Source organism: Cibotium barometz, chromosome 30 (assembly GCF_041138505.1).
Source record: "Cibotium barometz isolate CiBa-2024 chromosome 30, ASM4113850v1, whole genome shotgun sequence".
NCBI lineage: Eukaryota > Viridiplantae > Streptophyta > Polypodiopsida > Cyatheales > Cibotiaceae > Cibotium > Cibotium barometz.
This window is the reverse complement of record NC_141075.1, coordinates 31118718-31253303: the sequence shown is the minus strand read 5'-3', so window position 1 is coordinate 31253303 and position 134586 is coordinate 31118718. Positions and strand designations below refer to the sequence as shown.

The 134586-nt window shown below is 42.5% G+C and overlaps 1 protein-coding gene across 2 annotated transcripts; it reads left to right on the top strand.

The window, feature by feature from the left end:
• Positions 1 to 23501: 23501 nt before the first annotated feature.
• LOC147621384 (putative dolichyl pyrophosphate Man9GlcNAc2 alpha-1,3-glucosyltransferase) lies at positions 23502 to 66131 on the top strand. 2 transcript variants are annotated; one of them, XM_086824133.1, is made up of 7 exons: positions 23502 to 23659; positions 23769 to 24009; positions 64455 to 64629; positions 64757 to 64864; positions 64997 to 65158; positions 65249 to 65501; positions 65602 to 66131. In XM_086824133.1, the coding sequence occupies exons 1-7, from the start codon at positions 23524 to 23526 to the stop codon at positions 66060 to 66062; spliced, it is 1536 nt and encodes a 511-aa protein (XP_086680259.1). In that variant the 5' UTR covers positions 23502 to 23523; the 3' UTR covers positions 66063 to 66131. The 2 variants fall into 2 exon arrangements, with proteins under 2 accessions (XP_086680259.1, XP_086680260.1); XM_086824134.1 differs by lacking the exons at positions 64757 to 64864; positions 64997 to 65158.
• The last annotated feature ends 68455 nt before the right edge of the window (positions 66132 to 134586 follow it).

Below are 134586 nucleotides of genomic sequence, written 5' to 3'. Positions count from 1 at the left end.
TTATACTTTTACTTTTCTTATTGCACAAATGTACACTTTTCCTTTTCTTTTTGCACAAATGTATACTTTTCTCTTTCTTATTGCACAAACATATACTTTTCCTTTTCTTCTTGTACAAAATGTTATATAAATATTATTGCTTACACAAAACAAATAAATTTACGTTTTATTATGATAAATTAGAGTTTGAAATTAGATCCTCTAAATAGCTAATGTTTTGATTTTAGGATCATTCTTGTGTGGCAAAAAATTTTCATTTCTCTAATCAAGATAACAAAGAAAAAAATGTAAATTCTATGAAGCATTTATAATTTTGTTAGTATGTTAGTTATTGCCATTTTTTATAATAATTCAACCATATTCTATGAAGCAATTATAATTTTAGTCATTTTGTTATGATAAAATTAGAGTTTGAATTTATATCCTCTAAATAGCTAATGTTTTGATTTTAGGATCATTCTTGTGTGGCCAAAAAATTCATTTCTCGAACCAAGCTAACAAAGAAAAAAATGTATATTCTATGAATCATAAATAATTTTGCTAGTAATTACAGTTTTTATAATAATTCAAGTATATTCTATGAAGCATTTAAAATTTTGTTAGTATGTTAGTAATTGCCATTTTTATAATAAGTCAAGTATATTTGATTTATGTTTTTTTAATAACTTATATATTTTATTTTCAATGATTGTTTAGGTGAAAGATTTTGGTCATGAAGATAAAGAAACAATATTGATAAAGTTTCTAGGATTAAAAAATATAAATAAGATGTATGCTTCCCTAAAAGTAACTTGCAATGCTGTGAGGAAAGCACATTCATTCCATGTTAGGAAGAATGATGAGCTCACATCAAAATTAATGTGATGATTTGTTGGCATGGCTTCTTGAAGAAGAAATGTTTTTTTTTGTAACTCCAACGATGGGAATTTCTTTATCTTTGAAAGATGTGTACACTTAGTTGTTAACTAAACCCAAAATAATAACAATGTATGTTTTTTGAATTATGATGGATGCTCATTTTATATTCAAGTTGTTTTTATTGATTTAGTTTTAAAATATGAAGTGCAAGGTTTTTTCAATATCCTTAGCATAGTAGTCATATTGTAAATTGTTGCCTTTTTTTATCTTCTAAATATTTATATGCTATTACTTTTATTTAGAGCACTTTATAAAGTGTTATGTCATGTATGACAGTATGTACGAGGGAAGTTTTCAATGTACTAATTGATATCATGCAAATTTTTTAAGTAGCAAAAAATATATACGAGGTAAGTTGACAATAGAGTAAATAATCTCTTATTAATAATCTATGTAGAAAATAATTTCCTATATAGTGAAGCAGATCTATATAGTAAATAACTTTGCATATAGTGAATTATGTTAGGTCTATATAGCAAATTATTTTTTATACGGAAAATTGGATCTATATAGCAAATAATTTCCCATATAGTAATTTATCTTTCTAGCAAAAAAGTTTCTATATACTAAATTGTGTCTTATGAGTTTTCTATGTAGTAACTTACTAGAAAGACAATCTATGTGAGGGCCCTCACCCTCTACATCTATCAGAATATTGGAGACCTCGTCGAGGGGGAGAGTCTCACCTGGGGGCTTCATACAACAATGGGCTAGCATTCAGATATCTAGCAAGATGCTTTACATAGTTGCTCTAGGAACCCCTCACACTGTGAAAAAGTGTATGACTCCTCCTGATGCATATCTCCCTCATGATTCTCACAAGTAAGAGGTGATTGTCAACTTTGTTAGGCTTAACCAACGTTTTACTCCTCGATTATGAAGGTGACATTCTCTACACATTCTGACTAACATTTCTACAATCTAACAATCTAGTTTCCCAATTTGTGTGAGGTATCTAAAGGTAAAACAACTTTTTTATCTTGTATGGAAAGCACCCACATGCTCAGGTCCACCTTGCCACATTCTGACTAACATTTTTACGACCTAACAATCTAGTTTTCTATTTTTTCTAAGGTCTCTAAAGTTAAAACAACTTTTTGATCCCGTATGGAAAGCACCCACATACATGCTCAAACTCTGCCACCCACTTTCCAATATTTTATCCTTTTTTACTTTAACCAAATCCATAGTCTCAACCTAGACCCCATCCAATTCCAATGGGCATAGTTGTTGCCCTACCCCACTAGGCCTATAGAGTTGATGTGAACTCACACACCCATAATTGATATTCCTTATTCTTTACTCATGCACTCACTTGGAAGCAGTAAAAATAGTTCATGCATGCACTCCTCCACAACATACTTTTCTTTTGAAAACTAGACATTTAATTAATCTTCTAATCATCTGCTATATTAAAATATACTGAAAAATATACATACTGAAACCTTCTCGTTATTAGAGATAAAACATATCTTCTAGCACCACGACCATGTTTCTCAGACTAGAAAGGTATACACCATGTTTCTCAGACTAGAAAGGTATACACTACTGAGCACTCCAGGACCACTATGCCGTCCAGGATGGAGCCCATAAGTCTCACACTCAAATCCTACATTCTTGTAAATCACACGGAGCTAATAGCTGCATCACACTAAAATCATGAACGATCTAGCCAACCAATTCACACTGACACTAAATCCACTGCCCAATACAACGGGGAGCCCCTTCTCTCATCCATCATACCAAGTGTTAGGAGCACACCCACATTTGCCCCATGATGGGTCAAGGTCCTGGATGACCATCCTCATGATAGGATTCACCACTCGAATGATCGTCGGTAACACAAATACATGTGTGGTACCTTCATAGGCTTCCAAAATAATATATACAATGAATAAGAAAACAATCAATATAGAAAACATGATCAAGCGGTGATGCATCAATAAGACTCAGTAAACCTTTGCAATCTCGATGAGGCATTCTCTTCTCTCCATTGAATCTCTAAATGGCATTTCTCCAGTCTATCATGATCCTCTCTTGATAACTTGATCCAATATCATTTCAAGTCTCGTGCCATGACTTGCTTCAGAATGTTAAGCCTTCTAAGGTCTTAATAACTTCTCTTTTATCTTCAAGAGCTAATTCATCTCTAAGGTTTTTAGACACACAAACACTTGTTCCGTTTGAGTCTCTCGACCCCAATTTTTTTTAACCTTTGCCTTAGGGTTTCTCAATGATTAGGTTGGAGTTCTATATATCCTTGATTCAAATGCACGAAGACTCTTTTATTTAATTCTTTGTGACCTTGACAATACTCAGAAAAGTCTTATTGTTCACCTAGAAGAGCCTATTTTTTTTGTCTCCTAAGTCATAAAAGGGGAGTAATCAAATGTCAAGGATTTCCTATCATCCCACTTTTTTTTACTTTTACCTATTCCTATGCAGTAAACTGAGAAAGTGGCATTTTCCTCTCTAGAACTCTCGCTAGGGTTTTTAATCCTTTTTTCCCTAAAATTCTACCTATTTCAATAGTAATCTACTAGGCTTTATCCCATAAATTTTGGGCCTTAAAAGTTAGACTCTTTGTAAAAGAATAAACTTTTTTGCATCAAATTCTAGAATCATACTTTCATATATATATAATTCTAAAATTTGCCGATCATACCTTCCTAAAATTAACAAAGATTTTAGTGCATATTCATATGCACATGATTGCACATAAATTTGTGCACAATTTCTTCCACACATTCACTCTAACCTAAATACTAATCTTTTTCTTTTTCTTTTTCTTTTTCATAAAATTTTGTTTGGGGTTTTGGGTTTTCTAATGTGAAATTGTCTTCTAACAATCTAACAAAGGAATGAAATAGATTGAGTGCAACTATGTCTTCTAGGTTTACTAATTTAATTTTCTATTATGTTATAGCCTAAGGCAGCAACCTTAATAAATTTAGACTCATAAAGGGCCAATTAAGGTACTAGGGCATCTACATAATTAATTTTCCAAGGATGGTGATATCTAACCCATCTAAATAATGGGTAAGGTCATTTAGATTTAACTAATACATTTTTTTGCTTTTTGTAATTTCTACAGAGTCTAAGAAAACTAAGAAATGAGAAATTTTAAATACTTTTTTTTGCTTTTTGTAATTTTTACAAAGTCTAAGAAAACTAAGAAATGACAATTTTGAATATAAGAAAAGAAACAAAGGCCACAAGTACATTGTACTTTAAAAAATTTAAAAAGAGAGATGTTTACATGCTCCCTTCTTCCTTGATTTCAATGGCCCACATAAGCTTTAATCTGAAGTAGATGGCTAGTTTGGCTAGCTAGGGTAGTACTATAACATGTAAGATGTGTAAATGAGTATTGTAAGTGGCAATAATATGATAGAATACTATCAAAGGGATGCTATAGGCATGGAAAAATGAAGAGATGAGGGTCCCTTTTATTTCCCAACACCCTCTGCCCATATGGTAGATACCATATACAACATATTTGAGGTCCATCCTACCATGCACCCCACATACATGAGATAACTCCATCAAAAAGGGGGTTAAGGGTGGCTAGACTAAAGTTCACTAATGCATGAGCCCACCATGCAACTAATGTAACTCAAGAAAGGGAGCTCGACACAACTATGCAAAATACCACTAGCCCCAATTACCACCTACCCAAAAACCATGTGTGCCCATACCATTTCCCACAACCCATGGTTTTACCTCAACCATTGAACCATAGTCCATTTAATCAATTCATCCATAGGTACCCCTTAGTCTAGCTAATTTTTAATTTATTCCCTTAAGGTGCTAGTAATATTTTTAGCTAAGCACATTACCCTAGGGTAAAACCCATATTTTGGTTTTACTTATGGACTTATTTTTCACAAATTCTTTTATGGCCAAGATGTTTTACACATATGCACATGTGCATAAGTGCACACGGGTAGCACCAATGTTGGACACTTTTAATTTTTCTAAACGGTGTACCTTAGGTAATAAATCAACTTAAGGAGTGTACCTTACGTAAATAAATCAACTTAAGATGAGCATTAATTCTATTCTCTAAATCTTCCAACTCATTTTTACACATCTTCAAGCCATCAAGGAGTGTACACACATGTGCTTATGCCTCGATTGTGTAATTTTCTAAAAAAAACTGTCCTCTAACAATTTCTTTTACAAGAAAAAAAAGGATAAAGAGGGATCTTACATTCTCCCCTACTTAAGCGTTAAGATGTCCTCATCGCATGAAATAGGGATAGTCCTTAGCTAGATCCTCCTCATTTTCTCAAGTTGCATTTTCAAGTTACATCTTCAATAGGGAAATTTTCCACTTAACCAAATATTCTTTTAGAATTCTATTTCTTAAAGGCTTTTCTCTAAAATCTAGGATTTCTTCAGATTCTAAAACTAATGGACCTTGTAGACTAGCATAATAATCTGATCACATCCTCCAAGATATGCTCAAGGTTTGGATGATATTTCTTTAACAAACTAACATAAAAAACATTATGAATCTTAAGATGCGACGAAAGAAGTAATTTATAAGCCTGGTCTCACCAATCTTCCTCGTGATAATGTAAGATCCATAGTATCTTGGTGATAACTTCTTATAATTTCCCAAAGAGAAATTCTCTTAGGTTGCACATGAAGAAAAACCAGAAGCTTAGTCACCAATCTTCCTCAGGATAATGTAAGGTCCATAGCATCTTGGTGATAACTTCTTATACTTTCCCAATGATAGAGAACTTCTCTTGGATCACACATGAAGAAAGACCATATCACCTTCTTCAAATTCTCAAATGGACCTCTTTAGATCAGCATATTACTTCTATCTATCTAGAGTAGCTTTAAGATCTGTCTTTATTGATTATATCAGATTATCCATTTCTTTAAGCATTTAGTTAGAAAGCCATTCTTGTCCATATAGAGCTTTGAATGGACTGTCATACCAAAACTATGATGATAAGAAGAATTATATTGAGATTATATCCATGTATCTTGATCAAGATACATGAACGGCTAAGATCACATCCATGTATCTTGATCAAGATACATGAATGGCTGAAATCACATTCATGTATCTCTCAATCGAGATACATGAACGGTTGAGATCACATCGACATATCTTGATCGGGATATTTGGATGGTAGAGGTCACATTTCCATATCTTGTTTATGATACATGGATGAGAGATCACAATTGTGTATCTCGATTGAGATACCTAAATGGCTAGGGTCGCATGTTGGTATCTTGATCGAGATACATGGTCTCGATGTCATGAGGGGCATAGTTGAATTGCATGGCATTACAATACATGGTCTCGATGTCATGAGGGGCATAGTTGAATTGCATGGCATTACAATACATGGTTAATCTAGATCTGAGGTGGTAGTTATGCATATTTCGAATTGAGATCCTTTGTGGCATTAACATAGATACCAATGGACTAGCTATCTCAATCGAGATGACAATTGTTATGACATGGATCTTGATCTAGATAGGTGAGCCCTCCCGTTGTTGCTCGCATGGTGATGCTAGGGATCTTGTTGACTGAGATACTGGGCTATTGGCTCAAGGGACACGTGTCATGTTGTGAGTGCTCTAAATATCTTTATTAAGATACCTTGCCTATTACTTTTCTCGTTTGCATTGACATCCTATGTCCCTTGAGAGTGAACAAAAGTGATCACCCTTACCATGCATCGACCCGACCCTCTACTCTAGCCACTATTGTGGGAGTTCAAAGATAGGGTGGAGATGGATCAAAACATTGAGCTTTGTTTGTATGTGAGTATGTGCATGCATGTAAGAGAGAGAGAGAGAGAGAGAGAGAGAGAGAGAGAGAGAGAGAGAGAGAGAGAGAGAGAGAGAGGATGCCTTTTTATGTGTGGGGGTGTGTGTGTGTGTGTTTGTGTTTGTGTGTGTGAGAGAGAGTATAAATATGCATATATTTCTAATGGTGGGTGTGTGTATGTGTTTGGTGGTGGGTAGGGTGTGTGTGTGGGTGCCTCTATATGAGAGAGAGAGAGAGAGATGATGATGTGATGATATGTGTATCTATATGTGTGTTTTACATATGACAACTCCTTTCACAAGGAAAATGTTTGGTTAATGACAATTTGAGAATAGAAATTACAAAATAGTACTAGAAAATGGAAGCTAAGGAGAAAGAGTAGTGAGCAAGATTACAAGATAATATGCAAAAACCTCCTCCTTTAGGAGTGAAGTATGAGAAAAACTATGTCTAGCTTCACTTGAGATCCAAAACATTGAAGGGGAGGGATCCAAAAAGAAGATGAGTCAGTACTATTTTAGGAAGGCATGTGTCAAAAGATACCTCCTACATGTTATGGACATCACAATATTTTAGATAGGTAAATGAATATTGGAAATCAAATGCAAATGTTTTGTAGTTTTAGTACTAGACAAGGAGAGTATGATCAAGATTTTTAAATGATAGGAAGGAGCCTTACAATCCAAGATCAAATATTTTAGACAAGTAAATGAAGATTAGAAATCAAATGCAAGTGTTTATAGTTTTAGTACTAGACAAGGAGAGTATGATCAAGATCTTTAAGAAACATGAAATGATAGGAAGGAGCCTTAAATTCAAGATCAAGCTATAATTAACCACACTAGAAGAACTTTTGAAAAACAAAGATAAAATTACTTTAAAGCTAAGTAAAAAAGGAGATTCAAGTGTTTCAAAGAAATTAAGACATTCATTAAAATTTTACTTCTAGGAATGACATCTTGATGATCAATATATCACAGCAATTTGAATAGTAAATGGCATCATGATCCATACATCAAAGAAATTTGAATACTAAATGATAAAAAACATTATAGTTACATGCTTATGGTATGAGTTTTTAAGTTATACCCCAACATATTTGATGAGAAAAGAAATTATGTTCAAGAGATGAGACTTGCATCAGGTCTAGTAAGTTATGAATCAATGTATTTCAATAGAGGGGGAGGACTATAGATAAATCAATATTAAAATTTACTTAGGATAGAAGACTCAATTAGTAGATGAAGGTCCACTAGTCTTAGAAGTAGTAGTGGTTCGTCTCCATATTAAATTCATCAGTGAGGCCATGCCAGTAACAAGCTAAACAATGCAAGTGCTAGTAACAAATTAAGTGATTTTGTGTAATGTTAGAAATATAAATAAACAGGAGTCTAGAAAATTAAAATGCAACTGCTAGTGAAAAATTATGTGATTTTGTTTAATGTTATGAATATAAATAAAAACGAGTCTAGAAAATTTTAAAAATAAACACCAGAATGGTTACTTTATGATTGTCATGGAAAAAATCTTGTAAAACGAAATAAAACACATGATTTAAGAGAAAAATTAAATTAAAGAAATTAAACCCAAGAATTTCTTAAAAGGAAGCTTGCATTGATGATTAAAAAAAGATGCATATTCTATGTACTTAAATGACTCTTAATGCATTTTTAAAGACGAGAGTAGAATTTAGAGGCCTTATTGCTAGTATTGGTGTAGTAGAGGTGTAATCTTTGTAGGGATGGAAGGAGAGTAGCTTATTTAAACATGAGAGTATTCTTAAGAGATGTTTACTCTTAATAGCACATAATCTAGAGTCGAGATGAGGCAGCTAAAGATGACTAAATTGGGCAGTGAAGCTAGGCGTGATTAGCAAATGACTACTCGGTCAAAACTCGACTACTAGAAAAAATTGGAAGTGATGTAGCCGTAATCACCAAAGCTTACAAGAGGTATGTGCCTAAAGTAATGACTACTAACTCGAACTCAACTACTAGAAAAAAAAAATAGAAGTGATGTAGCCGTAATCACCAAACCTTAAGAGAGGTATGTGCCTAAAGTATTCATAATTTCTGTCTTTCAACTTTGATAAAGGTACATGACTAATGGTATTATTACTAAGAGCGTTATACACCTAGAGTATTACCTCAGTATTACTAATTTGTAAACTATCTTTCAACCTTAAGAAAGGTACATGACTAATGGTATTTTTACTAAGACAGGTATAAGCCTAAAGTATTACTAATTTGCAAACTATCTTTCAACCTTACGAGATGTACATGACTAAAGTACTATTACTAAGAGAGGTACATGCCTAAAGTATTAATAATTTGTAAACTATCTTTTAGCCTTAAGAGAGGTTGTACATGACTAAATTATTATTACTTAGTAAATGTACAAATTATAGTCTCCTACAAAAGGGATAGTTATTAGGTGAAAACAAAGAGGAAAACATGGTTTTGCCAGTCAATAAATGAGACGATGAAGCTAATATGAAGAAAAAAATTTATAACACAACTAGGTGGCAATGCAAGTTATGCACCCCAATGTGTATAGTTGAAGTTTGGAGCTTAGGTTAAAGCACCAAAGTTTTGTGTATGTGTGTGTACCCTCCTCTACCCATAGAAATGGTTACACACAATAGGTGAGACAATAGGTCGTCACCTAGTGTGATAACCTATTGTGTTCACCTAAAGAGTAAAAGGCCAGTAAAGGCCTTCTAAATAAAGAAAAATATTGTCACTAATGTGTTAATAAGTCAACCCTTATATAAGGAAAATTATTGTTTAAAGTGAATTAACAAGTCAACCCAAATAAAGGGTTAATCAATGAGTAGGAATGAATAAAGCGGTCTTACTAGTAAACGACCAAGTTACAAGAGTAAAATGCTTTGTGTGTTTTATGTAAGATGTCCCCCTTTCATAAGATAAATGTTTGGTCAATGACAATTTGAGAATATAAATTATAAAAAATACTAGAATATGAAAACCAAGGAAAAAAGGTAGCGAGCCAGATTACAAGATAATAATAGTCATCTTTTATTCATTTATCCATTTATTTTAGTATAGATAGTTATATTCATGCCTAGTGGTAAGTAATGCTTTGTATCTCTTTAGTTTTGTAACTTACTATTTAGCTTAATAAAATGCCATCTAGATCATCAAAAGATTATCGACATATTTTGTTAGCATATTTTGTTAAAACGTTCACAATCTTTGTGCGTTTGTCTATGTCTTATGTTTTGTATTCATTATATTGTCTGATTATGTTTCATTAAGTTAATCAATATGGAGTTTAACCCATGTTGGTCATATACCACCAAGTTAGTGTTATGAGTTAGGCATACCCCCCACGTGTTATAAATGTCATAATATTTTAGATACCCAGCTCCACTAGACTAAGTAGTAAATGAAGATTAGAGTTCAAATAAGTTCATAGTTTAAGTACTAGTATGATGAAGACATCAAAGTAGTATATCAAAGTAATACATCAAATCAATTTGAATAGTAAATGATAAAAAAGATTATAGTTACATGCTTATATAGAAGTAATATATAGAAGAGATTTAGCAATCGTCCTCTTGTTTTATGAGAGAATATCAACCCATGCTAGAAGGCACTCTCACTAGAGTGAGAAATAGCTTTGGAGCTCTTGGTGGATCATTGCACTTACTCTTGCTCAGTAAAACGAACGCGGGGACCAAAGCATGTGCGGCAAGGAGGTTAAAGTTCGACGAACTTTGTTGTTGACGGAACAAACGAAGGCCCGTATTTCAAACCAAAAAGTCTACGAGCCTCAAGGGGTAACTCAACAGCATAGAGTGAGCTTCCTTTTGGTATTAAGACAACGAACTTCCGAGGTCTCAAGTCATCATCAAATTTGGAGCACCAATTTAAGTCCCCACGTCATCATCAATGTTGGAGCATGCAAAAGGTTGGTGCCATAATTTTGTCCTGATTTTCTTGTGCTTTCCATTTTAAAGAAATAAGCATAAAAATGTGCAAATAAATAAGAATCGATTACTATCACTACGTGCACACATAAAGTCAAGCAAATAAACCATTTCAACCATGGGCAGTAATAATGAAAGTCCACTTCTTAACAGTGTAAAACTTTATGGATCAAATTTCTCCATTTGAAAATTCAAAATGGAGAAAATTCTCAAGGTTAGAAAACTTTAGGAAAAGGCTAAAAAATGAAACCAACAAAGATGATAAAAGTCAATATGCACAATCCTTATTAACTTGAGTCAACATTATCCTATTTTAAAGAATATTGTAATGTGCAAAGAAGCCTAGGATCAAATTGAAAAAACCTATAAAAAAAATAGTAACTAGATTATTCTAGCTATTAAAAGATAAATTTATTGACTAGAAAACATGAAGAAAGGAGAGAGTGTGACAAATCACCTCACTCACATCAAATATTTACTAGATCAATTATCAAGGTTTGGGGAAACAATGCATGAAAACGAGGTTGTTGAGACCACACTTTGAGTAGTCTCCTTCTTGGAAGTTGGAATCACTTTATGACATCCCTTTTTACCCATGATAAAATGCTGAACTTTAATGAGTTGCATGGTATTTTGATTTGCTAAAGAAACCAAACAAAAATCTAAACCACTAGCACGTGTATTATTTAGCTTGCTAATGATGGAATACATGGCCTCATTGAATGAATTTATTAATGTTGGAATACATGGCCTCAGTGAATTTATAGGCTATTAATTTATCGCACTTGCATTTTTTATCTTGTTAATGATAGATACATGACCTCAATGATGAGTTTATAGGCTATTATCGGATTGAATCACTACTACTTCTAAGATTAGAGGACCTTCATCTACTACAAAGTAGTGCCCTCAGTGAATGAGAGGATTTTTGTTATGTGTGGTACTTGCAAAAGAGTCTATCTTCAAAGAAAAGGATTTTGTTGATAATAATAAAGAACTAATGAGGTTGATGGTGTTAAGCCATGATGTCAAAATTCCACTTACAAAGGCCACTAAAGAGGATGTCAACATTTAAAGACCTAGCAAGGTGTTGATAGTAGCTCTTCAAGCACCTGGCTTGACTACATGTAAAGAAAGGGAAGCCTCTTGCAATCATAGACAATATCCTCACCTTCCATATGCCAAAAATAGCCCCACCTTCTAGGATCACCTTCCAATATTGTCTTTATTGTCATTGTCTATGCACTTTAATTCTTTAACGTTAATGAAATCTGTGGCTTTTGCAAATTTTCATAAGGAACTTCTAACGAGTTCCTATATAGTTAAAAATAATAATTTACTAGATAATTTGCTAGATAGAATGAAGGTATCTAGTAAGAGTAAAAACTAGGAAATGTGAGACACTTCCTAGATTGTAAGATCCCTCTTTGCCCTTTTTTTTGTAAAAGAAATTATTACAGAAAAGTTTTTTTAATAGATGAAATTGTGCATTTCTGAAGAGGAAGAAAATTACACAATAATCGAGGCATAAGCACATGTTTGTACACTCTTAATGGCCTAAACATATGTAAAAATGAGTTTGAAGATTTAGAGAAAATTTAAATAGAATTAATGCCTAGCTTAAGTTGATTTATTTATGTATGGTACACCACTTAGAAAAATTAATGTGTCCACACTGGTGCCTGTGTGCACTTGTGCATGTGCATATGTGTAAAAGCACCATAACCTTAAAATAATTTGAGAAAAATAAGTCCATAATTTAAATCAAAATATGGGGCTATGTGCTTGGCCAAAAATATTACTAGCACCTTAAGGGAATAAATTAAAAATTAGCTACACTAGGGGCACCCATGGACACATTGGTTCAGGTGAAAGCTCCACGTGGAAAGAAGTTAGGTTTGTTAGAGTCCTTGCTAATTCCTGAGAGTCCGTTCCAAGATATTTCAATGGACTTTGTCACGAATCTGCCTCCCAGTCCGGGTAAGCGTAATACGCAGTGCTTAACTATAGTTGATAGATTTAGCAAATTTGTTATGCTTATTCCTTGTAGGGCCAATGTGACCGTCGAGGATGTTGCCCAGTTGTTCATTCGGCATTGGTACCCGATTGGCGAGATTCCTAGGACCATAGTGTCAAACCGAGATGCCAAGTTTACCAGTCATTTTTGGAGGGCATTGTTTGATAACTTTGGAATTGATTTTTTCCAGTGCATTCCACCCACAGACGGACAACCAGACAGAGATATATAACCAGTTGGCCTTTGATGTGCTGAAGTGTTATGTCCACGATCAGCAAGGTAAGTGGGAATCTTTTTTGCCTTTAGTTCAAGCTGTTTTAAATGATTCTTTTTCTTCAGCTATTGGCAGGACTCCATATGAGGCAGTGTTTGGAAGACCTTTCCGGTCGTCGTTGACTAGGACCTCGTCTTCAGTACCTGAAGCGAACAGAGTGACGGAGTCTTACCAGGAGATTTTAGAGTCAGTAAAAGACAGGTTGGCTAAATGGCAAGAGGCCTACACTCGACAAGCCAATAAAGACCGAAGGGATATGAAGTTTTCAAAAGGGGATTGGGATTATCTCAGATTATGAAGCAAAGGTTGAAACAGGTGGGTAAGCGATGCCCAAAGTTGTCTTTCAGGAGCTTCGGACTTTTTCCCATCCAGAAGAAGATTAATGAGGTGTCTATGCAGTTAAAGCTACCTCCGAGTTGGACTATGCACGATGTGTTTCACGTCAGTTGGTTAAAGCCATATACAGGTCCTATCCCTTCAGAAGTTAAAGACGAGGCGGAACTAGATATTGTTGATGAAGCATAAGTTATGGTTCCAGAACAGATCCTTTTGCACCGTTTCAAGCATGGCTCAGGCCGAAGGCAAAGACAGTTCCTCACGAAGTTTCAGGACCGAGGGACCCATGAAGCGGTATGGCTTGACAAAGTTTTTTGAAGACTATCCGGCATTATTGACGGATTATTTGGAGGCTATGCAGCTTCCGTCAAGTTAAGCAAAAGGGGATGTCACGTGCATCCCGCACTTGGATGCCACGTCGACATATCTGTATAGAAGGTGGAGGACCTGGGATGGTAAACTGGTCCCATGTGAGCCCAGTCCAAGACGAGTTAGCTAGAGATCCATCCCAGTCGTCCGAGGTCAGGTGTGCATTGTCCTGCACATGAGTCCAAGGTCAGGTGTGCACTGTTCTGCACATGAAACAGTGCCAGTCCGCACTGTGAGTCTCCCTCTGGAATGATGTCAGTGATTCTGTGTATCTGGTATGGTACTGGATGCCAGATCATTGTGTACCTGGTACCTGCCGTGTGATGAATCGAGATTGTAACATTTGTGTCGTTGCTTTGGTAATAACGTCCCAGTTGATTAACTGGTATCTTAACGACTCGGGTTTTCCTTGTGTGTCTTCAGGTTCTTTCTGCCAGAGGTGGCAGAACCTCCCCTATAGTATCGGCTCGCTTAAGTCCACCTTCTACCCATTCCTTTATGTCTATCCATAGGGTTGGTGAACTGCGTAAGAGTTGCCCTAATGGCATTTGTACAGGCGTGGACAATACAGCTGCAAGACTTCCTATGTCTCTGGATTCTCTAGTGATTGAGGGTTCCCCCTAGGTGTGTGTCTTGTATTCATCCATAGGAAAGGAATGGATGGACTCACCCATCGCATTTTCATCAAACATTCTGGACATTGTGTTTGCTGGAGATCCCTCTTCCGATTCTTTTGGAATTGGAGTAGGTACGTCCAATTCCCTTTCCCTTGTTGGCTTGTTTCATTTGGATACATTGTATTCCTGACTCGGTTAGCCCCTTAGCTTGGCTTCATGAAGCCGTTGACATTCTTCTACTAAGGCTCTGGCGTCTTCAAGCTTTCTTATCTCTTCGTCGGCATTTGGGTACCCACCGACTCCTTTAGGGGTTGATGGTCTTCCCCTTTGCTCCTCTAGGTCAGGCTCCTTGTGGTTGATCCCTTGATCCCCTTCTTCTCTCGATTGGGTGGATCCAGTGTTGATAGTATCTTCTTCGAATCCATTAATGGATTGTGACCCTGGTGTCACCCTTACCCACTTTTTTCACTCTTCTCCTACGGCCAATTCTGGAAATGGTCGCATCTACTCGGTTCTTCCCCTTGTCTCCCAATTGGGCTTGGGCTCGTGTCAGGATATTGAGTGGTGAAGCAGTCACTTGTGGGGTTGGTGCGTATGAACCACATTCTTGTTTGGGCACTTAGCGATTCGATGTGGCCCTCCGTAGCCAAAACATTGTAGCGGTCCTCTCCTCATGTTCAAGTTCACGTCCTTGCCCTTCCACTATATTGTGGTTTGAAACACAGGTACTAGCGTGTTATTCTCTAGGACATAGAATTCTGGTGTGACCTCCGCAGCTTCTTTATAGTAATCTCTACTAAGTTTTACTTCATGTACCATATCAATATCTTCAGATGGCTATTCAATCAATACTTGGTTAATTTTAACCTGTGGTGGTTGTGGTGGTAAAATAGGTGGTGGTAGAGGTGAAGTGTCCTGTACTCGGAACATCCCCCTAGGTAAATAGGAAGAGTTGGGTTATCCTGCAGCTGCAATGATTTGTCTAGGTGCTGCTGGTAAAGCCAAAGGAGCTCTAGGTGTTGGCAGTTGTGCAATTGTTTGGAACCTTGGATATCTGCACATTGAAGTGTTAGGATTTCCTAATTTTACACAGTGTGCACAATAGAGTAATAGCCTTGCTCTTAATTGTGGACATTCGGTGGTAGTGTGATTCAATTTGCACATAGAGCACCACACCAATTCCTTGAGGGGGTAAATATGGTTATGCCCATGCCCAGATGTTTCTCTTCCCTTCTTTACCTTAGATTTCTCTAGTATTGTGTTAATTGCTTGCTCCGAGTTCCAATTTCTTGGTGACTCGAGACACGCGAAGTCGTTGCTGCTGAAGATATTCTAACATCTTTTGGTTGCGACAATTCCAGCATATTATCTTCATATTCAATTGCCAGTTTGCAACATGCATCTAGAGTGGCTGGTCGGGCTAGTACCAGATAATCGTGCATCTTGTGTGTTGGGTGTTGGACTCACACACTCACACACACAAACCTGCACATTAGGGTTAGGTGCAGGGTAGAGAAGCTCACACACAGAAATGAGAGAGAGAGAGAGAGAGCCAAAAGTGTGGTATCCACAAAATGCAAGTCAACCCTTGCATGTGTGCCACATCCATATAATATAGCAATACAAAATATATTATGTGTCCTTTCACACTTGATGTCCAAGGGGAAAAACCACATGGGAAAAAGTGCCCTTGGTTAAGCCCTGTTCACACATAGCACTACCATAAGTGAGCATATTCTCGAGGTAAAGCCTTTGTGAATAGATCTGCAACATTATCCTGTGTAGGGCAATAAGATAAACTGATCTCCCCCGCATGTAGCCTCTCTCTGACATAGTGATAATGAATCTCTATGTGCTTGGTACGTGCATGAAATACTGGATTTCGTGCCACGGCCATAGCACTCTGGCTATCAGTGAGAATGGTGGTGGGTGTCTGCTGACACTCACGAAGATCAGCCAATAGTCTCCTCAACCATACACAATCTACTGTAGCTGTAAAGACTGCCCTGTACTCAGCCTCACAAGTAGATGTAGCAACAGTGGGTTGCTTTTTACTCAACCAAGATATGCATGAATTGCCAAGAAAAAAACAATTCCCACTGGTGGATTGCCTGGTATCATAATCACTTGCCCAATCTGAATCACTGTATGCATAAAGCTGCAAGCTGCCCCCCTGGGCCCTGGGATAGAACAAACCAAGATCCAGGGTACCCTTAAGATAACGAAAAATGCGTTTGACTGCTTGCCAATGCTTTGTGCCTGGGCTGTGCATGAATTTGCTCAACAAAGACACTCCAAAAGATATGTCTGGCCTCGTGTTACACAAGTAGATGAGGCATCCCACTGCCTGGCTGTAAATGCCGGCCTCAAAAGGCTCTCCAATATCATGCATAGTAAGCCGTACACCTGGTTCTACCGGAGTAGAAATGGGCTTACATTCATCCATGTGAAACCTTTTTAGCAAACTTTTTATGTACTTAGTTTGCTGCATAACAATGCCATCATCTGTATGCATAAACTGTATGCCGAGATAGTAGTGTAAAGGCCCCAAATCTGACATATCAAATTCAGCTTTCAAATCAGCTTTGAAATCTGAAATTTGTGCTTTGCTTGTACCTGTAATGAGCATGTCATCTACATACAAGATGACTATGAGAATATCGGCATCGGTTTTCTTCACATACAATGTGCTTTCAGCTGGACTATTCTCATAACCTTGGCTGGTTAGATGAGCATGTATTTTATCATACCAAGCTCTTGGAGCTTGCTTTAACCCATACAATGCTTTGTGCAACCTGCATACTTTATGTTCCTCACCTGCACTTTCCATCCTTTATGGGCAGCCAATGCAATCACTGATCTTATTGTGGTCATTCTCGAAGTAGGAGCAAAAGTCTCTTCATAATCTATTCCCTTTTTCTGGGAGTAGCCTTTAGCCACAAGTCTTGCTTTGTACTTGTCAATAGTACCATCAGACTTTCTTTTGACTTTGTACACCCACTTTGTTCCAATTACATGCTTGCCTTTAGGCAATTCCACAAGATCCCATGTATTGTTCTTCATTATAGAAGAAATTTCAGCTTGCATAGCTTGCAACCAATGCTCATTCTCATGTGCTTCTTCATAAGAAGAAGGCTCTTCTAAATCAAAGAGACCACCCATTGCGAATGCAGACTCCCCACGATGGAACTAGCCCTTGTTCTACCTGTGAGTGGAGCTGCGAGTTTGCTTTCTTGCAAAGTTTTCAGCAACCATCTTGGCACTGACTTGGCTGTGTCTATGGCTGTTTGCTCTTCCCTGACAAGATCTTCCACTTCTTCCATAGAAGGGGGTTGAATAGCTGGCTGGTCCACATGTTCTACATGTGGATTTTCTTGTGTAGGGGCTGGCTGATCTGGATCCCCCCTAATTGCAATGGGTAAAAGTCCATCAAACATGTCCTGTATGCCTGTATCATTGCTTTTATACAAGCTGACCATGGGCTGTTCTGAATTTTCAGCAAATACCACATCTCTACTGACAAAAATCCTTCGTGTAGTTGGATTATAAAGACGGTATCCTTTGCTCTCATTGCTGTGGCCCACAAAAATGCATTTAATTGCTTTGTCATCAAGCTTTGTTCGGAGTTGTTCTGGCACATGTGCATATGCCAAACACCCAAATGTACGCATATAATCCACTGTTGGCTTTCGGCTATACCAAGCCTCAAATGGTGTTATGGTTTTCAAAGCTTTTGTTGGACACCTGTTCAACACATGAGCTGCACACATTATAGCTTCCATCCAAAATTTGTGAGGCAACTTTTGTGCTTTCACCATGCATCTTGCCATCTCCATTAGAGATCTATTTTTCCTTTTAGCTACACCATTCTGCTGCGGTGTGTAAGGCACAGTACATTGGTGTTTGATGCCCTTTTGAAGCATATAATCTTTGAATGCATTTGACATGTATTCTCCACCTCTATCTGAGTGGAGTGTTTGGACTTTACATGCACACATATTTTCAGCCATTGCTACAAAGTGTCGAAAGCATGTAAACACATCTGCTTTCGCTTTCAAAGGGTAAGCCCAAGCAAACTTGGAGTAGTCATCAATGAATGTGACAAAGTAAAGATGCCCCCCTATGGATGGTGTCCGCATTGGACCACATACATCGCTATGTATGAGCTGTAATTTACTTTCAGCTCTAACAGCTCCATCTTTGGGGAATGGTTTTCGTTGCATCTTTCCCAAAATACACCCCTCACATACATGTCTTGGTGGAGACTCAAGAGGCGGCATATTATCAACCATATGATGCTTTTGCAAAAGCATCAAACTCTGAAAATTTACATGCCCAAAACGAGCATGCCATAGCTCTGCATCATGCATAGCAGGAGTGTGGGCAGCCACTGTATTTGCATCATAAGTGCGCTTGTCATAGCTGTCCAGCTTATACAAGCCTTTGTATCGTGTTCCAGAAGTGACTATTTCATAACCCTTTGATGGGTCTTTTACCAAACACTTCCCATCTTCAAATTCAACCTTTAAACCTTGGTCGTTTATGGCTGAGACGGAGAGCAGATTTTTCTTTTTCCCTGGAACATACAATACATTTTTCATACATATATTGGCACCATTGGCTGCAATAAGTATGACATTACCAATTCCCTTTACTGGTTATGTGGTATGATCTGCACATGATATAGTGCGGCCTTTTGAAGCATAAACCAAGTGCTGAAATACATCTTTGCATGAAGTGATGTTGCTCGAAGCACCACTATCAAAATACCATGATGCATGCTGTCTGTCAGATGCAATGCAAGACATATCAGTGTCTGAAGCACTTGGTGTGTCACTAGTGCATGTGACCAAAAAAGTGTACTCTTCCTGGATTACATTAGCTGATTGCTGTGCTTTGTCATCAGATTAGTCTGCTATCGCATTGCCTGCTTCTTTCCTTTTCTCTTTTGCAATCCGCTTTCTACATTCACTGATGTAGTGTCCAGGCTTATGGCAGTAGTGACATTTGCCCTTCTTTTTGGGCTTGTTTGCATCCCCTTTGTTAGAATTTTCACCACTAGAAGAGGGCTGTCCATGACCAGCCTTGCTAGACTGTTGTCCCCCATGTCTAAAGCTCTTTGCTTTACCCTTATCCTTGGCTGTAAATGCCTTTTCTCCACCACGGTTGCTCGATAAGTTTGCTCTTGTTTGCTCTTCTTGCAAGAGTAAACCCACGAGCTCTTCAAAAGTGACGGGATCACAAACCAAGCACCAATGTGCACTGCCAGGCAACCAAATGTCCTGTGCAAATGTATGCCTGCAAACCAAAGCAAGTGTAAATTGTCCAATTACACACAATGTGTTTACATACGCGACAAATCGCAGCTGTAATGCCCAATTACATGCTCCAATCAAAAAATCCCCAATTTTTATGCACTCCAATCGCTTCAATGTGTATCTAATTGGCCAATTTTCACAAAAGCCCCAAATTTCTGCAAGTGAAAGAGTCTCAATTTGTTGATTTTGACCTCAATTTTGAAAACCCCCAAATTTCTGCAAGTGAAAGAGGCTCAATTTGCTGATTTTGACCTCAATTTCAAAAACCCCCAAATTGCAGTCAAAGCAACATGCCCAATTTTATCAATTTGTCCCGAAATTGAGAAATCCCCCAATTTGCCTGAATCCTGTACTATCTGCAAACTTTCAAATCTTCCTTTGTTTTCTTTGTTTATTTTTTCTGTTTGCTGAAACAAAGGTACCTGGGCAGCAATGATGCACAGCCAGGGAAGTTGAAGTACGGAAGCACAGTCGCGAAGACCTGGGCGTGGCGGGTATTTGTAGCCGGATGGAGACATGAAGAGAGTGTCGAGGAGCTGTCGGCAGGTAGACTCTTTTGTCGACGGGCAGCAGCCAGGTGGAAGCGAAGGTGAAGCGCGTAGAGGCAAATGGCAGGCGTTGACGGACAGGCGGCCGTGTCGGATGCCGGTGGCCCCCTGCGTAGCAGAAGCGCTGGCGCGAACAGAGTCGACGATGCGCTGGCGGCGAACACAAGCGAAGGACCATTCAGGCGCTAGGCGCTGGTGCCGGGCAGGAGCAGTGACGCGAACAGCATACGGAGGCGTAGGAGTTGGGCAGGCGAAGGTGGGCGGTCAGAGCTAGGTGAGCACGGCTGTGGCTGCAGGTAAGTCGGAACGGGCGGGAGCCGTCGCCTGGGCACGAGTCACTGGCGGGTGCGTGGAGCGGAGAAGCGACGCCTGACGGGTCGACGGTGACGCACGGCAGGCGACGGCCGGAAGTGATGCTGGGAGTTGAAACGGACGGAGCTGACGGGAACGGAACAGCGTCGGGGACCGTGGACGGAGTAGCTGTCGGATGAATGGAGCCACGTAGCGTGGCTGTGGGCAGTAAAGCCGCTGGGAAGGGCGGTGCTGCCCGCGAGCTGGGCGGTGGTGGTGGGCTCCCCACTAGTGCCGCCCGATTCCGGTGGCCGGACGGAGGAGCGCCGACACAAGCAGGCAATCCGGCGACGGAAAAACGCAGGCGACGGACGGAACGTCAGATCTCGACGGAATTTCGTAGGATTTCTTCCAGCTGCAGATTTCCAGGGCCAGCTCCCAGCTCTGATACCAAATGTTGGGTGTTGGACTCACACACTCACACACACAAACCTGCACATTAGGGTTAGGTGCAGGGTAGAGAAGCTCACACACAGAAATGAGAGAGAGAGAGAGAGAGCCAAAAGTGTGGTATCCACAAAATGCAAGTCAACCCTTGCATGTGTGCCACATCCATATAATATAGAAGTACAAAATATTATGTGTCCTTTCACACTTGATGTCCAAGGGGAAAAACCACATGGGAAAAAGTGCCCTTGGTTAAGCCCTGTTCACACATAGCACTACCATAAGTGAGCATATGCCTACATTGTGGTCTCTAACCTCTCTCCAGAAGAAGCAAGGCAATAACTGATCATCAGTTAACCTCTCCCGTAGTTTGCACCTTGAATTTAAGTGCTTAAGTCGAGACACATACTCTCTCATCAACTCGATTTTCTTTTGTTTGATATTGTGCAGCTGTGCCACAGGGCTCCAACGGTCACCACTTTTGGCAAAGCTGGGCACAAACACATTCTTGAGTCGTGTGAAGTTAACCTTATCCTCGGGTTTGAGGGTTTGGAACCACTGATGCGCTTTCCATTCCAAGGTCAGTGAGAAAGCATGAATCATTGCCCAATCACTGATAGGTCCGCAGGTTTCGCATGTGGATTCAAAAATCTCTACATGTTGGATAGGATCTCCGTCTCCAATGAATTTTTGGACGAGTTTGGAAATGATGTGTGGCTTCATCCGAGAGGGTCGAGATTATTGACTCAGGTTTGACTAAACTGATTCAGTTGTACTGACTCTTATTGACTCAGGTCTGACTAAACTGATTCAGTTGACTCAGTTGATTCAGATCTCCTTACCTCTGTGTCCTTTGACACTCACAGACCTTCAAACACTTCAAATCCTACAAAGATTGAACACTACAGTCTCTTACCTCACTTTAGTTGACCTTCAGCTATAATGACTGCCTAAGTTCTTTCTAGTTCAGCTAATTGATCTAACTCAGATCTTTCCACTTATGTATCCTCCAAGGCTTAAAAACCTTCCAAAATCTTAAATCTCATAAAGATTTAGCCTTATAACCCCTAAACCAATATCAACTATCTTCCAGCTGACTCTGTTAGATATCCTTCAGCCTACAAACTATTTGACTAACTTAGATTGACTACTGACTAGTAAACTAGACCCAAAAATAGCTTCCTCTTCCACACCCTTAGCTGACGGGTTCTGACACTCGCCTAACCCTGCCAAACACTGATGACTCTCAACTGATGCTATCTGACTCAAACCTGACTCAACATACTTCAGATCTTCACTCACAAGTGTTTTTACAGTCTTACTGAGATTATTATAGTCTTACTGAGTTTTGAGAGTCTGTTTCAAATAGCAACATCTTATTGAAACCTACAAGGTTTAGCTCTAGGGGTGCTGCTCCTTAGAAATTGTATGTAGGTTTGCTAGTTACATAGCAATGAATACTTTGCTATCTTCGGCTCACTTGGTCTACTCTTACTGAGGGGATGTACACTCCCCTTTCACCTATTTGATCTGGTTCTGTTCAGGTCCTCCTTCTATATCTGTTAGCAGGATTTCAAGATTGATAGTGACATAGGCTAGCTCATAAAAAATTCATAAGATATTATTGAACTTGCTAAATGGAGGTTCTTTCAACATAAATTTAATGGTGAGTGTTGGATAAACACATAACAACTGGATGTATTAGTACATGCGGTGTTAAGTGCTACATGGACTTACATAATTTAGCTTGGTTAGGCTTTTTTGTTTTTAACTTGTGGAGATAGCGTGACATCTATAACATGTGGATAGGTCCACTGACACTTGTAATACACATTCAGGCTAGCAAATTGTTTTGTCTGTTTGTATGGATGTAGGTAATAGGACCTACCTTCTCTTCTTCTGCGGTTAATTTCAAACAAGCTTCCCTTGCTATTTTAATTTTATTTCCACTAGATGCAACTTGTCATCATTGACCCTAAAGTGTACATGACTCATAATTGAACTTGTTTCATGTATAACATTTCTTTGAATCAAGATGGTATGGCTTCATGAATAGTTTTGTCTATTCATCTGTGGCTATTGTATATGTTTTAAACTAGCAACACACACACATGCACATAGATGTGATCTTTAAACTAGCAACACACATGCACATAGAGGTAATCTTCCTCCCCTCTTTGGTGTACAACAAAGCTCTGGGAAGAAGCATGCAAGAGGCGTGATCTTCCTATCTAGAGGAAAGTGTTTGAGGGCATGCATCACATCTCTCTTTATAGGTGGCAGAGGAGGGCACGAGGCAGCCATCATACATTGAAGGGGCTATAAGAGGGGCTCTAGCTAGGGGGTACCTTTCTGTTAATTAATGTTCGCGTAAAAGATGGACATTAATTAATAGCAACATATTAAAACCATCGAAATAGGCAACCAAAATCTTTTTTTTTTGAGTTTATATTAATTAATCAGCAAAGAGTTAAAAGGTTTTGGTGGGTTTATATGTTTTTAATGCCTATATTTAGTAGTGAATCTGGATGAATCCTCCTTATTTGACATGTTTGACACTTGTTAATAGAAATAATGCATATTCATTAACATTTTAAAGTTTTTTTCTTAATATTTCTTTGAATTAGGCAGACCTAATGAACGAGTTCTGTAGCTTGCCTAGCTCAGTGCGTACAACTACTATGGACTCTAAACTTAGGCATGGGAGCCTCGCTGCAATTGCCTTGTTTGCGTTCTGGATCCGGATACTTGTTTCTCTGCATTCTTACTCAGGTGGGGGTGCTTATATGAAGCCTTTTTCATAGCTTTTTGGATGTGTTTGAATAAGGATTTCACTCTCTAAATGTGTTCAAGGTTTTAAAATCCCTTCCATGTTGTGAAGGTGCTGGCATGCCCCCCCGTTTTGGAGACTATGAAGCGCAGCGGCATTGGATGGAGATCACGCTTCACACACCAGTGAAGGAATGGTATGTGAATACCACTCACAATGACTTGCAGTATTGGGGGCTGGACTATCCACCCCTTACTGCTTACCAGAGTCTGCTTCATGGTCTCGCATTGAACACTTTCGAGCGAGAGTCTGTGGCTCTGCATACATCTCGTGGCTACGAGACTCCGAGCAGGTATTTCCTTCTCATGACGCCTCTCTTTATTTCTTTGAGAGAACTCGCCATTTATGCTTGCATCTCTAAGAGTGATTATGCATCCTGAATTAGAAATTGCAATTAGAATTTCCCTCACGGGGTTATAAAACAACAAGACACCGGGTGAAATGCAATTTGTACATGACATAATGAGAGTGCGCGTTTCTAGTTTCTCAAGGGTGCTCAATGCACTGAAGATTTAAAAATGAAATAATTGATCCAATTTCCACACTTCATGCCAGAAAGAAAATGGATTGGTGAGCTAGTAATCTTAACAGCATTCTGATGTTCAAGACCTTGACCATTCCATAGATTTTGGATGTCATAGTGATTATCCATAGTAAGTTTCAATCTAGTCAAAGTACGAGCTAAGGAACTTATGTGAATGCTGTGGTAAGAAATCAAAATTTGAGGTTAAACTTAGGAGTGGCAAAGAGAAGATTGTTGGTCATATTCCGTTGGAGCCTGATCAAGAGCTAGCTCCCACGTGCGCCTTGAGCAACCACCCCCCACCCCCTGGTTCTGCCTCTCTTCCCCTCGCTGTGCCCCCCTCTGGTGGTGGCAGACCTCCCTGCCTCCCTCCCTTCTATGGGCAGCTCTCCCTTATTCTTTCCCCCACCCCCCCTCCCCCCTCTCCTTTTTGCCCAGCCTTCCTCTGTGCAGCCTCCAGGCTCTCTGGGCCCCCTTCTCAAGCTTTCCCCTTGCCCTCCTTCTGCCCCTTCCCTCTTTCGCGTAGCCCCTTTTTGTCACATGCACTCTGCACTGTAGTGCATGTGACAAGCTGGCTCATCGTCAGCAGTGCGACATTTGTACAGTATTAGTTCCATTCAGGATTATATTTGTCGTACGTCGTGACCCCATTGTATATCCTCAGTCCAGGATAAGTCAGGCATGAGCTACGTAGGTCATTCTCAACCATAGTCAGTCAGTCTAAGTCCCTTAACCCACTTAAAGAGACGCATTCATGTATATACAGTCAATAGAAACCTTAGGGTTTGCATCAAAAAGCATCTTGCATATTGCACATCATTCATGCATAGCATCTAGACCATTGGAGGAACCTCAGATAGCATCTAGGAATTATCCAGGATTTATCTAGGATTTTTTGGGTATTTTTCCCATCATTTTCAGCATTTATGTATCATCATTAAGCATTTAATGTTTATATAGCAGTCGGCCAACATCTAGTGCCAACCGACTAGCAACATCACTAGTATAAATAGAGGCTTTGCATAATCATCTATTCATTCATCATATTCAGCAAGAGAGCCATCAAGCGCTTACCATCCTCAGCCCCAGGAGCATAGGCGATTGTAGTTTCAGCCCTCTCTCTTCAGCGTTTCTCCCCTACAGCCCTAGGCGCCTCAAACGCATGAGCATTCAGCCATCTACATGAGTAAAACGCAGCAATTCAGCATTCAGCCTCAGTCCATCTTGCGTTTTTTGCATCCATGCAGTTTTCAGCATTCATTCATTCATCGTTTTGCTCCAGCCACTTGGTGAAGGTAAAACGCAGCATTCTCATTCATTTACAGCATTCATATACAGTCTAGAACAGTCCCAAACAGCTCCTCTCTAAGCCCTAGCTTTGCATCCCTCCCTCATACCATTGGGAAGAGTGCATAGGCTCGAGGTTGGACATCTTTGGTGCTTCTACAGCAATGCATAGTTCAGCCCAACTTTTGGTCTTCAGAGGTCTTACGTTTGGCTTATCGTTAGTCACACCGTCAATCTCTTTAAAGATAATAAAGCAAATACTATCTCGGTAACGGGATAGGGGGTCCTTCAGTGGGTAATTCGGGACTCCATACGGTGTACAGTTCTCATCTCTCTCTCTCACATCTCTCTAAAGTTTGAAGTATTAAAGTGGATTGCTAAACTATCCTTGCATGGTCAGATTGCGTTCCGGCACGACCACCGACTTCAGCATCATGTCTACATAGGAGAGTACTCATCAGCCGGAAGGCGTCTCGCCCGAAGGAGACCTTGCTCTTCCGTCTACCACAGACACCATAGCTCTTCTTAGAGCTCAGAACCAACTGCTCATGGAGTGTCTCTAACTCTTGGAGGCAGCAATAGCACGTCCTCCGCCCCTAGCAGCACCTGACTACATCTCCCTCTTCTTTCAGATGGAACAACAAAGGAGAGAGGATGAGGCCCGAAGGAGAGAAGAAAAAGCAGAAGCAGAAGCTAGAAAGCAACAAGAAAGAGCAGAAAGATGGGACTATGAGGAAGCCCAACGCAGGATTCACGAAGACCGGCGTCAGGTTGAACTCGCCGCTTGGGAGCACCAACGAGAGCTCGATCGAGAACGTATGTTACTCGAGTACCAAAGGGAAAAGGAGGCCATTCATCTTAGATACCACCACCTCTCTTCAGCATCCCCAGTCTTAGGTGCCACCAGCCAGCAGTCCGTAGCATCAACTACCGTCATTCAAAGTCAACCTAATTTTAGTAAGTATGATGGTAAGTGTGATCATTTAGCAGTAAATTAATTTATTCATCAATTTACTGCTCATTTTCCATAAGCTAGATTCTCAGGATAGAGTCCACGTAGCGGCTCTCCATCTCACTGGTGAGGCAGTCACTTGGTGGCAGCATTGGTCTAATCTCTATACAGACCAGACCACAGGTGTCACAGCTTTCAGTTGGGATACCTTTGTCCATGACTTGAAGACCAGCTTCCTCCCGTCCTAGTACATGACCGGTCTGGCAGATGAGTTCTATGGACTCAGACAGAACGGATCCCCAGTGCTTCAGTTTTCCGGCAAGGTTATCACTTTAGCACAACAGTTAGGGCTATTTGCACAGGCCAAGTTGGAGCAATTCATTCGTGGATTGGATCCTAACATTCGGTTCACAGTTCGTAACTTTGAACCCAGCACATATGACCCGGCTTTGACTCTCGCTAAGAAATGAAGAAATGAAGATGAACGGAGGCAAGCCCAAGCAATCATCACAGTCCAATACCAAACCCCAACAGGGGAAGGGTAATTCGTCTCTTAAAGACACTAAGACAGACAATAGTCCTAGCTCTAGTTTAGGGGGTAAGGAATCCAAGCCTAAGAAAACTCTTGAGGAAAAAGCTGAATCAGGCATTACTGGAGGCGATCTTCCTCTAGAGGAGCAAAGACAGTATCAGTCAGAAAAGCGATGTTTTTTCTGTCATACCATTGAGCATGGTAAGAAGGATTGTCCAAAAAGGCAAGTGGAGCAAGCCTCCAAAGAGCCTTCTGCCACAGTTGCTGTAGTATTCCCCGCTCCTCCAGACCCGCTTGCTACCGCAAACGCAGTTTAGATCTTACCTTCTATGCATCCTATGCCATCCGTGGTACTTGATGCTAAGCAGGAGGGTAAGGCAACACCCACACAGAAAAGCCTGATCCGAGCTTATGACTCTGCCAAGGGCCGACAGTTCATAATCCTTTTTGACATGGGCCGTTCTGAGGACGCCATCTCTCCCCAGTTGGCTACCAACATGAGTTGTACCTTGGTTCCCTATCATTTGGAGGTAGACGGGTTTACACCTGGTCTCCGCACCCACTTCTCTCAACGGGCACAACAATTTTCTTTTCAGGTTCAAAAGGCCTCATTCCAACGAGATTTCAGTGTCTCTTCTCTTTTGGGATGTGACATGATCTTAGGAATCCAGTGGTTTCATCAGTATGAGCCTATTCCCAATTGGGGGCAGGGCACCTTTATCATCTCTAAAGGTTTTCTTGAGCCTGTCATGATTCGGGGGGATAGAAGCATTCTTGGCGTTCCTATGATTTCTCATCTCTAGGCCCGACGAGCTATGTGCAAGGGAGCAGAAGGAGCATTGATTTATGCTCAGACAGCTTCTATCTCATCAATAACCGCTGTCTCATCATCTTCAGTTCCTCAGTTGGCAGATCTCCTTTCTCATTCAGACATTTCTCAGGAGTCAGGATGATCTCCCACCCAGTATCCCACAGTTAGCAGAACCTCCTAGCAAGTTTCCCTCTTGTCTTTCCAAGACTTTCAAGGGCAAGTTAGAACAGCAGTCAGTTCTCAAACATTTGGAACCTGTTCCTTATGAACGCATTTTCACAGTCACCACAGACCACCAAGCACTTAAGTGGCTCCCGACGATGCCAAGTGTCCAATGGAGTGATCAGCATACTAGACATTGTCAGCTCTTCCACCAGGTTGGAGGAATGATCAAGTACATCCCTGGTCAGTATAACCCAGTAGTAGATGTTCTTAGTAGAAAGACCAACATCAAGACCAGTCAGGAGTCTACCATTCTCAACATCTCTGGAAAAGACTTAATTAGCATAGAAGATCAGTATGTCGATTCTGTAGAGTTTGGTACTCAACCCAGTTTGGCCCTCAATTTTGAGCCTGGCCATTATTCAGTTCTTAGACAAGCAAGTAAGTTTAGACGAGATATCCACTTCAATGACGGGGATAGGGTCTATTTGCGTATCATGAAACAAGGATTGAAACAAGTGGGCAAACGTTGTCCCAAGCTTTCATTCCGTAGTTTTGGCCCTTTTTCAATAGTTAAGAAGTTAAGTGATGTCTCCATGAAGTTAAAGTTGCCAACCAGTTGGAAAATGCATGATGTTTTTCATGTGTCTTGGCTAAAACCATATGTTGGACCAGAGGTGTTTGATGTTTCAGATGAACAGCAGTGAGACATGGTAGATGAAGTAGAAGTCATCAAGCCCGAGCAGATCCTTCTTCATCATTGGAAGCATGGTTCCGGTCGACGGATACGTCAGTTCTATACGAAGTTCTGAGATCGAGGCACCCACGAAGCCGTATGGCGAGACGAGGAGTTCTTTCAAGAGTACCCCCAGTTGTTGGTGGACTACTTGGAAGCCATGAACCTGCCGCCAAGTTAAGTAGGAGGGAATTTCACATGCACTCTGCATTGTAGTGCATGGTGACAAGCTGGCTCATCATTAGCAGTGCGACATTTGTACAGTATTAGTTCCATTCAGGATGATATTTGTCGTATGCCATGACCCCATTGTATATCCTCAGTCCAGGATAAGTCAAGCACGAGCTATGTAGGTCATTCTCAGCATAGTCAGTCAGTCAGTCTAAGTCCCTTAACCCACTTAAAGAGACACATTCATGCATATACAATCATTAGAAACCTTAGGGTTTGCATCAGAAAGCATCCTGCATATTGCATATCATTCATGCATAGCATCTAGACCATTGCAGGAACCTCAGATAGCATCTAGGAATTATCCAGGATTTATCTAGGATTTTTTGGGTATTTTTTCCATCATTTTCAGCATTTATGCATCATCTGTTGGTCATGTCCACTCCCGGCTAGTTCAGGTGTGAACCCAGCTTACTCACGGGCACTTTTTCCCTGTGACTGGACACAAGTTTTTTCCCCGTGTGAACACACTTATGTGTGTTGGGCACTTTGCCCTAGGCCTTTTAGTACTCACTTGTACTTTCATTTCATATCATTATTGAGTACATCTTTTCCAGCACTCACGTTTCTCTGTGCTTGAGGTTGTGTGTGTGTGTGTGTGTGTGTGTGCAGGCTAGCTTCCCTCCTACTCAACATTGGTATCAGAGCCTGGTTAGGGTTAGGGTTAGCATTAGGGTTTGCCCCTTGCTGTCTTTCAGAGCTTGAGCTTCAGCCTATTGCATTAGGGTTTGTAGCAGAATTTTTTTTGCTGTTTAGGGTTAGGGTTTTGCCCTCAGCCGCCCTGTAGTCACCCCGCCGCCGTACGGTCCTTGTACTTGCGTCGCCACCGTCGATTGTACTTGCGTCGCTGTCACTGTCGCCGCCCGATTGTACCGCCTCTGCCTAGCGCCGCCATGTACCTTGCGCCGTCGCCTTGCCCCAGATTTGACGCCATTGTCGCCCTTGTGCGCCGTCGCCCCTGCCTGCGCCGCCCCAGATCTGGCGCCCCCTGTCCAGATCTGACGTCGTCGTGTGCTGCCGCTGTCGTGTGCGCCCATACCTGCCTCGACGCCATCCTCGCCGCCTGCGCATATTGCCTTGAGCGCCGCCGTCTCTGCCGTCGCTCTCACGGGCAGCTGCCGCCTCCGCCGCCGTCTCCGACTTGTACCGTGCCCTGTACAGCCTCCCTGTATCGTCGTATGATCGTACCTGCACTTGTACCATGCTACTGTACCTGCGTACTTGATGTGCACTGCTTAAAGCAACTTCAGATTCACCTTCAGATTTACCCAAAATTGGCAAGGTTTGAGGGATTTGCAATTTTCTGACTTGAAATTGCACATTTTACCTGTTAAAAATTGGGCCTTTTCACCATTGAGCCTGCAATTGCAACATTGGTACACATTGGCATTGATTTCAGCAGATTCGGTGCATAATTGCACTAGAAATTTGGGGATTTTTAAAAATGGACTCGATTTTGCAGAAATTGACCTGATTTTGCAGAAATTGGTACTATTTTGCAAAAATTGGCACTATTTGCAAGCAATTTTGGGTATTACAGGCACATTTGGTTAGCATTGGGGCATTTGCACATTTGGTTAGCATTGGGGCATTTCCCCTAATTTTTTGGGTATTACAGGCACATTTGGTTAGCATTGGGACATTTCCCCCAATTTTTTTGGATATTACAGGCACATTTGGTTGGCATTGGGACATTTCCCCCAATTTTTGGGCATTGCAGCATTTGGTACAGGTGACAAACGCATTAGCAGATTTACAGGTGCAGATCCGGTTCAGATTTGGTCTAATTGGTTGCCAAAAAATTAGGGCTTTTCTACATTGAGCCCATGTTTGGAGCATTCGACCAATTTACATTTGATCTGCCAGGATTTGAGCAGTTTCAGCTCTTACAGGTGTCAGCTGATTGTGTTTTTCACGGCACATGTATACATTTGTTGTTTGCTGCAGTATATATTGCCATTGTGGACACTTTGACATATTTGCATCATCGTGCAGTACACTTGCAGTTTTGGGACATGCATATGTATTTCTTGTGGTGAAGGAGTTCCCTTTCAGTCCATTGGTTATCATGCTATTTATCTCCCGCATTCTTATGGTTTTGCTGGACATTGCATACTCGTGTGGTGACTTGTGAGAGATTTGTTGTCCTATCATGGCCAACAGTAATAATGACCTCTTTGGAATGCTATCTCAAGAGGACAAGCTCAATGGGGACAACTACCCTATGTGGGCTTATATGATGTGTCATGTTTTGGTTGCCAAAAATGTATGGTTGTATGTGGATGGCACTGAGAAGCGTCCTCTTGCACCTGCTCCAGCGGAAGGTGAAGTGATTCCCGCTCATCCTCCTGCAGGTCCACCTCCTCGTCTTCCTCCTACTCAATAGCAGCGTACTTGGGATGCTAGGGATGCTCAGTCCCATGCATTGATTGCTCTCTCGTGCCGCAGGCATATCATTCCGCACATTCGTTCTTGCACCACTGCAAAGGGTGCTTGGGATACCTTGGCGGCGTTGTATTTAGGTCGCAGTGAGGCTTGTGTAGCTTACCTTCGGGGCAAGCTTGAGACTGACCGCATGCTTGAAGGTGACTCTATCGATCAGTACCTTATGCATGTGAAGGACCTACGAGAGTAGCTCATTAACATTGATGAGGTCTTAACAGATAGCTATCTTGTTCAGACAGTTTTGCGCAACTTGCCTGACTCTTATCAGACATTCGGCACCACTTTGCAGTTGTTGGCTGGCAATGCACCTAATGCGGTCACTTTTGACAACCTTGTGACTCTCTTGCTCACTGAAGAGCAATCTCGTTCCAACAGGAACAACATGATGTCTGCTGAGTCAGCAATGGCTGTTCCTTTTCGTGGGAATAGATCTGGGCCTAAACCTAGCCCATTGAATCCTCCCAAGACAGAGGACAAGCCTGAAAAGAAAAAGCGCTGCAACTATTGCAGGAAAACAGGGCACACCATAGAGGAATGCAGGAAGCGTATTGAGAAGCTGGCATCTTCTTCCACAGGTGCAGATCAGGCCAATTTGGCTAAACATGTGTCAGCCTTGACACTTACATCCTCATTGCCTGCAGAGATGTCTTTTGATGCCATTGCTTTTGATGACTATGCTTTATAGTCTGTACTCCATGGTATGCATGTCTGGCAGATGCATTTGAGGGGGGGATTCTACTTGCCCACATGCAGTTGGTGATGATGCTTCATGGTCACTTATGCTTGTTGATCCTTATGTTGGTCTATGCTAGACGCTTTCTCTTATGAGATGTCTACTGGAGATGCTGTTTTCCCTTGCAGCGGGATTGTTTCTACAGTGTTGACATTGTCACTTTCTCACATGTGATGTTTACTGGTGTTGGGGTAAAGGCATTATGCCCACCCTTGTAGTGTGTACAAGCCCATAAGTTTTATAGTACATAGTACACTTAGGACTTTTAATGTACTAAGTGCACTATGTGTACTAGAGCAAATATACATGTGTGATAGGGGAGTCACACACTCATACAATGAGTTGACTTAACCCCACATATGTCTCTCTCTCTCTCTCCCTTCTTCTCTGTGTATGTCTCCCACATGAAACCTGTCTCCCACATGAAACCCTAATTCTTCTCCCTTCAACTGGTATCAGAGCTTGGAAATCACTGTTCACTGAGACTAGTGCTACTGTTGATTCAGCAGGCCTGTGACTACTTCTGATTTGATGACGTGCTGCTACGCTTCCTTGGGCACTGTCTCCAACGAATCCATTGGAGATGCTGCTACTCTGCCATGAGGGTAGCAAGCCTTCGCCTACCTGCTTAAGGCCAATCTCCGTCTCCTTCTGCAACAGCAGCCAACTAAGCCACAGTAAGGCTGGCAACTACAGAGCACAGCTTCGGTGCAAGTGCAGAGGGTTAACTCGGTAGAGGCAAGCGGAGGATGAGCACTAAGCCTATAGGAGAAGGAGGATTGGCGGCGACCACTGCCGCTGCCTGTCGCTGCACAGTGGGCCGGACAACCTGGAAAGCTGCTGGATAAACAAGTGGTAGCGGGCGGCAGCAAGAAGCCGGCGAGCGAGGAGGAAGGGCAGCGGCACTCGGGCGCCGTGCGGGAGAAACGAGGCTCGCATCGTCCAAATGGCGTCCGCCTTGCCTGTGATCACGCGCGACTGCTTCAATGCCTCCAACTTTGCCTTGCGAGCATAGGAGGCGTAGGCGTTTAGCAGCGCCGTCTGGCCCACGCCTTCGACCAGCCCAAGCTTGACTGTGAATTGGCATCTCGACCACCTCTCTGAACAACCGCTGCAAACAGGGGTCCTCTTTGCGAGCAACAGCATTAGCTCGTTCACGAGTCATCAAATTTGACGCCCCCCCCTTTTCTGCAATAGAAATCAGAAAATTGCCTGAGGTATTTGCTTCAATTTTGGAATTTGCATGTCCAATCATCAATTGAGCAGGTACAATCATCAATTGAGCAGGTACAGGTCCAAATTGCTCAATTTTTGAGCAAAATTGGCAACAATTAGGTGACATTGGTCACATTCCGCGTCAATTTGCAGGAAATTGGATGTCAAAATTTGGGGCTTTTGATGTAATTGTGCCATTGGGCATTCATACATGCTGTATGATGTGAGCAATCTCACATTCGGGCCAAAATTGCAGGAAATTGGAGTGCAGATCAAAGGGCTTTTGTGCCGATTGGGTTGATTTGCATGCAGGCACTGGCATTTGATGCTTTGGGCAATGTGTTGATGCCTGTCAAGCACTCAATGTGCCTGTAAATCAAGGGGTTTTTATGTATTGGATGTATATGTGGCCAGGGGGAAGCATTGTGAAGACTCTGGATGCCTTCATGTGCGTTAATGTACCATGTAGGATCAGAAATTGATCTTGAATCAAGGGGCTTTTCAAGATTTTATGCTTGTTGAGCTTTGCAAAGCAGCAGGGAAGACTTTTATGCCTTGAATTCTCAGAAATCCACTTGCAGTCAAGGGGCTTTTGCTCAATTTCTGTCCGGGACTGTTGTATGCAGTGATGAGGACAGTCAAGGTCTGATTTTCACTCATTTGGACAGCCAAGAGAGCATTTATTGCTGCTGTACTTGCTGGTACAGATTTGGTACAACTTTGTACAAGTTTTGGCATGGCTGTACATTGATTTGAGTGAGGAAAAGGCTCATTTTCAGTTGCTTTACTTGCCGGTACAAATTTGGTACATCATTGGTGAGCACTTAGTACTGTTGTACAGCACTTTGGAAGGGGAACAGAGCACATCTAAGGTGCTGTCCTAAATCTGCAGCAACCAGACTTTGGTGATTTTATCACATACAGTGGGAGTAGAGTTGCATTTGTGCTTCCGCAGTGGGAGATAAACTTTGGGAGAACAACTGTGAGTACTTTGTGTGCTTTGGTGCAGTGTTTGCACATCTTGCAGGGAGTCAGGCATTGACTATGGCAACCACAGGTGAGAGCTCTTCATTGCTTCACATCAAGAAGCTTGAAGGCTCACATAATTATGACATTTGGCAAACCCAGTGCTATAATGTGTTGCTCCAGAAGAAGCAGCACAAGCCCATCAAAGAAAGGGGTGTAATGCCCGCTTCTCTTACTGCTGAAGAATGGGAAGATATGGATGAGCTAGCAAGATCCACTATCATGTTGTCTGTGTCAGGCACTTTACTTTTCAGCATACGTGAAGAGAAGATAGCTTGGGGAATGTGGCAAAGATTGCAGGACTTATATGCCCAGCAAAGTGCCTCAAGCAAAGTGTATTGGTTGAAGAAACTCATAGGTCTTCAAATGAAGGAAGGGGCGTCTATGACAGCCCATCTAAATGAGTTTAATGGTATTGTCAGCCAGGTCATCAATCAAAAGTTGGCAATGGACGATGAGTTCAAAGCCACCTTTCTCTTATGCACTTTGCCAGAGAGTTGGGACACATTCAGGACAGCCACTAGCAATTCAAATGCTATGCTGTCATATGCAGATGTTGAGGGTGCTCTCCTTCAAGAGGAGATGAACAGGAAGAACAACTCTGTTGGAAAGTCCAATGCAATGAATGCACGTGGGAGATCCCAGCAAAGGGGTAAAAGCCAAGAACGGGAAAGGAGCAAGTCCCGCTCCAAAAAGGACTTGGAATGCCATTATTGTGGCAAGAAGGGACATATCAAAAAGCAATGCTACAAATGGAAGAATGATCAAAAGGAAAAGGGCAAAGGAAAAGACAAAGACAAAGATGAATCCAAAGATGCAAAGCCAAAGGGCAAAAGTGGAGTCAAGATTGAAGAAGTCAATGTGTCACATGCAGGTGACAGTGAGGATGAAGTCCTATTCACGTCTTCACTTGATGCCCATTCACTTCTTGCAGGAGATGGTCATGGTATGCACTCATGGATCATTGATTCAGGTGCCTCCTTTCATGTCACAGGTTGCAGAGACTTGTTTGTCAGGTATACTGCTGGCAATGAAGGAGTAGTTTATTTGGGTGACAACCATGCATGCAAGATTCTTGGCACAGGTGATGTGAGGCTTGTGTTTTCAGATGGCTCACAGCTTATGCTCCATGATGTCAGGCATGTGCCTGAGATCAAGAAGAACCTGCTTTCTACTGGACAGCTTGATGATGCTGATTATGTTACCACATTTGGTCGTGGAAAGTGGAAGATTAGTAAGGGCTCGCTGGTTGTTGCCAGAGGCTCTAAGGTGGACACTCTTTACTTCATGCATGCTGGTGTTTGTCACCATGCTAATGTAAATGCAACCGAGCTGCCGTAAATCTCTATGTGGCATAGCCGGTTGGGACACATGAGTGTCAAAGGAATGGAGCAATTGTCTCGTTTTGGTTACTTGCCTTCTCTAAAGTTCTCAAGTTTTCAGTTTTGTGAGCATTGTATATATGGCAGGCAACTCCAGTCTCCCCACAAGAAAGCTCTTGGACAGAAAGATGCTCAGTTAGAGCTTGTGCATACAAATGTATGTGAGATGCCTCAGCTTTCTTTGGGAGGGGCAAAATATTGTGTGTCTTTTATTGATGATGCCACACGCAAGGTGTGGGTTTATCCTCTTCGTTTGAAGAGTGATACATTCTCAGTGTTTGAGAAGTTTGTTGCTCATGTTGAGAATCAAACTGGTAAAACATTGGAGGCTTTGCGTTCCGACAATGGTGGAGAGTATATGTCCAAACAGTTTCAGGACTTTTGTGATGCTAAAGGCATCAAGAGGGAGCTCTCTACTCCTTATGATCCTCCACAAAACGGGACAACAGAGAGGATGAACAGGACCATTCAGGAGAAGGTCCGTTCTATGTTGTCACATGCTGCGTTACCTCATGGTTTTTGGGCTGAAGCTGTTATGACAGCTGTTCATCTTGTAAATAGGTCACCTAACACGAGGCTTGGTGGGAAAGTGCCAGAGGAAGTATGGACAGGGAAGCCTCCGTCCTACAAGCACTTGAGAGTGTTTGGTTGCGTTGCGTACGTGCACATACGCAGGGAAATGCGCACCAAACTTGATCCTAAGTCTCACAAATGCATATTCCTAGGATATGGTGACAGAGGTGAAATGGGGTATAGACTTTGGGATCCAGTGAATAGAAAGATTATACGCAGCAATGATGTCATTTTTTATGAAACATGCATGTATAAGGAGCCTGCAAGAAGGCAACAGGAGCCTGGAAGAGTCATCTTTGATGATGATGGACATCATGGACAACAACCAAGGGCTGTAAATCAGCCATTACAGCATCAAAACCAGCCCTTAAATGGTGCTGAAAATGGTCCAAATGGACAGCCAGAGATGGCAGAAGATATCCCTATGGATATTCCACAGTTAGAGGAGATACCGGGCATGATCTTTCAACCTTATGGCATGGAACAGGAGCCACCAATAGGTGATATGCAGGCTGGACAGCAACCTGCAAATGATGGTCATTGGGTACGGAGGTCCACAAGACCCTCCAGAGCCCCTGACAGGTTTGTTCCAGGGGTTGACTACTTGATGCTCACTGATTGTGGGGAGCCCTCTTGTTATAAGGAGGCTTTACAGAGGGCAGACAAGGCTCTTTGGGAGCGTGCTATGAAGTCAGAGATGGATTCTCTGCACAAAAATGGAACATGGAAGTTGGTGCATTTGCCTACAGGCAAGAAGGTTTTGCCATGCAAGTGGGTTTACAGGCTCAAAGTTGCACCTGATGCAAAGCCAAGATACAAAGCCAGGTTAGTGGCTAAGGGCTTCAAGCAAGAATATGGTGTGGACTTTGATGAGATCTTCTCTCCAGTGGTCAAAATGACCACACTTAGAGCTGTATTAGCTTTGGTTGCTCATGATGATCTGGATTTGATTCAGATGGATGTGAAGACTGCTTTTCTTCACGGTGATCTCCATGAGGAGATATATATGCAACAGCCAGAGGGTTATGCAGTGAATGGAAAGGAGAAGCTTGTATGCAAGCTGAAAAAGAGTCTTTATGGGCTCAAACAGGCACCAATGGTATCATAAATTTGATACATTCATGAAATCCCAGGATTTCAGGAGAAGTGACATAGATCACTGCTTTTACACCAAGAAAGCTTTGGATGGCAGTCTATTGATCCTCATCTTGTATGTTGATGATATGTTGATTGCAGGGAAATCTCGTAAGGAGATGGATGCCTTGAAGAAGAGGCTGCATCAAACCTTTGATATGAAGGATTGATGCAAATCACATTTTGGGTATGCGGATACTTCGGGACAGAAATCAGCATGTGTTGTATTTGTCTCAGAAGGAATACATTGGCAAAGTTTTGCAGAGGTTCAATATGGATGGGGGGAAGAAGACTAGTACTCCTTTGCCTCCATATGTGAAACTCAGTGCTATGGACAGCCCACAGTCGGATAGTGACAGGGCTGATATGGCCAAGATTCCGTATGCTTCAGCTTGTGGCAGTCTCATGTATGCCATGGTTGCTACTGGGCCGGACATTGCATTTGCAGTGGGAGTGGTTTCTAGATACATGGCCAAACCTGGCAAGAAGCATTGGGAAGCAGTGAAAGGTGTCATGAGATACCTGAAGGGCACACAGGATATGTGCATATGCTTTGGCAAACAGGATGAATTAGTGCATGGTTACACGGATTCGGATTATGCCGGTCATCCATATAACCGGAAGCCTACTACCGGTTATGTGTTTACATTCACAGGAGGTGCTGTGTCATGGATATCCAAGATGCAGAAGTGCACTGCCTTATCTACTACAGAGGCCGAGTATATTGCATCCACAGAGGCTTGCAAGGAGGCATTATGGCCATCTCGGTTAGTGGTTGATTTGGGTTATACAGGGGATATTCCATTGTTGCATTGTGACAGTCAGAGTGCCATCCAGTTGGCGAAGAACCCTGTCTTTCATGCAAAGACGAAGCATGTGGATGTGAAGTATCACTTCATCAGAGAGGTGATAGAGAACAAGCAGATTCAGCTTGTCAAGATTCATACGGATGACAACCCGGCTGATCTGTTGACAAAGAGTTTGCCTCCAGAGCGGTTTGCTCATTGCAAACACTTGATGGGCATTGGATGAGGCCAGTTTCAGCCTTGATATGGCCTTGTATATTATCATGTACATGCTGATTTTTCTTTTCCTTCATTTAAGGGCACTTTGCCTTTAAGTGGGAGGTTGTTGGGGTAAAGGCATTATGCCCACCCTTGTAGTGTGTACAAGCCCATAAGTTTTATAGTACATAGTACACTTCGTACTTTTAATGTACTAAGTGCACTATGTGTACTAGAGCAAATATACATGTGTGATAGGGGAGTCACACACTCATACAATGAGTTGACTTATCCCCACATATGTCTCTCTCTCTCTCTCTCTCCCTTCTTCTCTGTGTATGTCTCCCACATGAAACCCTAATTCTTCTCCCTTCAACTGGGAGTGCCTTTTACACACTTGGCCAGTGTTGGCTTGCTCTCATGGTTTTGACATGTCACATGTATATTATTCATTGTGGGATTATGCATCTTTTCACTTGCCATACATGCCACTGATCATGGCATCGCTGAGAGTTTACCTATCCTCTCATAGATGCTTGCCTCGAGCCCCCACTTTTTCTCCCCATTTTCAGCTTTTCCCATTGCTGAATTTTTACTTTTATCAGCCCTACCATGCTGATTTTTTCCTCATCGGATCCTCCATTGATGAGTTTCACTTTTGCAGCTTACATTGCATGTCTCACAGGCATGACTTCTGGATCCTGTTGCCTTTACACGTGTATATCTGCCACCTCTTCTTATGCTTATCACTGGTGCAGTTACAGAGCATTGATGTGGATTACATGCAGTTCAGCTTGGCATTTGGATGCTTGCCTTCAGGGGGGTATTATGCGATGCCTCTTGATTTGATGCAGTTGATGTTCACATGATCTTTGCCATGCATTTCTGGTGATGCATTTATGTACTACTGTGCTCTAGCATTAGCACTATGACATTGGCGATTCTCCTTTTTCCAGTCATATAGTGCTTGCTTTTTCCATTGGCACTGCAGTTCACTCTTACTGTGGAGCATAGTGCAGGGCAGCATTCACAGCTTTATCACCCTGTTGCTACCCGCTCACAACATTCACTTGAGGGGGGTTTGTTGGTCATGTCCACTCGCGGCTAGTTCAGGTGTGAACCCAGCTTACTCATGGGCACTTTTTCGCTGTGATTGGACATAGGTTTTTTCCCATGTGAACACACTTATGTGTGTTGGGCACTTTGCCCTAGGCCTTTAAGTACTCACTTGTACTTTCATTTCATATCATTATTGAGTACATCTTTTCCAGCACTCACGTTTCTCTGTGCTTGAGGTTGTGTGTGTGTGTGTGCAGCCTAGCTTCCCTCCTACCCAACATCATCATTAAGCATTTAATGTTTATATAGTAGTCGGCCAGCATCTAGTGCCAACTGACTAGCAACATCACTAGTATAAATAGAGGCTTTGCATAATCATCTATTCATAATCATCTATTCATTCATCATATTCAGCAAGAGAGCCATCAAGCGCTTACCATCCTCAGCCCCAGGAGCATAGGCGAATGCAGTTTCAGCCCCTCTCTTCAGCGTTTGTCTCCTACAGCCCTAGGCGCCTCAAACGCATGAGCATTCAGCCATCTACATCAGTAAAACGCAGCAGTTCAGCATTCAGCCTTCAGTCCATCTTGCGTTTTCTGCATCCATGCAGTTTTCAGCATTCATTCATTCATCGTTTTGCTCCATGTCACCAGCCTGGACATTTCCCAGTATGAAAGGGATCTGGTGGACTCCAGGATGTCTAAATATTTGGAAAGTAACAAGCTTTGGGAATGGGGGATTATCCTAGAATACAAAGGACTACACTCCTAAAATTTAGGAGAGTTGCTATTTTTGGCCCGACTCCGATGGAAATTCTGTTCGCGTCATTACATCTGGAATTGAGCAGATACCAAGAGTTGGCATAGTGCCTATGACAGAATGTCTACCAGTTGGGATATTTTTAGAGATAAAGTTTATGGAAGGACCCATCTCTTAGATTGGGACATGTGGCAAGAAAGTGGACCAAAGTGAGACAAGTGGCCTGACACTTGTTATAAAGTGGATCAAAGTGAGACAAGTGGCCTCACACTTGTTCCTTCAGCTATTGTGTGGCTCTCCACTTGTCATTGTAGCCTTCTCTTGCCATTTTGGGAGGCCCAAATCTATAAATTGGAGCCCTCTCTCTTCATTAATAGAGGCTCTCTTGCTGCACACTAGCCTCTACCACCGTTACAGGATGCCCTAATGATGGCAACTCTCTTTCTCTTTCTCTCTATCTGAAACCGGCCTCTGATAGAAAACCAGAGTGCAGTAGATTAGCAATCACCCGTCCACTTGTAGTCTAGATGTGAAACAAAGCAGATTGGAGCTAGAGTGCCCAAATCTGAAAACACAGCGACACCTGTTGGTCCCAAAGCTTGGCGCCCCTTGCGGTATTTCTTTATTCAATTATAATAAAATGAATGGCTGAGTACAACACAAAGATCAGCCAAGAGTTTACACCTGTATATCCAATCTGACGGCCCACAAATCCTTCTTAGCACAGAGGATCTATGCACACAGATCTGTGTCTCCAAATAACACACTGTGCCTCCCTCTGATCAGCCAAGATCACTAAGCAAGCCAGCCACATGGGCATACATCTGGCATAACACAAGTGCATGATACATCATCTCAGCTCAAACATACATGTGCTGTCCAAACTCTGTCTCAACCCTTGTCAATCTGCCATACCCCTCCTCTCACAAGGGGCCAGACAACTCATATCTGCAACAGACATCAAGCAGTAGAAAGAGAGATAGATGAACAGGAACGGAGCTTACCAAATTCAGCTCGTGAAACAGCACTGGAGGAAGCAACAGCACCAATCTGTACTTGCAGGCACTTGTATCCACAACCCTGCTTCACACATGTGCTTGTACTTGCCTGTACCCTCCTCTTGATGTTCACTCTTATACTGTCCTTGAAAAATACAGATCTGAAAATCAGCACTGTACCCGTCTGTACCACCTCGGGATACGTGCCAAGAGTTGTACTTGCACAAGCAGCCTGCTGTCCTGATTCTGGTCGCTTGAATCTGTGTAACCAGGCCTGTCCAGCAACTGTCTGCACCGCCTGCAGCAACTGTACTTACTGTACCTGGCTGTCCGTACACTGTACGACAGTCGTACAGTATGGTACTGCTGTTGTACCTGCTGGTACAGCCTGACCAGACCCTGTGCGCAGCAGAAATCCTTGCAGCAGCTCCTATGCGCAGCCAGCAACAACAGAAGAGAAAGAGGGTATTTGCAGCAGATCTGGCCGTACAGTGCTGTACGGCTGGTTTGCACTCAGAAAATCAGCAACAGCAGCACGGCTTCTCCAACAACCCTTCTCTTCTTCTTTTCCACGCTTGAGAACATGCGCTTGAGAACTCCTCCACGACTCCTTTCCCAAAAGCTAGAGAGAGGGGGAGGAGAGAGAAGCACTACTTCAAAAGTGGCTCCTCCCCAAAATAATCCCTAGGGCCCCAAACTTTAATAAGTCCCTAGGGCCACTAAGGCCTAGGGGCAAACTTTAATAAACATTAAAGTTTAATGTTTCTAGTTCCCCCCTTCACACCTAGGGATGTCCACACATCTTAAACTCTGTCCCATGTGAATCATAAAATATTCTGACTCTGCAACCCCCATGTCCACACTTGTACTGCTCCATTTTCACAGGGCCATGACATACCCCCGTCTTGAAAAATGGCAAGCGTCCTCGATTGCATTCTGGTGATGCATCAAAATATCCAAAGTGAAATATACAATATGGCAAGATCAGCGTCCCAATCTCTGTAAGCCATACACATGTATCAACATTCACTGCAAACCAATGGCATAGTAATAGTCCAAGTTGTATACCACTATGAACCATACATATCCACAAAAATCTCCATGTGACTAGTACACATATATCATAGAAGTCCCATATACAGATGTACTGTCAGCCTCAGTACCTTCGGGTGAGATAAAATCTGCACCAAGCGACCTCTAGATGTCATCTGAGCCTGTCTGTATCAAGGGAGTGGAGGTGCTACCCCCCTCTTGAGCATCAGGTAATGCTCCAGACCCATGCTCTGCTGAACCTGAATGAGCCACAATAAGAGTCGGCTCTAACTCAAAGGCATCGAGATAAAGCTGCAAAACCTGAGGTGAATCTGTTAAGTCACCTTCCTCCATCCACTTCGCATCCACCGGTGAATAGTTCTTGAACTTCACAAGATAGCGACGGGAAACTTTACCTCGTACCTTCCTTTCTTTATGTGCCAGTATCTGCTCTGGAATCAGAACCTCATCAAGTTCCTCAACTTCCGGCTGAGCCTCATCTGATACATCCTCAGGCACATCCCCACAGAAAGGTCTAAGAAGACTCACGTGAAAAGCATTGTGAATCCTCCAGTGATCTGGTAACTTCAAACGATAGGTTACCTCACCAATCTTTTCCAAAACCTGAAAAGGCCCATAATATTGCATGCTCAATTTAGGGAATAAGCGCTCTTTACCCTTCATCTTCTTGAGTCTAGCCTTTTCAAAGCGCAAAAGAACCCAATCACCCAATGCAAACTGTAAATCACGTTTGTGACGGTCTGCGGCTTTCTTTTGCTTCTGCTGAGTTTTCTGGAGGGCCAACTTAACTCTCCGATAAGCTTCATCCAAGCTCTCCACATACTGATCAGCCTCAAAGATCTTATCCTTTGTATGCAAAATGGGTGGAACCTTCTTCCCTCCTTCTACAATCTCAAAAGGCGCCTTGCCTGTCGAGCTATGTACAGTGTTGTTATATGCAAACTCCACCAAAGGAAGATATTTTTCCCATTGTTGCTTGTGCTCTGACACATAACACTTGAGAAGATCCAACACTGTAGAGTTAGCCTCTTCTGAGTGACCATCTGTCTGTGGATGAAATGACGATGAAAACTTGAGAGTTGTACCCATGTTGTCGAACAACCCTCTCCAAAACAAACTCGTCATCCGTGGATCACGGTCACTAATGATAGATGTAGGCAAGCCATGATACTTGAAGATGTTCGCCATGAACAACTTCACCATATGATCCACTTTAATTGTCTTCCGCACGGGAATGAAATGTGCCTGCTTACTGAACCTGCATATGATAGTCCAGATGCCATCATTTCCCGTTTGTGTCCGTGGAAGATCAAATACAAAATCCATGGCAATGCTCTCCCAAGGTCTATCCGGAATAGGTAAAGGCTGTAATAACCCTGGTGTCTTCTGACGGTCAAACTTTACCTTCTGACATACGATGCATTGCCTCACAAAGGCATCAACATCTCTTCTCAAGGTTGGCCAATAAAAGAAAGTCTCCACTGCTTTGACCGTGGCGTCAATAGGTGGAGCATGACTTTCAATCATAACCTTGAGTCGCAATGGCCTGGTAACACACAGTCTGCCATGCATCAATAAAAACCCATCCCTGAGAGTGTAGTGCTCATGCCGCTGACCCTCAGACATCTGATCATATAACCTTTCAAAGTCCTCATCATGGGCATACTGCTCTTTCATTTCATCAAGCTCATGATGATAAGCAAGTGAAACTGCAGAGACCTGTGGCTTGCGTGACAAAGCATCTGCCACTACATTCTTTTTGCCTTCCACATGCACAATCTGGAAGTGAAACATTGACAAAAAGTTTGCCCAACGCATATGCTTCTCTGAAAGCTTAGTCTGCGTGAGGAAATAACGCAAGGTTTGATGATCTGTCTGCACAGTGAAATCAGCCCCAAGCAAGTAGTGTTTCCAAGTAGAAAGAGCGTGAATTACAGCCAACATCTCTTTCTCATACACCTGTAAATGCTTCTCAGCATCTTGCAAAACTCTACTCTCATAGGCTATGACATGTCCCTCTTGCATGAGAACTGCACCAATGCTACTTCCACATGCATCACACTGGACAACAAAAGCCTTTCGGAGGTCCGGTAACACCAATACTGGGTCCGAAGTAAGCTTTTCTTTGAGCTTTTTGAATGCTGTAATTTCCCGATCAGCCCATCCAAACGGAGTTGCTTTCTTCGTCAAAGCATGAAGAGGCGAAGCAATTTCAGCAAAGTGCCATATGTACCGCCTGTAATAGGAACACATTGCTAAAAAGCTGCGTACATCATGCACGGTCCTCAAAGCTGGCCAATTAAGTATTGCTTCCACCTTTGCTGGATCCATACGGACTCCATGACCAGACACAATATGCCCCAAGAAATGTATCTCCTGCAAAAAGAACTCACTCTTCTTGCCATTAACCACCAATCTATGGTTTCTGAGTTCTGCAAACAAACACAATGGCCAAATGCCTTCTATGCTCTTCCTTAGTTCGTGAATGCACAATCATATCATCAAAGAATGTGCCCACAAACTCTCTATGAGGCCTGAAAATCCTGTCCATCATTCTGTTAAATGTGGCAGGCGCATTTGTCAAACCAAAGGGCATAACCAAGAACTCATACAACCCAAACGTGGTTCGGAATGCTGTCTTATGCACATCCTCGGGTCTAATGCGTATCTGATGATACCCGCTTTTCAAGTCAATACGACTGAAAACTGTGGAGCCCTGTAAAGCGGTCCAAGATGTCATCGATCCTCGGTATGGGGAATCGATTCTTGATGGTATTCTTATTCAGCGCCCTGTAATCAATACACATGCGCCAAGAACCATCCTTCTTCTGCACTAAGAGCACAGGTGAGCAAAAGGGTGATGAGCTAGACTGTATCAACCCCTTATTCAAAAGCTCCTGCACCTGACTCATAATCTCTTCCTGTTGGGCTGCACTAACACGGTACGGCGGTCTATTCGGTGGAGTACTACCAGGAATCAGATCTATGGCATGATCTTCTGGCCTCTCAGGAGGTAATTCTCCTGGCAATGACTCGGAAAAACAGTCTTGAAACCCACTTAAGAAATCAGCCTTGTCTTTATCTAACATTGACAAATTAGACTTAGACTCATCATCCTGTGCATCCTTTACATAAATCAAGTACGCGGAAAGATGCTTTTTCATTACTGATGAAATCGCCGAAGCGGATACAATAGGAACAGATTCCCCTTTGAGTTTTACATCCAATACATGCTCTTTCCCTCTATGAGTCAGAGTAATTGTCCTATTGTAAGTATCCACCACCGCATGTACCCTGTGGCACCATGGCATCCCCAACAAAACATCACAGCCATCCAAAGGCATGATGAAGAACTCCTCGCTGTCCACATAACCCTGCAAATGAAGCCGAAGCTTCCCAATGATAGGAGTAACGGGTTCTGCATACCCTGGACAAGCCATATTTGCCTCATGTAACGGCCCCATCTCCTCTGCGCGAATCCCCAATCGGCCAGCCAAATCTGGTGAAATGAAGTTGGCTCTAGCACCTGTGTCAAAGAAGATCAAAGCATTCTGATCTCTCACTTTGCCCCATGCCCTGCACAACTCTGTAGCTTCACCACCTAGCTGCTCCCCCACAAGATCAGGAACTAAGCCTGCAGAAGGCTTTGGTTTCTTTGGCTTGGGCTCTCCTTTATTGTCAGGGTCCTTTTTGGACGTTCTTTTGGGACAATTGAATGACATATGCCCCTCTTCAGTACAGTAAAAACACTTTTGAGCATCTCTCAAAGCCTGTCTTTCCTCAGAAGTCCTCTTGGGCATTGGCAACTTCTTATACTTTGTCTCTGTAGACCCTTTAGCATCACGAGAAGCATGCCCAAATTTTTCAGCTTTCTTGCTCAATTTCTTACTGCCTTTAAACCCAGATGAACCACCTGTGAGTAACGCATTAGCTGTCATAGCATTTTCAATCATCTGTGACATGTTCGTTACTCTTGTCTTTATACAATAATCTCGTACCTCCTTGGGCAGCCCACAACAATACTTCTCTACCTGCTCAGATAATGGCACGGCGCGATAAGAAGTCACTGGGAGTAGAGCTTCCCAAAACTTCTTGTTATAATCCTCCAAACTATCACACTTTGAAGCATCCAGCTTGTGCCATGCGGTCATAACATCCACCTCAAATGTAGATGTGAGCCATACGGAAGAGAAAACCTGTTTGAATTGGACCCATGTGGTGGGTGCTATGCCCTGCAAAAGAAGAGTAGACCACCACTGCAAAGCATTGCCCTTGAGAAATGTGGCAGCTTTCCTCACCTTAGAGGACTCTGTGTAATTCCCACCAGAAAAAGCAGCATCAAACTGCTGTAAAAAGGTAAGTGCTTTAAGTTTATCCTTGGCCCCACTGAAAGTGTCAAACTTCACTGCAGCTCCCCCTTCCTTGTAATCCTTCGCCTTTCCTATAGGCGGTAGATTATCATATGGAAGTGGTTTCGTAAGATTGCTGCCCCCAACATTCATACCCATCATTGGGTCAACATTTCCCATTCCCACACCAGGCATACCATACATCCCAGCCATGTTTCCATACATTCCATTATGCATACCTGGCTGCATACCACCAAACATATTGCCTTGCATCCCAGGTTGCATGCTTCCAAACATATTTCCAGCCATACCGGACTGCATACCACCATACATATTCCCTTGCATGCCAGGCTGAAAATTGGCTCCAAAAGGCCCATACATACCCATGCCTCCCTGAGGGTAACCCCCAGTCATGGATTGAAACACCGAGCCACCACCAAAATAACCTGGATGCATGTTCTGCTGAGGAATAGGTGGCTGTCCATAGAAGGAACTCTGAGAGTTTATGCTGCATATTCGGAAACTGGCCAAAAGATGGTTCCTGTGGGATGGCACCACTATGACCCTGAGGAAGATTCTTCGAACGAACCTTCTTCTTCTTTTTCTGGGGCTCTGTGCAGGGCTCTGTGCGAGATCTCATAAATTCAGCAAATCTCTCGCTCTGAGTGAGCTGCATAAAAGTATCCATAACACTAGCCAAACGATCTTTGAACCGAGCATCATCATCCTCTTTACCATGCACATCTTCTGGCTATGTTACATCCTCATAAGGCTCAACATCTGCAGCTTGTTCTCCTGCAAAGATATCCTCAGATACATCTCTCTCAGGAGAAGTCTCTTGCCCTTCTTCTTCATGATAGAAGTACTCATCCTCTGTATCAGACATGTTTGCTGAATTTTCAGCGATGGCTTTCTTCAAAGCAACCACGAGCTCACCCCCTTCAGAAAGTTGATGATTGGTCCCGGCAACGGAACCTTGAAACCGGCCTCTGATAGAAAACCAGAGTGCGGTAGATTAGCAATCACCCGTCCACTTGTAGTCTAGATGTGAAACAAAGCAGATTGGAGCTAGAGTGCCCAAATCTGAAAACACAGCGACACCTGTTGGCCCCAAAGCTTGGCGCCCCTTGCGGTATTTCTTTATTCAATTATAATAAAATGAATGGCTGAGTACAACACAAAGATCAGCCAAGAGTTTACACCTGTATATCCAATCTGACGGCCCACAAATCCTTCTTAGCACAGAGGATCTATGCACACAGATCTGTGTCTCCAAATAACACACTGTGCCTCCCTCTGATCAGCCAAGATCACTAAGCAGGCCAGCCATGGGCATACATCTAGCATAACTCAAGTGCATGATACATCATCTCAGCTCAAACATACATGTGCTGTCCAAACTCTGTCTCAACCCTTGTCAATCTGCCATACCCCTCCTCTCACAAGGGGCCAGATAACTCATATCTGCAACAGACATCATGCAGTAGAAAGAGAGATAGATGAACAGGAACGGAGCTTACCAAATTCAGCTCGTGAAACAGCACTGGAGGAAGCAACAGCACCAATCTGTACTTGCAGGCACTTGTATCCACAACCCTGCTTCACACATGTGCTTGTACTTGCCTGTACCCTCCTCCTGATGTTCACTCTTATGCTGTCCTTGAAAAATACAGATCTGAAAATCAGCACTGTACTCGTCTGTACCACCTCGGGATACGTGCCAGGAGTTGTACTTGCACAAGCAGCCTGCTGTCCTGATTCTGGTCGCCTGAATCTGTGTAACCAGGCCTGTCCAGCAACTGTCTGCACCGCCTGCAGCAACTGTACTTACTGTACCTGGCTGTCCGTACACTGTACGGCAGTCGTACAGTATGGTACTGCTGTTGTACCTGCTGGTACAGCCTGACCAGACCCTGTGCGCAACAGAAATCCTTGCAGCAACTCCTATGCGCAGCCAGCAACAGAAGAGAAAGAGGGTATTTGCAGCAGATCTGGCCGTACAGTGCTGTACGGCTGGTTTGCACTCAGAAAATCAGCAACAGCAGCACGGCTTCTCCAACGACCCTTCTTTTCCACGCTTGAGAACATGCTCTTGAGAACTCCTCCACGACTCCTTTCCCAAAAGCTAGAGAGAGGGGGAGGAGAGAGAAGCACTACTTCAAAAGTGGCTCCTCCCCAAAATAATCCCTAGGGCCCCAAACTTTAATAAGTCCCTAGGGCCACTAAGGCCTAGGGGCAAACTTTAATAAACATTAAAGTTTAATGTTTCTAGTTCCCCCCTTCACACCTAGGGATGTCCACACATCTTAAACTCTGTCCGGGCACCCCCCATGTGAATCATAAAATATTCTGACTCTGCAACCACCATGTCCACACTTGTACTGCTCCATTTTCACAGGGCCATGACACTATCTCTTGAAGGCTGCCCATGAAGAATATCGGCTGTTGGGGATTGTTTTGGAGGCTTCCATCGTGAAGAAATACTGAAGGCAAGGGTATTCAATCATTTTTAATGATTTCTAGCCATTGTACTTGTTGTACCAGCCTTTGTACTTACTGTACCAGCCATTGTATTGGCTGTACCAGTCCTTGTACTTGTACTTGCTGTACCACCCATTGTACCGACTGTACCAGCTTCTGTACTTGTTGTATCAGCCACTGTACCTGCTGTACTAGTCACTGCACATGCTGTAATAGCGTTTGTACTTGCTGTACTAGCCACCGTACCTACTGTACCAGCCACTCTACATGCTGTACCAGCCACTGTACCTGTTTTACCACTGTACCTACTGTACCGGCTGAATGGAGAGTTGTACTTGCTGTACCAGCTCTATTGCATGAAGACCCGTGGTTTTTAGGGAAGAATCAGTACCCACACGGAGGTATATGGATTATATTGTTGGCTCGGCATTTCTATAGCCTATGTTCCGGCTTGGTTGCCTCGTGTTGGGCTGTGTTAAGGCATTTGTATATGGATAATTCGGCATCTCCTGTGGGGAGAGTAAGGCCCTCAAAGCTTGTACATGATATTATTCTCCTTGGGTAATAAAATACTCCAAGGGGGGGGTCAGTCCATTCCGGCCTCTATGCGGTGTCACACGTGCAAGCTCCACTTTCAGCATTATTGGATGTTTTTTTATGTTTCATGCAAAGTGATGATGATGGATATATATGTTAAGGCCGTGGCCATGTTTAAATGTTTTAATATGCATTGATGGTATCAGCAAGTGTGTCAAAGGCCCTAGTCCCCCGAGCACCCGCAGCGAGTTACATTGGTATCAGAGCATAGGCTTTCTTGGAAGCGGAGGCTTCCTTCTATTAATAAGGAAGAGAAAAGATCTCAAGTGGGGACCACACTTACCATCATTGCTATTAAACATGGCTAGCCACTTCAGAGCCTATGAAGCAAGAGCATGAGCAATAGACAGCTTGGTCTAAGGATTTATGAATTTACAAAATTTATCTTGGAAGTATGGAGTTGGCTTTATGTGCACACGTTTAGCACTCTTTCCATATGGATATTGTGGATTATATTATCAAGCTTACAAGCAAGCTATATGGAGATATATCTCGGGATATCTTAAGGATATGGTGAGGAGATACTTCTTTTGGCTTCATGACCAACCTGCAAAGAAAAGCTAAGTATACTTTGAGTTTGCAAAGTTGGTGCTTTGGCTATTTACTATGAAGTGTTTTTGATGTTCACTAACCCTTGTATAGCCATGCAAGGAGAAAGGTGTTGTCTTTTGCCTTGAGATGGTTTCAGGGAAACATTGTTTATGGCTCCCTTTATTGGGATGGATTATATCTATGGAAATTTCTTTCTTGGACGAGATTTATATAGATATTGGGCTTCACAAGCAATTTCTATGGACGAATCTGTCTGAGTTTATAAAGAAGAAATCTTTGGATATCTCATGGATATGATGCTTTTATGGATAAAGTCCACCTCTACTCCAAGGTGTGTGGTTAGCACGGAGTATGTGGTAAGAGGTATGGTATACAGGTCTATGGATTCCTGGACTTCTTTTCTAGGGATTTGGATCTATCCTCAGGTTTATGGATTATTCTTTTTGGCTCCCTTTATTTGGGATGCATTGGACTTATGAAACTCATGGTTCACATACCCCGTGTAGTGTTCTCTTGTCCTACGTGCTCTCTTGAAGATTGTTTCTACCATGTGTGGGTGGAACAATAGAGAGCAGATGGAAGGGAACATGGGCACTTCAGAGAGTAGTGTCGACACAACATACCGTGTGTAGTGTTGTCTTGTCCTACGTTCTCTCTTGAAGATTGTTTCTACCATATCTGGGTGGAACAATAGAGAGTAGATGGAAGGGAACATGGGCACTTAAGAGGGTAGAGTGAGTTGGTGGCCGAAATGCCTATAAACTATGTGCAACAGAAATACTCATGGAACACTAGGCTATTTATGCCTGCGAGTGATTGTTTTATCTTGTTACTTGAGCCCACCTCTCATCCAAGGTGTGTGGTCAGAGTACCAACACGGAGTGCAAGTGGTAAAGTGGACATGATACTTGGTTGGCAAGGGACTTATGTTTACGCCAAGGGTCATGTGGATTGGCACATGTTTGTGTGCTTTGAGCTTGGATTATGATATCTGGACTTATGGGACTGTTTTGTCTTGCCCGTTTATTTGGGACATGGATTTATTTATCTTTATGCCCTATTAGAATCACTACCTCCCCATACAGAGGCCAAGAGGTTCATTGTTCATCTCACCATGCATGTGGATTCATGTTGGGATTGTGAGAGTGCAATTCAATGAACACTCCACTTTACATGTGGATTCGTGTTGTGATTGTGGAGTGAATGTTTCATTGTTTCCACACCATGCTTGTTGATCAGAGTTTGGATTGTATGGAAGAACATGGGAACTCTTGGGATTGGGAGAAAGGATTGCCAGAACTATGGAGAACCAGCTTTTATGTCACCATGGTTTGTGCTCTTGAATGGCACCAGTTTGTGTGCATAGCACATGTTTCTATGTGAGGCACTAGTTTCTTGTGCATGGCACTTATTTAAGTGTCTTAGCACCTGGTTCGTGATTTTCATTGGCATATGATTATCTCATTGATATTGGTGATTGAGACACAATTGGCTCTTGTGCCTGTGTCTAGCATATCTTCCATGGAATTCTCGCCCATTTATTTTGGGACATGATTTTGATATTGGTATTATGGAGACTTATTTAGTCTCACCGATTTCTTTGGGACATGGATTCTTCAGTTATATTGGATTTTTGAGACTGTCTCGTCTCGCCCACTCGATGGGACATGATTATATCTTGAATATATGGCTTGAAGCTTAAAGTTGCGGACAACTTTTAAGAAGTTGGAGAAGATGTTACCAGCCTAGACATTTCCCGGTATGAAAGGGGTCTGGTGGACTCCAGGATGTCGAAATATTTGGAAAGTACATGGGGATTATCCTAGAATACAAAGGACCACACTCCTAAAATTTAGGAGAGTTGCTATTTTTGGCCCGACTCCGATGGAAATTCTGTTCGCGTCATTACATCTGGAATTGAGCAGATACCAAGAGTTGGCAAAGTGCCTATGACAGAATGTCTACCAGTTGGGATATTTTTAGAGATAAAGTTTATGGAAGGACCCATCTCTTAGATTGGGACATGTGGCAAGAAAGTGGACCAAAGTGAGACAAGTGGCCTGACACTTGTTATAAAGTGGATCAAAGTGAGACAAGTGGCCTCACACTTGTTCCTTCAGCTATTGTGTGGCTCTCCACTTGTCATTGTAGCCTTCTCTTGCCATTTTGGGAGGCCCAAATCTATAAATTGGAGCCCTCTCTCTTCATTAATAGAGGCTCTCTTGCTGGACACTAGCCTCTACCACCGTTACAGGATGCCCTAATGATGGCTACTCTCTTTCTCTCTCTCTTTCTCTCTCTCTTGAAGGCTGCCCATGAAGAATACCGGCTGTTGGGGACTGTTTTGGAGGCTTCCATCGCGAAGAAATACTGAAGGCAAGGGTATTTAATCATTTTTTTATGATTTCTAGCCATTGTACTTGTTGTACCAGCCTTTGTACCTGCTGTACCAACCATTGTATTGGCTGTATACTTGCTGTACCACCCATTGTACAGGCTGTACCAGCTTCTGTACTTGTTGTACCAGCCACTGTACCTACTGTACTAGTCACTGTACATGCTGTACCAGCATTTGTACTTGAAGGCTGCCCATGAAGAATACCGGCTGTTGGGGACTGTTTTGGAGGCTTCCATCGCGAAGAAATACTGAAGGCAAGGGTATTTAATCATTTTTTTATGATTTCTAGCCATTGTACTTGTTGTACCAGCCTTTGTACCTGCTGTACCAACCATTGTATTGGCTGTATACTTGCTGTACCACCCATTGTACAGGCTGTACCAGCTTTTGTACTTGTTGTACCAGCCATTGTCCTACTGTACTAGTCACTGTACATGCTGTACCAGCATTTGTACCTGCTGTACTTGTCATCGTACCTATTGTACCAGCCACTGTACCGAATGTACCAGCCACTGTACCTGCTGTACTATTGGCTGAATGGAGAGTTGTACTTGCTATACTAGCTCTATTGCATGAAGACCCGTGGTTCTTGGGGAAGAATCAGTACCCACACGGAGGTATATGGATTATATTGTTGGCTCGGCATTTCTACAGCCTATGTTCCGGCTTGGTTGCCTCGTGTTGGGCTGTGTTATGGCATTTGAATATGGATAATCCGGCATCTTCCGTGGGGAGAGTAAGGCCCTCAAAGCTTGTACATGATATTATTCTCCTTGGGTAATAAAATACTCCAAGGGGAGGGTCGGCCCATTCCGGCCTCTATGCGGTGTCACACGTGCAAGCTCCACTTTCAGCATTAGTGGATGTTTTGTCCAGCTTTTATGTTTCATGCAAAGTGATGATGATGGATATATATGTTAAGGCCGTGGCCATGTTTAAATGTTTTAATATGCATTGATGGTATCAACAAGTGTGTCAAAGGTCCTAGTCCCCTGGGCACCCGCCGCGAGTTACACTCCAGCCACTTGGTGAAGGTAAAACACAGCATTCTCATTCATTTACAGCATTCATATACAGTCTAGAACAGTCCGAAACAGCGCCTCTCTCTCAGCCCTAACTTTGCATCCCTCCCTCATATCATTGGGAAGAGTGCATAGGCTCGAGATTGGACATCTTTGGTGCTTCTACAGCAGTGCACAGTTCAGCCCAACACTTGGTCTTCAGAGGTCTTGTGTTTGGCTTATCGTCAGTCACACCGTTAGTCTCTTTAAAGATAATAAAGCTAATACTATCTCGGTAACGGAATAGGGGGCCCTTCAGTGGGTAATCCGGGACCCCATACGGTGTACAGTTTTCATCTCTCTCTCTCATATCTCTCTAAAGTTTGAAGTATTAAAGTGGATTGCTAAACTCGCGAACTCAGGATACAGAAAACGGTGTGAGCATTTTTGTGACAGGATCCTCCAATACGAAGACTTCCGCTCCAAGTTACACTTTCCTGCCCTTTCCTCCTCCGTGCCCTCCTTGTCTCCCTCTTCTTTGTGCTCCCCTCCTTGAATCCTTCCTCTTTGTCTCTCGCTCGTCTCTAGCCTGCACTTGTAGCGCCCACTCGTTCTTCATTCGGCATTGTAGCTTGATTTTTGGCTCCACCCCTTCAAAGGACTCCATTGCAGCCATGCCATCTTCGCCTGCAATTGCCAATTTTCCGAAGTGGATGTCCAGCTCGTGTTAACCAATGTTGCCTCTTTGCAAGCCGCTTAACTGGTATGCAATCTTGCTGGTAGTGCCATCTGGCAAGGGGTTGATTCGGGACCTCTTTGGAAGCTGCTTTGATCGACGAGTAGGGATGGATCTTTGACATCCAATTTGTGGGGAATGGCTACATCCAAGTGGAGTTCAACTCCTTCGCCTTGGCGGACCGAGTCCTGCAGCAAAGCCCCATTGCAGTACATAGCGCTCATGTATACTTTGCTTGATGGCATCACGGCTTCTCACCGACTCAAATTCCCTGGCGGTTGTGTCGGGATTTCCGATGACAATTTCTTCTTAGGGCTTCCAAAGTTCATTGAGACGCCTTGACGTGGCAGCTCGCATGGACAGTGTGAATGGTGGCATCTCCGGTGGTGAGGGCTTGCTTGAGGTAAGTGTAGAGTCTAGACTACGTGATATAGTCGGAGGATGCTTTAAGGGTTGTATTTTTTTTTTCCCCGGGAGAAAGATCCTTCTGTTAGTTACCAAGAAAAACAGCCATAATGGCAAAGTACAAACTTGGCTCTACATGGGAAGTGAGACTGTTAGAGTCAAGAACATAAAGAGGGGGGGAAGGATGCTCTTCTCCTCCGGTTGGTTGCTCTAGGAGGAGAAGGCTATCTCATACAATGGGGGGAGGGGGAAACAACTACACAGGTGGTCTATAGTGCCAAATGGCTCACCACCATTATCAGTGAGAAAGGGACCGTGACGCTAGATCCTCGGGAAGGCCCGCAGCGCTTCCGCATGCGGTCTGAACCACCCTGAAGCTTCCCCCATTGTCCATGGAGGGTATGAATGGTATCGAGTCAGATGCTCCAGATGGACTCTACTAGTGGGGTAAGGGTGCCTTTGATGGCTTTGTTGCATTGAGCTCTCTAGATATGTCATGCAACAATACTGCTGTAAATCTCCTATCTTTGGCTAAAACTTGGAGTTCGGTGACCAATAAATGGAGCTAGGACTGGCACTGCAGAAATGCGGAGATGAGAGACCTGAAAGGCTAGTCCCCCACCCTCCTCCTCATATGACATGACGGCCACAACCTCAATGGCCCAAGCAACAACGCCCCACATAATAGTGTGGGAGGGGGCTTGGTCCATAGTGAAGATGCAGAGAATTCACTGTAAGACCTGTTGGGCCTTTGGGCAATCCCAAAGACAATGAATGACGTTGGGATTCCTAGGGATGACCACACCTCGAATAGACTGCTGGCCTATCTCCAATGGCCAGTCAAGTGCTCAAAATCATGTCCCAAATAAATGGGCGAGACAAAACAGCCACATAAGTCTAGATATCATAATCCGTCCTAAAATAAATGGGCGAGACAATACAGTTCCATAAGTCTAGATATCATAATCATATCCCAAAATAAATGGGTGAGACAAAATAAGTCTCCATAATACGAGATTCTAGTCTACTGACCCTTGGCGTAGACATGAGTGATGAGTCCCTTGCCAAGAAAGCTTCAGTCCACATGACCTTTAGCGTAGACGTAAGCCCCCCGCCAACGAGGTGGCATGCCCACTCTACTGCTTGCACTTCGTGTTCGTACTCTGACCACATCTTGGACAAAGGTGGACTCAAGTTCACTCTACCACTTACACTCCGTGTTTGTACTCTGACCACACACCTTGGAGCAAAGGTCGACTCAAGTTCACTCTACCACTTACACTCAGTGTTGGTACTTTGACCACACACGTTGGAGCAAAGGTGGGCTCAAGTGTGTAGCATAAAATAAGAATCATTCATAGGCGTGGATATCCGGATGCTCCATAAACATTTTATAGGCATTTCAGCCACCAATACTTTTAGAGGCATTTCGGTCGCTGCCAATAGAAATCCATAGAAAAGTAGTTTCCATGTGCATGTGAAGGGAGCCATAAATCCGCATGATAATCATGTTTACCATAGATACTAGGCTTTTCAACCATTGAAATGTTTCCGTGAAACAACTCAAGGCAAACAATTTACTCTTCTCCGGGCTCCCTGTATGCACATACAAGGGTAAGCACTTACCTGAAATGCATATTTGCTAAACACAAAACAAACAACAATGGGAAAGTACTTATCTCTTGTTTGTCAAGCTCGTCATGAGTCCAGAAAAGATATCTATGGGCTTCGATAGAATAACCCAAATACTAGTAAACAAGTTCAAGCACAAAAGCGAAGTTTGTGCTCCCAAAGTAGATTACATGAACTCATATATTCATAAGCCAAACATTCTTTTGCTCTTGCTGCCCATGATGCATGTCTGCTTCCAAAAGTCGATAGGCTCGCAGAGTTTAACTACACGAATAGCCAGTGTTTATACCCCAATAGGATCGTCTTAACACAAGAGTGTGAGCGCGCCAAAGCTTTGATACCAATGTACTCCAAGTGGGCCGACAGAAGGGGGTTTCATAAAACACTTGACCATTAATGCAATAAAACACTTAAATGGGCCACAACCTTAAACGTATGCCACTTAATCCACAAAACTGTAAAAGAGAGATGTACACAACTAACACCGCATAGAGGCCAGAATGGGCCGACCCCCCCTCCCCCCCTCCCTTTGGAGTATTTTATTACCCAAGGAGAAAATATCATGTACAAGCTTTGAGGGCCTTACTCTCCCCACGGGAGATGCCGGATTATCCATATACAAATGCCATAACACAGGCCAACACGAGGCAACCATAAAATTTAGGCGGTACACAGGCTGTAGAAATGTCGAGCCAACAATATAAGCCATATACCTCCGTGTGGGTACTGATTCTTCTCCAAAAACCATGGTTCTTCATGCAATAGAGCTGGTACAACAAGTATAGCTCCCGAGAGTGATGTAGACAAGAAGGCGAGTAGCCAACATGGTAGAAGAAAGCATGCAGCAAGAAAGAGCCTCTCTAAATGAAGAGAGAGGGCTCCAATTTATAGATTTGGGCCTCCCATGAGCTAGAATGGCAAGTAAAAGCTATAATGACGAGTGTAGAGCTGAGGTGACAAGTGTGAGGCCGCTTGTCTCACTTGTCTTGCCACATGTCCCAATTTAAGAGATGGTTTTTTCCCATAAACTCCATCTTGTTGGAATGATCATCCCCAGCCCCGTTTGATCCCTTTTATTCCCCTTTTTATTTAGCATATTTATATGATATTTTTGGGTATTTCCCCACCTTTTATGCGTCGTTTTTCCTAGTCGTGGACTTCGTCCTCAATCGTGGGTTTTTATGTTGGCCGACCAGCCCCTTCATGATGTATATAAGAACAGGCTTTTTGCCATATAATTCATTCATCATTTTGCTCAAGTGTTGGATCATTGTTGGCTGCTCCAAGTCTCTCCTTTGCTTCCGCTTGTTGCCTTCAACTATTCTCTCATGGTATCAGAGCGGTGAGGTTCTCAGGCTCTTGCTTCTACCCTCTACAAGAAGACTATTAGCTTGCGTTTTATTTTTTCCAGTCCTCCCTACAGTTTAAACATTTTTTTTGGGTATTCTGTCCCTACCCAGACTAGTGGTAGCATGGTGCACTTGCTCTAGTAGCCTCTCCCTCCCTTGCTTCATTGTGCATGGGGTTGGCTCCCATTTTACCCTGTGCCTTGATCTTCGGAAGGAGTAAGTTCTACTCTTTCTTTCACCTCATCTAGCGTCTAGTGTTACATGCACTGAAGTAGATCGTGGTAACGCACAACATGGCCTTCTTTATACCTTTATGTGGCGAGATCTTTAGCATCCAATCGACAGAGTAGAGAGAGAGAAGAGAATAGAAGAGAAGTGCACAGTATTGGGTCCCAATTACCCACTGAAGCCCATCCCCCCCCCCCCCCCCCCCCCCGCCCCCGCCCCCGCCCCTGCCTGCCGCAAGTGGGAGTATTTGCTTATTAATTCTTTGGAGAACTGCTGTACAATGCTTGAGAAAAAGCGATATGACTGCCCAACACAAGGACAAGGAAGACCGTACGTATCCAAGGGCTCTGTAGAAGACTCTCTGGGGCCACTTATGCAAGTCTAGATAGCCATAGGACTGCACATATGCTGGCTGAGAATGGAAGAGAAGCTTCAATGATTTCCTGGAGAGAGTAGGATGCTGTATGTTGATTTAGAACTGCGTGCTGTTTCGCTGAATTCTGGAATGAATGATGCTGATTTATGCGCCTGCTTTTATAGTCACAAAAGGTGCTGGTCAGCCAGATGATGCTGTCAGCCAGTTCCCTTTTGGACAAAGAATGCTAAAAAATAGCATTAAATGCTATAATCAACATTTAATGCTTGTACCTGATTGTTTAATGCTGCCAGCCTGCTGGCCGACTGCTTAAAGACCCATGACTTGCTGCTGTGGTCAGCTCCATATGCTGGCCGACAGGGACACATGATCCCTTATCTCTGTCGGCTGCCTCTATTAAGGGTTCAGCCCTTAACTAGGCTGTTGACAGGTCCACCATCCATGGGCTGGCCTTTTGCTAGCCCATGGGCATGCCTACCTAACATATATGCCACTACATGCTTTCTAATGCAACCCTACTACTGACGTTGATTGCTAAGTGTACCTATCTGATGAATTCTCCAAGTGTGTCAAGAGGACTGACTCTAGATTGACCTCTATGGCTCGGAGACTGACCTACGTAACTCGTGCCTGACTATCCCTAGACTGAGGGCTCACAATGGGGTCACGGTGTACGATAAATATGAAAGAATGTGCACAAGCAGAAGCAATGAACATGAGAGATAGAGAGAGAAAGATTGCAAGCAAGAACTGAGCTTTATTAGCTTGAGGTTACAGAGTACAAGAGCCAGCTAATAGGGCAGGAAATGATATGTTGGAATGAATAAGGGAGCAACTCTTACATACTAGTACATGAAGCAGCCGGCTGTAGGAAAACAGGCCGACAGCTCCACGACAGCATAAAAGAAAAGATGCAATATTTTAACACCCCCTCTGCATCTTGAAGTGTGCAAAAAAGTCAGAAGAAAAACTGATGACGAAGGTGCGACCAGGAGCAAAAGAAAATCTGCTTGGCTCCAAACTCAAAGTAGAGCTGTGAGCACATCACATCCAATAACCTCCAACAAATGAACATGGAACACATCCTGTCCATAGTCTTTGCTAACCAATAGTTCTGGAACTCATCCGAACCATGAAGGAAACTTGGTTGATCCTGGAACTCATCCGGACCATCAAGTGAACTTGCCTGTCTTTATACTTGGAACTCCGACACACGGGTCCCATGCTCGAGATTTGATATAAGAGAGCTTTTGAAAGCTCCCTCACTCGCCCACAAGCCGTTTCTGGAAGACAGCACACGGGGGATGCCCTTAGGATCAGAGCAGGACACCGGTCATGTTCTCTCTAGACTGTAAGGCCTTGGGAGAGCTGGGGTTGTCACTAGACGAGCCTGTGTCAGTGTCATGTGACTTGTCTTTGTCCTTCTTGGAAGACTTGCCCTTGTCCTTGGCTTTGCCTTTGTCCTTTGATTGACAATCCTTTGACAGGTGGCCTTCCTCCCCACACTTGTAACACCGACTCGGAACTTTCTTCTGCACTGTCGAGAGTGCCTGATCAGGTCCAATAGACGATGAAACTTTCAATTTTCCCTGAGAAACTAGGATGGATTCCTCTTCCAAGAGGAGAGTACATAGATCATCAAACTCGAGGGAACGTGTTGTGATTCGAACCCGCAAAGCTTGGGAAACCATGTCATAATCTGCAGGAAGCCTGATGAGGAGGAGAGCAGCTAACTGAGAAGAGGTCAGGGCAGTACCCATTGCCACTAATTGGTCATGAATTACCTTAACCTTCATCACAAATGACTGCATGGAAGTCCCTGCTGTGTAAACTCCAGAGAAAAGAGCTGACCCAAAAGGTTGACAAACCGCATTGTAGAGTCCTGTGCATATAGGTCTGTCAGCTTTCTCCAAACAGAAGCAGCACAATCCAATGTTTGCACGGCGGGGGAGACCTCTGGTGAGATGGCTCGTACAAGTGCAGAGTGAGCTTTTGAGTCTTGATTCTCCCAAGCTGAAAGTTCGGTGAGAAAGGCATCCTCCTGGTCCTGAGTCCACTTCCTAGAGCTGGTAGGGCGTTCGGGCTTTCGTTCGTGGCCCTGAACAATCTCCCAGAGACCCTTGTGTGTGAACCAGACCTTCATCTGTAGCTTCCAGTGATCATAGTTTGTACCACTGAGCTTGTCCTCCTTGTTCGTGCAGGGGGGGGACCCAGGTCTGCCTCAAAGAAGCTATGTCTCAAACAACCTCTGTAGCTAAGCAATCCACGTGCTCTCTCAAGCACCTTTCCACAAGATCCAACTAGGGACTAGTAGCCCCCTCTGAAGATGCAGGCTGGACGGCAGCAAAAGAAACGCAAAAAACACACCAACGGGAACCTCCTACTACTGGAAGAGGGAGGGGATCTTGGAGGGAGAAGAGCTGATGTGCCACTTGTCTGATGCACTTGCTGAATCTGCAGCTAGAACCCCTCCACTTGCCTCTGTAGAAGAAAACGCAGCTTGGGGGCTGGCCGACAGCAGTTGGAGAGCTAGTAGAGCAAAAACGCAGCTAAGAGAGAGAAATGCAGCCACTGTTTTGAAGGATCTACAGCCTGGAGAATCTAGGGAAGTAGAAAACGTAGAGGAACAGATTGTGTAGCAGCCAGAGCCTAGGCGAAAGATACCATGAAAGAATGTGCACAAGCGGAAGCAATGAACATGAGAGAGAGAAAGATTGCAAGCAAGAACTGAGCTTTATTAGCTTGAGGTTACAGAGTACAAGAGCCAGCAAATAGGGCAAGAAATGATATGTTGGAATGAATAAGGGAGCAACTCTTATATACTAGTACATGAAGCAGTCGGTTGTAGGAAAACAGGTCGACAGCTCCGCGACAGCATAAAAGAAAAGATGCAATATTTTAACAAAATATTCTAGAAAAAAATATTACTTCTTTACAAATATTGCGTCGAGCTCTATGACTTGTCTCTCGTTGATCACATCCGGTTGTTACTCTTCTCATATTGCTTCAACCAATAAACATGAAAGACATTGTACATAGTCTAATTTTCTGGCCACTTTAGCTTTATAGAGACATCACTTAACTTTTGAATGACGGGAAACGGGCTGAAACTATGGAATGAAAGCTTGGGACAACGCTTGTCCACTTGCTTCAGCCATTGCTTCATGATCTAGAGATATACCCAATCCCCTTAAAATTTCATCTCGCATGTAGTCATGCACTGTGTTTCTAGATCCAGCTAAGGTGGAAAGAGGGCCTACGAAGTCCATATTGATGTTGTGAAAAGGTCCCTTTGGAATAAGCAAAGGTTGAAGTAACCTTGCTTGTTTCGTATGTAGAACTTTCACTTTTTGACATATCTGACATGCTTGGACGTGTTGGTAGACGTCCCGTCGCATTTTGGGCCAATAGAACGACCTCTCTAACTTCTCCAGGGTATTGTTGTGCATCTCGTCATGCATCTTCAAATTTTGTTGACATTGCTCTTGTTGCCACCACATGTAACGAGGAACCTATTTCTCATGTTGAAGCTTTGGAGGATGAGCATTGGGTTGCAGCCATACACTTGGAGTTGGGCTCCATTGAAAAGAATAGTACTTGGGAGTTATGTGACTTGCCTACTAGCAAGTGTGCTATTGGCACTAAGTTGATGTATAAGCTTAAACATAAGCCTGATGATTCTGTTGATCGCCATAGGGCTTGTTTGGTCACCGAAGGTTATGCTCAGTGTGAGGGCATTGACTATGAGAAGACTTTTGCTCCTACTTCGTGTATGACTACCATTCGTATTGTTGTTGCTTTGGCTGCACACAAGGGTTGGCATGTACATCAATTGGATGTTAAGACTCTTTTTTTAATGGCGATTTGCCAGAGGAAGTGTATGTATCTCAGCCTCCTGAGGAAGTGTATGTATCTTAGCCTCCTGGCTTTGGTTAGAAAGGGGCAGAAAAAAAAGTATGTTGGTTACATAAAGCACTTTATGGCCTCAAATAAGCTCCTCGTGCTTGGTACCATAAAATTCATGCATACTTGATTGCTAATGGGTTAAGAAATAGTCCAACTGAGAGTACTCTTTGTGTTTGCAGAGATGGGGACAATTTGCCGATCCTTATTCTTTATGTGGATGACAGGCTCATTATTGGTCTTGATGAGGACAAAATTTCACCTTTGATGTCACAGACATGGGGCATTTGCATTACTATTTGGGCATTTAGTTTATACCTGTTTTAACGGGGGTATCTTGCTATCTCAGCAGCGGAGATATAGTGAGCAGCTCCTTGAACGTTTCCAAATGACAAATTTTAAACCTGTTTCAATTCCTATGGAACCAAGCTTAAAACTTTCACTTGAGGATCTTGGTGAGCTGCCACTTGTTAGCAGGCTGTGGGATGTCTTATTTATCTATGCACTACCTGTTTGGACATTGAATTTGATGTTTCACAGTTGCGCAGATTCATGCATAGCCGTGACACTTAGCATTGGCAAGCATGTAAGCGTGTCTTTTGCTACCTTAAAGGTACCATTGAGTTTGCGTTGTTTTATGGCAGCTCCTCTACAATGTGCTTGATTGCTTTTACAGACAATGATTGGGGAGGATACTATGACACCCGAGTGTCTACCGGTGGAAACTGTTTTCTTCTTGGTGGTTCATGCATTTCATTTCTTCTTGGTGGCCACTCCTAGCTGAGAACGTGAGTATAGGGCAGCCTTTATAGCTGCTGTGGAATGTGTTCTGCTACGACGTCTATTAGCCGATCTTGGTGTTAGACAACCGTCTTCTACCACCATCCACATTGACAGTCAAGAGTGATTTGGTTGTTGCTCGAAATTCCGTATTTCATGCCCGCACAAAGCATATCGAGGTACATTACCATTATGTCAGGGAGAGGCTCCATGCTAGAGAGATTGACTTGACTTATGTGCCTACATAGGCCAATTTGGCAGATGGATTTAAAAAGCCTCTTTCGATAGAGAAGTTTGAAGCTTTTTGCAAAGCTTTAAACCTACAGCCTCTATCAGGGTGGTCTGCTACACCCTGTTCACGTTCACATCATTCACTTCAGGGGAAGTTGTCCTCCGGGAAGTTCAGGTGTGAACTGGTCATGGGCACTTTTTTTCCCATGGTTGGACGTGGGGTTTTTCCCCGTGTGAACACACTTAAAGTGTGTTGGCTTTTTAGCCTAGGTCTTTTTAGTACTTTGTACTTGAGATTTCATTTATCATCAAAGTACATCTTTTCCAGCAACTATCGAGCGCACCTCATGTTTCTCTCTGTGTGCTTGTGTGTGTGTATCTGTGTGTTTGCCTCTTGCAGAGCTCTTCCCCCACGACCCAACAAGCCTTTTGGTGCCCATACCGTGCTGATCTAAAAGGCAATCACTCCTCATATCATGTCTGATTGAAATTGGAGCTCCTGTAAACTGTGCAAAAGTCTGGATTGTGGGACCGAGTTAGAATCCTTTCTGAAGTCTACAAAACAGAAATACACATGTTGCTTCTGTGCCTTTGTCTCGATTTATAATGGCTTGGAGAGTAAAATTATGATCAGAGTAGAATGATTTCTCCTGAAGCCTGCCTGGCATGGGGCTTTTTGTCCCAATCTCAGCCTCCAATACTGCCCCATAGATCTTGGCCATTGTGTGGCCTATCACGATGGTCTTGTAATTGTTGTATGGGGTCTCCTCCTTAATGGATAGGGACAATGGTGTTGGTATTCCAAGAAGGGTGGGAGCCTTCGGTCCTAAAAAAGAGTGCTGCAAGAATGGGGGCTAGGGTATTATGCCCATTTGTGAAGTGTTCCACCTGAAGATCTTCATGGTCCTTAGTTGACATTGCTAGTGTTCCACCCAAAGATCTTCATGGTCCTAGTTGACATTACTAGTGTTCCACCCAAAGATCTTCATGGTCCTTAGTTGACATTAGTAGTGTTAAAGAGAATGGCTGAGAGAGAGAGAGAGAGAGAGAGAGAGAGAGAGACTGATGTGAACATAAATGATTGGTTTTTTGCGAGGAGTGCAGCAAGCTTTTGATGCGTTGGACAGTTTTGTCATCAGATGCTTGTGTATTTTTTCCTGCAGCCTTGGCTTTTGCTGCTGTCTATTATGGTAGGAGGAGATTTGAGGAGCTGGCATGGGCTGTATTAATGATCTTGTTGCAGCCTGCTCTCATCTTGATAGATCATGGGCATTTTCAGGTGCTGTTTGTATTTTGTGTCCTCTGATATTATGTATATCCTCATTTCCGTTCAAATGCAATTGCTTGTTCTTACTTTTTTTTTTGGGAAAAAAGTAGCACTGACAAGATCCTCCTTTACAACGCAGTACAACTGCATAAGCTTAGGCTTAACAATGGGGGCAGTAGCTGCCATTTGCTTGGAAAAGGATCATTTGGCATCTGTACTGTTTTGTCTGGCCCTTAACCATAAGCAGGTACTGGACATGATTCTTCAAGTAAATTATGGAGCATAGAATCTAGCTCAGAGGCACATACTATCATGCATTTCATTCCCTCTCCCTTCCCATCCTTCAGAATAGTATCAAATACTTGCTCTATGACTACAGATGAGTGCATATTATGCTCCTGCGTTCTTTGCCTACCTATTTGGAAAGTCCTTATGTCAACAGCACCCATGCATTGAAGTCTTGAAGCTTGGCATAGTCGTTATTGGCACATTTGTATCTTGTTGGTGGCCGTTCCTTTACTCATGGCAAGCAACATTTGGTGTAAGTATCTGTTGGCTATTTTGGAAGGAGAGGATGATTGGTAGATGCAACTTAAACCTTAGGTCTTTTATTATTTATTGTGAAATGTAGGTGATATCTCGGTTGGCACCACTGCAGCGTGGCATCTTTGAGGACTATGTGGCTAATTTTTGGTGTGCAACTTCTCTAGTTATCAAGTGGAAACAAATATGTTCGATGGTGTTGTTGGCTCGCGTTGCTCTGGTGGCAACAATAATGTCATCTCTACCTTCTGTTGTGCAACAGATAAAAGCTCCCAGCCATCATGGATTCCTTCTTGCCATGTTTAATACTTCCATCTCCTTTTACCTTTTCTCATATCAAGGTACAGTAGGAATGAGAATGTGGTTGTTGAGTAGTCCTCAAAGCATGGTGCTTGATTGAGATTTTAAAAATACTGACAATGATGGTTTTATGATTTGCAGTTCATGAAAAATCTATCTTGCTGCCTTTGTTACCGGCAAGTCTTCTCATATTAGAGGATCCTCTGCTGTACAAAGGAGTAGTTTTGTGTGCTATGTTCTCAATGTTTCCGCTTCTCCGCAGAGATGGTTTAGTGGTACCATATGTTGCTTTATTTTTTCTTCATCTTCTGATGTTTGACATTCCTCCTCTGTTTGGCAAAAAGTTCTCACACAAGGAGGAGGGAAGACAATTCACGTTTCCACTGAATCATTTGACAAAGGTGCTTTTTATTTCGGGATCTGTGCTGAACTTGGGTTATGTGTTCCTGGCACCTCCAGCAAGGTACCCTTACATTTTTGAAGCTTTGATTTCTGCCCTTGTGTTTGTTCTCCTTCTTCTTCTTGCTGTATATTCGAATCTGAAACAATGGTCAGCTTCGTTCAATAATCAGCATATTGTTGACAAGGCAAAGTTGTCATGAGCAGTGCTCTAAAAACCAGTTTGCAATGTATTGTTCCCGGTTGAAATAAAAAATTCCTGGTTGAATTTTGACATTGTCTTTATTTTGAAGGAACAAAGTCATATATTTTAGGTGCAATGTCCTGTTCTTATCATATTCTGTTAACAACATTGAAATTGAAAATCCCTGGTTGAATTTTGACATTGCCTTTATTTTCAAGGAACAAAAATCGTACATAATGTCCCTTTGTGTTCTTATCATATTCTGTTAACAACATTGACACATTTCAATATTTGCCAAGCTATGCAACCCTAGTAATAATGTCACTTTTTATACAAATTAAATTTTATGTAGATTTTGTGTAGTTCATACTGGTTTCTAGAACTCCAATATATTCAAATCACTGTGTGTTTTGCTAGGACTCATGAGTGCTGAAGGCCCAATCAACCTACAGCAAGGATTGCTATAATTTAGGGCTTAAGCCTTATTATTTTAAGGCATTTGTAGAAGAGAGAGAAAATGGCCACAAGGGAACCAGTTTTCTGGCAAACAGCTACCGCCGGCGGCAGCTGGGAGGTGTTTCCGAAAAACTTGGAGACCCCTGGCCATTATTTACACGTTACTGGCAGCAGCAGGCAGTATGTTTTCCGAGGATGTTGATAGTAGGTGGTGAGCATTCCGAGGCCGAAAGCAATAATGTGCATGGAAATCATAAGGCAACATGTCAAATTCCTCCTTGAAGAATGGGCTTGACCTATAGATGTAGGGATGGATATTCCGCTGGTGAAACCGACCTTGATGTTCTGTTAACACTGTAGGCGCTGACGTGATGCTGGCCCTCTGACAGTGAAGGACGTGCCTTCCCATTGATGACAGTTCCACCTCTGCTCGCACACTTCTTGGTTGCCCCATCAGGCTGGCCACCTCTTCCATGCAAGTCTACAAGCCTTTACGAGGCTTACTTTAAGCCTCTCTCTCTCTCTCTCTCTCTCTCTCTCTCTCTCGTTGATGGGTGGCTGCTCTCTCTCTCTCTCTTGTTGATGGGGCTGCCTTGTGCACACATACAGAGATGTGTGGCCCCCCTTTTGTTTGTGCTCCACAGGGCCTCTTCACAAGGCCACAACACTGTCTTTTTATGAAGGCTGTGCAGGAATCATAGGAGGGTGTAGCTACCTGTACGTGAAACCACCTTCATTGATCTTAAGTGTGCTATAGCTCCACTTCGTACTCGTCCTACAAGGGCTGGATCCAACTCCCTTGCTCAACAAGACAGTTGGCTGTCTCTCCCTACCCCATCACAGAGGGAAATGCGAGCAGTCTATAGAGATGGGACACCATGACTTTCCATCTCCGTGGCTCGATGCAGAGCACAATGAGGGACTCCATCTATATATAACGCTAGAGGAGAAGGGAGAGGAGGAGAGGGGGTGGCCTAGGCCGAGGGGGGGTTCACAAAGGGGGGTGGAGTGGGCCAACATGTTTTAAAGGACCTAAGGTGTTCATATATTCACAACTTTTATCTAAGGTTAAAACATTAATTAAATGGGCTACATTAAGCAGCCCATTTATTAATTTATGTGACCAAGATAGAAGTTGTGAATATGTATATGTATATGGTCGTGGTGATAAGATGATGATAATGGAGCAATAGTGCGTATCCCCTTAATCCCTCCATGGTGCTCACCTTGGCCAGTCATCATCATTACCACCATCATCACCATTTCAACATCATTTCATCATCATCATTACCACCATCATCAACATTATCATCATCTCATCATCACCCTAAACACAAATACCTTCATTTAAAGAAAAATTGCCTCAGAGGAGGGCGTGGCCTCCTTTGAGGTAAGTTTTTTTTTAAATAAAGCTGTTGGTATTGTGGTGATGAGATGATGATAATGCTGCAACAATGCCATTTTTTTGTTTAAAAAAATGGTTGTGGGGAGGCCGCGCCAACGCGGCCTCCCCACGGCCTTTTTTTTTTTGGCAAAAAGATTTGCCTTCCCTCTGCCCCTCCATGGTGCCCACCATATCATCATCATTATTTCATCATTACCACCATGGCCAGTTGATATTGTGCTAATTCTTTCTATCTTCAGCGGTGCATTTGCCCTATCAACTATTTATTTGCTGTACTAATTCTTTCTATTTGCTACTTCCCTTAGTGCTAGGCTTCATTATGGCTGAGTCTGTCTTGCATCTCCGGAGGTTTAACAGAAAGTCAGTACGAAGGGCTTTGTGTGAATATATGCTCTTGTGTGTGTGTGTGTGTGTGTGTGTGTGTGTGTGTGTGTGTGTGTGTGTGTGGAGTGCGTGTGTGAGAGCATATCTTGATACAGAGTTGGACACCCACTATTGGGCACTAATGACGTTAGTGGGGATGTCGTAGTATCTAGTCCATAGTATGCATAATGGAGTTGATATTTATAGTCTTGTGGGTTGACTACCATGAGTATATAACATGCACGTTCCTAAAAGGTGAATTTGGGCATGTTCGTGGATTCATCTAGGTATATATATATATCATCACCATTTCAACATCATTACCATCATCACCATTTCATCATTACCACCATCATCACCATTATCATTATCACCCTCAGAGGAGGCAATGCTTTGCGATCATAAGTTTGAACTCCTTGCGTTGATTCACTAGTGGATGGTCCTCCCTTGGGTTCAATTACAAGTATCGAATGTTGTCCTGTATTTGAGCACTGGAAGGATAGTTGCTACTGTTCTCGGCATACTGACACCATACTGTATCGTCAAAAGCTCTTTTAGAGAGCATCTAAAAAATAGTAAAGTAATTTGTTATTGTTAATTCATAGCTAGATCCATGTTGATATTATTAGTAACACATGCACATCTGCGGAGCGAAGTGGAAGAACATCCGGAACAACCTCAAATTTGGGCAGAAGCTCCTCCAGATGCCTTGTCTTGGTCTATGGCATCATTGCCATACTGTGAGTGATCATGGTAATCTTCCTTTAGGGTGTCATCCATAGCTCATTATAATTGGCTATGTAAAAATAATCATCCATAGCATCAACTCAATTGCGCACATTCTCGATCAAGTATTCCCTTCTCCTCAAAAGAACGTGGGTTGAGATTTATGTAAGGACTCCTTAATGTCATTATCTTGTACTTTATCATTTAAACATCGAGACATAATTTCTCTCCTAAAATTTAAGTAATTATTTTCATTATCTTGAAAAAGATAAGTTCTTTCATATTTAAACATCGAGGCATAATTTCTCTCCTAAAATTTAAGTAATGATTTTCATTATCTTGAAAAAGATAAGTTCTTTCGTATTTCAAAAAATCCCTCTTACACAAGATATGCTTATTATTTTGAAACATGATTACATCATTGGGAGATTTCTCAACCTCTAAACAAACAAAATTGTCTAATTGGCCCCACAATTATAAATTTTTGAGGAGAAAGATACAGATTCAAATGGTTCAATCTAGACAAATATTCATCTAAAGTGTATTGGCTTCTACCCTATGGATCTTATAATCCTTTAGTAAATTTGTCCTTTTCATAATTATGGGTAGACACAAGTTCAAAACATAATAGGGTAAAATAATTAATGTCCATTTCTATAGTGAACTTTGCTTCACTTTGATCCCAAACATATCTCTACATGAAAAGAGGTTGATATGGTCGGCCAAAATAATACTCCCTACAACTCTAACAAAAAATAGTTGCTGGAGATCTATTATTGGCTAAATGTTGAAATACAACCTCAAGACTTTCTTGCTCTTGCATACAAATACCATACTTTGTGCCATTACTGCACTTTTTAGTTTTACCCATTTAAAATTTGTACAAGAAAAAGAAAACAAGGAAGGAAAAGAACATCATATACTTTTTATTATATCAAGTTTGTTTAGGTACAAAGAGATGAAAACTCATTAGTTCTAATCCTTGGCTCTATCTAAAGCTCTCTCTCCACCCTCATCTAGATAGCCCTACGACTCTCCTAGTCACGCCATGAAAATGCGGTACTACAGTAGGTGGTGATGGTGTTGTGAGTGAACCAATAAACCCCACTGCTCCACCTGTGTTAGAAAGTAAATCTCCTCAAAATGTCGAGCTTGCATCATTAGCTAAATTCTTGAATGCAAGAGTTACGATGTCATTTTTTTGTGATAATCTAGGTATCTTGGAAAGACATGATTGAATCATCTACCACATCATCTAAAAAGAAACCCAAATCTTGAATTTGTTTAAGTCACACGAAGCCACTTCTAACAGCCACACCATTCCCAAGGCATGAACGCTCTGGCCAACCAATGCATAGGAGCTCCATAGACTGCCACTCGGTCCAAGTCCCTAGACACTCACTACCCAATACAATGGGAGTTGTCTCTCATCCATCACACTAACCATGTCAAGAGCACACCCATGTCTGTGCTGAGATGGATCAAGGACTCGAACGACCATCTTCATCACGATAGGATCCACACCACTCAAATGATCGACAATATAAATGTCTACGTGATACCTTCACAGGCTTTCACAATAATACATACAATGAATAAGAAAACAATCAATATAGAAAACATGATCAAGTAGTGATGCACAAACATACATTGAGACTGAGTAAACATTTTTAAGCTCGATGAGACATCCTCTGCTCTCCATCGGATCTTTGAATGATATTTCTCCAATTTGTCATGATCCTCACGATAACTTGATCTAGTAAAACATGTGTTTTGACTTGCTTTGAATGTTAAGCCTTCTAAGGTCTCAATAACTCTAGGTATTCTTTTTTATCTTCAAGAGCTAATTCATCTCTTAGGTTTTTGGACACAAACACTTGTTCTGTTTGAGTCTCTCGACCCCAATGTTTTTAAAACTTGGCCTTAGGGTTTTTTAAGATTTAGGTCGGAATTCTATATATCCTTGATTCACATGCACTAGCAAACTCTTTTCTCTAATTCTTTACAACCTTGATAAGGGTCAAAAAAGTCTTATTCTTCACCTAGGAGAACTTATTTTTTTGATCTCCTAAGTCATAAAAACGGGGGTAATCCAATGTCAAGGACTTCCTATCATATCACTTGTTTTTACTTTTACCTATGCGATAATTGAGAAAAGTAGCACTTTATCTCTCTAGAATTCTCACCAGGGTTTTAAATCATACTTTCCCTTTTCCCCCTAAAATTCTACCTGTTTCAATAGATATTATTCACTCCTACACTAGGCTTCATCCCATAAATTTTGGGCCATAAAAATTAGATTTTCTCTCTCTAAAAGAAGAAACTTTTTTGGGTCAAAGTCTAGAATCCTAGTTTCCTATGTGTAAAACTCTAAAATTTACTCATCATACCTTCCTAAAAATAACAAGGATTCCTCATGTTAGTACATATTCATATGTACATGATTGCACATAAATTGGTGCACAATTTCTTCCACACATTCAATCTAAACTAAACACTTCACAATTTTTTTTTTCGGGTTTTGGGTATTCTAATGTGAAATCATCTTCTAAAAAACTAACAAAAGGAATGATATAGATTGAGTGCAACTATGCCTTCTAGGGTCACTAATTTAATTTGTTGTTGTGTTATAACCTAAGGCAACAACCTTAATAAATTTTTTACAGACTCACAAGCAGTCAGGTAAGGTACTAGGGCATCTGCATAATCAATTTCCCAAGGATGGTGATATCTAGAGCATCTAAATCATGGGTAAGGTCATTTACATTTAACTAATACCTTTTCTTGCTTTCTATAATTTTTAAGGAGCTTAAGAAAACTAAGAGATGATAAATTTTAAATATAAGAAAAGAAACAAAGGCCATAAGTACATTGTACTTCAAAATTTTGGAAAAGAGAGATGTTTGATCACTTACTTATATATAAGTCTTGCAAATAGAGGTGTATATGTGTTGCAATAAGTGAAAATGACTTCCCAAGCTCTCAAATAATCCATGCCCCCCTCTTCCTTGATTTTAGTGCCCCACACAAGCTTTAATGTGAAGTAGATGGCTAGTTTGACTAGCTAGGGTAGTACTATAGCATGCAAGAGATGTAAGTGAGGATTTTAAGGCAATAAATGATATCGAAGGGATGCTATCAAGTGGGTATGGAAAAATGAAGAGAGGGGATCTCTTTTATAGCCCAACACCCCCCCAATGCATGGTATCTACTATATATACCATATTTAAGTTCCATTCTACCATGCACTCTACATACATGAGGTAACTCCATTCTACCATGCACTCTACATACATGAGGTAACTACATCAAAAAGGGGGCGAAAGGTGGCTAGACTAAATCTCACTAATGCATGAGGCCACCATGCAACTAATGCAACTTAAGAAAGGACATTCGACACCACTATGCATACCACCATACAAACTACCACTAGTCTAAAACCATGTACAATTACCACCTACCCAAAAACCATGTGCCCACCTTGGTTTTACATAAACCCATAGTTTTACCTCAACCATTTTGACAAATATCACAACGTTGTACATATGTAAACCCATCTCGCCTCATCTTTGGCCAATAATATTGCCGTTCCAATTTCTCCACAGTCGAATTCATGCTCCTATGACCACCAGTAATGGCGTCATGGGCATCATGGAGAAGAGCTGCCATGAACGACTTCATGACACACAGTCGGCCTTCGTAGAAAAGCCAACCATCGCGTATCAGAAAGTGGCATGGTCCTGTGGTATCCAATGCATGTTCCCACTGTGTAGCGAATTTCTCGGAATCCGCATACGTGTGCTTCATGTCATCTAGTCCTTTACCAACAAGATCGAGTCTAGTGGTCTGAATCGAAGTCACTTGCCCCTTCCTACTCAAAGCATCGGCCACTGGATTGGCCTTTCCTGGAAGGTACTCAATCATACCACCGAATAGCTGGAATCTCTGGCTCCAGCGGTGTTGTCGGTCACTCCACTGTGCACTTGGCATTGTCTAAATCCAGCGTAATGCCTGATGGTCAGTGTGAACCTCAAAGTCACGGCCATACAGAAAATGTTTCCAATGTTTCAAGGCTTGTATAACTGCTAGGAGTTCACGATCGTAGACTGAGTAATTTTTCTCTCTGGGTAGTAACTTACGAGACATGTAAGCTACTGGATGACCATTCTGTTGTAACACACCTCTAATTGCGATGTTACTCGCATCGGTGATCACCTGAAATGGCTCGTCCCACGAGGCAAGTGCTCTACAAGGCGCTTCTGACAAAGCCACCTTGAGGTTCTTGAATGCCTCCAACGCTCGTGGAGTCATTCGAATCCATTGCCTTCTTGTCTTCACCCCTTTTAGCTCCGTGAGATCCGCTGAGAGGTGAGAAAACTTGTCTATGTGGGTGGAGTATGCCTGGCATATACCCACAAAGGATCTAATGCCATAGGCTGTCTGAGGTACTTCCCAATTGACAATCTCGGCCACTTTAGCCGGATCAAGTCGAATGCCTTCTGCACTAATTATGTATCCCAAGTAATGCACCTGGAACAAGTAAAATTCTGACTTCTTCTCATTGACATAGAGCTTGTTGCTTTCCAACAACTTAAGAACTTTCTCCACATCAATGTCATGCTACTCAACCGTAGCTGAAAATACGAGTATGTCGCCCAGAAATATGAAAACACACACTTTCCAATCAAATCCCAGAAAACACGCATCATCATGCGGTTGAAAGTAGCTAGGGCATTCGTCAAGCCAAATGGCATGACCATGAATTCATAGTGGGCCTGTTCCGTACGGAAGGCTGTCTTGGGATGTCCCTCTCTACAATCCGCACCTGGTGGTACCCACTCTTTAAATCGATTTTCGAGAACACCTTTGCTCCATTCAGCCTCTCAAGAATATAATCTATTCGAGGCATCAGGAATCTACTCTTGATAGTCAGCTTATTGAGTGCACGATAATCGACACACAAACGGGAAGACCCATCTTTCTTCTTGACAAATAATATCGGTGCTGCAAATGGCGACACGCTGGGGCGAATGAAGCCGGATTGCAACAATTCTTGGAATTGGCGGTCCAACTCCGATTCCATTGCCTTGGAAAGGCGATACGGAAACTTGCTCGGGGGTTCTGAGCCTAGGAGGAGGTCAATCTTGTGGTCCTCTGGTCTGGATGGGGGGAGCTGGGAAGGGAGACTATCCCGAAGAAAAATCTTTAGGAACTTTTCATGGAGAGCTGAGTACTTCTTGGAAGCACTTGTTAGAAGTCATCTCCTGTCTTTATCAGACACCAGGGCCTCTGTTGTGGGTGTGCCCGCCCTGTATAGGTGTTTTCTCATTTTTCCTCACTCCACGTATTTTTTCCCCATTTTTTCCTATTTTTCCATGGTGTGGGTGGCTGCCCTATGCTGGCAGGATCACACAGAAGCTGGCCCACTGCACTGAGTTGGCCGACTTCTTTCTGTTGAGGCCATTGTGGAGGTTTTTGGCTGCGACTGGAGGAGACCCAGTCGTGAGGCTGGCGGCCTGTTTCTCCACTAGCTGACTGCATATATGGGGCCATATAAAATGGCCCCATGGCCCCCACATCATTGTATCTAGTTTTCAGATTCGGGATCTTGCGTATAGAGAAGAGTTACACGCCTATCTCTCTCCTTCTCTTGTGCTGTCTATTTTCTGCACCCTACTTGCTCTTGTGGTCTCAGATTTGGTTATCATCTCCGCTGCGTATTTTGACATGGTATCAGAGCCCTAGGCTCTTGAAAGATCTTGGGAGTTTTCTGAGCAAGAGGGGGATTGTTGCGTTGCTGATTGGTGGACTGTTAGGGACTGTATGGGAAGAGAAGTAGCAAGAGGAAGACGGGCTAAATTGCTTGCAGGTTTAAAGTTTTTTTCCCCACCCACCCACCCTTTTTCAGTTACATCCCCGCGATGGCAGATTTGTTAGAGCTGGCTGAGAAGCATGTGAAGATCCCAACTCTCCCCACGTTCCCAATGGACCGTCAGTTGGACGGGAACAATTACGGCATCTCGAAGGTTATGATGGAGTCTGTGCTGGAGTCATATGACCTTGCTGATTTCATCGTTATCGGGGTTCCACGGCAGGAAGCAGAGGAAGGGGAGTTACTGTCAACGAAGAAGGACCGCGAGGCACAAACACAGATGTGGGATCGTGTCAACGCCAGGGTCCAGTCATTTATTTTCCTCAACTGCACACCACAAGTAATCAATCACGTAAAGCATATGACGCTGGCCAAAGGTATATGGCAGCACTTGGCTTCTCTTTATAACAGGGTATCGCCCATGAAGAGGATTTCCTTGGAAGTGCAAATGCGGGTTATGAACCCTACAAAGTCGTCGACGATGCGGGAGCACATTAACAAGCTACAGGCCCTTCAGTAGGAAGTCCTCCAGGCTGGGAAGGAGATATCATCAGAAGATATGGCCATTACTTTGCTGTCCCACTTGCCTGCTCAGTATTCCGCTTTCTACTCCTCTTTGATTACTAGTGGCAGGCTCAGCACCATTACCTGGGAAAGGAGCTTGTGCCCATGGTCTTGGACCAGGAGGAACGTTTCACGAACCCTCCTCACAGCGGACGTTCGGAGGCCTTAACTGGCCAATGGCCGAAAGGCAGGAATATCAACAAGGGCAAAGGGAAGGCTTCACCGGAGAAGTCTTCTGAGAAGAAACCCAACACAGAACGAGAGAAGCTGAAGGCCGAGCGGTCCTGCAATGATTGTGGCGAGAAAGGCCACTATTGGGGAGGAAGTGTCCTAAACGGATTGGGGAAGAGTGTTGATTCTTCAGCCTCAGCTGCAAACACTCCTGCATTTGTGCACTTAGAGATGATGGACTCCGATGCTTCATCGTCTTCGAGCGAGGAGGCAGTTGGCTTCACCACGAAGGATACTCGGGAATGGATTCTTGACAATGGTGCTTCCAGGCACATGACTCCATCCCGTGACTTCTTTTTGGATCTGAAACGGCAGTCAGGTCGCATTTTCATTGGCGACAACTCCACCATTCCGATATACACAGTGAGGGCCGGATGGAGATTATTCCCGACGGCAAGGGAGGCAAGCATGCCTCCCGTGTTCTTTACGTCCCTACTCTTGGTTTTCATGTTCTGTCAGTGTATGAAGTATGCAAGACTGGCTTTCGGGTGGAATTTGAGGAGCATTCAGTTGCTCTACGGGACCGTGAGACTGGCCAGGTTGTTTGGGAAGGCGGTGTGGAGAATAGTATCTACAAGCTCTCTGCACTCTCCTCATTGACAGGTTCTCAGGTCGGAGATCCGTGGCACTTTCGTTTTGGCCACTTAAATGTGGATGCACTGCGGCGAGCTTTTCGGGACCAGATGGTGGTTGGCTTGCCAGATGTTGGCAGCAGGCAAGGACGTCGCAGTTCTTGCATACGTGGTAAGCAGCACAGGGAATCCTTTCCGAAGCACGCTTCCAGGCGGGCATCAAAACCATTGGAGTTGATTCACACTGACTTGTGTGGACCTCAGTAGACACCATCATTGGGAGGATCTCTCTATTTCATGCTGCTTGTTGATGACTGTACCAGATTCACGTGAGTCTACTTTCTTTCACAGAAGGACCAAGCTTTTGCACGGTTCAAGGATTGGCACGTGATGGTGGAAAAAGAGTGTGGATTGTAGGTAAAGACTCTCAAGGCTGACAAAGGGGGTGAATTCTCCTCGAATGTATTTCTCAGATTTTGTGCAAATCATGGCATCAAGAGGGAAGTGGCCAATACAGGATCGCCTTCAGAAAATGGAGTTGTAGAACGCAAAAACAGGACTGTGGTGGAGATGGCGAGGACCATGCTGGAGCATCGTGATCTTCCTCGTCCGTGGGGAGAGACTGTGGCAACGGCTGTCCGTACCCTCAACCGGTCTCCGACGACTTCAGTACCTAATATGACTCCGTTTGAGGCATACTTTGGCAAGAAACCTGATGTCTCGCACTTCCGTGTTTTTGGGAGTGATGCGTATGTACATATTCTGAAAAAGCAGAGGGGGAAGCTTGACTCCAAATCCCGCAAGCTTATATTTGTGGGGTATAATTCTCTTTCCAAGGGATACAGATTGTATGATCTAGAGAGGAATGAGATTGTTGTTAGCCGGGATGTGGTCTTTGATGAGCATGTTCCACTATCCACTGTCGAGGAGCCGCCACTTCTTGGAGATCCAGAAGAGTCTGATGATGATTCCCAGACAATTGTTCCAGTTGATCGACCTCAGTCAGAATAGGAGGTTGAGCCCGCAGCTGGAGTAGAGCCCCCGCAACGGCAGGAGGCTCCACGATCTGTTCGAGTACCCAGGTGGTTGTTGGACACCCTTCGGGAGTCAAGTGTCACGGAGCTACCCTCCGAGTGGACCACAGAGGACGGCCCTCGAAGATCGCACAGAGTCCGCGACAAAAGCAATACAGCGGAGCTTCTTCAGGTAAACTATGCTTTGATGTCTTGTATTATGCGGGTCAAGGAGCCCACTTCCGTTAAGGAAGCCCTCTCACATGATACTTGGAGGAAAGCCATGCAGGTGGAACTTGATGCCATCGAGAAGAACAAAACATGGGAGTTGGTACCGAGGCCGTCGAAACGGTCAGTCATTGGTGTCAAATGGGTCTTTAAGACCAAATATGTGTCAGATGGGTCGGTGGACAAACACAAAGCCAGACTTGTGGCTAAAGGTTATGCTCAGCAGCCAGGCATCGACTACGAGGATACCCTTGCACCGACAGCACGGATGACCACGATTCGGACCATTCTTGCCCTTGCTTCTTCTTAGAGGTGGCCAGTGTATCAAATGGATGTAAAATCTGCGTTCCTTAATGGTAACCTACAGGAGGAGGTGTATGATGAGCAGCCTCCAGGCTTTGTTGTTCCAGGATCAGAAGGGATGGTTTACAGGTTACGTAAGGCCTTGTATGGTCTTAAGCAGGCTCCCAGGGCTTGGAATCATAAGATTGATTCCTTCTTTGTTCGGATTGGTTTTCAGAGATCAGTTGCAGATCCCATCCTGTATCTCTTTCGGGAACGCGGCATGGTTATGATTATCATCCTTTATGTGGATGATCTCATTCTCAACCGCGGTCATGTGGAGCACATTGGTGTGACGAAGGCTGCCTTGTCAAAGGAGTTTGAGATGACCGACCTAGGCTTACTCCACTTCTTTTTGGGATTGGAGATCTGGCAGACCCATAGGGGGTTTTTGTCTCTCAGCAATGGTATGTTCATGAGTTGCTTGAGGCCTTTGGGATGGAGAACTGCAAGCCTATTACTTTGCCGATGGACCCAAACACAAAGTTAACTGTTAATGATCCTTGTGAGCCAGTTGATGTCTCGCAGTTGGTTGGTTCATTGATCTGGTTGCTGAATACCAAATTGGACTTGAGCTTCTCCGTGGGGCTGTTGAGCTCTTTTATGCAGACGCCATTGAAGTCTCATTGGGACGCAAGATTGCGGATCTTGCGGTATCTGCAGAGTACGAAGGATCTAGGACTCTTTTACACAGGAGGGGATGGAGTCAGACTCCAAGGTTGGAGTGACTCAGATTGGGGAGGAGATCCAGACATGAGGAGATCTACTTCAGGTTACAGTTTTACCCTCAGCTCAGGAGCGGTTTCTTGGAGCAGTAAGAGGCAGCCAACTATTGCCCTATCTTCGACAGAGGCAGAGTACCGGACTGCTTGTGGTGCTGCTTGCGAGGTTGTGTGGCTGCGGAGGCTGCTAAGCGAGATTGGGTTTCCACAGAAGGAGCCCACAGTCATCCAGTGTGATAACCAGAGTTGTATAGCTATTGCTCGGAACCCGGTCATCCATGCCCGCACCAAGCACATAGAGATACAGTATCACTTTGTACGTGAGAAGATCTTGGCCGGTGACATCTTGCTACTTTATTGTTCGACGGAGGACAATGCGGCGGACCTCTTCACGAAGTCTCTACCTCAGGCTACGCTCAGGCGGCACTCCAGCTCCCTAGGGTTGATTTCACAGCCAGGAGCTAAGAGGGGGTGTTAGAGGTCATCTCCTGTCTTTATTAGACACCAGGGCCTCTGTTGTGGGTGTGCCCGCCCTGTATACGTGTTTTCTCATTTTTTCTCACTTCCCGTATTTTTTCCCCATTTTTCTCTATTTTTCCATGGTGTGGGTGGCTGCCCTATGCTGGCAGGATCACACAAAAGCTGGCCGACTGCACTCGTGTGCATATGGAACTGGCTGACTTCTTTCTGTTGAGGTCGTGGAGGTTTTTGGCTGGCCGACTGGAGGAGACCCAGTCGTGAGGCTAGCGGCCTGTTTCTCCACTGGCCGACTGCATATATGGGGCCACATGGCCCCCACATCATTGTATCTAGTTTTCAGATTCGGGATCTTGTGTATAGAGAAGAGTTACACGCCTATCTCTCTCCTTCTCTTGTGCTGTCTATTTTCTGCACTCTACTTGCTCTTGTGGTCTCAGATTTGGTTATCATCTCCGCTGCGTATTTTGACAGCATTGGCCACCATCTGGGCTGTCTGGATGTATATCATCGCACAATGTGCGCCTTTCCTGACTGCTCCCTTAGCCTACAAGTGGCTTATGAGCGGAAAGTTCGGAATTCCTGGCTCACACTTAATGGTCACTGGGGCGTCTGACACATTCCGATTAATCTGGAACGTGTGCTTGTCCCACTTGACATCAGGAAGAAACTTGTGAAACCACTGAATGCCCAAAATTATGTCTGCTCCTACAAAAGGGGCAACCATAAAATCACACACAAATTCTATGCCCTGAATAACTAATTTAGCACCTAGAGCTTCATACTTGACGCTCGTTGTCATGCCTGTGCTGAAACCCTCAACCTGTTTGTCCGCCGAAGTCAGGATGAAATGGGCACGCCTAGAGGCCTGTTCCGTGACCACATCCTCCGTACTACCGCTGTCAAACAAGACAACGACTCTCTGGCCACCTATGTAACCAAAGGACTTCAGCAATTCGTTGCGCTCATACTCCTGGTCATGGGCGCCCTTCTGCTTATCTTCGAGTTTCAGGCTAATAATTGCTCCAACTGAAGCACCGGGATTTGAAGGACTAGGGGCAGCCACTGGGGTCTGTGTGGGAGCTGTGCTCACCACGGAAGTTGTGAAGGCAGTGGCGGCGGGCTTTGGAGGCTTTTTAGGACACTCCGAGAAGTATGTCTTTTTGTATGACAAAAGAAACATCTACCCTCCTTCTTGTACTGAGAAAGCTCATCAGCACTCAACTTGCCACCTGTCTTGCTTGCCTCCGCTTTCCGGTCTGGAGTAAGCTTAGATGCATTGTTCGAGTTCTTGGAGCCAGAGGCTCCCGTGCTCTGTCCTGGGGAAGACCCCGTCTGGTTATGGCCTTTCCCCCCCGAGGCCATAGCTTTGGGAGAAGCCGGTTGGGAAGTCTTGGGCTTGCCACCATTATGCTTCATTTATGCACTCTGCGCAAGCGAGAGTGCGTCTTCGAAGGTGGCTGGCCTAAACATACACACCTCCCATTGGATTTGCATGTCAAGGCCATACAAAAACTGCCCTTTCTTGTCCGAGTCAGATAAGCCTAATTGCAAACATAAAGTCGAAATTCTATTGGTAAACTGAAGGACTGGTTGCGCGTTTTGATGCGCTCCCCTGAACTTGTCTCTTCGAGTCGCTCAAGGTAGTGGGGCGGTAGAAACCGCTGCTTAAGGTCGCGGACAAACTCATCCCACACATAAGTTGCCATACCTAATCTGGTGTGGGCATGAGCCCACTGAGTCCACCAAGGGATGGCCTCACCTTCCAAGTACCAACTAGCTAAGATCACTCTATCAATATCTGTCTTTCTAACTGCGGCAAAGTAAGCTTCAAACTGATGCAACCAGGAATAAAGAGTTGTGGGGTCGAGTTTACCATTATACTTATTGAAATTCATTTTCTCGGGAAAATGATTCGAGGGCGCCGCAAGTGTCATTTTGGCGTCCAAAGCTTTGAGGTAACGCTCATGTTCCACGCATCCCATGGTTTCGTCTTCTCGTTGTCGGATCTCCAATGCACGCATCTGCAACTCAAGCAAAGATCTCGGCTACGGTCGTGACCCCACGAGAGGGTCCCTGTGTCGAGTATTTGGAATCTGGGATACGGAAGGAGAGGGAGAAGGAGATGGAAAACATGACGCTAGAGAACGAGTACGCTCTTCCAAAGCCAAAATCTGCGCTTTTTGCTCTTCCAACTTGGTTGTCTGGTCTGCGATTGCTCGCATCATCTCCTGGAACATCTGTGTAACACTCAAGCCTGGTGCCCTAGCTGGGTTGCCCAATGCACTCTCGTCCCATGGTTCTTGGTCCCTCTTGTCGTCGAAGCTCGCCATAGCAGGAAAACGCACTTCCTTTCCGGAGCGCAATCGGATCATCCACTATGTGTGTGGGAGACGTCCGGAGGCTTCCAGAGGCTAAAAACCAACCGTCCTTCGAGGGACATGAGTCACTCCGAAAGGGGTAGTCCACCGGCGTGTAAAAACCAACCACACGAGCGAGAAAAAATTCTGGTTTCTTTGCTGAATCTTTGCACTTGAAGTAGGCTCTGCCACCACTGTAATATGCGGAAGCTTCGGGGAAGATCGGTAACTTCAATGCTCAGAAATCAGCAGACTTTTCGCGACAGAATTAACGCACAAAACTGAATGAAGATGTGCAGAAAAGAGAGAGAGAAATGAAATGAAATGAAATGTTATATTAAATAAGAGAGAGAGGGAGAGAGGGAGAGGACACAGTATTGGGTCCCCAATACCCTCTATAGGGCTCCCACCACGAATGGTGTATTTGCTTTATTAGAATTATGTAAATCTGAAAAGAAAATACAGGAAACTTGACCTTTCTTGGCTGAGATAACTCTGCCCTTGACCTGCAGTCCTTCACCCCTTTGCGTTAGCAAGCCCTTGGCTGTCCTGGCCCTTGTTTGCCTATGAGATAACACAATGGATTGTGGGCTCATCTATTTATACTACCAAATAACAGCAGTCGGCCAGCTATTATCCAGTCGGCTGGCAGAAATTCAGCCCACGACTGTAATTAGCAATAAATGCTGAAATAAATCAAATAAAAGCTGCGCATCACTCGCTTGATGGCTGGGCACTAGGCGCTTGATTCCTAACAGATCTGGGCACTGTCTGAATGCTGTTTGGAGCCTGGGCAGCAGTCCCCTAGGGCTGGATAACCAGTTGGTTACCCTTGCAAGAGCCCTGGGACTGTCCTAAAGCACTTCTATGGCCCTCCCATGGCTGGTGGGTACAGCCAGGGCCTTCCTGGCCCTCATGGGGGTGGTTTACCCTGTCCCCATGCCCACACAAGGACTTGGGGTAGCCCTATGGGCTGGCCCCTTTTCCTAAAAGCAAACCCTAACTATCTACACAATGATCTGGCATCCAATACCATACCAGATACACAGAATCACTGACATCATTCCAGAGGGAGACTCACAGCGCGGACTGGCACTGTTTCATGTGCAGGACAATGCACACCTGACCTTGGACTCATGTGCAGGACAATGCACACCTAACCTCGGACGACTGGGATGGATCCCTCGCTGACTCGTCCCGGACTGGGCTCACGGGGGACCAGTTTACCATCCCAGGTCCTGCACCTTCTGTACAGATATGTCGACGTGGCATCCAAGTGCGGGATGCACGTGACAAGCACCATCTTTCCGAGGGGCATACTCACTGCTTCGGAAGATTTTACCAGGCAGGAGCCACACTTTTTGGTCTCCCTCTTTTGACCCCTTGGGGACACACGGAGGAGTTTGTATTTTTGTCAGCGAGCAGCTATTGTCAGCACTGTGACAAGCTCGGGTGTCAGTCTCTAGGCGAGCACACTGGGTTACCATTATGATTGGAGAGGACTATGTGGGCTTCCTCAATGTTCATGCCCCAAACACCGCAGTAGGTAGAGCCATATTTTGGAGCACAGTCTGTCAGGCACTTCCTCGAGCTAACTTTTGGTGCATGGGTGGAGACTTAAACATGATCGAGTTAGCGGAGGACAGACTTGGAGGAGGCACGGCTACAATCTCAAGCATAGAGTACTCTGCATGGGAGGAGTTGATCCTGGCATGGGACAGGACCCTTGGCATCTCCCAAAGTTTCAACGCAACCCCGGGAGCCTATGTTTCTCGCGGTCCGATAGGAGGAGCACCAACCCCAACCTCTCTCGACTTGACAGGTTCTATGTGGATGAGTGGGCTTGCGGTCGCGGGAGCATGATCGGCAGCTTTGTGGACACCACTTTTTCTGATCACGCTTTGGTTATCCTGTTGTTAGAGGACCCCTAGAGGTAAGACAGGCATGTGAGCACTAGGATCCCGGACAGCCTCATATAGGACCCCGAGATTTGCAGTAGGATAGAGCAAATATGGACGGGACTGGATTTTATCACAGGCTCTGCCGCGTGCACCTTGGTGAGAACAGCAATTTTTTGCAAGAGGCAACACAGAGCACATTGGAGGGATTTCGTGAGCAGGAGAGGAGCCTAAGGAGGGGTCTCACTTCTCTCCAGCGGCTTAAGGAGAGTTCCCCCGATAGCCTATGGATTGAGAGTCAACTTGTTGCCGCCCACATAGAGATCAGAGACATCGAGGACAGGAGGGTGGGTACAGGTACCATGTCAGAGCTTCCTTTTGGACCCAAGCCGACGATAGAGTCACGGGGGATTTCTTTGAGATTGCAGGTCCCCATAGGTGGAGAGATGGTATTCACAGGTTGTGTGGCCAGGACGGAGTTATTGTTTCTAATCCCCCCATGTGAGAGCCATCACCACTGATTTTTTCTGATCCCTCCTCACGGGCGCCTTGTTATCCCCACAGGTGATGGATGTGCGCAAGAGGGTCTGGCGGCACATGAGGGATGTGGTCCCCCCCGCTCTACGGTACTTCTTATTGACTCCCTTCATAGCAAAGGAGCTAGCGGAGGCATTGACGCCTCTTCCTAGGGGAAAATGCCTGGGGGCGGACGCGCTTCCTGTTTCCTTCTTTCTTCACCATTGGGATCTCATGGAAGGGTGCCATGAAATTATGATCATAGGTGCCATGCCAGAGAGGCTTTCAGAGGGTTTGATACACTTGATTCCTAAGGAGGGTGGTGACAGATTGGAGATCCATCACCCTTTGTGGGACCGCCTACAAGCTCTTGGCCAAGGCCATCAGCCGGAGACTTCAGCTTTTCCTCCCAAACTTGGTCCGTGACACTCAGACAGGTTTTGTTTAGGATCGGAGCATTCTAGCTTTGCAATGGATCCTCATCCGCTGTCAGCGCGGCAGTAGCGGCCGCCTCTCACCAATGGCAATACCAACCAACAGATGGTGTAGAACATATGTGCCTGTGAATAGGCTTGATTGATAACGAGTGAGGAGGAAAAAGGCAAAATATAAATGTGTCCAATAAAAGACCAGATCTCACACAACAAACGAGATGCACAATATTCTAACATGTAGATACTCTTGGACACCCTGTCCTAACATTGCAAGACCCAAACACGACCCAAGATGAGCCCGTATGGTCATGAGAGGTGGGGACCCTACGTAGAAGTTTCTAGTACATCTTTATGGGCCAAGACTACACTACGGATGATGGCACGAACTATGACAGCTGACCTACGTGGCCGCCCCGTGTAGACCTATATGGATACAAGACCAACCCCTTCTCCCAATTCATCAGTCATCACTGTGAGTTTACTCCCTAGCTTCTACCAGCATAGAACCTCCATTTAGCAGTTCCGAATCAGCCATCGAAGCTCCCTTCACTCCCTTCATAGGAGCACATGGGTGTAGGGCTTTGCTATCTATTGTATCTCACTTCAGTAATACAATACTCTTCTCTTTCTCTATTATTGTGCAATTTGAGTTTTAAAGTTGTGTTGAGAAAGATCCTACTTCTTGTGAGTGTTGTCTTGTATACACCACACTGTTATCGTGTATCATCTCCTGTTGGTGGCTTTTATGGTGTTTACGGGGACCATTTCTATGCTCTGGCATTCCCCATATTTTCTCCCTATTTTCCCCTATTTTATGGGCCTTTGATGTGGGTTGCCCACCCTTTTATGGAGCTTTTACCTATTTTTCAGGTCGTGTAGGGGACTAGGAGGCAGTCGGCCAGCTCATATAGGAGTATATATATGTGCTGCCCTCTTCCTCACTTTCCATCATTCCTTGATCATTCTTGATTATCAGTCTTGATCACTTTGGTAAGCACCTTCAGCCCTCTGCCTACAGAGTCCACTCCTCGCCTACGGGCTGGTTGTATCCACTCTTTTCTTGAGGATTAGTGCATCAGAGTTTTGTTGTTTCCTCTCATCTCTCTCTTGGAGCTTCAGCATTTTTGTCATTTGTCTACATCTTTCCGCTGCCCTTTGACATGATTTCAAAGCCCAGAGGCGTCTAGACCTGGAATCGCTGATTGGAGGCTGATTGGTACTGATTTTTTGTTTTCACGAAAACTCGGTGGCTGTCTGTAGTGGTTCATACCTGTGTTTTCTTCTCTGGAGGGGCACATCTGCATTTTCTGCGTTTTTTTCTCCTCTCCACTCTCTTTCTATCCTGCCCACCCTCCCTACAATTGCAAAGAGCAGATCTTGGGCTGTTTTGGTGGCTGTGTTTTTCAGAGGAGGTACATCATGGCACTCATCCAACCTCGGGCAGTCCAGATACCCACTCTTCCGACTTTTCCTTCAGATGCTGAGTTGGATGGCACAAGTTGGATGGCACAAACTACAACATCTGGAAAGTCATGGTGGAAGCAGTCTTGGAGACTTATGATCTTCTGGAGTGCATCACTCGACCGGGGGCAGGCTGCAGCCTGTGGATTATAGTTTCTTCCGATGTCTTCTGACATAAGGGACAAATATGCTTGAGGAGACAGTAGCGCCTATCCGGATATGTGTGGTTTTCCACCACTCCAAACCCTCTATGCCAGAAAATGGTGCAATGAGCTTCTCTTTCCCCTTGAGTGCAACCCACTTGGTATTTCTTCCAAGGGTAGTGTCTATATTGCTTTACAAAAAATGCAAACTTGAAAAGTTCTCTCACCATAAAGATGCATATGAGAGCTCAAAAAAATAGAAAAACCCAATGTTTGGCATGCTCATAATGGTGAGGTTTTGACTTTGGCTGGTTAATCTTCTTTTTATTGCTTGGCCTTGATATACTTGGAAATAGATGACTCCAGCAGAGGAGGCATACTTGATCAATCACTGATCCTTAATGGCTCGAAAAAAGATAAGAGGTGATTACGATAAATTACTTGATTAACAAAAATAAGTTTTCTGTTCGTAGCGTAGAAAAAGAGGCACTTTGGAGCAAAACTAAGTTTTATGTTCTTAGTGAAAAAATAAGTTTTCTGTTCTTAGTGCAGAAAAGGAGGCACTTTGGAGCATAAATTTAACCAAGAAATCAATGGAGTTCCACCAAAATAGCTTTAGGGCTTCAACAACAGTGTGTGCACTGTAGTTCTACTACAATAAACACATCATTAAGCTCTTTAATCAAAGATTAATCTTTAAATTACCTGAATGAGTTATAGAGTCGACAACGTATTCAAAAATGATGCTTGTAAAGCTCTACATTTAGGGTTTCCTCCAAATCAAGAGGCGATTGATGCAGAGATTCCTACTATGGTGACGACGTGTAGCATATTTCACTAATACCTCCTGCCTGCGCCTATGCCAATGTGTTGGTGGATTCTCCTAGAGTTACTTTCACCTAGTGATGGATTAATTCATCAATGTTACAAGGCTTTCTAACCTTTGAACCTATTTGCTCTTATTCCCATGATATTTTGGTGTTTATTTCAACAAGGAGGCCTAGGGCTTCCTTGATAAGTTTTTGGGTTATAACCAAGTGGAGATAGACCCAAATGACCAACATGAGATAGTATTTTCCACGGAATGGGACACTTATGCGCATACAAAGTTATGCCATTCAATGCCCCAAGCACTTTCTAAAGGCTCATGTGCATAGCATACAAGAAATACCTTAGAGTTCTTGACGTTTTCATGGATGATCTTTGTGTCAATTCCAAATGGAAAGCACATCCCTAGTGCCTGAGGAAGATACTTGAGATATGTAGATTGTACCGAATATTCCTTAACCCACTTAAATGCCAATTTTGGGTGAGACATGGGATAGTACCTGACCACTTCGATTCCTAACATGGTATATCAAGGATGATAGCAAGGTAAATTGATTCTTGAGCTCCCACCACCCACAAACTTCAAAGGTGTCCAATGATTCATGGGATATGTCAGTTACTACAAAAGATTCATAATCTTATACGTCGACATAGCTAGACCCTTGTATAGACTTACCATCTTTGAGTGTACAGAGGAGAGTAAAAAGCCTATGATACTCTCAAGAAATCCTTAGCAAGTGTACCAATCCTAAGATCTCTCAACAGGGATATTATCTTCCACGTGCACATTGATGCTTCAATCTTTACTGTGTATTGGCATAACCAGGAGAGCATATCATGGATTTCCCTATTAGCTTTGCTAGCTGCCAATAAAATGACACTGACAATAGAACTACGCCACTACAGAAAGAGAAGGGCTTTCCATGGTCTACGTAGTAAAGAAGTAGTAATTCATTAGGAAAAATTTGGGCGCATTTTTGGGCCCTCTAAGGGAATTTTTTGCCATCTTTGCCTTGAAAATGGGGGCCGCGGTGAACATTTCTTACCTTATGTTAAAACTCCATCATATGACATATCATTAGAAAGATCATGAAAAGTAGATCTTATAATTTCAAACTCCAAAATATTTGGAATCGCTAAGCTCAAAATATACCATTTTTCTCAAAATCAACTTTAAAGGCTACCGTGATAACGGTCCACATTATCACTTTTGAACCTGCTTTTTGTACATCTTCCATGGGTCATGTCCAAACCCCATCATGTTATATATCAATGGAAAGATCTTGAAGAGTAGATTTTATATATGCAACCTCCGAAAAAATTGGAGTTGATTTACAAAAAGTTTACCATGGCCCCATTTTTAATGATATGGCATTCTTTAGAGGGCCCAAAAATGAGCCCAAATTTTTCCTAATGACCTTTTGGCGACCAAATTCATTTTTTTTAATAGACCATCGAGTGCTTCCTTACTTGGTCAATAAGTCTTTCCCTACAACAAGGATAACCTGATGGATTTTGATCTTATTAGAGTTTGATTTCACTTCAACCGTGCATAAGGGCTCGCAGCCTATGCATATCGATCACTTGTCGTGCATCCCTAATGGAGAACCATGGAGGAAGAACTACTAGATGCCCCACTATTCAAACTATGCATTATTCCAGAATGGGCTAAAGAGATAGTCCATTATTTAGCTGATGGTCTTTCCCAAGAGAGACTCCTCAGACAGAGCATGATGCCTTATTAAAAAGGTAGCCCCCTACCAGTTGATTATGGGGCAACTACACAAGCTGGGCCAAGATGAAATAAAGAGGCAATGTCCTCAGGAGTTTGAATATGTCGATATCTTGGAGCAAGCCCACTCTGGTGTGGCGAGTGGATATTTTTTAGTGCAGACACCACTATAAAGAAAGTCCTACTCTAGCAAGCCTATGGTGGCCTATCTTGCTTGGAGAAGCAACAAAATTTGTAAAAGGTTACAATGAATGTCAACATTTTGTTGGGGTTCATAACCATGTAGAATGCCCCTGAATCTTATAGTTTCCCTATAGCCATTTGAGAAATGGGGTATTGACTTCATCGGACCCATTATTCCAATTGCTCGAGAAACTCAAGCACATTTTATCATTGCCGTGTACAGACTATTGTACCAAATGGGTGAAGGCCCATGCTACCACAAAGGCTGATGCTAGAGCAACAACTAAATTCCTTTATAAGAATACAATTACTAGATTTGGGTGCCCACTCAAACTAGTAAGAAATAGAGGGACTCACTTTATCATCAATGATGTGATCAAGTTCGCAAATTCATGGTAGTATATGGCAAATCCTCACCCTACTATCCCAAGGCTAGTGACCAAGCTAAAAGCACCAACAAGATTATATATGCTCACCTGACAAAGACAGTTGAAGGGTCACGAAATGACTAGGAATAGAAGTTAACAATGGCTCTATGGATGTACATAATTGTTTACAAGGTGGCCATCCACACCACCCTTTCAACTTGATTCTTAGTACTAAGCACTTAAGAATTGATGTCAAGGAAAGATTAACAAGAAACATCCTGACTGATTGTCGAGCTCAAATGCTTAGGGAAAACCACACTACACGCAGTCTATAAAATGAGTGTGGAAAAGTTGTGACATAATGAATGGTTCCACAAGAAGCTCAAAGATAAAGAAGTAGAAGTCGGGGATATGGTTCTCATGTACCATTCCTGGTGTACAACAAATTCTTTGGAGGCCATTCACCAAAAGAAAGAAAATAAAATAAAAGAGGTTATAACGAAATAAGAGGCCCAAGGAGAGGCTAAGGCTAGGCAAGACAAGCTGCGCAACCACATCTCCAACATGGCCCAAGTCGTTGACCTAGAAGAGGAAGGCTGGGAGATGATGGCTGGCCATAACTATAGAGACTGGTCTAGAATAAAAGCTAGCACTTGTGGACATGGGAATTCACCATAACCTAATTTCCTATGAGACTTGGTGTGTGCTACAGCAATCGTTATTGACCCCCAGAAAAGCAAGGGTGGAAGGCATGAACTCGTTTACAAATCACATGCATAGGAGCTTTTAGTGCATGTTTCACATTGGGAATAACCCCTTGGAAGGGAAATTTTATGTTGTGCCTACAAGTACCATGCATAAAGAAGTGCAGCCACCTAAGGAACCCCATACGCTGTCCATGCCACTCAAAAAGAGGCCAATTCTTTACTTGCCCGCCCCCCCAGGGTAAGTAACCAAGTTTCTTTAAAAGCATCACCCATGCTATATCAACCCTCGAAATCGCATGTCCCCCTGACACAACTTGTCTCTCCAAGGACTGCTGACCTAATTAACTATTGAGAAATATGGTGCCATGGAGCGCAAGTCTTGGTAGGAAGTGAGTATTTAGCACCTAGCAATTAGCCACATGGCAAGCAAGCATAATCCCACATGAGCAAGCAAAGTCACTTTATACTCACCTCATATAAAAGAGGCCATTTTTAAGTAACCAAAACATGCAAGCTATCTTAAGTTTTTCCATGAGTACAAGTCTCAATCTTGTAACCTAATGGAACTTGAGTCTGAGGTGCCAGTAACGTTGGTCGCTTTTGGTTGCTCCCACCATTACCACTTTGTCTTGGTACTTTCCTTGGTAACTTAAGAAGTTAGGAGTAATGATGGTATGACCTTAGGTATCCAAATGCTCGTGTTATCTTTGTAATACACTTTGGCCACTAGAAGGACATTAGGCACACTCCATCTTTGAGTATCACTTCTTTGGCGGGGTTGCCTTCTTTGATGGGATGGTTTTGCCCATGTTGCTTTAGGTACCCAGAGTTGTTTTTTACTTACATATTATCCTTGAGCTTCTAACAACTCCTTCCTAACAAACCATGTCTTTAGTTTGGGACAATCTTTTATTGCCTTGCATTGTAAACCGCCTTGTGGATGTGGCTATAATTGGTTTATGATGTTCCTTTTGCGGGTATCCAAATTTACTTTTGACCCTCATAGTATCCTTGTGCTAGGAGTATTGCTTTGGTACCCATCATTTGTTACCTTCATTATGGAAACTTTGGTGTTATTAAGGACTAGTGGGCTTGGGCAGTTGTGGCAAGTTTGATTTTGCAAGGTTAGGAATGTTAGTAGCATGGGTGTTAATGTTGAGAAATATGGCGCCATGGAACACAAGTCTTGATAGGGAGTGTGTATTTAGTACCTAGGAATCAGCCACATGGCAAACAAGCACAATCTCACATGAGCAAGCAAAGCAAATTTGTACTCACCTCATATAAAAGGGGTCATTTTCAAGCAATCAAAACATGCAAGCTATCTCAAGTCTTTCTATGAGTACAAGTATCAATCTTGTGACCTGATTGAACTTGAGTCGAAAGCTTCATTATCACAATACACTCATCATCATGAGTAATCTTAGGCTTCACCCACTTTAGCATTCTCTTAACTACCATAGCTCACACCATAGCTATCTTACATGAGGTACTCATATTTTCTAACATGTTATCAGAGCCATCTCTCTCCTCATAGGTCACCTTAGTCCTAGCCCATCCGTACGTACCATAAGCTACTCATTTTTAGTGTCATTAGTACTTTTAGTACAAGCTTATCCTCTTTCATATTGTGTGTAGAAGAAGCTATAGCATTGGAGCTCTGAGATCTCCTCACTCTCTCCACCATTGATGATGAAGCCATCTTGGGGATATCTTTCCCAACCCTAGGTGGCCCTCTAGTTTAAGACTTTTACTTTCAATTCACGCGCAGTCACCACAACTTTGTAGAAAACAAACACAAGCAGAAATGTGTAGAGTTGGGAAAGATATCCCCAAGATGGCTTCATCAATGGTGGAGAGAGTGAGGAGATCTCAGAGCTCCAATGTTGTAGCTTCTCCTACACATACTATGCAAGAGGATAAGGTTCTATGGCTCACCTCAATCCTAGCCCATCTCTACACACCATGAGGTGCTCATTTTAAGTGTTTTTTGCACTAATCATTGTGATTAGTAGAACCTTATCCTCTTACATATTGTGTGAAGGAGAAGCTATAGCATTGGAGCTCTGAGATCTCCTCACTCTCTCCACCATTGATGAAGCCATCTTGGGAATTTCTTTCCCGACCCTAAGTGACCCTCCAGCTTAAGGCTTTTACTTCAATTCGCGTCTTCAATTCGCGTACAGTCACCATAACTTTGTAGAAAACCAACGTAAGCAGATACGCGTAGTATTCAGCAAGATATCCCCAAGATGGCTTCATCAATGCTGGAGAGAGTGTGGAGATCTCACAGCTCCAATATTGTAGCTTCTCCTACACGCACTATATGCAAGAAAATGAGGAAATACTAATCACAATGATTAGTACTAATGACACTAAAAATGAGCAACTCATGGTGCGTAGAGATGGACTAGAACTGAGGTGAGCTATGGGGAGAGGGATGACTTTGATAACATGTTAAGAAACATGAGTACCTTAAGAAAGATAACTATGGTGTGAGCTATAGTAGTTAAGAGAATGCTAAAGTGGGTGAAGCCTAAGACTACTCATGATGATGAGTGTGTTGTGCTAATGAAGCTTTGCTTTAGACTCAAGTTCAATCAGGTTACAAGATTGAAACTTGTACTCATAGAAAGACTTAAGATAGCTTGCATGATTTGATTGCTTGAAAATGGCCTCTTTTATACGAAGAGAGTACAAATTGACTTTGCTTGCTTATGTGGGATTATGCTTGCTTGCTATGTAGCTGATTTCTAGGTAATAAAGACTCACTCCGTACCAAGACTTATGCTCTATGGCACCATATTTCTCAACATTAACAACCATGCTACTAACATTCCTAACCTTGCAAAATCAAACCCACAAGTACCCAAGCCCACTACCCCCTAACAACACCAAAGTTTCCATAATGAAGGTGACAAATGGTGGGTGCCAAAGAAATACTCCTAGCACAAGGGACAAAAGCAAATCTAGATACCCAAATGAAAGGAACATCATAAACCAATGATAGCCACACCACAAGGCAGACCACAATGCAAGGCAATAAAAGCTTGCCCTAAACCAAAGACATGCTTTATCAGAAAGGAGTTGTTGGAAGCCCAAGGTTACTATGCAACTAAAAAACAAATCTGACTACCTAAAGCAACGTAGTCAAAACCATCTCGTCAAAGAAGGCAACCCCGCTAGAGAAGTGATACTCAAAGATGGTGTGTGCCTAATGCCCTTCTAGTGTCCCAAGGGTATAACAAAGGTAACACGAGCATTTAGGTACCTAAGGTTATCCCGTCATTACCCCCAACTTCTCCAAACACCAAGGAAAGCACCAAGGTAAAGTCGCATAGGGAGCAACCAAAAGAGACCAACCAACGCTACTGGTACCTCAGGCTCAACCTCAGCAAAACGTAAGGAATCATGGAACCCAAGGCTATCGCCAACACGATGAACACGAGATTCTCTTTCATCCACCTTAGAAGTTTATGCTACAACTAAAAGCCAGGAACCAGAAATTTCCCTAAATGGGCCAAACACAAGTACCTCACCCTTGTCAAAGAAGAAGGACACCCACCAAAAGACCAATAAAAATTGTCAAAGAAAGCAATAAAAAGAGTTGAGGGAAAAAATGGAGATGGAGAGAGGAAAGCAAAAATAGAAGAAAGCAAGAGTGATGGAGAACTATGAGAAGGAGAGTCATCACGGAAGTCGAAACTAATCACACGTAAGTGATTCTCTGATCATTACCTTTCTAGGTACATCTCACGATGGGGGGGGCATGGTGGGTGAAAACCTGGTCCATAGTACCACCCATCTTCAAGATCGCTATAGTGATCACAACACTAATAATTAAGTGCACTTCCATAGACATGGTCCAACACCGCACTTGCATATTCACTAAGGGCCTTTTTGCATGCAAATCTCTAAAAAATTACTTGTACAAAATGTGCACACATGTTCACTTTGTGCACGCATGTTCGATGTTGGGTATGCACGTTATATGATGTGCACGCACGTTCACTCTGTGCACACACGTTCCATCTATGCATGCACGTTCTATGATGTGTATGCATGTTTCACTTTGTGCACGCGCATTCTATGATGCGCACGCGCATTCGCTTTTTTGCACACGTTCCATCTGTGCTGCACAGGCACTGTCACAGATACCATAGGTGTTGACTTGACCATGGCCCTAACTTTGGATGAGATATCTAACAAGCCTTGCACATGCCCAGGGTAACCGAACCGTATTAGAAGCTTAGTGGCACACAAGGGATGATATTATCACCAAGACCTACCAACAAAGATGGTGTGAAGTGGGAAGACATCCCTCGCCCTGACTTGGTTACCGCTACCATAATGCTCACCATGTTCATAAACCTCACATGGACATATCAATTTGGCTGATGCAACCTCTCCCATGCCATAATTAGGCTGATCACAACCACCACGAGCTACATAACATCTACACCAACAACCCTACCAGCAAGTTCAAGGCTGCCATGATCCTCACCAAAGTCATCTACTATGTCGTAAGTTCGAACCATATAGTTACCAAGGTGTTGCCACCCCAACCAAGCTCGTTCTACAACACGCCCCTTTGGCTCCCTCACCCACACACTATCCTCATCCCAAAAATCTAAAGCTGGATTAGGAGATGTCTGGCCCACTAACGCTTTTGCCGAATTCTTGGAGACCAACTTGATGGACACACCCATAAGGTAGGTCGCCAAGCCCCCAAAGAGCACGTGTCAGGAGCCTGTCAGGAGGTCCCTCTACTCGATCATTTCACATTGCTGAAGAAGTGCCTGAAGGTGTCAGGTGCACATTCTCCTTTTCCAACATTAGATTCTCAAGTTCTTATGAAGCAATACAAAACATCACAGAGACATACAAATGGATCCACAAAGGCCACCTCACCTTAACAAAGAGTTTCTCGCATGGGCAATCCTCAACTCTCAGGGTCGCCTCCCAAATCTCCGAGTAGCTTTTAGTTCTATGATCCACAACCTTGCAGGTCACATGATCGAGTTCATGGCATGATAGAAAGAGCAAACTGACATGGCATAGTAAGCACTTGTCATTGCCCAAGCCAATTGTGCCCAGGAGCTGAAGACATAGAGAAAGACGACGATTGCACTCAATGACCAGCTTATAGGCTCTCAAGGCCGACTCTAGGATCCGCCACTGTGAGAGTTGGACCTTATATGCACACAGAAGTTGAGGGAGTGGGACCAGCAAGGGCTCAGTCCCAGGAAGAGCTCACAAGGGTAACCGAGATCCCAAGCCCTCCATGAAGAAAGAGAATGAGGAGACCAATGACATTGTCATAGACAACGACAAAGATGACAACGATGCATCAGGCAACAAGGAGCAACCAAAAAAGGAGCACCATGCAGGTTCAGACGTCAGTGGCCTGAGCGAGGCACCCCAAGACCATGACAATTCCCCATTAAGCCCCTCTTCTGATACACACATTCCTGAAGCTTCTACTAAACGCAAAACCCAAGAACTTTATGCCTAACCCTCAATCTCAGCTCCCCCTCTTATTGCCTCCACTTTGACACCCGCCACTCTGCCCAAGATTACACCCCTTGCCTCTCCAACACCACCATCCCTCCTTTTGTCTCCCAAACCACCCCCATCACTTACATCCTTAGGGGACATCCTAAATAGACTACCAAGGCCTCCACTTCACAAGACAATTGCCACCTTTGACCCCACATGTAGCAACCTCATCTTTGGGAGTACTAGAAGAAGAAAGAATCCCAGCACCTCCAATCGGAGAGCACGAATAGATATTATCCCCCCTCCCCCCCATGAAAGCCATTTCAGCTAGCAAGACCCACTCGACAAAATCAACATTGACAGAGCCATTCGAATCCTAGAGCAAAGGCATAACCCCAACCCCACACTAGATCTCAACAGAATCCTAGGCATCTACCTCATCAAAGTTTATCCGGAAGAAAAGTTCAACCAATGATCAAGACCATATTGCAAAAGGAATCGTGGTGGATACAAAAGGCCACAAGCCCGAGCTAACTTATTTGGAAATGGTCTTCAGCCCAAATATTGAAAAGAATTTCGTTATGTGCCTAGGTACCTCCGCATTAGCCCCATCTATTTTCCCATCAAACGAAGATGAGCCTGATAACTCTTCGACAAAGAGCTAGAGAAGAATCTGAAGCTACAGTTCAACTTTCCCTAAATACCTTTACCTTGGCCACCCCTCCTCCTCAACAAGGCTTGCATACTTCGCACCATGCATACGTTCATCCAGGATTATGACGAAGTGCCCAATTCCTGACATTATCATCACTATTCGCTTCTTCTGCTTCATCATCGTTCTTCTAGTGAAGTTTCCAAATTCACACCCTTTTGATGAAGGTCTCCAAGGCATGGCCTTCGATATCAACAAAGTCCCCACTCTTCATTGACAAATACTCAACTACTACAACAAGCAAGTCCAATGGATGCAAGATTCGCAACTACTCACAAACAAAGACATGTTCGGGACCACCTAGACATCCTACAAAGCTTTCCACTACACCACCTAGTATACAAAGTCCTGGTTTGACTTCTACTGAAATTTCACGACTTCTACCACTAACTCCCATTGAGCTTCCTGTCGATTCCAAGGAAAGAACTGTGATTAAGAACGGGGGTATGTTAACCACATTGACTAACATTACTCCATACGCATGGTAACATTTGCAAGCCATTCTTTTTGTACCGTGTTAAGCGCTTCATGTAAATGATTATGAAAAATCTCCGAGCTTTGGATAGCCGAGCATTGTAAATATGAGTCTTGTATATAAGACATTTTGACTAATGAGAAAACCCATATTCCATTCTCATAATTGAGTTTAAGTCTCTCTTGCTCTTGTAATTGATGCTTGCTTGTATGCCTTCTTCTCTTGTTGCATGCTTACTTGAGAATTGTGTGGGTGAGTGATGGTGTGTTGATGCTAGTTCTCTTCTCCCTCTCTCCTTCTCTTTCATTCTCCCCCATGCTCTCACTCACACAAAGGCATTGGAATAGAGATTGAGCTTTCCATAACTCTCTCTCTCTCTCTCTCTCTCTCTCTCTCTCTCTCTCTCTTTGCTTGCAAATCTTCCTTGTAGTGACAACAGGAAAGGTAAGGCTAAGAACCCTAGCTCTCCACAGGCAAGGGTTTCTCTACTAAGAGTAGCTAGAGATGCAAGTCGATAAGACCTTTGCATTCTTCCTCGTCTTCTCTCTATCGTGTAAGGCTCAAGTGTTCCCAAATCAATACGTAACACGCGGAAGCTCTGGGGGTCTTCTTTCAGCCCTAAACACCACTGAGAACATGCTGATGCAAAAACGCAAACAGAAGGGAGAGTAGAGAGAGAGAGAGATATGGCTGGAAGTTCAGTATATTCATATGGTACAAAAAGATACCTAATCTACAGCCCTAGGTTGCCTTCATACAAAAGGTGGTATACACCCAAAATCTGTCCTAGTTTGAGACCCATTCCCTAGAGGAATGAATGATCTTAACAATGAGCACATTCGCTATTTATAGCCCCTTTGGATACAAGGGAAACTGGCCGACTCCTGGTCGGCCAGCAGCATTGGCATATACTCCATAAAAACTAGTCTGGCAGCCCTGTTCTCCATAAACGCTGAAGCGCTTGCTGCAGCCGCCAAATCTGGTACAGCTAACTCCCTGGTCATGTAGCCGATAGCACCCAAGTTTCCTCTCCAAGTCCTGATCTTAACAATGAGCACATCGGCTATTTATAGCCCCTTTGGATACAAGGGAAACTGGCCGACTGCTGGTCAGCCAGCAGCATTGGCATATACTCCATAAAAACTGGTCGAGCAGCCCTGTTCTCCATAAACGCTGAAGCACTTGCTGCAGCCGCCAAATCTGGTACAGCCGACTCCCTGGTCATGTAGCCGACGGCACCCCAAGTTTCCTCTCCAAGTCAACACTGCCAAACAACACTCTGTGCTCCGTCTTATGGTTTTAATGCTCTTTTTCTTGGCTACCCCTTCTGGATTAGCTCTGAGAATGTCCATGGTATTTCATGCACATGACATCCCCCTCTGCTAAACTTGATGACGGGATTCCAACTTGTTCTTGGATGACTGTCATCATCCCACTCTATTCCGGAGTCCCTCTGTCATCCATCCAACTCTGGCAACCCTTTTCACTGAAAACCCGGCCCGGTCTCCAACACCACTCTAACTCTGAATAAGATCTATGCATATGTTCCATCCAATCCCCAATCCATTCCTGCCCTGACTTTGAACACTGTCTTGGTCTTCATTCCTGAGAAATGAGTCTAGCGCTCTCACATCACCCCTTGGAAGATAATCCTCCCTTGGGATCGTTGCCCGAGAACCTATCTGCTCACAAGACTGCCATCCCCTCTGGCTTTGTGGAACACCACCAACAAACCTCCTAGGAGCTCTTCCGGATCTTGTGTTCCTTGCCTTGGGCTTCGTATCCGTGTGCTTTCCTGTACCTTGGACCTATACACCATCATATGGGACTGAATCAGTGTTTAGCTTTGCTGAGCCTGATGCTATGATACCAATGTAATACGCGAAAGCTCTGGGGGTCTTCTTTCAGCCCGAAACACCATCTAGAACATGCTGATGCAAAACGCAGACAGAAGGGAGAGTAGAGAGAGAGAGAGAGAGAGAGAGATATGGTGGAAATTCAGTATATTCATATGGTACAAAAAGGTACACTTCTACAGCCCTAGGTTGCCTTCATAAAAAAGTGGAAAAACACCCAAAATCTGTCCTAGTCTAAGACCCAACTCAAAGGAGTTGAATGACTCTACCAATGAGCATATGCACCTTTTTTTAGGCCTTGGGACACATGGAGAACTGGCCAACTGCTGGTCGGCTAGCCTTCTTGGCATATACTTCATAAATGATGGTTGGGCAGGCCTGTTCTCATAAACGCTGAAGCACTTGCTGCAGCCGCCATGATGTGGTACAATCGACGCCTCTTGTAAAAAGCAACCGACAGCACCCCTTCCTTGTTTTCCATGCCTTGCATCAAGTCCATCACTGCCAAACAGCACTTCATGCTCCGTCTTCTGGTTCTAATGCTCTTTTTCTTGGCTGCCCCTTCTAGATTAGCTTTGAGAATGTCCATGGCATTTCATGCACATGACATCCCCCTCTGCTAAACTTGATGACGGGATTCCAACTTGTTCTTGGATGACTGTCATCATCCCATTCTTTTCCCAAAGTCCCTCTGTCATCCATCCATCCCTAGCAACCCTTTTCTCTGAAAACCTGGCCCGGTCTCCAAAACCACTCTGACTCTGAATAATATCTATGCATCTGTTCCATCCATTCCCCAATCCAATCCTACCCTGACTCTGAACATTGTCTTGGTCTTCATTCCTGAGAAATGAGTCTGGCACTCTCACATCACCCCTTGGAGGATAATCCTCCCTCGGGACCGTTGCCCGAAAACCTATCTGGCTCACATGACTGTCATCCCCTCTGGCTTTGTGGAACACCACCAACAAACCTCCTGGGAGCTCTTCGCGATTCTGTGTTCCTTGCCTTGGGCTTCATATCCGTGTACTTTCATGTACCTTGGACCTGTACACCATCATATGGGACTGAATCAGTGTTAAGCTTTGCTGAGCCTGATGCTCTGATACCAATGTAACACACGGAAGCTCTCGGGGTCTTCTTTCAGCCCTACACACCACTGAGAACATGCTGATGCATAACGCAGACAGATGGGAGAGTAGAGAGAGAGAGAGAGAGAGAAATGCTGGAAATTCAGTATATTTGTGATGGTACAAAAAGGTACCTACAATCTACAGCCCTTGGCTGCCTTCTTGAAAAAGGTGAACATCACCAAAACTACTCCTATACTAGGGGCCCATTCCATAAAGGAATGAATGATCTTAACAATGAGCACATAGGCTATTTATAGCCCCTTTGGATACAAGAAAACTGGCCGACTGCCGCCAACAGCATTGGCTTAAACACCATAAAAACTGATCGGGCAGCCTTGTTCTCCATAAACGTTGAAGCTCTTGCTGCAGACGCCAAATCTAGTACAACCAACTCCTTGGTCATGTAGCCGATAGCACCCTTTCCGTGTTTTTCCATGCGTTGCTCCAAGTCCATCCTTGGCCCAAAACTGTAGCATGCTCCTAAACTCTGGTTCTACTGTTCTTTTTCTGGCTGCCTCTTCTTCTGGACTAGCTCCAAAGAATGTCCATGGCATTTTCCTGCACATGACATCAATGAACAAAGAGTCTTTTACAGAGTTTTTTTATTGCTTATATGAGGCACAATTATTGATATCAAGCCATTAAAAAGAGATAGAATATGTTCTTTTCCTTGGATAAACTCATAAGCATGCCCTTCTTAACAATGTGGAGCAAAGATGTGACTTCACATCACCAATGGGGAGTGTGTGTGGGGAGGGATGGATATATCTTTACACCAAAATGAAAGGTATTTTGAGCCACTCTATACTTTTGATCGAGACTATCTAGATGCTTTCTTATTTGATTAGCTTGAGATCAAGTTGTAAGAATTCAATATGACATTGTTGTAAGGTTCTCAGAGTTAATATATATGAAAGATTTAAGACTTTCCTTTTAGAGAATATATCGTAGTAATGGGAGCTTTTAAGAGGAACTTGTAAGTTTTTTAGTATATAAAAAATGAGTGAGAAAAAGATACCTTTAGTAGAGGCTTAGAAATTTATTTATCTGAATTATAAAAGACCCCCAGTTAGCTTCGGGGCTCTCCCTTTCTACTGTTAGAAGTCATCTCCTGTCTAGATTTATACACTAGGGCCTTTGTTGTGGGTGTGCCCGCCCTTATGAGGTGTTTTATCATTTTTCCTCACTCCCCTTTTTTTTCCCCTTATTTTTCCCATTTTTCTGTGGCTTGGGAGGCAGCCCTGAGGCGGTTGGAGGACCCAGGAGCTGGCCGACTGCTCAGACATCAGTCGTGGAGTGTCTCACTGCTGGCCAACTGGATGTATGCAATCGTGGGCCTCATGTGCTGCTGGCCGACTGTTGCTATAGTCATGGAGGGCCTTTTCAGCAGGCCGACTGCCCATCTGGGGGCATATAAATAGGCCCCCAGCCCCATACCACTCATTGTATCATACCCGAGATTTTCTTGTGTATATCAGAGCTGAGTTACATGCCTACATCTATCTCTCTCTTGTTCTGTTTTTCTGCATGAGTTTTTGCTCTTGTGTTCCCAGATCTGGTCATCATCTCCGCTGCGTATTCTGACATGGTATCAAAGCCCTAGGCTCTAGATAGTTCTTGGGATTTGTGTGAGCACGAGGGGGACTGTTTTGTGGCTGATTGGTGGACTGTTTTGGGCTGATCGGGAAGAGGAGAAGCAAGAGGAAGGCAGGCTGATTTGCTAGACAGCCACTTGCAGGTTATAGTTCTTCTTTGTTCCCACCCACCCACCCTTTTAAGAGTACATTACCGCAATGGCAGATCTGTTTGAGATGGCCGAGAGGCATGTGAAGATCCCGACACTCCCCACGTTCCCAGTGGACCATCAGTTGGACGGGAACAACTACGGCATATGGAAGGTTATCATGGAATCTGTTCTGGAGTCTTACGACCTCGCTAATTTCGTCGTTGTTGGGGTTCCACGGCCGGAAGTAGAGGAAGGGGAGTTACCGTCGATCCGAAAGGACCGGGAGGCTCAGACACACATGTGGGATCTTGTCAACGCCAGGGTCCGTTCGTTTATCTTTCTCAACTGCACACCACAGGTAATCAATCATGTAAAGCATATGACGCTGGCCAGAGGTATATGGCAGCATTTGGCTTCTCTGTACAACAGGGTATCGCCCATGAAGAGGATTTCCTTGGAAGTACAGATGCGGGTTATGAGCCCTGCAAAGTCGTCGACGATGCGGGAGCATATTAACAAGCTGCAGGCTCTTCAGCAGGAAGTTCTTCAGGCTGGGAAGGAGATATCGTCAGAGGACATGGCCATAACGTTGCTGTCGCACTTGCCCCCTTCGTACTCAGCATTTTACTCGTCTTTGATTACCAGTGGTGGTAGGCTCAGCGCCATCACGTGGGAGGAGCTTGTGCCCATGGTCCTGGACCAGGAGGAACGATTCACGAACCCTCCTCAGGGTGGAGGTTCGGAGGCCTTAAGTGGCCAACGGTCGAAAGGCCGTAACACGGGCAAAGGGAAGGCTTCGTCAGAGAAGTCTTCTGAGAAGAAGTCCGTTACTGACCGCGAGAAACTAAAGGCAAAGAGGACTTGTAATGATTGTGGCGAGAAAGGCCACTACTGGAGGCAGTGTCCCAAGTGGAAGACCGAGAAGGATGAAGATTCCTCAGCAGCAATCATGAAGACTCCGGCTTTTGTGCACCTGGAGGTGGTGGACACCGATGTTTCATTTTCTTCAGGCAGGGAGGAGATTGGAGGACTCTCCGCAAACGGATACTCGGCGGGAGTGGATTCTCGATAGTGGTGCTTCCAGGCACATGACTCCTTCCCGTTCCGGTTTACAGGATCTCTACAGGCTTTCTCGTTACATACTTACTGGGGATACATCCACTATCCCAGTTCACAGTGAGGGCAGGATGGAGATAGTTCCCAATGGCAGAGGGGGGAAGCATTCCTCCCAGGTGTTGTATGTTCCGGCACTCGGTTTTCATCTGTTGTCAGTGCATCAGGTTTGCAAGACTGGCGTACGGGTGGAGTTTGATGAGCATTTTGTTGCTCTCCGGGACAAAGCAACAGGCCAGGTGGTTTGGGAAGGCGGAGTGGAGAATGGAGTTTACAGGCTTTCAGCACTCTCTCTCCCAGGTCCTCAGGTTTGTGATGAGTGGCAGTCTGGTAATGGCCACTTACGTGTGGATATGCTGCAGGTGCGGGCTTTCCGAGACCAGGTGGTGGATAGCTATCCAGTAGATGGCAGCAGTTGGCAGGAACTTTCTAGTACTGATGTTGGTAGTTCTTGTGTTCGTCTGTCAGAGGAAGCTGAACAGGTCACTTATGCTCTGATGTCTCGTAGTATTCGGGACAAAGAACCTTCAGTAGATGAGGATGTTCTTTCCACGGGGACCTTTCAGAAAGCCAGGCAGGTGGCAGGTGATTACTTGCAGAAGGAGGTGGTTTCTCCAGGCTTTGTGGTTCCGGATTCAGAGGGGGTGGTTGACAGGTTTCAGAAGGCATTGCGTGGTCTTCAGCAGGTTTCCAGGACTCGTTTGTGCACCGTAACAGGTGTTGATCCTTGTGAGCTGTGTAATGCCTCTTTGACTCAGAAGCAGTATGGTTCATTGATCTGGTTGATGGACACCAGTTTGGACGAGAGCTTCCTGATGAGGCAGTTGAGCTCATGGTTGCGGATGACTCTTTGGGAGGCAGGATTGCGTTTCCTGTGGTTTCTGCGGCATGCGAAGGATCATGGACTCTTGTACACAGGAGGGGGATTGTTGGATGGAGTCCGACTCCACGGTTGGAGTGACTCAGTTTGGGGAGGAGATCCGGACACGAGGAGCTCTACTTCAGGACCAGGAGCAGGTTTTTTGGAGCAGTAGTAGGAGACAATCATCTTTTTCCTTGTCGAGAACAGAGGCAGAGTACCGGGCTGTTTGTGATGCTATTTGTGAGGTGGTGAGGATGCAAAGGTTGCATTGCAGGTTTGGGCTTCCACTGGAGGAACCCATGGTCATCCAGAGGCACTTTGTTCGTGAACAGATCGTTGCTGATGACATCTTGCTAGAGTTCTGTTCAACGGAGGACAGTACAGTGGACCTCTTCACGAAGTCGCTCTCTCAGGATTTGCTCAGGCGGCACCCCAGCTCCCTGTGGGGTTGGTTTCACAGCCACGAGCTGAGAGGGGGTGTTAGAAGTCATCTCCTGTCTAGATTTATACACCAAGGCCTTTGTTGTGGGTGTGCCCGCCCTTATGAGGTGTTTTATCATTTTTCCTCACTCCTCGCATTTTTCCCCTTATTTTTCCCATTTTTCTGTGGCTTGGGAGAGGCAGCCCTGAGGCAGCTGGAGGACCCAATAGCTGGCCGACTGCTCAGACATCAGTCGTGGAGTGTCTCACTGCTGGCCGACTAGATGTATGCAGTCGTGGGCCTCATGTGCTGCTGGCCGACTGTTGCTACAGTCATGGAGGGCCTTTTCAGCAAGCCGACTGCCCATCTCGGGGCATTTAAATAGGCCCCCAGCCCCATACCACTCATTGTATCATACCCGAGATTTTCTTGTGTATATCAGAGCAGAGTTACACGCCTACATCTATCTCTCTCTTGTGTTGTTTTTTTGCATGCGTTTTTGCTCGTGTTCCCAGATCTGGTCATCATCTCCGCTGCGTATTCTGACATCTACATGAATGAAGGAGTTATCAAGCTTATACACAAGAGACGTGCCAAAGATGAGATATCCAATTGGTGACCGATCACCATGTTGTCTATGGCCTACAAAGTCTATGCCAAAACACTAGCTAGTCGGCTCACGGTTCAATTGAAAGACTGGATAAGACCAGAGCAAAAAGGTTTTATCAAAGGCAGATATATTCTTGACGCAATCATTGCATTATGGGAAGGAGTAAAACATGCTCAACACACCCAGTAGGACTTTATCTTTTTCAATATAGACTTTGATGAAGCCTATGATAGGCTTTAATGGGATTTTATTATGCAATCCCTTAAAGACATGGGACTGGGCCCCAACTTCAAAAATATGGTGCAAGTGCTATTTGGAAATGCAATGGCAAGAGTAACGGTTAATGGGAATCTCACTGAATCCTTTCAATTAACCCGCTCCATAAGGCAAGGATGCCCGCTAGCTCTGCTACTTTTTGTAATTGCTGCTGTTGCTCTAGGTTGGTTAGTTCAAAATGCCATGGAAAAAGGCCTTCTAAGGGGAATCCAACTCCCAAACAACAAAGGACAGACATGCCTTCAGCAGTTTGCAGATGATACCAACGGTCTTATTCAGAATGACTCCGGATCAATTAGCACTTTTTGGGATTGCCTCAATGTATTCTGTTTGGCCTCAAGTTCTACCATAAACCACTCTAAAACAAGAATTAGAACCATGCTGGCAAATCCACCACAGTGGCTTTTTGATCAAGGATGCAAACTTCTGAATGAGGGACAAATTTTCAAACTCTTAGGCATTCCAATGGGGTTCGGGGTCTCTATGCATCAACGATGGCAATGGATTCTGGACAAACTACAGATCAAATTCAGACGCTGGGCAGGCATGTAGCACAATCTTGCAAGCAAGATCTTAGTCCTCAAAACATATTCTTTTTCCAACCGCAATATACTTTCTCTCTTGTTGGTGCCATCGACCTCCGATTTAAAACAACTAGAAAAAATATGTAAAAATTTTATGTGGGCAGGCAATGCTGAGAAGATGAAACTCCCCAAATGGAAAAAACTCCCAAGTTGACGGTTTTCTTTAGCACAGTCAAAACAAAACCGCATGGCAACCCCTTGAACCAAGCAATGTAGAAAGCTTGGAACAGATGTAAACAGGAATTGCAGCTACATAATAAATCCAGAAAACATGTACATGTTTTGCATCTAGATTCGATGTGGTTCTCGAGCGCTGTAGCAAGTAATATCCTTGCAAATCAATTTAAACATGCATACAAACTTCACAAAAAGGGAATGCGAACTTGGGGTGATCTATGGTGCAATACAGAGGGCAGATGGAAATCAGATCGAGATCTATGTACTGTATACAAACTCTCTGCAGCAGATCTGCTTTTAATTAAAGATAGAATGCTTTTATAGCCTGATGAGAGAATTGGATTTCTCCAACTAAAAGGCCCACTGTCTTATAAGGCTTTCTCCTGAAAGTCCAAACAGTACCTGCTACCTATTCCCTCTCTCCCCTCTCAAGATCCTCCATTACATTACAAACTCAACAATAGATGGAACCTGCTTTGGGACAGGAAACAATGGGGGTTTAAGTTCTCAAAAATCTGGTCACCCATCATCCCACCCAAAAAAATCTTGTTTGCTGTGGTTGATCATGCATAACGCACTCTGGACAAATGCCCATGCAAATAGATTTGGATATGGGGACAGACTATCCCCAAGATGTAAAAAGGAGCCAAAAACAACCGCCCATCTTTTTATTGGTTGTGCATGTAATGCGGATGCCCTAAAATTTTTGAATTAATGTATTTCGTCGTTCCAATCTTGAGACTTGACCGGGATAGAAATCCTTCTAGGTCAACAAATTAAGTACTCTGCAGAATTATGAAACATTATTCGTGCCGAGTACTTCTAGACTGTCTGGATAAATCGAAATGAATGTATTTTTAATCATAAACTTCTTGATTTGATACCGGGTCTGAGGGCTAGTCTAAATTTGCAGATGAAAACTCTTCACAAAGCCAGTATGCAAGCAGTCAAAGCTCAATACACAAAGAATGCCATGGAAGAGCTCATTCAAATGAACAAGGCTCAAGAGGAATTTCAAGACAGGATCAACGAAATCCACAAGGAACGCTTGAAAGAAGACAATCAAGCCAGTTAAACTCTAAGGGAATCGACTTGCTTTTCAAGATTTCAGAACTACATAATTACATTGTGCATCTCACGGAAGTGAGAAATATGATTGCATGAAACTCTAACATTTTGATATAAGTTATGCTTCTTGAAAAAACAAATTTTAAAAATTTCCTCTTTATCCTTTAATATAGCCGCGCTTTAACCGAGAAAAAAAAAGACCCTCAAATATTTATATTTTTTATTTAATATATGGAGTAAGGCAACATTAGAGCACATGGGAATGGACACGTGTTATTCTTGGCAATCTTATGAGCTAATTGATATGGATTGATGGCATAGAAAACCACTTACAGTTCGTGCTCGAACTGTCCGGAGCACGAACTGTCTGCGGTGATTGCCATTAAAGCTGAATAAGCTAGATTTTATAAAAGCTCTATAAGCTAGATACTCTTACAACATGCTCTTATAGATGAAATCTACATAAGCTAGACAGTCCACTTATATGCACTAAAACCCCTCCCACACAACCATTTAGGTTTCTCTTTCCTTTCTTGGAAAGAAACTCACAATAAATTTCATATAGAGAGATTGCTCAATTGGACCTACTACTCTCTTGCCTCTGCCACTTTTATGCTTCTGTCTACTTTCTTGCTATTAGCACTGATTTTCTTCTCTCTTTAACTACTTAGTCAAATGATTCACTATATTGAGCAATCTCCCTATATGAATAAAGTTCATATAGGGAGATTGCTCAATTGGGCCTTCTTCTCTCTTGCCTCTGCCACTTCTATGCTTCTGGCTTTCTTGCTCTTAGCACTCATTTTCTTCTCTCTCTTTAACTGGCTTGACGTTCAAATGATTCACTATATGGGGCCTCTCTACAATTGGAGCTCCCCACCACTTGATAGCTCGGCTTGCATCTTCCTGTTTTTATTAAGCTCACCATTTAGAAAGACAGGTAATAACCCATGGCATATGATTTCTTTTCTGACAATTAGGTTTTTGTATGCTTTGTAAATATAACACAAACGCTAAGGGGATTATGTAACAAACCCTGACATAAACATGGTTTCTTTTTAGGGTTTTGTATGCTTTGTAATGTAAAACACAAAGGTAGGGTTATACCTTTGAATGAAACAACACAGAGGCGAAACCATTACTGCCGTTGTTAATCTCTTTTTTAACCATCTTAATTGCTTGCACAGTCAATGGCTCTTGCTTGAAAAGGTCTACAACATCTTTCTCCTTTTGACAGAAAGCATAGAAATAATCATTCTCGTTCGGAGAAAAAACACAGAAATCAGCTCGGCAAAACCCTCGACCTGCTGAACACCATCGCTATGGACCTGTGCAGGCAATGGCGGTGTTTGAACTATGAAGAACGCAGAGAGAGATTAGGGTAAAATCAGAAGATTAGGGCAACATCTCCACTCACCTCTATTTGATCCAGAGAGAGTTCGTCGGCGGGCGATTTGTTCCAAAAATATATGTAGAAAGACCGTTGGCAGATTTCTTAACACCCCCCGATCCTGCCCGCCTCCGCCCCCCGCCCCCCCCCCCAAAAAAAAAACCCAAAAAAAATAAAAAAACATCGTTTTCTCCCGATTTATATGATGAAAATCTTGAGCGTCTCTTGAAAATGCATGCACATTGCATAGGCACACCAATGAGTGCCACTCATTGTCGTCGAGTCTATTTCAATCGACCATGGCACAATTGCCCCTCCGTCACATCTGACGACTCAATCACACCAAAGAAGAGGCCAGTGCCACACATTGTCGTTGAGTCTATTTCATCGACCGTGGCACGATTCCCCCGTTGTCACACCTCACGACCCAATCACACCAAAGAAGAGGTTGCATCATTGAAGTTGTACATACTTACACTAAAATGCACATATTTATGTTTGCGGGAAGATATATATATATATATACCGGCTCAACACATACCCACGTGATGGCATCAAACCTGGGTCCTCACAATGGGACCCAACCATTCTACCAACTCATCTATGTGCCCGTGGGCAAAACTGCACATGTTTATATTGAGCCAATTGTTTGTCTTTGCAATGGCCAAATCGAAAGGTGCAATAATAATGCAACTAGGAGAGACATTATCACAATCAAACGTTGTTTTCAAAATCGATAGATCGTTTTCTCTAGTTTGTATTGATTGTTTTGGGATAGTTTTTTATTGTCACATTCTCAAAGTTGGTTTCAAAGTTTTCAATATTTTTGGTAGATAAGGTTGTTCAACTCGTTGTTGATAAGGTATTGGACTATATCATAGCTAAGGGTTGGTTGAAAAGAGTGCTCCCATGGGGACCTCAACTGTTGAATTAAGGATTACAACTTGGTCTTACTATATTCTTATCCACATCCTTATCTTTATGATAAGAGTGTGGTCTAGTCCTCCCTTACCATTCATTCCCTAGCCTCTTGATCCTACATGATAGTCCTCAATTTATGGTTGAGTTGATGAGCTAGACTCATGGGTTGGCACACAACCCAGCCTTTCATTTGCTTGCTTTTTTACCACCATTCTTACACAAGCTGAAGCTACTTCTCCTCAATTTAAGGGGTCTAGTAAGGGAGTCATCAAATACATCAAAAAATATTACCATCATTCCCCTCTAGGGCTCATCCTTCCTTTGTTTGATTTTGATCCTCAACCATTATCATTGTTCTTTTACATTCCATGGTTGTGGCTTAGTGTTTTGTGATGCTTTAGTTTGTGAATTTGTGTGATGGATTTAAATGGCCAATGAAGTAAATTACCCACATCACTGTCAAAAGAAAAAAGAAAGGAAAAAAAGCATAGCCATAAGGAAGTAAGCAAACAAGACTTATGCTAGGAAGATGCATTTAAAAAAATCTCTTATGATAGTTATCAAATAGGAAAGAGAGAAAAAAACATGGCCATAAGGAAGAAAGGAAGGTGCAAAGTTGAGCAAGTTATTACATGCGCATAAGTCTTGCTTGATCATCAACCCTAAGGCATCAACCCTAAGGCTAATAGAGAACAATGATGCAGACTTTAATGATTAGATAGAGAGAGAGAGAGAGAGAGAGAGAGAGAGAGAGAGAGAGAGAGAGAGAGAGAGAGATGAGTTGTGTGTTCAATGTATTATATGGTACAAAAAGATGATGATGTTTGTATAATTTCTGGGGCCTTTGGCCTGACCAAAAGGTTGACTTTGAACCTTCTACTGAGATTGCCTATGGCCCAATCCCAAAAGGGGATTAGATGAAATGTACAAATGAGAGCTTAGCTATTTATAGGTAGACAAGGGAAAATTTTTAATCCCATCAAATTTTCTTTTATAGCCCACAAAACTTTGTCCAAAAAGTCATCTTTTGTGTCCAAATTATGCCCAAAAGATGTCCACATATGGGTGTGTGTCTTGGGCACTTCGGGAGCCTATTGGGCTACAAATTTGGCTCTAAATATGCCCCTAAATCTCCCCTAAAACGTTGCAAATCCAAGACTAATGATGAGGTGATCCATGTCCATGGAGCCCTGTGCAAGTGGCATCCCCTCCTACTAAACTTGATGATGGGTTTGAAACTTGTCATCCTTCCCGACTTTGACTTTGAATGACTTTAATTTCCTGAACACCTTGTCACTTCTCAGATTCCACTCCAAGTTTGGTAAAAGAATTGTGCACATGTTCCACTTTGTCCCCATGCCTGCAATCCCTTTCCCTTAACAAAAGCTAGAGTCTCCAGAATGATCATGCATGTTTCTTTGCCTCGGGAAGTGATTTGAGAGTTAACTGGTGTCCTTCCTCCTTTGAGCACACACTCCCAAAGAATGCTTTTCTCTAGCTTTGCCAATTGTAGACCACCTCATAATGTTACCTTTTTTGCATTCTAGTATGGATTATGTGCACCTTCTTAGGATAGTTGGAGGGATGAGATTGAATGCTTTGATACCAATGTTGCATGCATGGAACCCTTGCTTACTTGATCCTCAGTTGTAAGCCTGATAAAGAATAATGATGCAAATTTAATTATGATTAGATAGAGAGAGATGAGCTATGTGTTCAAGGTATTATATGGTGCAAAAAGATGATAATGTGTATACAACTTCTGAGGCCTTTGGCCCAACTAAAAGGTTGACTGTAGACCTTCTACATAGTGCCTATAACATGACCCCAAATGGGGATCAGATGATATGTACAAATGAAAGCTTGGCTATTTATAGGGAGACGATGAAAGTTTGTAATCCAATCGGTTTGCATTTTCAACCCACAAAACTTCGCCCAAAAAGTCATCTTTTATGTCCAAATTGTGCCCAAAAGGTGTCCCATATATGGGTGTAGGTCTTGGGCACTTTGAGAGCTTATTGGGCTGTAACATCGACTCTAAATCTACCTCTAAATCTCCCCTAAAACATTGCCAAAATCAAGACTGATTGTTATGAGACTACTGACAGGAAACACTATAAGGTAAGACTAGAAAAGATCATTTATATGTAAAAGGTTTGCATATAAATAAGGTTCAGGGGATTTCAAATTGGAAATACCTAAACAATGGTTAATAGGCATTACGGTTAAAGTAAAAGGGACGTAGATGGTGCAGAAGGGAAGCCCAAAGGCCACAAAAGTAGGCATTGGAGAAAGAAAAGGCCATGCCTAGCCAATGAAAGGTCAAGGGGCTGAAGTGTTGGAATTAGGGTTAGGGTTACAACAATGCACACACACAAGATAGAGAAGCTTGAGAGCACACAAACTCACTAGATTAGAATAGACAAATGTGTGCGAGATACAAAAGATAAGTACACACCCCAAAATGAGTAGATAAGAGGGTGTACATACGCATGGGGGAAAAAACCTCCTCGTGAGGGAAAGAGTGTCCCGGCGGTCCTAAGTGTGTTCACACACATCACTACCATATAATGCTACAAATCCCCCCTGGAGTGATGATGTGAACATGTACAAGGTATAGCCGATCAATCCTGAAAAGGTAGTAAGCCCAAATCTTTACGAAAAGCTTCGAACTTTTCACGAGGAAGAGCATTCGTGAATAAATATGCCATGTTGTCATGTGTAGGCACATAGACCAAGCTGATCTCTGTTGTAGAGAGTCTTTCCCTAACATAGTGGTAATGCATCTCAATGTGCTTAGTGCGAGCATGAAACACTGGGTTCCTCGCAATTGCTAATGTGCTCTGGCTATCAGCAGTGAAAATTGTAGTGCTAGTAGACAACTGTTTAACACCCAAATCTGCTCAACTATGAAACCGCATACTGTATATCTGGCCTCGTGTTGCATACATAAAGAAGGGATCCAACAGCCTGCTACAAACTAGCATCAAAAGAGTCTCCTGCATCTTGAAGACTAAGTCGAGTACATGTTTCCATAGGTGTAGCCACAGGTTTACAATCTTCAAAATTAAACCTCTTTAATAGCTTCTGTATATATTTAGACTGCAGCATAGCAATACCATCATTGCTCTGCATAAACTAAATCCCCAAATAGTAATGCAATGGCCCCAAATCTAACATCTCAAAGGATGACTGCAAATCAGCTTTAAAGGCTGAAATCTGATCTATATCGAGTCCCGTGAGCAGCATATCATCAACATATAGAACGATGACAAAAAATGTGTCCTTACTCCTCTTCACATAGAGGGTACTCTCTGTTGGACGGACTATTGCAAAAATCATTTGCAACCAAGTATGTATGAATCTTCTCATACGATGCTCTAAGAGCCTGCTTAAGGCCATAAAGAGTCTTTTTCAACCTGCATACTTTAGACTCTTCTCCTTTCACAACAAAACCAGGAGGCTGCGATATATACACCTCCTCATATAAATCACCATTCAAGAATGCAGTCTTAAAGTCCAACTGATGTACATTCCACCCATGATGTGCTTCCACAAAGCAATGAGACACCTAATTGTAGTCATATGAGATGTGGGTGCAAAGGTCTTATCATAATCAATGCCCTTTTGCTGGGCACACTCCTTTGCAACAAGTCTGGCCTTGTAGCGATCAATGCTACCATCTGCTTTGCATTTTAACTCATAAACCCACTTAGTACCAATGGCCTTCTTTTGCCATGAGGTAGATTTGTCAAATACCAGGTGTCATTCTTGAGTATAGAGTTATACTCATCCTGCATAGCATGTATCCAATGATAATCATCCTGTGCTTCCTCGAAGGAAACAGGTTCCTCCTCATTACATAAAGTAGAAATGAGAACATGATCCACATGAGAATAATTTGCATGATGAGAACCTGCATGAGTTTTGATAGGTAAAGGAGTTGCCAACTTGCTATCCCTCAATGTCTGCACAAGTCATTTTGGCATACGCCTAGATTCTTCTATGGCTGCTCTCTCCTCATCCACTATATCCTCAATAATTGCCTCATCAAAAACTTGATTTGCAGTGAAAGATCTCTGCCCCCTCCGCGTAGCGAAATCGGGGGTGCTAGCAGCGGAAGTAGCACTTCTGGTGCAGGGCAGAGCCTCTCACTCGGGGCCTCGCCCACGGATATCCGGACAAGAGACTAATCGCTTGGTTCTTCCAAAACCCAGAAAAAACTTCCCTCACCTAGAAAGCACGGGCCATTCCTCCAGGATATTTTTATTCTAACGTAGTCAAGAGCCTTAACTAACCAAAATGATTCGACCGAACTAGTAAGTCACATGGTAAGATCAAGGAAGAGACTTGCACTTGGATCATAGAGACCAACGCTTTTTTCCTTGTCAAGAGGCACTGCCGTTGATTCTTTTCCATAGAACAAGGACTATCCGGGATTTACTTCATCTATCGTAACATAACAGAATTGAGTCTCATTTTAGGGTCCATCAGTCCAGCCTACCAGTCCCATGGGTTAGAGCCAACTACCCAACCACAATAGTGATTGGATCCATTTAGGAATTTGGTTATGTTTTGTCCCGGCGGGTACCAGGGAAAAGAGTTCCCAGGCCCCCTAGCCGGCGCTTCATGCAAACTTCAAGATAGTCACACCACTTACACACTCAATATGAAATTGCCTTTTTCACAGATTCAGCTGTCTTTAAAACAATCTTTTAATAAAACCATAGTATCACTGATCATAATCCTCCAAAATATCCTGTTGAATTCTAATTTCCAATCATTCCTTCATCGGTGTACTTATGGCATCATTGGCAACCAAAATGCTCACCACCTGTCCAGGGGCCTTTTCAATAGTTCCTAGCTCATAGTACCCAAAAATATATTCACTTATAAAAATCCAGATGGACTCTCCGTTGAAGATCAGCAAGATCAACCAACAGATCCATATAAAAGAGCCATGGACTCATCCATTGAGAGGACCAGCAAGGTCAATCAACCAGATCCATGCCCGAGTTCAGAAAACAACTCTAACACCTTGTTCCATTTTTTCTTCCTCGACGCACGCGTGGGTATCTTCGGCAACCCAAAAAACGAGCACCGTATGGTCAGCACCCTCTAGGATCCTTCGCAGGTCACCTAGTGCTTCACTCAGAGGCCGCTTCCTTGGTCCCTCATCCACCGTACCGGGGAAGCTCACCATTTAAATCAAACCAAGGCTGGTCAACAAGACCTCGGCCGACCTTGCTACGCGAGACATCCTCCATTGACTCTCCCTCAGCTATTGCAACTTTATCACTTAGGTCTCCACGACCTCATTCACAAGATGGTCAAAATGCTTCCCCATCATACTTGACATAAAACAGTCATTTAAAAACAGGTCATAAATACAGTTTCCAATAACGAACTCTCATCTTTTCACATCATTTCCCGTTATTCCGCATTCTTCTAAATCAATTCACTTTACTCAATCCACATCCAATCATATGTATTCTTATCGTCCTTCATCCATTCTCACCTAATCACATCATATTACATCTCATCACATCTATCCTCATCACATCTCATCCATTCTCATCTACCCATATCCACATCACATCCATTCACATCTCATCTCATTCATTCGTATCTACCTTGATCCACATCACATCCATTCACATCACATCACATCAATTCACATCACATCTCATCCATTCATTCTCATGACATCTCATCTAATCACATCTATCCTGACTCATATCACATCACATTACATCCATTCACATCACATCTCATCTATTCACATCTATCCCGATTCACATCATATCTCATCACATCCATTCACATCTATCCCGACTCACATCACATCACATTACATCCATTCACATCACATCTCATCTATTCACATCTATTCCAATTCACATCACATCCCATCACATCCATTCTCATCTATTCACATCTATCCCGATTCACATCACATCACATTACATCCACATCACATCTCATCCATTCACATCTATCTCGATTCACATCACATCACATCACATCTCATCCGTTCACATCTATCCCGATTCACATTACATCACATCTCATCCGTTCACATCTATCCCGATTCACATTACATCACATCTCATCCATTCACATCTATCCCGATTCACATCACATCCACATCACATCTCATCCATTCACATCTATCCCGATTCACATCACATCCACATCACATCTCATCCATTCACATCTATCCCGATTCACATCACATCACATCCATTCACATCTATTTACACCACGTCACATTTACATCCATTCACATCTATCCCGATTCACATCACATCACATCCATTCACATCTATTTACACCACGTCACATTTACATCCATTCACATCTCATCGTATCACATTCATTGCATTCCCATCCCATCACATACATTCTATCCACATTACATCACATCCATATCCATCCATATCTCATCACATCCATACACATTCCGTCTCATTCATCCACATCCACCCAGTTATCCACATGCACGTCTATCCACATCTAGCCATACATTCACATTCACATTCACATCCACATATATTCACATCACATCACATTTCATCCACATCTCATCACATTCACATCCACATCCCTTTATATCACATCACATCTCATCCACATCTACATCCACATCCATTTACATCACGTCACATCCTTTCACATCCACATCCACATCCATTTACATCACATCCACATCCACATCCAATTACATCACATCACGTCCATATCCACAGTCATTTACATCACATCACATCTTTTCACATCCACATCCACATCCCTTTACATCACATCACATCCTATCACATCCACATCCACATCCCTTTACATCACATCACATCCTATCACATCTCATCCATTCACATCTATCTCGATTCACATCACATGACATCCATTCACATCTATTTACACCACGTCACATTCACATCTCATCATATCACATTCATTGCATTCCCATCCTATCACATACATTCTATCCACATTACATCACATCCATATCTATCCATATCTCATCACATCCATATCCATCCATATCTTATCACATCCATACACATTCCATCTCATTTATCCACGTCCATCCAATCATGCACATGCACGTCTATCCACATCCATCCATACATTCACATTCACATCACATCACATTTCATCTACATCCCTTTACATCACATCACATCTCATCCACATCCACATCCACATCCACATCCACATCCACATCCATTTACATCACATCACATCCACATCCATATCCATTTACATCACATCACATCCTATCACATCCACATTCATTTACATCACATCACATCCATATCCACAGTCATTTACATCACATCACATCCGCATCCACATCCCTTTACATCACATCACATCCTATCACATCCACATCCACATCCCTTTACATCACATCACATCCTATCACATCCACATCCACATCCATTTACATCACATCACATCCTTTCACATATCCTCACATCTCATTCTCATCTCTTCATTCACATCCACATCCATTTATATCACATCCTTTCACATATCCTCACATCTCATTCTCATCTCTCCATTCACATATCCACATTCATTTATATCACATCCTTTCACGTATCCTCACATGTCATTCACATTCACATCCATTTCACATTTAGTAATATTTTCTATTTTTGATACCGACGGGACTTTTCTAATATTTTTGCCAATTGCTTGGCCTAGGTTAATGTTCTTTTTCTCAACGGATATTTTCATATTCTTTCTCAATTTTCTCAAGTGAAATATATTCAATATTCCTCTTTTTGAGTAAAAGATTCATGGGATTTACAAAAATCAATTCTACCCATATTTCCCAATAATGCTCAAAATTCCACTTTTGATAAATACTCATAATTTGAATTATGCTAAAATTTTTCTCTTTTTTTCATTTAATTTCTTGGATCTCAATTATCATGGGAATTCCTCTTTTTACATTGAAATGATTGAATTCCAAATGTAATGGGAATTCCTCTTTTATCATAAAATAAATTTATCTAAAAATTCTCTTTTCTTTTATAAAAATATCCATTATTTCAAATATGCCAAGAATTTCACTTTTACCATTTAAATGATTGAATTCTAAATGTCATGGGAATTCCTCTTTTTATATTTAAATAAAACTACCAAAATTTTCTCTTCTCTTAATTATTTATTTATGCATAAACCTTAAAAATTAGTTTACCATGCATAAACCTTAAAAATTAGTTTACCATGAATTTGATGAAAATCATTCTTTTAGCATAGGATATTCAATCCTAGAATATGGTAGGAAGTCCTCTTTTCACGCTATGCATAAAAATGATTTATGTATTAATTTCTAAAAATTTTACCATAGCTCCGTTGCTATTATTGATAATTTTTAATATTTTTGAAAAGAATAAGACTTTGTGGTACCATTATGATAGAATAACTATCATTAGACCTAAATCCAATTTATGGATTTAAATCATAAGTTTACTATAATTTTATTAACATATAAGAATTAAAAAGCCATTTCTTTAACCTCTAGCTTAACTAGCATAGAGTTTGATTTTTGAATTGAGAATTTATCAATGAGAAGCATCATTTGAATAGAGAATTGGTCATAAGAATGACCATTCTTTTGGGGAGAGAGAGATATACAGAAAAACATCCTAAATTAGGCATAAAGATAAACTTTTCTTAATTATTCAATACAAATCTTAAGAAAAGCTTGATTTGCATTATAAACACTTAATTAGAAACTTCTCAAGCTTGAGAGGGGTTGAGAAGTGAAAACATTGAGAATAGTAGAGAAAAACCATGAAATTACATCTTACCTCTTGATTTTACTTGCTTCTCTATCTTAGAAGAAGCCTCCAACCAATCAATTGGTTAGTGTGTTGAGAGGAAAGCTCCAAGGATGGTTGAAGAGAGAGAGAAGCTCCACTCTCTCCAAAAGTAGAGGATTTTTAAGGGATAATAGAGAATATCATTATTTTAATATAATACTGGCATGGTATAGTTCACAGATGAGAATACAAAAGAATGAGGGTCTATTTATAGGTGAGGGAGGCCACTAACAGAGTCCAACTAAGTTCTAAAATTTTCCAGCTTCACTTTGGCTGAATTTGGACAAGATTTGGATCAGTTTGGCTCCCTTGGAGAGATAAAAACATCACAATTTTTTTGGGTTAAAAACTCATTCACATGTGTGAAATAGGTGCCTACCTCAAAGTCTCCCCCCTCCTTACCAAGGTGTCAAAAATGTATCATTATTCCAAAATATCTCATTTTTTTAGTAATATCTCATAGTTTTTAACTAATAAACCTTGTACTCAGTCAACTCTTCATCTTATGTGAGCATTTACTCATTTTTGGGTATTTTCTTTTATTCTTTGGATTTATCTCATCCCAACACTTGGATTAATCTTATTGGTCCAGATGAACCTTAATTGGACCATAATCTAATTTTTTTTGAAAATCTAGACCCTTAGGCTAAGGTCCCTTATATCATTTTTAATTGATTCCTAATGCACATTGGAAAGTTCATTTTGAACTTCTGTTTCAAGGGAAACCATTTTAGATACTAGGAGGATTTTTATATCCAAAAATATCTCAATTTTGGATTATCTCTCTCTAGATATTATTTCTCTCTAGGCCAAAACAGGGTAAAACAAGATCTTTCTCCTATTTCAGACAGGGGAATGATTTCAAGAACAGAAGGGGAGGTTCTTACACCTTTACACCTCAAAAGCTAGAGGGAGGAATCTTACATGCAAGCTAATTTTACACCTCAAAAGCTGGAGGGAGGAATCTTACATGCAAGCTAATTTTACACCGGCGGGGGCGGCAAAGACTGAATTTCAGCACTTGGTTGAGCATTCAATTACTCTACATATGGCTGCCCTCCATTAAACAAAGGTAGGAGCGAATCCAACATGTCCTGTGAGCATACATTTTGCTGTTTTTTACATGAAAGCATGGGTTGAGCTGAGTTTTCGACAAAAACATCCTTACTGCGTTGTTGCTAAAGCATAAGAGCATAATAAAGACAACCAAAAACATAAAAATGAGCCACAGAAGGCTTCCTACCATGCCAAGCTTCATAAGGAGTTTTAGACTGCAAGGCCTTGGTAGGGCATTTGTTCAACACAGTTTGCGCACATAGTTGCCTCTAACCAAAAACCATGAGGTGAATCTTGGGCTTTCACCATACGTCGTGCCATCTCCATAAGAGACCTGTTCTTCCTCTCATCCACATCTTTTTGCTGAGGTGTGTATGGCACTGTACATTGATGCCTTATGCCTTTTCCAGCCATATATATAGGAAATTCCTTGGACATATACTCTCCCCCCCTCGATCTAAACGAAGGGTGCCAACTTTACATTCAAATGCATTTTTAGCCATGGATACGAAGTGCCTAAAGCACATAAAAACCTCTGATTTTTGCTTTAACGGATACACCCAGCTATATTTGGAGTAATCATCATCAATAAAAGTGAATAGCTCTCACAGATCCATCCTTTGGAAATCATGCCCGATGCATTTTACCAAGAATACACCCCTCACATACATGTCTAGTAGCAGTCTCAAGAGTTGGCAACTCAGACACCATATCATGTCTATGAAGGCGTAACAAATTGCCATAATTCAGATGGTCAAATCGTGCATGCCATAATTCTGCATCACTCATAGCACGAGTCGTAGAGACTGAGCAAGCATCATGCTGCAACTTCTCAAATACATCTATCTTGTATAGGCCATGAAACAAGGTACCTAAGGCAATGATAGAATAACCATTATTTTATCCTGAACTGTACATTTGTCATCCATAAATAGCTGAAACTAACGGGACAAGTTCTTCTTAATGCCTGGCACATATAAAACTTTAGAAAGAGTAAATGTGCCCCCATTTGCACAGCAGTGAGCATAACTCTACCAACTCCTTTAAGAGGATATGAGGAACCATTTGCACATGTGACGGTTCCTGCACTTAGGACAGATTTTAGAGATCAGAATAATTTTTTTTATGAAGTAATGTGCTTACTAGAACCACTGTCAAAGTACCAAGCATCCGATTTTGCCACCCACTGACATGCATACATCATGAACAAAAGGGTCATAACTGCAATGTACAGTCCATGCCCAATCATCTTGAGCAAAACTTGCAGTTTCCTTCTTCTCTGCACTTGGTACAGATGCATCAGCCCCATAGCCATGCCCGATTCTTTCTTTTTCTCCTTCTCTAGCCTTTTCTTGCACTCATGTATGTAGTGCCCTGGTTTCCGGCAATAGTGACACTTGCCCTTATTTTTAGGCTTATCACCTTCTTTACCATCCTTACCTAAGGATTCTGATTTTTGCTTATAGCCACCATGAGAAGAAGCTTTACCTTTGCCTTTCTGATTGGCAACAAAAGCTTGGTCACCAACTCACATATTAGATCTATTTTGCCTAGACTATTCTTGCAAGAGTACTGAAACCCACTCATTAAATGTAAGGACATTTGGATTTCCCTTCATCATGAGTCTAAGGGTAGAGGCAAAACTCTGATAAGAATCCAGCAATGCATTGAGAACTGTTGGCACCAATGTACTATTAGGATATATCTCATCCACACTAGCAAGCTCCTCCTTAAAATCTTTGATCTTGGTCAAGAAGCTGTCCATTGTTGAGTCTCCCTCAGTCATGTGCTCAAACTCCAATTGTTTGCGCAGATATACAACAAGAGCTTCATTACGCACCTGGTATAATGCAACAAGTGCATGCCATGCCTGTTTTGAAGTCTTACATGACCAAATATGAGAAATAATGCTTCGCTTCATAGAAAGTACAAGCAATGCATGTGCTTGTGTATCTCTTCCATCCCATCTCGTTTGAGCAACAGTGGGAGGTTTTGGTGGTGCATGTGGAGGAGCCACATCTGTACTTCAGATGTACCTGTAGCACCTGGTTGCAGGTACATCTGTATCAGATTCTACTTCAAATGTACCTGTAGCACCTGGTTGCACTGGTAGTTGTGAAACAGGATGAGTTTCACTACCACTTACCACATTCCAAAGGCCTTTAGCAACCAGTACATGCCTCATCATATAGGACCACAATGGGTAGTTAGTCCCATCAAGTTTGTCCTCTCAGCAGCATGTTGAATACATCACTACTGCCAGCCATGACTTTCTACCAAATGCAAAATCTTTCAACACACTATAAGTACTCAGTATTCATTGAATGCAACCCTGGATGGCTGCTTGACTGAATCACCTGCAAAGTGTATGAAGAATAACATAGAGTAGAGAATAAAGTGTTACTGGGCAAAAGTATGATGGTCGATGTTATTGAAGACACTGTAGATGCTTCTGCACACCAAATCTTTGCCACTACACAGCCCAAACACCCAAATTCGAGTAGAACCAATCCAAAATGATGCCTCTCTAGAACGTCTGCAAAAACCTTGCAGTGCCCAAAACGTACCCAAAATGCCCCGAATTGTGCTGCGGACCCTGGAAATATAGTATACTTCGTATACAGCACACTACAATATATACCTTCTTCACCTAAGAGAGTATCTCAATCGGAGACAGAAAAACAGGGTTGTGAGGAGGGAGGAAGACTACTAGATCAAGTGTCAAGGACGTAGCACTGATACTAGTTGTTGGAATTAGGGTTAAGGTTGCAACAATGCACACACACAAGATAGAGAATCTTGAGAGTACACAAACTCACTAGATTAGAATACACAAATGTGTGCCAGATACAAAAGATAAGTACACACCCCAAAATGAGTAGATAAGAGCGTGTACATACGCACGGGGGAAAAAACCTCCTAGTGAGGGAAAAAGTACCCCGGCAGTCCTAAGTGTGTTCACACATGTCACTACCATATAATGCTACATGAAGTTGGAAGGTCATGCATTTTTTATGCCTATATAACCATGTGTTTAAGGGTCCATTTGGGATATGGTTGGGTGGAGAATCAAAGTTCTAGTCTTACAAGTGCTCAAGCTTATAATACAAGAATCATTACATTGGTATCAGAGCTAAGTTATTTCTTCCATGTCTCCATTGAGCTACTCATTTCTAACTCTAATCTCTACTCCTTAATCTCTTCTCTATTCATTTCCATTAGCTCCTTGATGAGAGGGGAAGGACTGGGAGTAAAAGAAATATCCAAAAATAACATTGATGAGGGAAGGGAAAAAAATCTAGAAAAAGGATTGAATGAAACCATAGTTGAAGAGGGTCCTAAAACTAGAGACCACAGAAAGATTTAAAGGCACCCACTTTTAGTTGAGAGACGAGAAGGAGAGAAGTAAAGATGCGGTCCATATTTTTCTAAAAAAATGGCAAGATTTGCATCTTTTTAGAAATGTGCCTGATCATAACCGCCCCATTGAAGCTAGCCTATCCTTACAAGGCAAAGCTTATAAGTGGTGGATGAGTTTAGTGGAAACTAGGCAAGTACCCGATTCTTGGGATTCATTCAAGGAATTATTCTTAAAGGAATATCTTCCTAAAAATGAAGGAGTGGGATAATTGTTCTATGGAACAAAAGAATTTAAATCTCACTCAATATATAGCTTGCTATAGAGAAATTGTCTTAAAACTTAAGGGAATAGACAATTTTCAAAAAGTAAAAGGCTTCATTAGGGGCCTAAAAAGGGAGTACAAGAAGGAAGTTCACTCCAAAGAGCCAAAAAACTTAGATGAGGCTATAAAATTTGTTAAAAAAAATGACGATACCACGGGTAATGGTAATTGTAAAGAAAATGATTTTAAAAAAATCATATAAACCTCATGAAGAAAATTTTGGCCCTAAAAAAAGAAAGGGTTTTTTCTTTAAAAAGGAAGAACCTCCAAAAAAGTAAAAATCCAATCCTAGTAAGTTTTTAAAAAAGTAAAACTTTGAGAGAGCAGTGAAAGAAAAACTTTGTTTCTCTTGTCTTAAGCCGGGACATGATAAAAGGAATTATCCTAAGTCTCAGAAGGGTAATGATAAGCCTAAAGGAAAAACAGTGCACACTTGAATTATTTTCATTGGGAAAATACTTTTGAGAAGCTATTTGAATAATACACTAACATTTGAGCATAAAGAAAATTTTATTACATTGCAAGGAGAGAATAATGTACCATCTTCTCCTTTGATATGTAATATTGAGCTCCAAAAGTTTCATCAAGATAATGGAATAGAACAAATGTTTTTTAGTTATGTAATGCCTTAATTTAAAAACCAATGTGAAAAGTTTGATTCAAGTATTTGTGAAGTAGTTAATTCTTCTTTAGACAATTTATTATTTAGAAGAATTTAAAGATGTTTTTCCCAACAGGTTTACCTCTGGATATAAGGATAGATTATCCCATAGAAGTTTTAAAGGATTCAAAGCCAATTAGTTAAGTATGTTATGAAATGCCCTAAATGTGAAGTCAATAAATCTGACACCTTAAAAGTAGGTGGAATATTATAACCACTACAAACACGTCAAGGTAAGTGGGAAAGTATTTCTATGGATTTCATAGTAGGATTACCCCAAACAAGTAGAGGACATGATTCAGTGTGGATAGTAGCGGATAGGTTAACCAAGTTGGTATAATTTTTACCAACTAAAAAAGAAGTAAAAATATCAGAATTGGCTAGAATGTTTATCCATCATCTATATAGATTTATGGATTGCCAGCAGATATAGTAAGCGATTGTGATTCAAAGTTTACAAGCCATTATTGGAAACAAGGGTTCAAAAAGTTGGACACAAAACTTAGTATGAGTATGTCTAAACAAGTGATGGATAGACAAAAAGGGTTAATCAATTCCTAGAAGATATGCTTCAAGCGTATGTTTATCATAAGCAAAACAATTAGGATGAGTATCTTCCATTATTAGAATTTGCTTATAATAGTGCTAAACATTCTGCTACTAGTTTTAGTCCATTCATGCTAATGTATGGATTCCAACCTAGAGCACCCATAGCAATTGGGTTACAAAAAGAAAATTTGCAAAATGTAAAAGACTTTCTCAAAGACATGTAAGACATATAAAACGTTGCTACGTTAAAAAGTGTAGGATTATTTGATTTAGTTATGAGAAAGGTAAAAGAAGATCAATTAGTTTTTTTGAGGAAGGTGTTTTAGCTTATGTAAAGGTTTCTGAAAAGTCAGAAACTTTAAAAAGTGAAAAGGCTCCAAAGTCAAGCCCAAGGTATTGTGGTCCTTATACAATACTTTAAAAAATTATTACGAGGTCGCTTTGCCTAAAAGATCCAGAGTGCATCCTATGTTAGTTAATCCTTATACTTCTCAAATCTTCTCCATACAAATACCTTTTGCTTAATAGATTGGGCATACCTCCTGCCCTAATAGATTGAGCATACCTCCTGCCCTAATAGATTGAGCATATCTCTTGTTAAAACCCTAAGATCTCTCTAGATAATTGTTATGCATAAACATGCATAAATCAGGCATAAACTCATCCACTCGACCACCCTGAGCCCAAGAGATGCACACATGAATTATAATGAAGTACATCATACCTTTACCTTGATGTCCCATACCATCAAGAGGTATAATTGCAATCCAATAGCATGTAGCTATAGTGTGAAATGGTAGGTGAGTAGATATAATCCTCTATACAAGAGAATATCATACCATAACCTAGCCTCAAGATAACATAGTCTTAGACTCTGCCCCATGCCCCTATTACATAGGAGGACCCTCAAGTGACTCTTGACTCTCCATTTCCCATGTGTGACCCTTGGATGCCTGACCCTTAAGGTTAGTCCTAACCCATGCTCCACTAGAGCTTGTTCCCATGCTCCCATGCTAACAAGCCTAATGTGGGTTAGCCTCCTAGTATATGCATACATAATGTGCATATAACACCTCTTGCATAATCAATTGGGCACAGTTTGGAGATTCGACATGAAGCAAGTGGAGTACATGACAACCTTGAAGAATCATTGAAGCAAATATCAACCAAGGAGGAATCAACAAAATTGTTCTTCACATCATTAGAGATAATTCAATTTTACCCAACCAAGTACGGTCGTTGTGTTGCATCTTTTTTGCTTTGTAAGGAACTTTCCATTTTGCTTATTGTTAGAGTAAATGGCTTCTCAAGGTGGGAAGGATGAAAATGGGGAACAAGGGGAAAACCCAATGTCATCTTTCACCATGGAAGAGGATATTACAAAAACAAATGAAATAGATATACAAGATTTAGATCTTAATGAGTATGAGGATATAGAAATAAAGGAAATAAAAGAAAAAATCTCTAATATAGAGAATAAACTTGAGAAAATGATGGGTAGACTGAAACACAAGATGGGAAACACTGATAACATCATTGGAAAAGAAGCAATAGTTGATTTCATAGAACCACATATTCTTCCACATGATTCTGACAAGATTCTCAAATATCGAGAAAAGAAAACTAGGCATTCTGTGTTTAAAGAACGCTTTTAGTAAAGTGGAAAGATAAACTAGAAGAAAGATCAACTTGGGAAAGAGTGGGTACACTGAAGAAAAGGTTTCTTGAATTTTTTTGCAAGGATGAAATCTTTTCTTTCAAGAGGGAGGAAATGTTATGAGACTGATAAGAAACACTATAAGGTAAGACTAGAAAAGATTATTTATATGTAAAAGGTTTGCATATAAATAAGGTTCATGGGAATTCTAATTAGAAATACCTAAAGCAATGGTTAATAGACATTAAGGTTAAAGTAAAAGGGATCTAGCTGGTGCACAAGGGAAAACCAAAGGCCACAAAAGTAGGCGCCCCCTTCTAGGGGGAGTTGAGGATGCATTGGAGAGTGAAAAGGCTATGCCTAGCCAATGAAAGATCAAGGGGCTGAAGTTGGAAGGTCATGCATCACTTATGCCTATATAACCATGTGTTTAGGGTCCATTTGGGATATGGTTGGGTGGAGAATCAAATTTCTAGTCTTATAAGTCCTCAAGTTTATAATGCAAGGAGAATTATGATGAGGCTACAGACCATGTACCCTAGCAAATGTCCATGGCTATGCACATGACACAAGTGGTAAAGTATGAACTACTAACCCCATGTGAGTATCCTAGACCATATACCATAGCAAATCATAAAAGCTATGAGGAAGCCTCAAAGCAAACCAAAGGCCTTGATCGAACTTGTTCCTAGGGATGATCTAGCACACATCCCTTAGATGTTAGTAGATCCAAGCTCACCTTTGAGAGTGTGAACCAAGTGAGTGGAAATATCGCACAGCTAGCCCCCACACCCAAGGTCGCTAATCCTAAACTCACCCATGCCAAGCTAAAGGACCCGAGACAAGGTTGGTCAGACCCTTAAGCCGCACTTCTCCTTACCACAAGACTAGCATAAGCTATCAGTTTTTGAGTTTGACAATATTTCAATACATGATCAATGTTATTTACAATAATTTTAAATCAACATTATAAACTACTTTACGTGTAACATTGCAAGGAATGGCTTATTAACACTTCCATCTCTTCGTGTCCATACATAGATTTAACCAATCCCTACTCACACACCCTGATTTCTCTTACATATTATTAAAGAACACTTACTTGAGTAATAAAACTCATTATACATACATGCTTAATCTTAACTACTTAAAAGAATAACTTCTTTACTCTCTCTAATTCCCCCTATCAACCTCAAATAGTACAAGAGAGGGAAACCATAGCCTTCAGCTATGCCTAAATATACATGAATTTATGAAAGCCTCTCTTTATCTTGTTAATCGACACCAAATTAAAGGCTATAACTTAACCTAATGCTCATAAGAATTAGTATTTAATCATGATGTTGAATCCTAAACTTAATCATGAAACCTCGTAGAGCTTCTTTTCATCGCCATAAACATCACTCATAGCCATTATACATCTCTCATAGCCATATTGCGTCTTTCTCAACCAAGATACTTCATTCACAACCATATTACGTCTTTCCCAACCATTATTTTTCTCAGCCGCCATGGTGCATCCTTCACAGCCATAATGCTTCTTTTGCAACCTTATGCTTCATTCATAGCCATAATGCTTTATTCATAACCATAATGCTTCATAGCCATAATGCTTCTTTCATATCCATAATGCATTATTCACAACCATAATGCTTCTTTCATAGCCATAATGCGTTATTCACAGCCATAATGCTTTATTCACAACCATAATGCTTCTTTTACAATTGTAAATAATAATTTATTTACTTAAAGAGACAAAACCATAACTTTAATTAGCCATACAAATCTCTAAACACAGCACAATAAGTAGTCCAAAATCAAGACGTGAACTTATTTTCCCTATCACTCTCGATATACGATGGGGTAAGCCATGAAGCCTAACAAACTCTTTAACAAAGATATGTGTAATGTCCAATGGTTCAATGGCTTCTTGATAGGCATCAGATGGGTTACATTTGTTAGATGATTCACCATGATTTTTATCGTCATCCTCGCTAATCCCAACCTCACCCATGCCAAGCCAAAGGACCCGAGTCAAGGTTTGTTAGACCCTTCACTTGCACTTCTCCTTACCACAAGACTGGCATAAGCCATCAGCCAAAGGACTCGAGTCAGGGTTGGTCATACCCTTCACCTACACTTCTCCTTACCACCACAAGACCTGTATAAGCCATCAACCTTATTTAAAGCTTGATAATATTTTAATATATAATCAGTGTTATTTATAATAGTTTCAAATCAACATTACAAACTGATTCACGTGTAACATTGCAAGGTATGGCTTAACACTGCATACATGCTTAATCTCACATCACACCCACATCTTCTCTGAAGTTGACAAGCCACTGTGTGATGACTTAATCCTTGATTCAATCCCTTATTTTAATTGGCTAGAATTGGCTTATTTGGGATAGCTAACTTCAACATTTGGCCTCATAGTGTTTTTGAGGGTATTCCTTGGAATGGAGGACTAGAGAAAGAGAAGTTACACTAGTTTGGCATATCCATACAAAAGCATTCTATGTGAGCAAGTTGCCCATTAGTTAACCGTGTTTCCAATAATGTTCCTTGTCATTGCGAATGACCCCCTACTCGTCGATCAGGGTATGAATAAATCCCCATGTTTTTGTGCTCATTTATGAGGTGAATTCGTTAGATAGATAATCGGTTGAGCCTGACCCAGCCATTGCCCTTTGTGCATTACAAATGCTTAGGTACCCATCATTGTTTAAGTTTATGACCTTGGGGGTAACTTCTTAACCTTTGCATATTGCCATTATATACCAAGTGCTTCTCTCTAAGGCTTTAATCCCCTTGAGCATTTGGCAATGATTGGGAAAGCATCATGCAATTGAACCATAGTGCTCAAAGCTATTAGAACATATTCTTGTCCTTTGAAACCCGTATTGACACTTGTAGGCTGATGTGCTCATGTGTCCAAAACTTTGTCGTTGAACTAAATCCAACTTCATAGATGGATACTATTGTAAGATCTTGGTACACAAAATCAACCCTCTATATTTTTGCTAGTGCTATATACTCATTGAGCTTTACCATGATGAGATTAAAACTGGGATATTTCATAACCAATCCTCTTAGTGGCTTTTTTACAATGAGCAATTTAGTCAAGCCATGTTGGTCCTAACCTCTTGGCCTTATATCTCATGGTGATGAGATAAATACCCAATGTATCAATCAATCACTCCTCCTAAATCATCCTATCACTCCTCCTAAATCACTCCTCCTAAGTCATCCTAAATCAATAAATTTTGTTTTCAATAAGCATTTTTTAATATATTTAAATTTATCCTAACACTTTAATTTAAACAAGGTATATCATAAGGATGATTTTATCTAAAGAGAAACATATAGGTTTTATGTTATTCGATTGAACCAGAACGTCTTGCACTTTCTTCAACAAGAGAAATAGCTGTCTTGTTCACGTAAAGAGAAAATAAACAAATTCACATAGATTTTTAAGCATCTAAAGCATTAATCATAAATTTGTAGTATTTTTCTCATGAGCTTTTTGGTTGGATGGTTGATTGCTTCAATTAATAAATATTTTAAATTGCCTTTTTCCCTTCTTCTTGAAAGTTTTGGAATGAAAGATGTTAAAGAAATTTCCCTTAAAATAAAGAATTAAAATGAGTAACATATTAAAACAAGTGTGTCATCTGCTATTGCGAAACAAGTTTTTTATATATATTTAAATTTATCCTAGCATTTTAATTTAGATAATAAGTGTATCATAAGGATGATCTACATCTAGGTTTTAGGTTATTGAATTGAACCATTACTTCTTACATATTCTTCAAGAAGAATATGTTATTTGAGTCTCCAACATGAAAATACCTCTCTTGTTCATCTAACGAGAAAGTAAACAAATTCACATAGACTTTAAGCATCTAAAGTAGTAATCATAAATTTATAGTATTTTTTCATGAGCTATATATAGTATCAAGAATCTTTTGTATCATTATTAGATTTATTACAAGCATACATGATCTTTCTCAACTTTTTGGTTGGATGGTTGATCGCTTCAATGATGTACACAATAACTATTTTGAAATGTCTTTTTCCGTTCTTTTTCTTGAAAGTTTTTGAATCAAAGATGATAAAGGAATTCTCCTAAGCAAGGAGTTTGATTCTAATCTACCGAAGCGATGGTGCATCATAGAGCTAGGGTTTTGTTTCTTTCTCTACCTTTCTATCCTATCAATCATCTTTTCTAATAATTTGTTTTGGAAATCACAACAAGGGATATATCTCCTCCCCCAATGGTCACAAATCCAAAGGTGCATCGAGTAGTACCATGCCTCTACTTAGTGCACCAACACTATGTACAGAAGAGTCATACATCCATCCAATCCCCAAGCTATAAAAATAACCAAGGGAAAAAAACATCTACATAGCATGGAAGACAAGGCTCCTCCCTGTCCCCCATTAGACACACGGAAGCAAGGGTGGAGCAAAGACCCATTAGACACACAAAAGCAAGGGTGGAGCAAAGACCAGAGCAAATAATTCCCTATCCCCCACAGGTATTGTAAATGCTAAAACTAGGAACTGACAAGTTGGACTAGACAAACCACATGCCTCTCATTCATTCAAAGTGGTCAGGCCCGCTAGAACATGGCTTGATGCAATGGACAAACAAAGAGGACTTCATGTACTTAGTGGGCAACTTGCAAGGACACATGGCATTCCTACATGTGAACTTTCCCATCCCATACCCTAATGGGGTTGTCCGGACACCAACACATGTGGTAGGGGTAGCCTCCCTATCCTTTAAGAACTCTCACTTCCCTTAACTTCCACAACATCACTCCCACTTAAACCTTCTCGCCTTCTCGTCCCCTGCAAACAAGAGTACCACGGCTCCCCTAGAGGCTAGGACCTATGGCAAGTTCCCACATGTGAACTTTCCCATCCCATATCATAATGGGTCCAACCACCACCACACGTGAACCCTCGCTTCCCTTAACGTCCACAAACATCACTCCCACTTTAACCTTGCAACAACAAGAGAACCAAGGCTCCCATGGGACATATGGCAGAAGTAATCCAATAGGCTCTTTGCATGGCCCCAACAAGAATAAAGCCCCCCCAACAAAACATATGAAACTAAGAGAAGATGCCAAGGTGAAGCCATGCGACACAGAGACTGCCCATGTGAAGGAGGTGTTATATAAGCTAACACAAATGGCCAAAGGGGAGATCAACCCCAACATGTACAAGGCATATCAATCTTGTGGAGGAGAATCTCAACATATCAGACTTGGTCTCTATCTCTAGCCATGTTCATCTTTTTTATGCCTGGCAAAAAGCTAACCAAGCAAGAGCATTAGTTGGTCTTTGCTATGGCAATTTCCCTCTAGCCAAAGTGCTGAGAGCATGGATTAGTAAAAAGATGGGAGACTCGCCGACTAGTTGTGGAACACACCCAGCACCTTCCAAACAATTATTTTTTCTTCCTTTTCAAAGAGGAAGGCATGGCAGCTAATGCCCTAGGTGTTGGGGCCAATGGCTCCCAATAAACTCTCTCCTCTCTCTATTCTAGTGGTGGACACCAGGATTTTCTCCGATGTGCCTAAAACCTACCCTCTATGTTTTATGGGTTGAATTCCCCATCTTGGCCGTGCACCTATAGCCTATGTTAAAGCTACCTGTAGAACCGCTGGGTAGGCTCTTAGGCACAAAGCCATTGATAAATCTTAATCCAAGATGGCACCCTAAATATTTGGTAGAAATAGACATTAGTAAGGAACTCCCCTCCTCTCTCTACATCAATGCAAGTGTTGGATACTCGATTGAGCAATCCATTATTTTCACTTTCTTCCACTATGGGGGCAAGGATTGTTTCATGAAAAATTGCCCCACCAAATTCCCCCCTTAGCCACCCATTACTAAGGTCCCCCCCCCCCTCCGCCCTCTCAGAATCTAAACCAGAGGATAACCAAGGCTTCCAAATGGTAAAAAAGAAACCCTGCAATACTAATAAAAACTTGACTACCAAAAACACCACTAGAAACAAGAAAACCAATAGTAGATATACTTCTTTGCTAGTAGACCTGAAAGAGCCTATTTAGCCAAACTGCCCCTAAAATGTGAGGGTGTTGATGTTCTTTCAAATTTCCAACTAATTTGGGAAACAAAGAAAAAGAAAAAATACATACATTGGTTGCAAAGGGTAGTACCAAAAATATTAGGATGTTTACTTTGGATGTTAACATGCCTAAGGTGAAGGCAGTTATGGTTAGTAATAAGGAGAAGATGTACATGGGTTTCCATGGGGGTGCATGTAATGAATGCAGCTCTCTTGTGTTGAAAGAGGCAAGACAATCCCCAACACCACTCAACTGCAAGATAATTCTCTCAAAAAAGACGTAGAGGAGATGGACTTCCAAAAGATGCCACTTTGGTTAACCTAATGGGAGGATCATCCTAAGCAGAAGAGGAATCTCTCCTAGGGGAAAGGAAAAATCACCATCCCTCTCCGCCCTTAAAAATGACATCAAAAACACCATCTCTACTAGAATAGAATTTGTATCCCCTAGGAGGCAATCTCAAGTAGGGGCAGTGTCCTTAGCTCTACCTAGTGTCCTTAGCTCTACCTATAGAAAAAGATCCCAAGGTAGCGTCAAAACCCCTCCACCCCTTTAAAAAAATGAAGAAAAAAATAAAAAAAGTGAGCTTTGTCTCCATCCTATCTTATACCACAAAAGGTCTCACGGATGGCAAACCATCCTTAAAAAATAAATGGTTGCATCAGACTACCACATCTATCTAGACTTCATCTGCTTACATCCTCTCCTTCAAAAGAATCTAGAGAAGGTGTTTAAAAATCATACTTGGATTAGTACAAGGCATGCCCAAGGAAGTGTGGGGACACAATAGTGGGAGTTTTGGACAAGTGGATGCACACTATCCAAAACATCCACATAGACCCAGTAAATAGATGGGTAGCAATATTTAGATAGGCATAGGATCAGAGAAGATGGTGTTGCTTTCAGTATATGCCATTGGTCCCATGGGCCTCCCTTCTACAATTTGACGACCATATATTATTCCTAGGTGACTTTGATATGAGGTGGTCCTCTTGCACCTATTATGTTTGCAGCAGCCACCACGAATGCACTTGGCTGGTTGATTTTATATGCCATGGAGAGAGGAACATTGAAAGGAATAGAATTTCCAGAAACTAAAGGCCAAATTTGCAAATACGACACAGATAGTGTGGTCCAGAATGCTGAGGGCTCAATAAAAATATTTTGGGTATATGCCTCAACATTGCATCATGATCAATAATTAATCATGAAAAATAAGGAATAAACTTTTTGCTAAGATCCCCCCCAAGTGATTGATGGACCATGGATATAAATTCATCCAAAAAGGTCATATATTCTATCTTTTGGGCATCCCAATGGGCGTTGGATTCACTCTACACCAAAGATGGCTATGGATCATGTCTAAGGTCCAAAGGAAGTTTGACCAGTGAAAGGATAACAACATGGTCTGGTAGGCAGGTTGCTTGTTCTCAAACATATCCTCTTCCCAAGTACCATTTACTTCCTCTCCTATTGGAGACCCTCTAAAATGGAGATCAAATGCTTGGAAGCCATGTGCAAAAAATTCTTATCGTCAGGGGATGCAAAGTAAATCCCTAATGTTTCTTGGAAAGTTTGTATGCCCCCAAGGAACAATGGAGATTTGGGAGTACTAAACATTGTAGATGTTGCAAATAGGATGGCAACCAAATGGGTAATAAGGAGTCTTCAAAACTATAAGGAATACTGCACCATTCTTCTTAACACCACAAAAATGTGGAATATCATTATCTAAATACTTGTGGACTATCTAAATAAACATGGCTTATTATGTATAAAGCCCTGTGTGGACTAACTCCATAGCACATAAAATGGGCATAGGCCACTAGTGATAAGTGTCCCCTATCACTAGTGATAGGCCACTAGTGATAAGTGTCCCCTATGCAATAAGAAACCGGAATCAATAGCACACATGTTTATATCATGTGCGAACAATCGTGAAGTGTTGGAGGTCTTGCAAGAATGCATACACCATGTTATAGATCATGGACTCTCTTGGAAGGAGATACTCGTAGGGGTTCCAGTAGGTTGCTCCACAACCATGTGGAACAACATTAGAGATGAATACTTGTGGATTATCTAGATAAATAGAAAAGAGTGGATTTTAACAAAGAAAAACTAACATTCTTCAAGGCCTAAGAAGAGACTTGCTTGTGCAAATGAGCTAGTGATTAAAGTTAGTTTCAAAATACACAAAGCCCAATACACAATGAACGATATTGATGAAGCGCTCAAAATGTCAAAGGCAAAGGATGAATTCCAACAGTACATCAAGTCTATCTAGCAAGGCCACCTAGAAAAAGATGGCTTGGTTGCAAATAAAAAATTTGATGAAGCGCTCAAAATGTCAAAGGCAAAGGATGAATTCCAACAGTACATCAAGTACATCTAACAAGGCCACCTAGAAAAAGATGGCTTGGTTGCAAATAAAAAATTTGAGCTTATGAGGTAGGACTAAAAAATGACAGGGTACATCCAGAGTTTGATGGCCTTGAAGGAATACCTCGAATAGAGGTATTTTGATAATGAATCAAATCATGCAAAAGCTATGCTGCTTCATGATATAGTATAATCTAATATATCTAACCACCCCTTCAAATTCAAAAAATAAAAATGATGTGTATGTATACTTGCTCAAGTTTGCTTTCTTTGTGCACTTTCTAAGAGAAAAGCAAGCTCATCAAGATTCTGTTAGTACTTTAGTTCTTTAGCCTTGAAAGAGTGTTAACTATATTAGCTAACCTTATTCCGAATGCGTAGATTTTCAAGCCATACTTTTGTATCACACAAAGCACTTCATGCAAATGATTATGGAAAATCTATGAGCTTACGATGTGTAAGGCCGGAAGATAGTCAAAACCGAGCTTACAACTTGTGTAATGTTGATAATAGTATATATTTAGACTAGGAAATTAGCCTAGACTAGCTTTTGGGCCCCCAGACATTACTTGGACAGCTCAGGATCTTAAATATGAGTCTTGTATATAAGACATTTTGACTAATGAGAAAAGACATAATCCCATTCTCACAATTGAGTTTAAGGCTCTCTTCCTCTTGTGATTGATGCTTGCTTGTATGCTTTCTTCTCTTGTTGCATGCTTGCTTGAGGATTATGTGGTTGAGTGATGGTGTGTTGATGCTAGTTCTCTTCTCCCTCTGTTCTTCTCTTCCCTTGTCCCCCATGCTCTCACTCACCGAGCCATTGAGGTAGAGGTTGAGCTTCCCATAGCTCTCTCTCTCTCTCTCTCTCTCTCTCTCTCTCTCTCTCTTCTCCCCACCCATTTGCAAAGCTTCCTTGCAGTGACACTGAGATCCACTGTGATATTGCCAAAAAAATCATGGTTCACATCCTTAGACCAAATAACCTTAGCCCAATTAAATTTAAAATTGTGCACACCTTAGACATGGGCCTTGTTAATTTATTTTACCATGGAAACCTTTAACATTTTATTTCAAATATTTTTACTAGGCTAGGTAATTATTTTTAATTTCTTAATTAATTAAAGTTACTCATCTACACCTGGGGGAGAAGGAGAGGGGTCTCTCAATATCTTTACACATGG

Bases quoted from the DNA above. Each gene is read 5' to 3' on its own strand.
- LOC147621384 (XM_086824133.1), top strand. From the start codon at position 23,524: ATGAACGAGTTCTGTAGCTTGCCTAGCTCAGTGCGTACAACTACTATG. The intron at 24,010-64,454 runs GTATTTCCTTCT...CGAGGAGTGCAG, and splicing joins GGCTACGAGACTCCGAGCAG to CAAGCTTTTGATGCGTTGGA. The intron at 65,159-65,248 runs GTAAGTATCTGT...TGTGAAATGTAG, and splicing joins CATGGCAAGCAACATTTGGT to GTGATATCTCGGTTGGCACC.